At 42.2% G+C, this 121,896-nt stretch overlaps 8 protein-coding genes across 14 annotated transcripts in view; 5 read left to right on the top strand and 3 right to left on the bottom strand.

Moving 5' to 3' along the window:
* The first annotated feature begins 12,665 nt into the window (after positions 1-12,665).
* Positions 12,666-15,357, top strand: ier5l (immediate early response 5-like). The gene has a single exon (XM_044013005.1). The coding sequence runs from the start codon at positions 12,695-12,697 to the stop codon at positions 13,736-13,738; it is 1,044 nt and encodes a 347-aa protein (XP_043868940.1). The 5' UTR covers positions 12,666-12,694; the 3' UTR covers positions 13,739-15,357.
* Positions 15,358-22,483: 7,126 nt separating this feature from the next.
* Positions 22,484-39,483, bottom strand: ptpa (protein phosphatase 2 phosphatase activator). The gene is made up of 10 exons (XM_044012728.1): positions 39,413-39,483; positions 37,578-37,675; positions 37,364-37,450; positions 36,531-36,656; positions 36,285-36,402; positions 35,150-35,249; positions 34,473-34,597; positions 33,436-33,536; positions 27,952-28,059; positions 22,484-22,975 (listed from the first exon to the last, which is right to left on the bottom strand). Exons 1-10 carry the CDS (start codon positions 39,435-39,437, stop codon positions 22,901-22,903), a joined length of 963 nt encoding a protein of 320 aa, XP_043868663.1. The 5' UTR covers positions 39,438-39,483; the 3' UTR covers positions 22,484-22,900.
* A 686-nt stretch (positions 39,484-40,169) lies between these two features.
* On the top strand, positions 40,170-48,626 carry crata (carnitine O-acetyltransferase a). Its single transcript, XM_044012770.1, has 14 exons — positions 40,170-40,503; positions 41,925-42,221; positions 43,362-43,480; positions 43,624-43,677; positions 43,767-43,932; positions 44,528-44,702; positions 44,803-44,981; positions 45,115-45,215; positions 45,345-45,464; positions 46,412-46,534; positions 46,622-46,757; positions 47,226-47,288; positions 47,384-47,521; positions 47,644-48,626. Exons 1-14 carry the CDS (start codon positions 40,477-40,479, stop codon positions 47,857-47,859), a joined length of 1,914 nt encoding a protein of 637 aa, XP_043868705.1. The 5' UTR covers positions 40,170-40,476; the 3' UTR covers positions 47,860-48,626.
* A 1,659-nt stretch (positions 48,627-50,285) lies between these two features.
* LOC122787038 (leukemia inhibitory factor receptor-like) lies at positions 50,286-63,561 on the top strand. 2 transcript variants are annotated; one of them, XM_044053583.1, is made up of 16 exons: positions 50,286-50,655; positions 51,618-51,887; positions 52,631-52,754; positions 52,834-52,991; positions 54,301-54,446; positions 54,528-54,681; positions 55,147-55,208; positions 56,923-57,151; positions 57,904-58,083; positions 58,170-58,271; positions 58,344-58,514; positions 59,090-59,218; positions 59,296-59,389; positions 59,485-59,551; positions 60,672-61,157; positions 63,060-63,561. In XM_044053583.1, exons 1-15 carry the CDS (start codon positions 50,529-50,531, stop codon positions 61,113-61,115), a joined length of 2,457 nt encoding a protein of 818 aa, XP_043909518.1. In that variant the 5' UTR covers positions 50,286-50,528; the 3' UTR covers positions 61,116-61,157; positions 63,060-63,561. The 2 variants fall into 2 exon arrangements, with proteins under 2 accessions (XP_043909518.1, XP_043909517.1); XM_044053582.1 differs by lacking the exon at positions 63,060-63,561 and having other exon boundaries at positions 60,672-61,952.
* Positions 63,562-66,661: 3,100 nt separating this feature from the next.
* Positions 66,662-70,840, top strand: june (JunE proto-oncogene, AP-1 transcription factor subunit). Its single transcript, XM_044011808.1, has 2 exons — positions 66,662-66,725; positions 68,994-70,840. The coding sequence occupies exon 2, from the start codon at positions 69,131-69,133 to the stop codon at positions 70,151-70,153; it is 1,023 nt and encodes a 340-aa protein (XP_043867743.1). The 5' UTR covers positions 66,662-66,725; positions 68,994-69,130; the 3' UTR covers positions 70,154-70,840.
* Positions 70,841-87,291: 16,451 nt separating this feature from the next.
* Positions 87,292-89,239, bottom strand: thap1 (THAP domain containing, apoptosis associated protein 1). The gene is made up of 3 exons (XM_044011773.1): positions 88,935-89,239; positions 87,973-88,165; positions 87,292-87,893 (listed from the first exon to the last, which is right to left on the bottom strand). The coding sequence occupies exons 1-3, from the start codon at positions 89,003-89,005 to the stop codon at positions 87,438-87,440; spliced, it is 720 nt and encodes a 239-aa protein (XP_043867708.1). The 5' UTR covers positions 89,006-89,239; the 3' UTR covers positions 87,292-87,437.
* Positions 89,240-90,679: 1,440 nt separating this feature from the next.
* LOC122758651 (DNA topoisomerase 1-like) lies at positions 90,680-93,672 on the bottom strand. Its single transcript, XM_044012920.1, has 3 exons — positions 92,859-93,672; positions 91,702-91,846; positions 90,680-90,753 (listed from the first exon to the last, which is right to left on the bottom strand). The coding sequence occupies exons 1-3, from the start codon at positions 93,402-93,404 to the stop codon at positions 90,680-90,682; spliced, it is 765 nt and encodes a 254-aa protein (XP_043868855.1). The 5' UTR covers positions 93,405-93,672.
* Positions 93,673-95,092: 1,420 nt separating this feature from the next.
* Positions 95,093-121,896, top strand: part of tln1 (talin 1) — a 48,314-nt gene continuing 21,510 nt past the window's right edge. The window contains exons 1-28 of one of the 6 annotated variants that reach the window (XM_044011877.1): positions 95,093-95,270; positions 105,151-105,227; positions 107,903-108,065; positions 109,224-109,321; positions 110,197-110,326; positions 110,425-110,577; positions 110,908-111,050; positions 111,144-111,271; positions 111,351-111,411; positions 111,618-111,722; positions 111,876-112,031; positions 113,135-113,236; positions 114,008-114,084; positions 114,207-114,387; positions 114,493-114,606; positions 114,697-114,805; positions 114,984-115,192; positions 115,345-115,443; positions 116,268-116,327; positions 117,357-117,524; positions 117,628-117,922; positions 118,250-118,416; positions 118,498-118,626; positions 119,344-119,457; positions 119,542-119,655; positions 119,757-119,891; positions 121,031-121,159; positions 121,252-121,354. In XM_044011877.1, the coding sequence (XP_043867812.1) occupies positions 107,936-108,065; positions 109,224-109,321; positions 110,197-110,326; positions 110,425-110,577; positions 110,908-111,050; positions 111,144-111,271; positions 111,351-111,411; positions 111,618-111,722; positions 111,876-112,031; positions 113,135-113,236; positions 114,008-114,084; positions 114,207-114,387; positions 114,493-114,606; positions 114,697-114,805; positions 114,984-115,192; positions 115,345-115,443; positions 116,268-116,327; positions 117,357-117,524; positions 117,628-117,922; positions 118,250-118,416; positions 118,498-118,626; positions 119,344-119,457; positions 119,542-119,655; positions 119,757-119,891; positions 121,031-121,159; positions 121,252-121,354 (3,409 nt within the window). In that variant the 5' untranslated portion in view covers positions 95,093-95,270; positions 105,151-105,227; positions 107,903-107,935. Of the gene's footprint in view, positions 95,274-97,850; positions 97,968-105,150; positions 105,228-107,902; positions 108,066-109,223; positions 109,322-110,196; positions 110,327-110,424; positions 110,578-110,907; positions 111,051-111,143; positions 111,272-111,350; positions 111,412-111,617; positions 111,723-111,875; positions 112,032-113,134; positions 113,237-114,007; positions 114,085-114,206; positions 114,388-114,492; positions 114,607-114,696; positions 114,806-114,983; positions 115,193-115,344; positions 115,444-116,267; positions 116,328-117,356; positions 117,525-117,627; positions 117,923-118,249; positions 118,417-118,497; positions 118,627-119,343; positions 119,458-119,541; positions 119,656-119,756; positions 119,892-121,030; positions 121,160-121,251; positions 121,355-121,896 lie in introns of those variants that run through there. The other 5 variants (XM_044011878.1, XM_044011879.1, XM_044011881.1 and 2 more) reach the window with 5 other exon arrangements.

The following is a 121,896-nucleotide window of genomic DNA, read 5'->3' as shown; positions in this document are numbered from 1 at the left end:
AGAGAATCTTCTACATCAAAGACTTGTAAAACAACGGTTGTCGTCTTTGTGACCTTAACGACCTTAAACTGAAGCCAGTGTGCAAGTGTCTGAAATGTGTATTCTCTTGAATGTCCATTAGAGGGCGAGTACAGGTATTTTGAATGTAAAGCGTCTATTGTACTTCTAATGGTTGCTAACAGCCGCTAACAGCTACTAACAGCCACTAACAACTGGATTTCCATTGTAAATACTTACGTAAACAAGTTCAGGAGAATAATTTCAGCTTTAAAACAATCCTGAAGTGAAAAAGAAAAATATCTCAAAACACTTCTTCTTCTTCCAGTGTTTGTAGTCTGTACACAGTGTGCTCGCTTTGTGTACGTGCTAAACATCTTGATCACCGTTTTTTGGTGCATTTCTATGGCAGCGTTACAGCGCCACATACAGGCGTGACATGTGATTTTTTTGGGTGTATGAAGAAATTTCTTGGAATGAAATAACTACTAAAAGATAATGTTAACGTTTTCGATAGATATCGTAAGTTTTAATCACTAACGTTAACCTTACAAAGTCCAAGTTTCCCCTTAGTGACAACTGAGTGGAAGTTAAGGAACCGGCCTATATACATCTTTATTTACAGTTTAGTCTGTTTCTGCATTACCACCACCTGCTGGACTGGAGTGGAACACCTTGTTGAATTCATTTAGGGTTTTCCATTTTCTTTTCTTAGTGTGGATGTATTTAAGTTTGTCTTACAGTGTCCACAGTATTTTGACTCAAAAAAAACAAACTCTCCAGGGCATTGGTCAAAGTTTTAACGTGGGTAAATTGTGAAAAATAGCTTGAATCAAAAGTATTTTCAGAAGTTACCAGATGGTCCAACCTCCACACTGACTATTTTGCCCCGCCCTTTCTTCCCTCTCTTCCCACCTAGCTTGCGTGTGGTGTGAGCAACTGTCCTCTATTTGTGGACATCAGGACGCTGGGATGATCTCAGTGTGCCGGGTTGACTTTCTTAAAGGAAAATCTGTGTCTACCCCATGTCTTTGTATTGAGTTTGAAAAGTGATCTCATTGCGCGAAGAGTGAAGAAAAAGGAAAAAAGTGTGCGTTGAGTGTGAACGCACCATCACACATGTTACTGCTCATTACAGCAGCGTGAGAGGATGAGGCTCCAAACCTACTTTTCAGCAACGCCTTTGAAATAACAGCCTCCACAGCTGAACACACACACACACACACACACACACACACACTCCTCTCTGCTGTATTGCTTCTATAATTCAAATTCTGTCATGCTTGTTCCAGACTGCTGGCTCCAGTCTCCCTCTCTCTCTCTCTCTCTCTCTCTCTGTTCTCTCTCTCTTTAGGAAAAAGAAGCAGGGGAGAGGGAGGAGGAGAAGGAGGAGGAGGATGGGGGAGAAGAAAAGCTCTTTGAGGGACAAAGCTAACAGCACCACACACAGACAAATATAGCGAGTGTGAAGAAGCTGCGGGAACACTGAGCATCATTTGCTCGCTCCATCTCCAACTCTGTTCACAGCCTTAAAGGGAAAATCCGCCAATTTACCCGTGCACTTCTGTACAGTTTGGAACAACGGTTTAAGTCACAGGTATATTTTCGTGACCCGTCGTGTCTCCAAAAAGCACCAGTCTCTCTCTCTGTCTCTCTCAAACAAAGCTCCTCCACAGACTCACAGTCGTCTGACTGTGGTTTCAGTTCAAATGTAATCTTAGCTGTGTTTGATCACGTCATTGTCATGGTTACAATTATAGCCCCATGACTAGGTTAGTTTAGTGTTTGACTGAGGTGACACCAACCCTGTGTCAACCTTTACTTACGCTCTACCCACACGGAAACAGGAACCAACCCGAAAACGTTCTTTTGGGGATTTTTTTGTCGTTTTGAAAAAGTTTCAGGAAATGTCTTCATACAAAGGAAAACCCACTAAAATGCTGTAGTACACATGCCAGGCCTGTATGTGGCACTGTTGAGCTGCTACACCAAAACCAGAGAAGCAGATGTTGAGCATGTGCATATATGGCATATGCGCTGTGGAGAAAGATGTTGTTTGTTTTTTTTTTGTTTTTTTTAAATAAAGCTTTATTTGAATAATCACAGAGACGGAATGAAGAAAGTTAGGGCGACTTAGATAGAAGAGAAAAAGACAAAGACAAATCATACTTGAGTATTTATGAAAGGAACACAGCTGGGAACCTCACAAGTACAACCACACTTCTTCTGGTGAGAAAATGGCCGTGTGCAAGTGGAAATGTATGACCCTGGCCCAAGAGTGAAGTCAACCAGCCAGTATTTTAAAAATGTAGAACATCGACACATGTTACCTGGGGGGGGTCTGGAATCCTGCTAAACAGCTCGGCTGCAACAGACAAACAGACACACAGTCATCGGGTTCATAGTAGCAGGGCTAAATAGTATTTTAGTCTAGTTTACCTGAGAACAGGTCAAGCCCCGCCTTGGTTTGGGGACTTGTAGGTACCGTAGCTTTGACATCTGCTGTACCTGCTGCTAAATAATGGCACAGCTTAGTGATTAATATGTACTGTATATCACATAAAAGACAGTCCGCCACTCCAAAAGTAAACAAAAATCTTCGGTAGTTGCTAACGCCAAACTGTTACTAATAGTTGCTAATGCCAAACACAGGTGCTACAGCAATAGCTAGTAGTTTCAGAAGCTGCTAGCTGCTGTTAGCTCTCCTAGCAGGAAACACATGAAAATTAAGGAGTTTAGTGCAGTTAAACTCACAAAAACATCAGGGGACATCACAAATGAAGACAATACATCACTTCACATGTTACTGTGAGTGTATAGTTAGCTCTAGCATTAGCCTCGGGAGTAGCAGTCAGGCGTTTTTGTCTACTAGCACAAGCAATGTGACACATATGATCCCCGTGGTCGTACTTGTGAGAGTCTACGGCTTTGTCCCGCACAGTGAGGGTCGCGGGGAGCCGGAGCCGACCCCGGCTGACACTGACACAGGGCAGGGTGAAAGGCGGGGTCACACCCTGGACAGGTCACCAGTCCATCACAGGGACAAACAACCATTCACGCTCACAATCACACCCATGTACTCCATTGTGGACTGTGGGAGGAAACCGGAAAACCCCGGAGTAAACCCACGAGCACACAGAGAGGCCGTCTGTCCTGAACCTGGACCTTCTTGCTGTGAGGCAACATTGCAAACCACTACTCCACTGTGTGGAAAACGGTCACTTTGTGTTCAGTGTGAATGCACATTTATGTCTGGCCTCAACAGTTGTCCGCACTAACTGCCCCCCAAAATAGACGGCGTCTGTGGACTTCACAAAAAAACAAAAACCAACCCATAAAGTCTTATTTTACCTTCCCTCAGAATAGATTTGATAACGTTTCTTAACGGCTGCTGAAACAGACCAGCAGCAGAAACAAAGCTGCAGGGCCCTCCCCCTCCCTCCCATCTCCTCCCCCTCCCTCCTCCCCCTTTAGCTGGGTACACAAACACAGCGGCTGTGTGGAGGAGGAGAAATGGAGGCACAAACACAGGCACACAAAGGTAGCACAACCTGCTCCCTCCATCGCCAGCTCACTAATCGGCGTCTCTGCTGCGCTCGATCCATGCCTGTCGCCCGTTACACGGCCACATTGCCATGGCGACCAGGGTCTGAGTAATCATTTGTGCAATGACCCCTATTCTCCAGAGGAAAGACGGCGAGCTGGAGGAGCTGGAGGGGGGAGGAGGAGGAGGAGGAGGAGGAGGCTGGAATGAAAGCAGAGCCAGCAGCAGAGGAAAGGAGGGAGGGAGGGAGGGATGGAGGAGGAGGAGGGTGAGCAGCAGAGCAGAGCAGAGGGACCCAGACAGAAAGAAAGAAAACAGATTTTCTTTCTACCAGCAGCAGCAGCAGAGAAAGACGCTTTCATGTTTTTATATCACGAACAGAACTCGTTCTCTAACAGCAGGGAACGCAGCGACGGGTCCAACAACAGTTTGACACATATGTGCTTCACACACACACACACACACACACACACACACAGTCGACAACAGTGCAGCAACTTTTCTCACTTTTATCTGAACCAGTTTGAAATCATTCCTCTTAAAGGAAAAGGTTCAGGGTTTTCAGAAGCGTGGCTGTACGAGGTGAAAACACGGCTGCCAGCAGGGACACCAGGGACAAAACACTTTTTCTACTATTTCACTATTATGCTAAGAGCATGTGAAGTACGTCATCACTCTGTTAAACAGCCTTTTTGATATTATGCTGCAGTTAAAGTTGATATCAGTATCATTTTTTTATCTACAAGCTTGTATGGTTTTTATATTTATATTTTCCTTTCACCACAACCTGTCTCGGCAGATGCTGCACATCTTTGTTCTGTCAGAGATGTTCTTTTCTCGCCACTGACCCCTAGTGTTTGCTCATTGTGTAAATTGTTGGGTTTCTCTTCTCTCTATAATATTGTTTATTGCCTTACTATTTACAGAGCCTTGAGATAATGTATGTTGTGATTTGGCGCCATACAAATAACATGGATTTGAATTGAATTTTCCAGCAGACAACATTAGCAAACCTTGCTTCACCTCCACCACTAGGTGTCAGGCATGTCCACACATGCGCACGTGTGTCGATTTTGTTTCTGTTAGTACTTAAGTAATCCCTGATGCTTTCCACTTTTTAACCCATTTATTTTGGAGGAAGCAGAAGAAACAAAGCTGTGAGCACATGATGTGAGCACAGATAACACACCAGAGTGATCACGTGGAGTCTCTGAACACAACAAAGGCTGGGCTTTTTTTTTTCTTTCTTTTTTTACTCGGCTGGTTGAACTGGTTTGTTCTCTACCGGCTCTTTCTCTGGAATGACACACACTGTTGTGTTCACACGGAAAACACAGAGTCAGAGCAAAGAGATACAAAAGTGCTTCATACAGTTTACAAGCTCTCTATTATTTGACTTAAATTAACATTAACCTGATTCTGGTGACTTGTAAATGGGTTGTAATTCAACTCACGATATAAATAAATACACCAGACTCCTCCGTTAAATATTGACATTTCACAGTCCGCCATTGTTCAGTTTGATTCTTGTGTCAGACGTCGCACTCGCGACTCTTCCAGTAACGACTCTCTCTATTTTAGTATCGGCTCAGCTCACTTGGAACCTCGTCAGTGCAGGAACTAAAAACTCCTTCAGGTACCAGGTACTATCACTGATGGAAAAGCAAAAACAAACAAAACACGTAGTGCTAGAACTGTATAATCGAAAAGTGCCAAAACAGCACAATTTTAACATTTGAACGTCAATCACGTCCAAAAATGTCCCCATGTCATAAACACATGTTTACGAGTCACCAGCACTAATATCCTCTTATTGATCGGCGCAGCTTTAATATCAGTGACAGCTCAATATATGCATTTATTTATGTATAATATTTAAAGAATTATTATTGTTGTGACCTCAAACCTCAGAGGAGCAATAATCTCTATTATTAAAAAGATATTATCAACGACCACCGGCCGACGATTTATTAACCCTGAGGCAGAACCTCAGTCATTATTATTATGATTCTGGACAAAGTCATTAGTGTAACCACAGTGTCAGCAGGGGGCAGTGTTTTGTTTTTTTTTTGCACCAGAAGTGAAATCTCTTGTAGTTTCTTCTGTTTAAAAACTCTTTGTTCACATTTACATTTATTTTATTTACACCAGTAACACAAACTGACCAGTAAGTACTGGGTCCTTGTGAGCTTAAAAACATTGGTTTTCTCTGTGGACTTTGGTGCAGGAGAGTGAGTGAACGACAACGCAACACAAAATGATTTCTATAAATCATCGCAGGCGACAGGCGAAAGTTAATGTTGACTTTTTTGGCCTGTAAATTTAGACAATTCTCTTTTTAACCTTCATCTGATGAAATAGGACTGTTTATATTCATATAACTAGTTATTAAACAACACTAATGGTCGGTCTCTCCAATGAACTGTCGTGTAGACTGGTGAGTATTTATATGAACTGAAGATTAAAGAGATTTATGAGACTGATCATGATCTGTTCTCAAATGTCTCAAATGTTTTGTCCACAAACCAAAATGCTTCCGTTTGAATGATTTCTTTGTTACATGGAGCAAAGAATCCAGAACATATTCACATTCAAGAAGCTGAAAAATGTCCGATCCCAAACCGATTCATCGAGGATCAAAACAGTTCATTTACTAATCGATTAATCAATCAATTAATTGAATAATGGTTGCAGCCCTACATGAAACAGGTCAGAAAATAATTTTTTTATAATATTACTTTAAGTAAAAGTCTTACAGTATGACATTTACTGTACTTAAGTATCAAAAGTCATTTTCTGATATAAAATGTACTTAAGTTTTAGAAGTAAAAGTTTTTTTTTAAAGTGTGGAGTTAGGATTGATGGTGGCTCAGTGGTAGGGTGAGATGTCTTTCGACTGGAAGGTTGTGGGTTTAATTCCTGGCTCAGCCAAGACACTTAACCCCATGTTGCAGCGTGTGAATGGGTGAAAACTGTCATGTAAAGCAACTCATATAAGCTGTATGTAAATACAGACCATAATACCAACTCTGCTTCTTCTTCTGATTTGATTTGGTAGTAACGAGTGACAAAGATAGTTAGAGTAAATGTAGTGGAGGAATATGTGATTGTTGTACTTTGTGTGGGGATTGGGTGCCTTGCTCAGGGGTAGCTACCCCAGCCCTTGACCTGGCAACCCTTCGTTCACGAGCCAGGTTCCCTAGCGCCTCTGCTGGAGGACCTGTGTAACAGCATGTGACTGCAGCTGGGAAGTTCAGCGACGGCGCCACATTCAAAGTGAATGAGCAGCATTTTCTCTTCCTTTCTGAAGCCTCCAGCTCATGTTCGCCTGAGCGCAGCGTTCATCTGCTCCCAGACCTGCAGACCACGAGAGAGAGAGAAATGAACCAACAATTGAAACCACGTTTCCATCGATTTTAATATTGATTTTGCCGTAATTGGCAGCAGCTTATGAGCAATAAAGCCATCATTGACTTATGGCGGAGGAGTGGGCAGAGATTATTACACATGTCGTCCACCCTTTTTCTGATTGTACGTGTCACTCAAACGCCGTCTCCCCCTCAGGCTGACGAGCGACATGGATTCTTCCCTAAAGAATGATGAGAATCTGATCATCAGAGTGTGATGTGTTTGACGCGTACAGGAGGAGGAAAGGAGGAATCAGACTTCATGGTTCCTCCTGAGCGTCAGTGTGGGGAGAAACTGACTCAAGTCTTCATCAATAAATCATCACTTTTTCACGTTTCGCTGCTTTTCCCTCTTTGGGATAATGTGATTGGCTCTGAAAGCTGCTGTGCGAACAATCGCCCCTCTGCATTTAAAAAATTTAAGGGGAAGGAGGCAGAGAGGCGGTAACCGTGGCTACAGATGCAGCAGCAGCACGGACAGATGCATGTGGACAGTGGTGGTGACCACACAGACACACACACACACACACACACAGGAGACAACGGCATCACCTGCGACTGTGCTGCAGTGCTGCAGAGAGAAAGAGAAGGCGAAACAGAAGAAGATGAAGAGGGTTTTTGTCAGTAACAGTGGAGCAGTGAGGCTGAAAAGATGAGGGAGGACGGGCGGTGCTGCACATACACTGAGGAGAGGCTGAAAATAGAAAGAGAGAGAGAGACTGCAATGGAATGGAAGAATGAGAGGAGTGATGAGAGCACAGGGAGAGAGGGAGAGAGGGGAAGGAAGGAAGGAACGCAGACTCTTTCTCTCCCTGAAACTGAACACAGCATTAATCATATTTGCTGACAAAACTACATAAATACTCACATTCTTCACAGAAACAAACACTAAAGAATAAAAATGGGTGATAGTTTTCAGACTGTCATAAAAGAAAGCGATGAAAATCGTGTAATGTTGTTTAATGACATGAAAAACTACATAAAACTGTCTCATTTCTGTGGTAAATACAGTGTAGGCAGGTTAAACGTGTGTTTAGCTTAGCTTAGCATAATGACTAGAGGACTTAAAATGATGACATCACATCAAAGTTAAAGTGTGTTAAAGTTTCCGCAGAACAAAATGGTGCCGACTGTTAGCGTCACAGCTAGGTTGGCTAACTGGCACGCTAATCCACGTAACGTTGTGATGTTTCGTACGTAAAGACACACTCGCATCATTTCTACAGAGACTTTAAAAAGTGTGAAAACAGAGAAACATTTAAAAACCACAGGTTTCACCCTGTCGATGCTAAGAGCAGCCATTTTGAATTGTGAGCTTGGGACATGAAGGAGAACTGAGTCAACAACTTCAAATGATGGTACGTTCCAATCACATCGGAAGTCAGAACTGGGAGTTACTGTACGTCAAATCTGAGTTGATCGTGTTCTAGTTAAGAAGTCGCAATACAGACTGCACACAAACAGCGTTCAAAAGTACTTTGTGTCCGACTGACTTCACGTGAAACAAATAAAACAGAAGTGTAATTAACAGTAAAAGTGGCAGAATGTTTTTACAATTTTTTTAGCCATCTTGGAATCCTGTGTCAGGGTTTGTGAGGTTGCTCTTGAGGACGCGTTCCAGTGAAAATGTCCGACTAGGAACTCGTAAATTCCTACCTTTGACGACAACTGGAACACACCATTATTAGCCTTATCTAAACTGATGTGATACAGAAGCGCTGAAAAAAAAGTGACTTGTGACGTCATTAAAGGTCCAGTTTGTAACATTTGGTGAGGTTTTTTGTCAGAAATGTCACATATTTGACATAAATATTGTATAAATATCACATTGCCACAGCTGCTACATTAGCAAATGCTAACATATGCTGTGATACATGGGCTGTTGTTTTGTTTATTTATACTTTACACAAAATGTACTTGTACTGTGTGTTTGTTGAGACTCACTGTGTTTCATGTACAAATGTACGTGTTGTACGGGGGGGAAATTTCCAGAATCTCAGTTCCATCACAAGCCTTTACTTTACAGTGTGTGATTTTGTTGTTCCTTTAATTTATTTTTAGGATAAATCAGAGGAGACTGGAGGCATCACAGGAACATACTCCTCTTTGCAAACAGCTACCCCCGATGGAAGAAAAGAAGAGTGTGCCGTGTGTCCTGTTCTGCATCGTTCATTCATCATTCACAGAGCCTGTTTCACCTCCCTCCTCCTCCTCCTCCTCCTCCTCCTCCCACAGACGTCCCTCATCATGGTCCCCGCTCTCATCCTGCTGCATGAGATTCCACATCGACGTTTTCCCCTCTGCTCTGTCCGGGGTGAGAACAATCCTCCTGTCAGTCTGAGCAGGAGCAGCAGCTCTGTCCCACCTCACAGCCCCAATTTAGAAACGGCAACAAAACACTAATCACACGCACACACAGAGGACAGAAAACTGATGCTGCACTGGCCTCTACAGGTTCAGCACAGGTTACTGCACTGAGGATCTGACAGGAGGCCACTGCGGCGCTGTGTCACACACACACACACACACACACACGCACGCACACAGGTTTGTGCAGCTATTCTTCTCAGGACTCTGCACTGACTGACATTCAGTTTAAATAAAGCCTTACACCTAACCCAGATCATGTTTAATCCTAACCTTAATCTAACCCCCAATTAAATCGTAATCCTAACTTTGCTCAGTACCTCAGGAATACGGGTTCTGCCTCATTAAGACCAGGTTTTGGTCTCCATGAGGAATACCGGGCCTGACAAGGTCAGTGTTTATGCCAGAAAACATGTCCTAAAGAGGCAACAAAGACAAGAACACACACACACACACGGCGTCAGTAGCGACAGTTATCCGTCAATATCCATCTATCAACGACAAGTTATGTATCATCAATAACTTCATTATTATTCCGTCAGTGTTTCTTTCCACAGTGACTCATCTACTGTGTGTCTCATATCCAGGGGCGTTTCAAAAGATTTCAGGGGCTCCGGGGGAAAGATCACCAAGTGTGTGTATGTGTGTGTGTGTGTGGGCACACATAAAAGTGAAGTCCAGTTGTTTGCTGACGTCGAGGTTATGTAAACATCATCATCCACTCGTGACTGTGACACCCGCCTATAAGGACATGGTTTGGTGACCTTACGTGTAGACCGCTCATGGTCCAGGTGTCAGGACAGAATTATGGAGTGGAGGAGAATTTGGGGTCAGGTTATCGTGTGGAACCCTAGACCAATGCTGGAAGTGCAGGCGTGTACATCAACACAACTCTCTCTGGACACAGAGTGTCCTCTGCAGGTCTGTGATGGTTCACTCATGACGCTTTTCCACTACACGGTCCCCGCACGCCTCGCCTCGGTATGGCTCGACTCTAAGCGGTGTGGTTTGTTTTCCATTACTATAGCACCTCCTCAACGGAGGTGGGCGGAGTCATCATGGCACGACTGCGTGAAACTGAGTTTTAGACATTTCCTTTGTTAAATGTTGGAGATGAATGCATGTTTATTAAGGATTTTTTAAGTCTTTTTAACCTTAACTTTGCTTTGATTCTCGTGTCGGACGTCACGCTCATGACTCTTCCAGTGACGACATTCTCTGACCAATCAGTGGCCGGCAGTCTGTCAACGTCACATTTTAGTATCGGCTCAGCTTCCTTGGAACCTCGTCAGAGCAGGTAAAAAACCCATCAGATACCAGGTACTATTACTGATGGAAAAGCAAAAAAAACAAAACATGTGGAGTCCCGCCCAGTCATTGTCTCTCAACAGGAAACTTGAGTTAGTGCCACTCTGAAAACCACTCACTCTCCTGCACCAAAGCCCATAGAGAAAATCATCATTTTTAGCTCATGGAGACACAGACGCTGTTATCCTTCTGCTGCCGTGTTTGGTTAAGTTTCTGCAACTTAAATAAATCTAAATAAAGAATTTTACACTCAAAAGGTTTTAAAATAAAACATGTAAAATTAGAGATGGAAGCAAAAGTGGATCAACACCTCCTGTGTGCTGTGAGGTAAAATCGCTGATTTTCTCTATGAGGTTTGGTGTGGGATTTAGAAACTGTTGAAGAGTGAGATAAAGCAGCAGATTTTTGTCTTTTGTTTCATGGTTGAACTGCGTTTCCCTGCCTGCTGCTGCTGCTGCTGCTGCTGCTGCTGCTGCTTCTTCACAGTGTTCAGTCACCTGTAGGTAAATCACTAACTATGTATAAGTGCTTCTTTTAAAAGCATGGACTATGCCTTTAAGCTCCACCCTCATGAAGAGGTGACCTCAGAGCCTGGGTTTAAGAGAGTGAGTGTGGTGGGCGGGGCATGCTGTGGTTCCACAGGGGATGATTTTTTTTTTCTTTCTTTCTTTTCTTTTTTGGGAGGAACCACCTAGTGGTCGGTAATCTGAATCGTTCTTCATCTGTGTTTCCTTAATCCAGACTGAACTGTTTTAGAAGAATTTTCCCTTTAATTTCTGGAAAAGCTCTCACAAACACTGGGAAAAATTAAATCTATAAATGTATAAAATATCTGCAGGATTAAACAGAGAATATTATTGATTCCTTTTTGTCTGATGCTTAAAACTTTTTTAATTTTCAAAATAAAGTACAATTTCCTACCAAAAAAAAATAATATTCTGCATCCATGACTGTTTTTTAAAAACTTTAATTTAGAGAATTAATTTGTCATAATAACTGATCATAATTTGTGGAATAATAAAAGGTTTGATGACAAATTTGTTTCAGATTACAAAATAAAATCAAAATTTCTTGTTATTTTGTAAAATTAAAAACACAAGCCTTGAACTCATCATTATAATTTGTTGAATTAATGATCATAAATTGAGGAAACTATTATGAGATTGACAGGATTTATGATATACAACATATTTTATTACTGAAACTGAGATAAAGTTAAAGTTTTAAAAAACTTGCATTTTTAAATTTTTTTAGAGGTTTACAGGTGCAGCGTGCAACATTTATGTGCAGTAATGTAATATATGTATAAGTATGTATAATCACTGGAAAATAATAATATTTTTCAAAATTATTTTTGACTCCATGCTGAGAAAAATCACTTGTCTCAAGCAGCAGGAGACAAAAAACCAGTCAATTAATTATTTACATTATAGTACAGTAACAACATAATAATAATTGTGTAATAATGTATTAATAAAGAGATAATAATACCATTAAATATACAGTTATTAGCTTTGCAATAAGTGTTTTAATTACTGTGTAATACCTGCATATGGAAATATTTCATGTTATAATGTTTTAATTCATCCTGTCTTTTGTTCCATATACATTTTACATATTATCACTGTTGGAATAAGATGGTAAAACTATAATATTACTTCTCTATTATAAAGGTTATTACCTATTGTTGTGTTATTGATAAAAAAAATCAAATAAGAACTAAATATGAATGTTTATATGTGATGTGCAGCTTTGAGCACAGTAGTAAAAGTGTGTATTCATCTATTTTTCTTGTTTTTAAAGTCGTCTCTCTGCGTGATTGTGACATGTTTTTGTTTTTTTCCTCGCTGTGTTCCTGCACGCAGCTGAAATGTGGACTCTCCTGTTTCACAGCTTGTCTGGAATTTGAATAGAACACAGGAACCGCCGGACGCTCATTGGTCCTGGAGGAAATAGTTCCAGAGCGCGCGCCTGTCACTCAGCGCAGCCCGCGCCGCTCATTGGCTCGCGGTCAAGTGGGCGGGCTCTGCCTCTGGACTATATACAGATTGTGGTTTGAGGACATCTGCAAATGATCGCAGACTCTCACAGGGAGGAGGATCTGCGCTTCAATGTTTCTCCACAGAGCTCACTGGAACCTTTCTCCCCGAACATACACACTCTCACAGCGGGCAGGCGAGCGTCCTCTCCCGGTCAGGAGCTGGTGGTGGGCCTGGAGAACGGGTCCATCATCACCACCATGGAATGCGCAGTGGACGCGCAGAGCCTGATCTCCATGTCACTGATGAAGATCCACAACTCCAGGACTCAGCGAGGAGGCATCAAGCTGCACAAGAACCTGCTGGTGTCCTATGTGCTGCGGAACGCGCGCCAGGTCTACATCAAGGAGAAGTACGCGGAGATCTACCGCATGCAGCAGTATGAGGAGGTGATGACCGTCTGCAACGAGATCCAGGAGCTGGACCCGCTAGAGCTAGACGCGGAGGAGGTGTGCGGAGAGGAGCAGGAGCAGGCGCGCGCTGCTGCTGCTGCTGCCGCTGCGTGCTGCGGCGAGGAGGCGAGTCCGTGCGGGGACAGAGGCGCGGTGGCGGCGCACGTCCGGGCAGCGAGCTCTCTGCTCGGCTGCTCTCCTTTCCAGGACAGCGACCCAGAGCCGGAGCCGTGCGACTACCGCAGCTGCTGCATGGAGGCGTCTCCCGGATCGTACTGCAACAAAACCACCGTGCTGGACTTGGACACTCATGTGGTGACCACGGTGGAGAACGGATACCTGCACCAGGACTGCTGCTGCGACGCGCTCCACTGCGGACAGGGCGCGCAGCCGCTGCCTCTGCCGGTAGCCAGAAAGCGGAAGGTGGAGTTCGGCTGCTGCGTAAACGACTCTGAGGACGCGTCCGAGTTCACGGCGGCTCGGAAAAAAGCGAAGCGCGAGGACTGTTGCGCTTTCTTCTCCGGCGACAACTACACGGACACTTCCAACATCTCCAACCTGATCTCCATCTTCGGCTCGGGGTTTTCGGGGCTGCTGAGCAGGCAGGCGGACCTGGAGCAGATCTGTAGCAAACAGGCTCTGGCCAGTCTGGGCGCATGGACCCGGGCCATCGTGGCTTTCTAATCGGACACTTTATGTGACAGAGACCGGGTCCGGTTATTTCTCCACAAAGTCCCAGTGAGCGGAACCACATGGAGAAACCAGCTCCTGCTGCTGTTTGGGAACACGGTCCTGGGTAGAAACGACACAGCGCGGTTCACAATATTATTGTGATAATTGTAAAAAAACAAAATCTACTTTATTTTTAAAAAAAGATTCTTAAATGGGCGGAGCCTTCTGCTTGTATGTGTGCACATTTTACTAAAGCTTACATATTCGAACAAAAAAATACCTTTAGTGACAGATTTTTGTACCATTTTGTACCATTTCTTTTAGTTTCTCTGAATATTTGTATTTATTCACAGATGAATTCAGATTAACTCATGTTACAAATGTTACAAAAACTACCGGAAAATGTTGCAAAACACTGTAAATGCTATGAATATGTTAAAAAAGATAGAATAATTGGGAACATGCTGGCTCCCCCTAGTGGCACTTCAAAATAAATCACTACGACTGTATGTTGGTATAGGCAACATTTTTAAATCACTAGAATGAAACATTGACGATATTCTCTTGCGATAACGGAAATTTACCAAATTGTTATGAGTGCTTTTTATCGCAAAAATGTGCGATAAAAGAAAATCTTGAGGTTCATGTTCCCACAGACACAGGAGCGAAAGGTTTTTTCATGGTTCCACAGTCACGGAGGAACTTTCAGTAAATGCTGTAAGTGTTTTTTTCCCTTCAAAACAAAGAAATGTTCTTTTTAGGCAAAAAAACTAAACTTTACAAAACAAATTAAACTCATTGGAAATGTCGCGGAAACCATAAAAAGGCAAATTTAATGGAATTTTAAACAAAAGAAAAATCTATCCAGCAAACAATCACATTAAATAAGATTATTTGTCTTTGGTGACATCACTCACTCACACGTCTCCTCTGATTGGAGGACACGTCGGCATCACACCTGGACCCGGTCTCCGTTCTGCGGTGGAGAAGAGAAATCAACTTTATTTTTGCAAGAAAAAAAAAAAGAAAAAGAAAAGTTATTTAAAATGGAGGGAGGGATTTAACGTCGATGGAGGAGGAGGGCGGAGCTTGTGCCATAAAAAAAGAACACTCTGTGACTTAAACCCGATGACGTGGATCGACTGTCGTTGCCTTAAATCCATGCACACCGCTGCTCTCTACTGACACCAGTGGACGCACAGTGAAAGTGACTGAATGTCTCTGTTTTTTTTCCCCTTTTCCTTCAAAAACAAACAAACAAAAACAAACCTGGTCTTTGCACATTCTGATCAGTGGGTGGCCATGTGACAAAGGTACCAGCTCACGTCATGTGATCCCTCCCCCTTGCAGCGCGTCATCAGGTCATTCTGTGTGACATCATCATCATGATTATTGATTATTGATCCTTTTGTTTTAAAAAGGTTTAGAAACATCTGCGATATGAACCAAACTACACAGAGTATTCTGACGTATTCTCTCCTTATCCTTGTTTTTCTGTTCTGTTTTTTTAATTTGAGTGTGTTTGATAAAGTGTAGCTCTCTCCGGGTAAAAACTGTTTCAGAGAATATTTGTAAAAAATTTATAATCTTAATAAAAAAAAAATATAATAAACACGAGCTGTTTTGTGTGACTTTGTGTTATTATGCAGCACTTTCTTGTCCATACATGGGTTTTGGTGACTGATCAGCTTTATTACTAGTTAATTAAGCATTCATTAATCTTAATAACATGTTTATAAGACATGAATAGGACAAACTTCATTGTAATACGGTACAGTTTATATAATAAAGGTGGTTGATGTAGTTTTGGAAACAGTATCATTTACTTCCTGGTACAGATAAGAAGAAGAAAGTGACAAAAATACAGCCATTTAGCTTAAGCTTAATGTAGCATTTATTAACCTTTAATTTACTGGTTATAAACACATTAATAATACAAACTTATCTTAAATAATATGGTGCAGTTACATTATATGAAAAAGTTGGTTGAAGAAGTTTTAGAAACTGCTATTTACTTCATGATAGAGACCAATGAACAACATAGCCATTTAGCTTAGCATAGTGTAGCATTCAATAAGACATTAATAATAAGTTGTACGTGCAATTACAGTATATTGAAACTGTTATTTACTTGGTTGTAAAGATTAGAAGAAGAAAGTGACTATGTTTTACGGCCATTTAGCTTAGCTTAATGTAGCATTTACTAACCTTTAATTAACTACTTATAAGACATTAATAAGACAAACCTTTCTTTGGGTATTATGGCGGTTGTAGTAGTTGTAGGAAACTGTTGTTTACTTCCTGGTAGAGATTACAGGAAGAAAGAGACAACAACACAGCCATTTAGCTTAGCTTTTACTAATGCTTAGCTTTAACTAAAGTAAGTGGTTATTAGACAGTGATAAGACAAACCTTTCTTTGGTAATATGGTGCAGCTATGAAGGTAATTGTAGTTTGGGGAACTATTGTTTACTTCCTGGTAGAGATTAAAAGAGTTAAAACATTACAGACAGCAACCATTTAGCTTAGCATAGTGTAGCATTCACTAATGTTTAATTAACTGGTTATAAGACATAATTATTAACAACATAACTATAAGCACAATAATGCATTCATTTCGATATCCAATCCAACTTTATTTATAAAGCACTTATAAAGCAAAACAAGAGCTGAAACAAAGTGTTGTATATCAGAGCTAAATAAAACAAATAAAATATTAAAACATGTGACCTAAACCTCAATATCCACCTAATGTTTCACCCTCACGATATTTGTTTTATTGTCAAGTCGTTAACATTGACATATAGTGACTTTACTTTGGTGTTTTTGGTTCATAACAAACAAGAGTAACAAGAAAATAAGAGTAGAGAAGAATCAGGATTAATAAAAATAAACTGAAGGTGGATTAACTTCAGGAAAGTAATTACAGTTCAAGAGAGAAAAAGGTGACAAAATAACAGAGAATTGAAATTTAAATGGAAATAAATTAGAGTAAAAATATGAACAATGCTAAAATCTGTGTAGGCTCAGGAAGCATTTCATCGTCAAGTTTTTATTGTAGCATTTACGTGGTTTGTCACATATGTATGTTATACACATATATATATGTATAAAATAAATGCTGCTGGTGCAATGTTTGCTTGTCTTTTTCCCATGATGCACCACCTGCTCCTCTCAGTTAAATTCAGAGTCCTGTTATCTCTGCTCTGTGCCACATGGTGGTGTTCTTTAAAATCAATGAATGAAGATATAAGCACAGGGCTGTGAACGCACGCAGCACACAGAGCCACACGGGGCTGACCCTGACGCACACACACACACACACACACACACTCACCCCTCCTCCTCCCTCTTCTCCTTCACCGCTGCTGCTGCTGCTGCTGCTCTTTGCTCCTGCAGCTCTGCAGACCATAATAACTCACAGTGGGTCGGTCGTAATGGAAATGATGAGGCAACATGAACGGCGATGTGTTGTGTAACTGTGGAGAATGGGACACAGTATGATGAGGTGGAGGTGGAGGATGAGGAGGAAGTGACATCTGATTATTCACAGACAACGACATGAAAACACCTAAAAAAAACAGCTGTGATAGTGAGCGACGCGGTGGAGAAACGGTTGTGGTGAAGACACAGCTCCTCCACCTGGACTGACAAAGACTGACACCACGTCTTTTAACCCACACATCCTTCATAATCATTATTATATACACGTATTATTGTAAATGTCCACATTTGCTGCTTATAAATACATTTGTCTTCATGCTTATTTAGTTCAGAAAAACACATTTGAGGTAAAATTGTGAAATAATACATAAAACACAGAGAAACGTATAAAATAATATGTTGAGATGTGACTTTATACGAGTTAAAAAATGAAAATAAATGATGAAAAACTGAAAAAAGGAGTATTTTTATCACCTGGTCCACATTAAAGGACAATACCAGGTGGCGGGGTGACATGGGGGGGGGAGCATTGTTGTGTTGTGTAGGGTTACTGAGAGGAGGAGGTGGGAGGGGAGGGCAGTCTGGAGGGGAGAGTGGGGGGGCAGGCATGCTTTGTCAGGAGAGGGGTTGATGTGTTGGGGGTTTGCAGAGGAGGGGAGGCCACATGTGACAGCAGGGTGTGTGTGTGTGTGTGGGGGTGTACTGTGGGGAATAGGTTTGTTGGGGGGGTGGGGGGTGCAGACAGGTCAGCAAGGTTACAGAGGTCTGGGGAGAATCTGTCAAGAGGATCTGATGCAGACCAGGTCCAGCAAGACCAGGTCCAGGTCCAGGTGCTGGACCACCCTACGTCACAAGAAAACAACAAACAAATTAACAAAAAACAAGTTTAAAAAAAAGAAGGAAAAATAAAATAAAACAAAACAACAACAAAAAACAAATGTATTGTGCTAAAAAAATGACTCACAAATAACTAAGTTATTTAATAAGTAACTTAAAAAAAGGGTATTGTAAAGTGCCACAAGGGGGCGCTGCATCAATCCAGTCATTTCAAAACCTCAAGGTTTACAGATTAATCTAAGTTTGAAACTATTTGAGATTTTTTTGTAAGTTACACTGAATGTTTGTATGACAAAATGTAACGTTACAAAAGCATGTTTCTAGGAAACATGATTTTTAAAGTAAAAATTCAAGAATCTTATATAAAATCCATCTGCGGTGACTGGAAAGATGGAGGCGCCCCCTGGTGGCACCTAAAACGCTGGATGCTACATCACTCCCAATTCCGACTTTTGATGTAAATGGAACACACCATGAAAGCCCATATGGACGAGGAGGTGGCGCTGTAGTGAGTAGTGAGGGGAGGAGCTTAAGACCCCTCCCTACAATATCCCCTGCTTTTCAATTCTACTTGACTGGAGTAAAACTCACAAAATGGCCTGAGACGAGTGATTAAGAAGAAAAACTTGTCAGAAAATGAATCATCTTCTCATGATACTTATATATAAACCAGTGGAGTCGCCCTCTGTTGGACAACCAAGAGAATTCAGGTTTCAGACCCTTGTAGTGTGGCAAGTAACTTCACATTTTCTGGATAAACAGACAAAATGTCCATGTCTGTCCATAGTGGAGAGAGACTGTGTGCACTGGAACGTACCAAAAACAAGATGGGGGGGCAAATAAACTGATTTTTGTCTGTTTTATTTTCCGTGTTTTCCAGAAGGTTCTTTTTTCCTGGAAATAAAGTGGACGAGCATAAGGTCCAGACTTCAGCCTCATTTACATATTCAAGTCAAACGAGGCATCTATTTGCATATTTAATGAGGAGCAGTGGAATAATTCACTCACACCAGGTCACAGTCTTATTTATGCATAGTGTTAGAAAAAAGGAAAAAAAAAAAGACCACACCCTGATTCATATTTGCAAGTTAACCGAATATTTGACTGCATCTAATTTAAATAACAGGCCACCATGAGCTCATTTACATAATTCAAACACAGCATATGCAAGCGAACCCACACAAGCCACACCCACTTTCACACACAGGCAGAGCGACTGGTCACGCCCTCATTTGAATATTAAAGAATATTATAACACATGGAAACCAGGTCACGTCCTATTTATTTATAATTCACACAAACTGCAACAGGTTATTTTATAATAACACCACAGGGGGGCAGTGTAGGTAAAATACATGTGGAACTGTGGAATAAACGAAATTAGATTTTAATTAACATCTAATCTTAACTGTTTCTTAACAAGCCTTTTTATTGTTTTAATGTTAAAATCAAATAACATGTTTTATAAAAGTCACGAAAATCTGGCTGCTAGGCAGCAATGACGCCCCCCAGCGTCACACACGTAGAGAATGGCTATAGCTAGAGGAAACTTCACGTAAAAGTTTTAAGCAGCCAATTCTAGTCCAATCAAAAATGTTGCAACTGGTGAATTTTGAGCGTAAAAAGAAACTTGCGATTTGCGATATTGTGAATAATGCAGGACAAGGACTCATCTCATAAACATCTGTGGCGCCCCCCAGTGATATAGCTGCGGTGTCACATGGTAAATGCACACATACAAAGTACATTTCTAATATGTACATTTATACGTTTAGGGCTACAACGATTATTCGATTATGATTCGATTACTAATTGCCAACTATTTTGCAGTTTTGCTAGTTTACAGATTTTTGCAGAATTCTGAATTCAGATTTTAATCTCAGAATTTCGACTTTCTTTAGATTAAAGTCAGAAAGTCGGAATTCTGAGGGAAAAAAATCTGATTTGAACTTTAATCTCAAAATTCCAACTTTTTTTTAGATTTCTGAGATTAATGTCAGAATTCTTACTTTTTTCTCAGAATTCATGCAGTTTTCTTTTTTCTTTCCTTCAAATTTTTTTTTTACATGTGGGCCTAATACTCAAACATTAGTACATAAATCGCATAAATAATGAAGGACCTGTGATGTTCTGTTCTTTATAAACACTACGAGTTACTTTTCCCTCCATTTTCAACGTGTCGCTGTGTCCTGTTTCACAAAACTGTCTCCAACTGACGTCTGCGCTTCAAGCCCAGACGTGTCGCGGCGGCTCGACTAGACGCAGCTGTCCCATTCCAAACATTCTTCCAAGTGTTTGTCTGAGAAACGGAGCCCTTTTTCTCCTCAAACTCACGTTCATTCATTCACTCACTCACTCACTCACTCACTCTGTCACTCACTGGTGAGGAGTGAACTCAGTAAAAGGGTGAAACTTTTCCACGTTCAGACTCAAAGTAGTGAAGTTTATATACTGTATAACCTGTGGTGTGTGAAGTTACGGCTTTAATGTGCCTTCATGAACATGAAGCTGTTTGATATGTTGTTGAGAATCAAACTGTGGTGTTTTAAACTTTTTTAAACGGTGGAAACCAGGTCATGTGATCTCATTTATTTACCAATGACTGCTCCTTCTTCTTCTTCTTCTTGCTTCTGGAATTGGACCCAGCTGTCGTCCTCCAGTCGTCTTTTGGAGTGCTTGCTGCTGCTGCTGCTGCTGCTGCTGCTGCTGCTGCTGCTGCTGCTGCTGCTGCTGCTGCTGCTGCTGCTGCTGCTGCTGCTGCTGCCCTGTATTCCGTCATTCCCGGCTCTGTAGACCAACTTCCTGGACGTGCCGGGGAATTCCACCGCTGCTGCTGCTGCATGTTGTCAGAAGTGTTAAATTGAAATAATACTCCAGGCTCTTCTCAACATCATGTTTATCAAAAAACAACACCACCATCATCATCATCATCATCATCACCACCACAAGCACAAGTAAAGATGAGAGTGATGTTTTGTGACTCATGAAAGATTCAACTGTTATCAGAGAGTCCTCACTCTGCCTCAGTGCTGGTTCACGTGCAGGTCACAGCAAATAAAACATGAAGTCTGCAGTGAAGTGGTGTCCATGTGAGGAAGCAGATACAGCATGAGGCAGTGTTCTCAGACTAAAAAACAACAACGACGTGCATCTAGACCAGAGCAAACGCACAAAAATACAAAGTTCAGATTCAGATTTGGATCCTGACACGTCAAATGCTAATGCTAATCTCAATTTCTTTTAGTAAAACAGAGTAAAACCGTGTTTTCTTTATTGCTTTATTGAAAATATAGTGTGGACATTCGATAAATTGCTGTATAACGAGAAGAAATAAAGTTAAAAAAACTGCACGTCGAGTTTTGGAGCTAGAGAAAGAAACGCACAATAATTTGTCATCTCAGAATAAAGCAAATTTATACCGGACTCTGAACATCGTGGACCGATTGGTGCAAATGGATGAAAAAGAATAAAAACATACTTTTGGCTTCTGCCATGGTTGCCGTGGTAACCCTCATACAGATGAAAGGAAGGTGAGGGCGGAGCCTGTTGTGTGGCTAGTGGGAACACGAAATGTGAAAACGTGTTTTCACATTTCGTTTTTAAAAATTATTATAATTCCTCACATCTCTCTAAAACTCAACCAGATCACAATGTTCACAGGTCCTGACGTGAACACCGAGTTTGGTGCGAACAAAAGTGCGATCAAAGAGTATGTTAAAGAAAAAGTATAAGAATAAGTAGAAACTTAGTGTTAGTAGTGTTTCTGTTTATTATTTACATTCCTTTCCAAACGTTAACATGGTTAGAGTCAATTAAGAAGAATGAAAGTTTTCGTTAATCGTAAATCTGACATTTTCTCATACACAAAAGTGCTAATGATAACTCACAATGTGTGTGTGTGTGTGTGTGTGTGTGTTCATGGCACTAGTAGTGGTTTAACTGGTAGTGGATAACTTTTGTCAATGGCCATAAATCCAACAATAAAGGCTACAAACACCTGCGAGACAGTCAGAGAACACTTTTGCTTATACTAACTGTTTTGGGGAAAGTGAGCTGAGGTCAGGCGTCATGTAACGCTGGAAATTCTCACGGTTAATTCCATGTTCTTTAAGTTTACTCTTCAACATCGCATCAAATTGAATTAATCACAACAATAATAGTATAATGTGTTTAACTGGATTTAAACTGGATTTCCGGGTATCCCGGTTTGCTCTGCGCTGTGACGTTGGTCGCTAAGCTCTATTCTCTCAGGCTCAGACGGACTCTAAGGTGGTTTTGGTTCAAAGTACTGACACAGAAACCACCGACGACGGCCCCACACTGGGAAATCTTCACATGATCGCAACAAGGAAACTGAGAAACGAAACACAAAATAAAAGAAAAAGACATTTATTAACTTAGGTTTGGTAGGTCAATATAATAACATAACATTTGTTTTTTTGGTTAAAAAATGAAAAGGGATTTTACTGTGTGTGTGTGGAAACGCGCAGAGCACAAATACATTTTTATTCAAGTACGAATTTCAGTTTCAATCATGATTTAAGTGAAGTGTGAAGTTTAAATGCAGGAATATCTGCCGCTGATTGCATTTATTTGGCCTGTGAAAGGAAAACTGGATCATAAACTATGGAGCAAATAAGGAGTTTTTAAAGATTCTTCACGTGACTGTGAAAGAACCGAGTCCTGACGAGGATCCAAACTCTTGAGGTGAAGTCAAAGCTTTAAGCATCAATGAGCAAAGAGGACTACATGTGTTGGACTGTTGCTGCTGTCGTGTTTGCTCGTGAGGATACCGGAGAAATGGGAAACGTTGGCGGGTTTTTTTCCCGACCGACTGCCGGAGTCTGGCATGTCCCCGTCGTTGTGAGCGTAGATTCCCCCCTTCTGCGAGAGTCATGGTTTCACCGGCTCGATGGACAACAGGCTGCCGAATTTAAAGTGCTGGATGACGGGGAACTTCTCCAAACACTGGGGACAGAAAAGACAGAGTTCAGTCTGAAAACACAGGAAGTTGGCATCGCTAAAGCGCTTTCCACACATGAACGTGAATTGGGTCCAGACAGTTTTCCAGATTGCATCCAGCAGCAGACTCCGCCTCTCCGGTGAGCCCCTAACGACCAGTTCACACCTGAGCTTACACCTCAGGTGAAACCAACGACCTGAAAACTGGGAGGGGTGAACGATCTGCATAGTTCAATTTAACGACTCTCTAGATTGCTATCAGCCTCAGAGGTTAAGGCCACGTCCAGACGGAAACCATCTTTTTCTTTGCCATTTTCAAAAGGAAACCCACCGAGACGACTCGGGGGAAAGGATGGGAAATAATGTCTGTTTACTTGCGACCAATTTACCGACTTTCTGTCATAAACCTAAATACTTCAAAAGAAAGAAATGCACCATTAAGACAAGAACGAACTGAAAACGAGATTAAAAAGGTTTGGTTTTCTCCTCTCTTGATTTTACGATTCACCACTTTTTTCACCCCCATGTGTGAAAGACAGGACGTGTTCTAGTGACATGTAGCGTGTTTTCAAACTGACTTTGGTTACTTTTTCATTGACAGTAGTTGATAACACTGTCGAACCATCTCCAAACACAAGATGGTGAACGACAGCGTAAGAGAGAGAGCTGGGAATGTGACGTCATCGTAGCGTGTTCTCTGTCTACACGGAAACACGGAGGCCGGCGCTTTCAAAAAATACCGTTTCAGCTCTGTGTGTGTGGACGGAACGCCTTTGGTTAGAAGTGAAGAAGATTCTTGGATGAGAGGGTGAAACGTCTTCAACTGCAGCCAAACTACCAAAGAACAACTGTTCCTGCAAAGTCGGCCAAGACAGAAACTGCTCTGCTAACTTTCCGTCACCACCTTTAGCCACAGGAATCAGGCATTAAAGCAACATGTAAGCCTGTCCTCGTCTCTGATTGGCTGCAGTTGTTGCAGACGCTCATGAGTAACTCAGATCAGAGTCTACTACTCGTTAGCTACATGTCGTTAAGCCTCTCAGATCGCGTCTTTGAGGAGTTCACACTGACCTACTGTGGACCGAACAGCTTCTTGGAGAAATCGTACGAACTCTCCTGAGTTCAGTTACGTAAGAAAAAAAAGTTATGTTGTATTAAATGTTGACGTATTTGAAAAATCAATGCTTCATTTTCAGATAACAAATCAAAAATTATGTTAAAAAGAACATTGACATTGACCTTGTGGGGAGCGTTGTCGTGAACTCTTTCCACCACGTGTTTAAAAACGTCCACGTTTGAGTCCAGAAAGGACTCAGGGGTGTGAGGGTGTGTGAGGGTGTGTGAGGGTGTGTGAGGGTGTCTGGGGTCTGAGGTGGGGGTTGGGGGTTGGGGATACTGTGCTGGTGGAACAGAGGCAGTGAAGTCTGGACTGTTCTGTGAGTGTGAGACACGGCAGAGTCATCGATTAGATCACACAGAGGAAAACATGCTTCTTTCCATCAATGGTCAAATCAGAAAAGTGATCTGATTAGACTGATCAATATTCCTGAATAGAGTCAATTGTGTGTGTGTGTGTTTTCATAATTCTTTTCACATTTTAATTTAAAGCAGAGGCAGAGAACATGAGGAAGGAGTCAAGGTCGTGAAGTAGTGAAGACGATGAAAGATTATAAGGCTTCTGACAAACGTACCGTCCACATGAAATCGTAATCTTATCTATGTTTTATTCACACGCAAACTGTTTTGGGATCATTAACGCTCTGCCATTAGCATTTTCTGTCTATAACGCACACGTATATTCGGTTTTATCGTAGTACTATTGTTAATATCTTTCTATGCTGTAACTTTCACATTATGTGGAAAGGCATGTTTATTATTTTTTTACTTTACTATCTTTGCTGCTGTGACAATGTAGATATTCCCCACTGTGGGACTAATAAAGGACTCATCTTATTTATGTTTTCATGGCCTTCACCGTCACTTATCTTCATCGTTGTTGTCGCTGTCTTGTTCATAAGCTTTGCTCATAGCACACATGCTCAACGTCTTCTTCTCCAAAACTGTTCCGGTGTATTTCTGTAGCAGCGCCGCGTACAGGCCTGAAGTGGTGCGAACACACGAACACACGATTGCTGACTTTATCCGGCACATTAGCTTCATATATAAAATCCTCTGTAAAACACTGTGTTCCACTGTGCAGCCACCAACAGCACACTTGTCCCTCCGCGTTGACATAATACCGCTCTTCCTCCCTCGCCTGCACTCTCGCAGGGACAAGGTGGAGCTAAGGTGGAGCTCTCGAGGTAAACTTACTGGTGGGGCGGTAACATTTGCGGTGAAATGCGCATGCTGACGTCATAAGCAAAGGGAATTCAACATCGAGTGTTTTATCGCCTATACTTACACTAAGGGGGACCACGAAAACATGACTGAGTGTTCTTTTTCTACACTTTGGCGACTGGTAGGGCCTCCAGAGTCCCAAATATCAGTATTGAAATGGTTAAAAAGTTGATTTTGCATAATATGTCCCCTTTAAAGAACAAATAATAATACGTTTTAGTGTGGATACGGCCTAAAACTAACATTTTCAGAAGCCTCAGTGTGGACGTAAACACAGTGTCGAGTATTAAAACGAAAACATTTTAGCATAGATGTTCCTTCTTCTTCTTCTTCTTTACGTTTCACAGACTTTCCGTCTTTTCGTCTCCGAGCGAAACAGAGAACCAAATGTGGATTAATCCCTCCGCTGAAAATAGTCCAACAAACACACAGTTTGATTCATGTTAACAGCGTGCAGCTGTTTGAAGAAGGGGTTTAGCTTCTTTTTTTCTTTTTATATATAAAGATTTAAGTGTATATATACTGTATGTGTGGCCTGGTTTAGATTTACATCCTCACTGGGAGCTCACTGGTGTTTGGGCCCAGAGTCAGAGAAGAGAGAGCTCAGAGACGGAAAACTATATTTGTTCAAGTAGGCGGGACTTTTTTTGTCATTATTGATCAGTTGTTCCATAATAACCTTTCATCACAGGGTAAATCAACTTTTGAAGAGTCAGAACGGACATGTGATCAGTCAGTCGGTCAGTCCCCTATCATGGGGGCCAGATTTCCACAAGGCTGGAAATAGAGTCTAGAAGAAGAGGAGGAGGAGAAAAGAAATCACTTGATTCACATTATGATGAAAAGGTCACTGTGGAATTATTGATCAATAATTTATACTCCAGCTTTTACTGTTTTCAATGTCTTAAAAACACACACACACGGGTAGTCTTAGATTCTGCACCGACTGCGATGGAAATCTTAACTTGAATTAGTGAGTAAAGTAATAAAAGTGTTCCTGTTGCAGAGTCACTCGCTCCTTTGTCTTTGACGCGAGTGAAAACAGACACTGTGATGAATTCAGTTTCATGTCTGTGCAAGTACACTCTTTTTTTCTTCCTTTTTTCGCAGCTAAAACAAACAAAAGACTTTCAGTCGGAGTTTTTATGCGGAAAGTTTTTGTTTTTAATCTACATTAAGGTTATTTAAGGCGGCCTGGTGTTTATTGCCAAGTACGGACGAAACGTGGGACGGAATAAACCGTCAAAGCCGTCCACCGACTGGGTTTTTTTTTTTGTCCTCTCAGACGCTCACAACTATCGTCTGCTCTGAGACGGACAGAAAGCCAGCGAATGGACGGACGGAAGGCGCTTCGCTCTCGCTCGGTGCCTCAAACCCCTGAGTGGGGCCAGGAAAAGGGAGAGAGGAATGCGAGTCTGCTGATGGTTGCTCCAGGCTGAGAGGAAGGTCGGGACACAGAGAGAGGGAGAGAGGGAGAGGGAGGGAGGATTTAATGTAGGGAACAGCAAAGGGAGGGAGAGAGAGAGGGAGGGAGGGAGGGATGGGGGGGGCAGGCAGACAGCTTGGCCCCTCAGCTCTTTGGGAAGACTCACAGGCTGCTCTGGAAAACACAGGATGTGGGCATGCAGGCGGGGAAAGAACGAGCTTAGACATCCCCCCCCCCACCCCCCTCCCTCCCTCCTGTAACCCCACCCCCCTAACCACCTCACACACACACACAATTCCATTCTCTCTTTTCTAGCTTAACCCTTTCCTGCCTCGCTCCCAGTCCACACGGGCGTTTGGCTGTTTGTCACAGCTGGCGTTCAGCACTAACCCAATTTCTTAAATGTCAACGTAAACAAGTGAAGCAGTTTTGCAATAATTAACGTTAAAGTCAGAGACGGCGGCGGCAAAAGAGTTTCCTATAGTTTATGTGTTTTTAAATATATATACTGTATGTACTGTATATTTTCTTATTGAAGACTTAAAATAAAACATAGTTACGGTTTCAATTCAGAAACATAAAAATACAACAATCGTTGTGATTTATAAGTTAAACAAAACTGGAGCGGGCGGCCATTTTAAGAGCTCCGTGTGGTTGTATGGTTGATGCTCGTGTTCCAGGCGACTCGGAATCTGGAAAGTTCTGACCTTCTTTTTTTGTGTGAATAAAATGAAACGGAACACTGCCGCTCCAAGTCAGAGTTCCTGCTTACAGAATCAGGAGGGGAGGGAGGGGGGGAGAGAGGGAGAGAGAGAGAGAGAGAGAGAGAGAGAGAAAGACAGAGACACAGAGAGAGAGAGACAGAGACACACACACACATACACAGAGAGAGACACACAGGGAGAGAGAGAGAGAGAAAGACAGAGACACACACACACACAGTGAGACACACAGGGAGAGAGGGAGAGAGGAGAGAGAGAGAGAGAGAGAGAGAGAGAAATCCATTTGGTCCTGTCCTACTACAGAGAAGCAGCTGGTGTCACAACAATGACTGCACTCCATGAAAGAGCGCTCAGTTAAACACAGTTAAAAACATAAGAATAAATGTAATATAAAGCACATTTAAACATTAAAACTGTCACATAATAACACTAATTCTGTCGTAAAGCCAAATACCAACATCTCTGGCTACAGGTGGACATAATGAAGGTTGTACCTCAGCTTTGTACATGCGGATCAGGCCCTGGTTCACTTTGGACCACAACGGAACGGCGCTGATGTTCCACAGCTGGTTGGAGTGTTCGGCAAACGGACCCGTCTTCATCTGCAGAGGTGAAACAGGGACAGTGAGTGGAGTGACGTGACATCATGAGATAATGCATGCATTAAAAAGGTGAAATATGAATCTGTGGCTGCTACTGCTTCTACAGCAGAGGCAGCACCGAGGACCCGGACCCAGACACGGAGGCTTGGTCTCGGTGAAAACACGGCTTCCGGGAGGGACAGAAGGAGAACAGATTTTAACCGTTTTCGCCACAACAGAAGCTTAAGTCAAATCTACACCAGCTTGACTTTCTCACTCTCTCTCTCTCTGTGTTCAGCAGCCTTTTATGTCCACAAACTCAAGATCGTGAACTGCACCAAATCCCATAGAGAAAAACAGCAATTTTAGCTCCCAAGGAAACCGGAGCTGCCGGTCTACGGCTGCCTGCTCTGGTAAGTTTGAGTCACTGAGATAACTGTGAAGGAACATTTTCAAACACTGAAATAACACATTTGAGTGTCTTTCTATGAGGCAGCAGTGGATTGTCAACTCCTGTGTGCTGTGGTGTCAAAATCACTGATTTTCTCTGTGGGTTTGGTGTGGGAGAGTGAGCGGCTGACAAACTTCAGTTGCTTGTTGTCAAAATGGCAAAAAATAAAGAATGAAACACAATCTTAGACTTGTTTTCACTTGTGTGAGCTGTGAGTGTGTGTCAGTACCTCACATAATCACACTTAAAAATCCTGACCTATCCCTTTGAAGCAGCAACTACCAACGCTTTTCTTATTATTATTACTATAACCAATGTTTAGTCATGTGACTATAGGCCTGTATTTACACCGCATGGTGCAAGTGACCCACTTCTGATCTGTTCCTCCCATGTGGCACAAATCAGATATGACTCACGACAGTGTGAGCAGGGGGGAGAAAAAAGAAAGCACATGGATTCAGTTTTAGGCCTCGTTCTTATGTGGAAATAAATCCGATACAAATCAGATATTGATTCATTTGCGTCTACAATGTAAAAGCGGACAGATCAGACATCTTGCTTCCTTAAAAACAGGACAGTGACACTATCTATAAATCACATGACTGTCTTTTTAACCAGTGCAACGGAGGACAAGATGTTAATCCAGAGGATTCATGCTGAGGTTTCATGTCTTTAAAGCCTTTTCCAGCAATGGATTTCTATATTTCTCACAGAACCATCACTTTCACTTCACTTCTGTTGCCACGCCCACACTGGTTTGTGTTCACCAGTGTAAATGCAGATCTCAGATAGGAGTCACTTTTGAAAGACGACATAAGCAAAAATCAGGTACGGACAACATATCAGGACCCACTGTGTAAATTCAGCGGAGAAAGTTGTCACTCAATCAGACAAAACCCAAAAATCTGCATGTTTCCACTCACAGGAGAATCCACGCTGAACAAAAACAAAATCGCTATATTTGGAAAATATACACAACCAATACACAGCTTTGGGAGAATGTTGATGATAAAAAAGCAGTCTGAATAAGCTGCTAACTCTTTGACTTTTATGCTGGTGTCCTCTACAACTACTTCTACATCTGCTGTATCTGCTATATATACATATATATACACACATATATATATATATATATATATATATATATATATATATATATATATGTGTATATATATATATATACACACACACACATATATACATATATAAACACATTATATACATATATTCTGTTGCCGTGGGGATAAAGTCTTAGCTTTGTGACGTTTACACGGTCGACTCTTCTTCCTGCAACAATCGACACCACCCATAACAAAAGGCTGGAATCAGCAGTGAGCGTATTCATGCCCAGACTGATGGATAAACACTGTAAGTGACACATGTATGAGTTCATACACGAATGAATGAATGAATGAATGAATGAGTGAATGAATGAAGGCAGGACGTCAGACCGTTTTCCCACCGTTTTCTCCCAAGAGGCAGTCGAACCCAAACCCAGAGCCCGGGGCATCAATCTAACAACCCTCTCCTTTTTCCATCCCCCCATACACCAGCCTCCCCCGCAGCCTCCCCCCTCTCCCTCTGCCTCCCTCTCATCCCCTCAAACCCCCACCCTCCCACACACACACACACACTCACACAGAGCTCGAGACACTTTCCAGGGCCTCACATGAGAACACATGGGGGGAAGGGCATGACGGGAGGGAGGAAAGGGGGGAGGAGACAGACCGTACTCCCTGGAGGAAGGAGTGATTCACAGCAGCATGTGGTGAAGGAAGTGACTCATGTTCGGGACGACGCACACACGCAAGCACGCACACTACAGCCTTGTGTGTGAATTAAAAAAAGAACAGGAGTTTAAGTATCCTTGGGCTTGTGTGCATGTGTGTGCGTGTGTGTGTGTGTGTGCGTGTGTGTGTGTGTGTGTGTGTGTGTGTGTGTGTGTGTGTGTGTGTGTGTGTGAGAGAGAGAATCACAGGAAAATACTTTCAGGCCCGTCTGAGCAACAGTCAACAAGAGACCAAACAAGAGTAGACAATCAGGTGAAAAACAGGCTGCCGGGTTTGGACCTGATAATAAAAATAATAAATGTTTATTTTAATAAACTAGAGGTCGTTTCCTCTGCACACTTTCAGACTCATCTGCTCAAAAAATTTGAATTTCTGTGATTTTAATGTTAAAAAATATGCTATGAGGGGCCACCATGTCGGTGACCTTTGCCCCCCCCTTCACATATAAACACGTAATCCACGTGTCCGGGTGAATGTTTGTACCGCATCTGAAAGGGTTCCTTTCACATGTTCCTATTCACAAGGAGGTCACCGTCACCTTTGACCATTCAAATCTAATCTGAGTCCAAGTGAACATCTGCACCCAATTTGAAGATATTCCTGCCCGGTGTTCCTCAGGTGTCGTGTTCATAGAAGAGTGGGTTTGACCCCAAAAATCTCATTTTCATATTGGCATTTTACAACGCGTTCAAAGGATTTTGTGTCACTTTGAAAACCGCTAACGCTCCCACACTAAAGTCCATAAAGAAAAGCAATGATTTTAGCTCACAGGAAAATATGAGCTGATGTTCAACTGCTGCCTTAAAACAAGACATTTTAACACAGTTACAGAGGCAACAGTGGATCAACGACTCCTGTGTGCTGTGTGATTTTCTCAATGGGCTTTGGTGTGGATGAGTGACTTTGGCCCACAGTGTTCCATTTGTTGTCATAACTTCATCACAAACGTCACCTGAACTCAGATTTCAAACTCTGTAACTTGGAGCGACCTCACCAGCCATGACGTGGGCTTCCAGGATGGCCGCCACCACACAGACGCCGCTACCTTTAACCGCTAACAGCACATCTGTCGTATTTGTTTCACAGTAAATCAGTCATACACACAGTACTGTGTATTTTGTACACATAGACACTGTTTGTGTGCTCAAAATATGACGTGGAGCATTGTTATCGACTGATACTGTGAACAATGGCTAACCCGAGATCTTGTGCCACCAGCAGACGACAAACGGACAAACCAGACACTAGAGAATCTGACAGCAAACAAAAAACATCTTTTCTGGTCTGTGAAGGCCACCGTATTTCCCCAACACACAGAGAGTGGTTTGCAGGGAGTCCCTTTGTTTCTTAAAATCTGCTTTTTCACCACTAGATGTCACCAATTTTCACCCACTGGACTTTCACAATGCCGTAGAGTTTAATACGTTAGCCTTTTGTTGTTAAGTATTTCCTTAATGAAGTACCTTACTGGTAGTCATCCTCAGATTGGTTCTGAATGTAGGGGGCACTATCGCCTCAACTCTTAGACTATTCCATGGCATTAGGGCAAGCAAGCATGGGGCAAATACTGCATCAATTCACAATTGTCCAAGAGGAAATCACGAAGCATTCAAGAGTCGAGTTGATTTTGTACGCCTACTGTGTATGTGTTCACGCCTACAACACTTACACTATTTAGATTACTAAAATAAGATTACTACATCTCTCCATAAAACCTTTAGATTATAAAAAGTAAACAAAATCATGAAATATGGCTTCCCAAGATTGAGATGATGTAATCCCACGTCACAGTCCTCACACACGGAGAGACGCTACAACCGCAGGACATTTAGCTGGAAAATTAATTTTCCCTCACTTCAGCAATAAAACACATCAAAGTCAACAATGTAAGAAGGGGGAAAAAAAAATGTTGCGTAAAGTGACTAAATGTTAAAAATAAAACCCAGGAGGAGTGAGGAGGAGGAGGCGCAGGGACAACCTTCATGAAAACAGCAGCAGCAGCAGCATCCCTCCATCAATGAGAGGAGGAGAGAGAGGTCAAACAGGAGGAGGAGGAGGTGGCGTGTCTAAGAGGGAAGGAGGAAAAGGATGTAGCTGCTCCACCAACGCCCTCCCCGACTTCCCTCCCCTCGATTTCCTCCAAAACCAAAATACAAAAGCAGAGGGTTCCTGCTCCGGCAGAATCCGTTTACCTTTTCCCCTCCGTCTTCCTTTTCCTGAGCGGAACCACGTTCAGCGGTGACGCCGAGCTCACGCTCCACCACTCAGAAATATCTAACATGTATACTGTGCATGCACAAACGCACACATGTACTCACGCCGGCCGGACAAGACAAATGAAGGTAAAAAAACTTCAGGTGAAACAACAGGAAAAGCCTGATTTCACAGCATTTCCCTATGATTTATCACTGTGTATGACTGTATGAAGTAGGAACACTCTGACTTCATATACAGCCCCCACGGATGCTAAAACAGGAAACCGAAATTTGTGTCACTCAAGAAACCCCACGCTCACGCCACACCAAAGTCCACAGAGAAAATCAGCGATTTTACGTCACAGCGCCACGGGAGTTGTTGACCCGCCGCTGCCTCCACGGGTGAACTCACACGTGATAATCTGTGACTTTCTGTGTTTGAAATACTTGAAAAATTGACCTCAGTGACGAAAAAAACGCTGATTTTTTCAATGGACTTTGGTGTGGGTGAGTAAGTGGTTTACAGAGTGACACAGACACAAATTTCCTGTTAAAAAAAGGTTGTCTAACAGTGACATAATGTATCAAACAGAGACCATAGACTTAAGATAGTGTATTTTTTTGTTGAGTCAGCTTCCTATTAAGTGGCTACATTTAATTCCCCCCCCGCTGTCAGCAATGTTATCACTTCCGTGTCTCATTTTTTACTATCGCTTTATAATCGTAACACTGCTGACCATGTAACCACCGATGGTCACTACTAGGACATGTGAAGTAATCTGATCTCATTATGCTGACGTGTATAATCAGATTATACCATCCTTTAGTAGACGTGAGTCAGAAGTGAATGGGAATACGACTGAAAACCCTGCCATCCAAGCATCATAATCTGAATGTTGTTGTTGTTTACACTATCGAGTCAGTTGTCAGAAAACTGGTTGCCATGGAAACTGGTCCCCACCTCATTGATGAACTTGATGCAGTCCAGAAACATGTAGTCCGAGTGATGCTCGTTCACCACCTTCTCGTCCAGGAAGTGCCGCGGCTCCATAGTCGGGTGATCTGGAGAGAAGATGGAGATGCAAGTGCATGTGTTCACCACTAGGTGTCACCATTCACCTCCTCATGAAATGAGCTCAGGCTGTGTGGAGACACTGAAGAGTGTGTATGTGAGTGTGTGTCACAGATGTGAAGCCGTAACCATGACGCACAGGATGAGTCTCACATCAGTCATGATGTATTATGATGCAGTGACAACAATCTGTCAGATTAACAATGGGGCTGCAACAATTCATTGATTAGTAATTGATTACTAGATTAATAAATGAATGGATGAATCAGGTCGAGTGTCTGTGATTTAGTTTCTTTGTTCCTCTGCGACATTAAAGCAGAAAAACCTTATTATTATGGACCAAATTCATTGATTAACAGGAGATTCAGATGTGAAATAATCACCTACATTGATAATTTTGTGGGAATAACAAAATTAAAGACCATTCTTCTGCCATTTTATACATAATTAAACAGATTGAAAATACACGTAGGAGCCATTTGTTTCGGTAAATTATAAATCTTTGTTTTACATATTTGATTATTTGTATTTATTAATATTAGCAATGGTTTTGTTTAATTTAGTTCATACATTTATGAAGAAAATCAGAATTTCTGTTATTTATGATGTTTTGGTTTGGGCATAGAGTGGATATCATGAAAGACACTGATGTAGATGACTGGGGAGCGACCAGAATGCACCTGGGTGGTTGTACGTTTTGTTTATTTAACCGGAGTGAGTGAGTGAGTGAGTGAGTGAGACAGACAGACAGACAGGAATTTCTTTGTTCCTTTTGTTGGTGTGTTTGCTTTTGGACAATAAAGCACACACAAAAGGGGCAATAAAGTGGACTGGACATTTAAGTTTCTGTCATCTGTGAGTTATTTACTACGGTCTTTGGATTGAACGTCCATTTATTACTGTTCATAAGTGGACCTGCTTCTTACCTACTAACTGGGAGCTTCCCCATATGAAGGGCAGGAACTGGAAGTCGTCCAGTCCCCACACACCTTGGCTCCCGGCGGGCTCCATCCTGTAGGTTCTCTGCAGCTTCCTCATCACGGACAGATACCTGCGACAAACAGGTGAGAGCAGATCACATCAGAGGCAGAGACACGTCATCCTGTGATTGTGACTGTGAGGAAACAGTATCTTGTTTAAGGAAACGACAGAAGGTAACGTTGCGTCCCGACTCATGATGATTATGTCTTCCCAACACCAGAGTCTATTGACAAAAGCAATGATTTTAGCTCCCAGGGAGACAGTAGCAGCTGGTCTACTGCTGCCTCATGTGGCAGGTTTGTGTCACTGAGCTGAAGCTGAACATTGACTTCTGTGTTATTTTATGACTTCTGTGTCACAAAATGACACATTTGAACTTAATGATGGAGGCAGCAGTGGACAAGCAACTCCTGTGTGCTGTGATGTCAAAATCGATGGTTTTCTCTATGGGATTTGGTGTGGGAGAGTAAGTGGTTTACAAAACTTCAGTTTCCTGCTACTGAACTGGGTGAAAAAAGAAAATCAAACCGATTAAGTGTTGGACAAAGCGATTTACATTATTTAACATACAATGAGAGCCCTGTGTTGTACTGTGAAGAAGAGCCAAGCAGCAGCAGCTCACCTGGCAAACACCTTAAAAACTATCGCCAGCTGATCCTCAACCTTGAGAGCGCCGACCTTACAGAGACAGCAGAGGAACGCAGCGAACGCCGCTTCATGACCTGAGAACGCACACGAACAGAAGATCTTTAAAAACACACCTTTACAACATGAGGTTAGTCTGAAGGCTTTTCCTTTTCCGATTTTAATTTGCTTTGCTCCACAGCCTTTTCCAACTGGAAACTGAAGTTGGTGTTGCTTTGAAAACACCTCACTCTTCCCCACCAAACTCCATAGAGAAAATCATCGATTTTAACATCACAGCACGCAGGTGTTGTTGATCCACTGCTGCCTCCGTCAGTGAGTTCAAACATGTTATTTTGTGACTTCAGTGTTTGAAATCCTTCATTCAGTTTTACCTGAGTGACAAAAACTTAGCAAACGAGGCAGCAGCAGACCAGTAGATACTGTGTCGCCTTGAGCTAAAAACACAGATTTTCTCTATGGAGTGGTTCACAAACTTTAGTTTACAAACAAAAAATAATGCAGAATATGCAGAAACATGTTTTTAAAAATGGATCTTAAACAACTTATTTAACATTTTACTCATTTGAGGGCTGCAACGATTCATTTTAAAAAAAATTTCAGCTCCTTAAATGTGAATATTTGCAGGATTATTTACTCCATAGAACAGAGAAATCATTATAATTTAATAATAATGGGAAACACTGATCGACAATTTATTTCAGCAATTTCTGACGTTTCATGGACCAAACAACTAATTGATTAATCGATAAAATAATCAACAGATTAATCAGTTATTAAAATATCCTACTGAGGTTACGTTTGGTCATTTAGTGGACATAATCAGAGAATAAGCATTTAAGTCTGAGGTTATGTTTGTTTAAAACCGAGGTATCTACGCTTTAAAAGCTGATATTTATGGAACAAAAAAAAATATGAAAAATAATGTTTTGTGACAGAAACATAAATTGCAAAGTTGATATTTAACGGTTAACACTCAACAAATATTTGACTAAGTTTACTTTTGGCCCACGTTACGTTTTAGTATTTTCACTTTGTGAGGGGACAGAGTTTGGGCTCCGCTGGGTTATATGGTGGTGGACAGAGATGACGACGTGGACACACAGCAGCACCTGTTCCGTAGTCTATCCTGGTGGAGTTCCCCACGGACTCTTTCAGGTAGACGGCTATCTCTGCTGCTGCTGCGTGTTTGTCTGCAGGAATCACTGCGGACACCAAGGCCTCTGCTTCCTGCTCACACAAACACACAAAACAACAATAAGAATAAGAATAATAATAATAATAATGATGATAAACATGTTCTACATAAACAGCATACAGTCACATCAGATCAGAGAGAGTCATGTGTATGTACTGACCTGGTCTAGTTTGCCGTACCAGGTCCTGTAGGCCTTATTACCGAAGCGTGACGGCTGATCAACAGGCGGCGTCTCGTCTATCCACCGGTCCAGCGTCGCCAAAAGATCCACTAATTTCTCTGCCGTCTGTCGCACAAAACAAGACAAAAGCGACTGTAGCAACACTCACATCAGCACTCACATCAGCAATTAATAGTAGGTTTTATAAGTTAATTGAAATAAAGAGGAAAAAGAAAAAGAAGCACTTTAACTCAGAAATGAGTCTAGTCTGATATCTTAGATTATGTTTATCACTTGTTACCCCACCATTACAGACCATTTCTGACTTCAAACTGAAGTTTGTCTCACTTTGCAAACTCATCTCTCTCCTGCACCAAAGTCCATAGAGAAAATCAGTGATTTTTAGCTCCTACTGCCTCCTTTGGTAAGTTTGTGTCACTTAAGGTAAACCAGAATAAAGGATTTTATTTATTTTAAACTGAAGCCACAAAATTATACATTTTAACTTACCGGTGAAGTCCATCAACAACTCGTTAAGCTGTGATGTAAAAATCGATGATTTTCTCTATGGACTTTGGTGCAGGAGAATAAGAGTGACACACACTTCAAGTCTGTTGAACAGTGAGATACAGCAGTGAACATATTCTAATGACATCACAGACCAAAGGTGACGTAGAGTTTATCAGGTAAACCTTTTGTTAAGTAGCTAAAATCTGTATTTCAGTTGCCTCAGCAGAGAGAGCAACAACGAGCCCTCAAAATGTAAACCCTTTCAATGTAAAAATGACCAAAACATGAAAAGATAAAGCCTCTGATGAGAAGAAAATACAAACCTCAGACACTTTATAATCACATGTGAGCTTCTTTCCTTTCACGCTCTCATTCAGTGTCAGAATGAAGCCCATGTAGTCGGCATATGCCTGGAAAAATTACATTTTAAATCAACAAAAAGAGCAGAAAACAGTTTAATCAGAATTCAAAAGAATCTCTTCGATAACTTTAATTCCAAACAAAACAAATCACAGAAAACCCTTGACAGAGACCCACCTGAGACTTTTTCCACTTGCCCATGTGAGGCACCATGCTGATCTCTTTCTTTGGCACCATGTAGGTGAATTCGGGTGCTTCATCCTCAGGAGTGGATCCTAACAAAGGGATTCAAAACACTGTTCAGGTGAAGAAGTCGTTGAAATGAATTCAGTTTTTATTTGGACATAAACGTCAGTGTCTGCAGAAAGTAAAACTGTTTTAACAGGAGAAGAACAAAGACTGCAACGGAGGTGGAATGAAATACACGGAATAGCCCTATAGTGACAATGCACTTATTGCTGACATGGACAGAAATAATGTAATGTTAACCTGATTAAAACTATGTAGTCGGAATAAGAAAATTCAACATTCACATGTTCCACTTACCTTAACCTTAATAAGGTCATACTCTGAATAACCAATAATCTGTTTACCCGGAACCAAAAAACAACCACTGACTTTAATCTAAATAACATTATTCAGATTATGACATCTCCATGAGTTGCTAATAGAATATTCTAATATAGTATTCCCGTTTTGCATATTAAAAATCTGATTGTGACATATGTTGACGTTACATCCACTATATAATCTCATTATACGTCTACATAATCAGACAAACATCAGGAAACTCCTCATGTCTTAATCTGATTACTGATTACTCTGATTATGACTTTAGTCAGAGGAGTGCATGGCACTCCTAATCAGACTGGTTACTATCTGGTTAATATCAGAATGTAGTTTAACATGTGAACAAAGTAAATAAGATGTGGAACATTCTGACCTTAGCCCCCTTATATAGACAAGCATAATCAGATTATAACACCTGTAGTGGACGTAATGTTTTGTTTATTACAAATTATAATCTGATTAAGACTCATGTAACCATTACAGCCACGCCTACATAATCAGACAAAGATCAGAACACTCCTTATGTCTTAATCTGATTACACTCTTTGTGTGACATTCCAAATCAGATTGTTGTAATCTGGTTAATATCTGAATGTAGTTTAACATGTAAACAAAGGATGGAATCTCATTACGCAGACATGTATAATCAGATTAGAACACCTGCAGTAGATGTAATGTGTTACAAACAGGAATATGACAGATTATTGAATCTGGGGACTCAAGTAAACACTGAAATCTGAATGTCTTATTCAGAATATGGTCGGACAACAGATTATTGGTTTCTAGTATGACCTGCATTCAGATTAAAGTAATCAAAACACGCCATTTAGATGACAGTGTTTTACACAGCTTGTTGTCTGAACCCGGTTATTATCAAAAACATTGCCGTGGATATACACAGTGAGTAAACAGGTCTATTAAAGGGCTGTCCCGTTTATTTCACTGCACTAAACTCTGTATTCTTTAGGCGACTTGTGTAATTATCGTAATCTGAATGTTTGATTTAGAATGAGGACAGTAGTCCGATTGTAACACGCGTGATTTAAATACAGTAAAGCCTGACTAGTAACAGGCTGCAACACTTGAACCTGTCAAACACTGTGTGTGTGTGTGTGTGTGTGTGTGTGCGTGTGTGTGACGCTAACACACAAAGTTACACACAAAGCCATAATGTCTTCAAACGAGTGACAGTTAATTATTGTAACAGAGAGAGTGTAACACACTGTTTCTCTTATGTGCATGAATGATACTGGAGCTCTGCTTGTGAACAGCGGACATTTTAAACTCTCAAACACTAAAATTGTTGGTTAAATGTTGTGTGTATGGTAGCAGCTGAACACACACACATTCATACACATTCATACACATTCATACACATTCATGCACATTCATGCACATTCATATAAACACAACACACACGCATAAACTGTAGCTGCGTTTACCTGACTGCTGCTCTGTTTCCGCCATGCCGCTTCTTCTCTGTCCTCTTCGCAGCTTCCTGGCTGATTTAAAACCGTCATGGCGCCGCACTGCCCCCACCCGGTAGGAAACGTGAATGACAACTCTGCCTCTGTGTTTGGCATCTCAATGAATATGAGATAATGCTGTGTTGTTTGAAGTATCTAAAAGGGTTACATGAGTATTTTACTAGGAAAATAACTTTGTAAGAAGGCGAAGTCACCTTTTTACAATATTACTAGAGCAGAAAACTCTTTAAGTATATGACATTTACTGTACTGACTGTAAGTATCAAAAGTAATTTCAAAAGTAAAGTACTCATACGCAACTTTAGTTCTTAAATACAGTCTTTTGTCGTATTCACACACTAGATAGATAGACTTTCATTTCAGTGACTGTCTCAGACAGGGGTTTAATTAACTGATTCTAATGATTCATTGACATCGAAAACAACTGCTTTATAAGTCACTAGTCCCTAGTTTGTGGCGTGCCAAGCTGTGCTGGAAATACAATCAACAAGGGTGCTGTTATGAAATGCCCTACTGTACCTACATGACATTATCTCTTTAGAAGACACAATATTCAGAAATTTTAATTAAACAATAATGTGTGGAGGTCCATATGTCATTCAGTTCCCAAGGCTGGGCTGCCTTTGACCCCAGGTACCCTTTAAGTTTTTGTCCCGGCCCTTTAAAATGGGTGTGCACGCCACTGTTCATCAGTAAAAGCCTGATTTGTTAATGACAGGTCTGTTGACAGGTGTTCTCACTGCTAAACTTAGCCTGAACACACAGGTGTCAAGTGTGTGCCACAGGAAACACACAACGACGGGACCAAAAAATAAAAGCTAATTTGTCACAACACCCACGGTGACAGCAGGGTGACGACTTCACACCGAGCCACTAGGCGCTCACCGCGGTCAGCAGCCCCGTGGAAGCTCCCTGACGATTTAAGAAACGCCGCCGGTGGTGGGCGACGCACCAGAAGCTAACGGCTAACAGCTAACCTCGTCAACCTGTGTGAACCGCGACGTCACTTTTAGTAAACGATGTGGGGCATTTGCAGCAGAACCATGGTAAGTAATGCACCGTGAGTCGATGCTACTCTTAGTTTTTAATACTGGACTAAAGCTAATTTTGCTCTAAAAACACCGACGACAAACCCCAAAAAAAAAACTAATATCACAGGGAGACCTAATGACGAGTCATTTTATACCAAGCTACTAACCAGGTGTTGTTAGCAAGTTGAAGCTGTTAGCAAAGTTAGCGGACTGAGGTAGCGGCGATAGTTAATGATAACTAGCTAAGCTAACTGGGTCAAAGGTGAAAAAGCGGTTAACTAGTATTCCTGACATATAAAGCACACACACACATCAAGGACTAGTTTGACGCTGTTATGGTTGGCTGCTAGTGGTGTTTTGTCGATAGGTGGCATCCCATAATGTTGATTTACAGTCGTCTATATATTCTTCATTAGCCACCTTTATTTGATACAGTCTGAATAACATTTTTATCCTACAGTTTGACTATAGTTCTAAAATCAAAGTTATTAGTTGGGAATGCAGAGTGACACTTGTCAAACATAGTTTTTCTGTTTCATTTATTATTATTATGGTGTCATTTTATGCCTTGTTGTGAGTTTTAATTATCCACCTTTTTAACAAGGGTTTGCCTGGTTGGTGTTTGTCCGCCTCTTGTACATAAAGATCAAAGGGCAAAATTACATAAAAGGTTTGGCTGTCAGTGTTTTAACACCCCACAGAAGAAGAGGAAATGTCTGCAGCAGCTGATGTCACAAGTTGAATTCTCTTTTCTGTCTTTTTCACTCGGTCACCAGATTCTCCTCCAAATTGGTCATTTTCATATAAAATTCTAATTTTAAAATAGGGAAACAAGTTTTTCCCTTGGCCTCAGTCCTTGGCTTGCCCATTTGTGTTGAAGCTGAAGATGAGTACACACTGCCCTCTGCTGGTGGCTTTAAGTTGCTCATCATATGGCAGATCTGAAGTGCTGAAACACAATAAACCAGAAGGGTCAGTTATAGTTTTGGTCTTTTCAGATTGTGGGGCTAAATCCACACTTTCAACATTCACTCACAACAGCTTTTGTGCACTGTAAATATAAAACTATGAATAGAAAACCAACAAATTCACACCAAAATTGAATCCCAAATAACGGTATTTGGAACAAATGTGTTGGAACAAACTTTAAACGACAGCAGTTGTATTTCTGTCATGGAATCAATATATTTTATCTGTGGTAGAGAAGAAAGATTCAGACACCATAAAAAACTGTTGTAAAACACCCTGCGGAGAAGAAAAGTTTTAATATTGAATGAAACGAAACAACATATTACATTTACCTGCCAAATTTACAAGGCTGTTAAGGAAATGTGTTGACAGAAATAAAGTAGGAAGTCGTCCTGTTTGTTTAAAAGACGAAGCCACAATGATTACTGAAGGAACACGATTCTCTTATTTACTCTTCTGTCTCTCAGGTGAAGGTAGGGATGGCGAAACCCTGTGGCCTAGTGAAAACCAATCACTTGGTGAAGCCTGTGTCGGCGACCCGGGTTGCTGGCAGATACCTGACCCACCAGCAGGGTCTGCCCGGCCTGCCCGTGCCCCCACTGCAGCAGACGTGTGAGCGCTACATCGCAGCGCTGGAGCCCATGGTGGAGGCAGAGGAGCTGAGGCGCACCAAAGAGCTGGTGAGGGAGTTTCAGAAGGAGGGAGGCGTCGGGGAGCATCTGCAGAGAGGCCTGGAGGCCCGAGCAGGCAGGACAGAGAACTGGGTGAGTTCAGCTGGACACGCAGCTGTGAACACATCCTTTAACTACATAAATACACATTTGTTACACACTAGTGAAGTAAAAAGTGATTTGTGGTGTAGTTCAAAATGTAAAGTAGGTGGCATCCCATAATGATGATTTACAGTCGTCTATATATTCTTCATTATCCACCTTTATTTGGTACAGTCATTCCCAAAAACTGGGTCGGGACCCACAGATGTGTCGCGGGAGATTGTTTTTGCGTCATCCAAACAAATTATTGTCAACCTGTAAGTTAAGATTTGTGAGTTTACATATGTTTAAATGACATGGGCAATATTACATAAAAGGTTTGGCTGTCAGTGTTTTTAACACCCCACAGAAGAAGAGGAAGAAGGTTTTGTTCAGTGTCTGCAGCAGTTGATGTCACGAGTTGAATTCTCTTTTCTGTCTTTCTCACTCATTCACCAGATTCCCCTCCAAACTGGTCATTTTCATATAAAATCCTAGTTCCTAACAGGGAATCCTAATTCCTAACAGGGAAACATGGAAACACGTTTTTCCCTTGGCCTCAGTCCTTGGCTTGTCCATTTGTGTTGAAGCTGAAGATGAGTACACACTGCCCTCTGCTGGTGGCTTTAAGTTGCTCATTGTATGGCACTTGTTTGTCATTTTATATATACAATACAAAGGTTCTCCTAATCACACATTATGTATGTAAGAAAATTGTGTCTGAGAACATGTGAAAGCCACTATAGTTCAATTGCAGCCTGCTTTGTACATTATGTAGTAACTGATGGTTCCAGTTACATTCCAGTTATAGTCAGAATTTCCCACTTCCTGGTTGGATTTCCAACTCGAAAAACATTCTGAAATGGCTGCCACTCGCGTCATTTGTAAAAACACTCTGCTACTTTTAGTGTTAATTGTGCTTCTGTCTTTTTTGTTTTACATAAAGTTACTATATTTTTTTGACCGACTTCTCAGATGGAACACAGTTAACTCGGAGGCAGTGTTCCTTCCAGTTCTGACTTTCAGCTCCCGGTAAACAGAACATACCATTAAAATATGGTTTGCCAGAATCACTATAAAAATTAAAAGATAGGGTGCGGTCACTGTTAACACTGTGTACCTGGATCTTTGATTGGCTCTGTGTGTCTGCAGTTGTCAGAGTGGTGGGTGCAGCTCGCTTATCTCGAATACCGCCTCCCCGTTGTCGTCCATTCCAGTCCAGGGCTGGTTCTGCCTCGGATGAACTTCAGCGACAAACCGGGACAAATCAGGTGATCACACAGAACACACAAACGGTATTATCCAGTATATGATTTTATTTTTCTGTCCACTGTCCTACGTTTTTAACAGTGAAGTTTTCTTTGAAATGTGTTTTTATATCATTAAATGAATTCTCCTGTTCTGTATTTTTTAGATTTGCTGCCAAGCTGATAGCTGGGGTGCTGGACTTTAAAACCATGATTGACAAGTGAGTACATGCTTCACACATTCTATTAGAAGATGGTTTATATTCAAGACTTTTCAGTTAATTTTTTGGACTTTTTGTGTCCATCAAAGTGAGACTCTTCCTGTGGAGTACCTGGGAGGAAAGCCTCTGTGCATGAATCAGTATTATGAGGTGATGTCGTCGTGTCGCATCCCTGGTCTGAGCAGGGACTCGGTGGTGAATCACGCCAAGAGCTCGCCGCCGCCCAGACACATCACTGTCATACACAACTTCCAGGTGAGGAGCCTTGAGACACGCTGGTGCTTTGTGTGTTTGTGGAGAGCACAAGAGCCGAAAAGATGAGCATTTAGCCTCTGAACTCCACCACCACCACTTTATTTTGTTATTAGACAGCTGTTTCTGTGTGTAGATTTAAGTGTGTAAACTGCTCAATCTCTTAAACCAAACCCCATAGAGAAAATTTGCATTTTTAGCTCATGGGGACAACAGGAGCTGCTGCTCCACTGCTGACTCAATTTCGATGTTTATGTTACAGAGGTAAATATGAACAAAGGACTTCAAACTCTGGAGTCACAAAATAATACAGTTGAACATACTGATGGAGGCAGAAGTCGATTAACACCTCCTGTGTGCTGTGATGTTAAATTAATGATTTTCTCTATGGAGTTTGGTGTGGGAGAGTGAGCAGTTTGCAAAGGGACACAAGCTTAAGTTTTCCTGTTGTAAAAGACTCTCCAACTGCGAGATAAAACATTGAACTTATTCATAAGGTATGATTAATGCATGTACAAAGCTTAGTCACATGTACTTCACTCTCCAAACGTCCTGGACAATCCCTTGCTTCTCTCTCCCTCCCCCTTCCTGAAATCAGTTTTTTGCACTGGACGTGTACAACAGTGACGGGACTCCGCTGACGGTTGATCAGCTCTGCGCGCAGCTGGAGAGAATCTGCAGCTCCTCGCCTCAGAGCAACGCGGAGCCCGTCGGCATCCTGACCACGCAGCACCGCGACGCCTGGGGGAAAGCCTACGTCAGCCTCACAGAGGGTGATCAATCGGCAACACCAAGTCACACAAGACACACATCCCTTTGTAAGTGAAGTATAGATGAATACAGTGTGTGTGTAACGGCAGCGTGTTTTTTCAGATGAAACCAACAGAGCGTCAGTGTCGGCGATCCAGAGAAGCATCTTCGCCTTGTGTTTGGATGGAGCGAGGCCTCAAGTGTCCGACGAGATGTACCGCAGCTCCGCCGCCGTCCAGATGCTGCACGGAGGCGGCAGCAAGTGGAACAGCGCCAACCGCTGGTTCGATAAGACGCTACAGGTGACCCACAGAGGCATTACAAACAAACACACAATGTTATTAGCTAATGCTAGCTCATTGCAGCTTCACGATTTTAACCTTTTCACCACATTCCTTCCGCGATAATTTAAAAAAATTGTTTTATTTTCTTCAGTTCATTATCGGAGAGGACGGTACGTGCGGCGCAAACTACGAGCACGCCCCAGCCGAAGGCCCGCCCATTGTAGCTTTGATCGACCACGTTGTAGAATACACGTAAGTAGGTCAGAGATTATTCAGCCTCCGCAGACTCCTTGCTTGGCTTTTCATCCTCTTATTTTAAGACCAAAAAGAATAAGGTTTTATAAAGTACAGTGAACAGTTTGTTGATTTGTTTGTCCACAGGAGGAAGACGGAGGATGCGCAGGGTCTCACTGACCCGCTGCCCGTCCCCCAGAAACTTCATTTCAACATCACACCTGAGATCAAGAAGGACATCGAAGACGCCAAGCAGAGTATGAACAAGTGAGGGCAGCTGTTGTAATCCCACTCTGTTGTGATCAGTAGGGATACGTACTGAGAACTGGAATTAAAATAGTACCAGTTCCTCATTAGACACAAATCCACTCTTGATATTTATTGCATTTATTTTAAATTCTCTAGCATTTTCTTGTACCCAACTGTCCCTGGTACGGTGGAACAGTGGTTAGCACTCTGAGTTTGTTCTTTGCGTTCTTGTAGGTTTTCTCTGGTTGTGCCAACAAAACATGTCAGGGTAAAGCTTCCACTTCCTCGTTCTAGTAGAGGATGCATAAAATGCAGAGTACGAATTTCATTAATAAAGTTAGTTTATCCTTAAACCTGGTGATGACGCAGCTGCCACTGTCCGGCGGTTATGTTTGACTCACTTAGCTAAGTGAGTCAAACGCAGTGATTTGTATCGTATGTAAAAAGTTAGTCGCAAGTAGGTGAATACAAAGTAAAGTGTTTGATGTTTCAGATCAAATGAGGGGAAACAAGACTGTGAAGGAAAACCTATTGATCGCATAGTTTACTGTCAAGTTTTTACACTTTAACTGTAACTTTAAAAAATCCTTAGGCTTCAGTTGAATTTACTACCCTATTATGTCATTAAGGACAAAAATGTCCACTTCCCAAAAAAAATCCTCAGGCTTCAGGTGAATTTACTATCCTCTTAAGTCATTAAGGACAAAAATGTCCACTTCCAAAAAACTGGTATAAAAACTTAACAGATGAATATTTTTTCTGCATACAGCTCAAAACCCTTGAAATGCCAGTTTGTTTTGGGGATATGCAGGGATATTCACCACATCCCACTACTTTCACAGTTATAGAGTAGGAGCAGTATGAGAACAGATCAGTAGCAATGAAATCCTAGCTTTTCCCCTCTTTAGTGACCAGTTAACGCAGGTATTTACATGTACTGTCTTTATTTGTGTCTGTTCTCACAGGATCGCTCAGGATCTGGACATGAGGGTCATGGTGTTTGGTCACTTTGGGAAAAACGTCCCCAAGACCCACAAGATGAGTCCTGACGCCTTCATACAGATGGCGTTGCAGCTGGCCTACTACAGGTGGGACTTCAGAACAGTCGCGTGGCGATCGAAGGTGAAATTAGACGTGATATTTATACAAAGGCGTTTCTCCCTTTGTCTCGACAGGATGTACCAGCGCTGCTGTGCCACGTATGAAAGCGCATCACTGCGAATGTTCAGACTCGGGCGCACTGACACGATCCGATCGGCGTCAAGCGCCTCGTCTGCCTTCATCAGAGCCTTCGATGACGCCAGCAAACAGGTCAGACTGTGTCGGTTGGATTAGACATTTGAGACGCTTTTATACAGTAATTCAGAGGATTTCATTTGATATTCATCAGTTATTTGTGTGACGATCATGAAACCGGTGACCATTTTGTTTCCTGCCACTACTGCAGTGGATGGTTGACTTACAGTGACTTATACTTGGAGTGGAGAGTCAGGTTTATGATGTGAGGTGGTGGTGGATAATCAGTGACACAGACCAAAATAGATAATATGACTTGTCTTCCTCTTAGTAAGATGGACAAATTGCTACACAGTTTGGTCATTGTCATTTAAAGTAACTATGGGGGTGTAAACATCCCACTTCTGCTAAATAGTGGACTGGTGTTGTATTTGCAAGTCAAAGAAGAAATCTCTCAGTCATGGCAGCTTGCTAACTGTGCCAGAAGTCAATGTTTGAAGTGTGTTTGTTCACTGTATCTGTGTTTGTTCGTGCTCTTCACAGAACACAGAGAAGCTTGACCTGATGGAGAAAGCTGTCCAAGCTCACAGGTCGTACACAAACATGGTGAGTGAACTTTTACAACGGCTTTTTTCTCTTTTTTTTTTTAAAGCACCAAATGTGAAATAATCCGCCTCTGCCCCGTGTCTCCGCCTCCTCAGGCGATCAGTGGTCAGGCCATAGACCGACACCTGCTCGGCCTGAGGATGCAGGCTGTGGAGGAAAACCTCGCCGTGCCCGAAATCTTCCAAGACGCCGCCTACGCCAAAGCGCTACACTACCAGCTGTCTACAAGTCAGGTAGGGGGGCGGAGCCTGGATCCAGCTGTCGAGCTAACAGCTAACAGCTGCGGCTTCGTGAAGGTCACAGAGCGGAGATGAATCTTTTTTAATTAATCTGTACGTTGTTTTCCCTCCACAAGGTTCCGTCCAAGACGGATTGCGTCATGTGCTTCGGTCCGGTCGTACTGAACGGATACGGCGTGTGCTACAACCCCATGAATGACCACATCAATTTTGCCGTGTCTTCGTTCAACACCTGCGAGGAGACGAACGCGTGGCGTCTGGCTCAGGCCGTGGAGGGAGCGCTGCTGGACATGAGGACTCTGCTGGAACAGACGCCACGAGCCAAACTGTAAAGCTCCTCCTCTTCTTCCTCCTCACCTCACTGAAGTCATGTGACCTGACTGCATCCATGGACCAGGTACCTCACACCTGGGTCAGCTACTGCTCCGCTCCAGTCTGTGCTAGTGATGATCGTGCACTTAAAACGATGCCGTGCAATCTCAACTCAAACTCTGAAACACAATTGTGAGAAACAAAGCACAGCGGGGAAAAATCAACCGAATAATAATAATAATTAATGATAAATAAACACAGACGTGCTAAAATGACAGAAAGAGATTCAGCTACTTTAATGTTGGTTTATTTATTAAGTTCATTTAGTTTTTCCGAGACCTTTTTAGACCAAACTACATGTCTGTTTGATCACTGTTTCAAACGACCGCATTGTCACAGTCAAAATAGCCAGTTTGGAAGTTGCGACACATGAAAACGGTACAAACACTGAAGAGCAGAGCTCTCCACAAGCAGAGAGTCATGAATAAATAATGTGTAATAAAATCAGGCAAAGTTACCAGATGTTTTTAACAGCGTTTTTGAAAGATGCTCCTTTTTAAAAAGGCACATTTTTCTACATTAGCCTGTCTTTGTGCCTGTGGTTCACCGTTAACATTTTTGATATCAGGGAAAAGAATGTGTATGAGTGTTCAGCATGTTTGTCTGGACAGTAAAATCTATTTATACCAATGATAACATCTTTGTATTACGCAGTACTTGACTGAAATGTGGCAGTGTCCTTTTTTCCCCTGTATTTTATTTATATACATACATATATATATATATATATATATATATACATATATATACATATATATATATATATATATATGTGTGTGTATATGTATATTTTTTTATCTAGCGTTTCATGCTGCATTCACCGTCAGCAGTGGCAGCCAGTCGTCATGTCACCCTTAAGTGTTTGAGCTCCCCTTTTGAAAACCCCGAGATTTGGTGCTATGTTGATGTTTTGCAATCACGTTCAGAGGCTCGTAAAGTCGAACCTCACAAACCCCGTTCTAGGATTCTAAGATGGCTGCCACTCTGTGACGTCTACTGTGAATTGCAATTCTGTCTATAAGTTTCACATTAATAAAGTCGTACTCATAGTCCCATTCAACTGGAGCGCAGTCGATTCAGGGGCGACGTCGCTCCCCGTTCCCGGCCTGTGAGCTCTGACCACTAATTTAATTACCACACAGCATGCCTTGTATCTTATCTATAAATCACATTCAAATTCAGATTCACCTTTATTGTCATTATACTGGGGGGAGATTAGTGCTCCCACAGAGCCACAGACGAAAAGAAAGCAAAATAAAACAACACAGACAAAAACATGAAAAAGGCACTAAAAAAAGAGACAAATGCTGAACGAGTTAAAATACTATGAAAAAATAAAAAGCTATTTATAAAAGAATACTGAAAGTGCGATGAGTGTAAAGAATTGAAGGTTAATTCAATAAAATATAGAATATAAATACTGAGGGTGCAATGGATATGCATAAAGAGTTTATTATTCAATACACCTGATCAGTGTGTGTGTGTGTGTGTGTGTGTGTGTTAGATATGAGCAGAAACAATGTTTGTTGTTGCTGCTGCTCACTTTGGTCCTACTCAGCATTTCACGTGTCAAAATACAGACAATCTTGTCTCTGAGTGTGTTGTTTACGTCTCTGTCTCTGAATCTTGTACATATTTTTATTTTCCTGCTGGTGCCTTTCTTTTGTCCTTTCAGCAGGGGGCGTCAAAGTCAGAATCAGACTTTCTTTCCCCACTTTATTTTTTCAAAATTGTTTTGAAACAAATGTACACTGCAAAATCTGTGACTTGTCAGACTTGACTTGTGCAGCCAGTGAATGAAGGTGAACATAGAGCAGGTTTAATGTAAGGACGTGTGATGATTACGAAGGTAGAAATAAAGCATTTTATCAAATAAAATCAGGTTCATTGTCATTTTGCAGGACACACACACAACACACAAGTGTAAACAAATTAAGTATTAAAGACTCATTGTCAATACACTCCTTTATCTCACAAGGTTAATACTGTTAATAACAGAAATTTTGTATCACCACGAAATCTTAACACTTTCTTTGCTGCGTCATAAACTACATCCCCAGAAAATCTCATTAAAATCAGTGTTTTAATTTTTGAGATATGCTGCTCAAAAAATTATAAAGGTGGCTAAAAACATAAAATATGTTTAACCTCATTTAAAAATGTAAACAAAAGTAATTCATTATAATTATTTAATTAAACAAAAGCTTAAAAATGGAAATGGATTCATGGAAAAAAATCTTGAGTAAAAGTTAATTTGGTGAACTTTTCCTGGAGAAGAGACTCATTCCTGGTTCTGTTTGAAGCTGCGATTTAAAATAAGGAAAGAGGCGTTTTTTTTCCCGTCAGAAAAGAAGCTTACACTGGAAAAAAGAAAATATGAAAACAAGCGAGGTCTGCCCACTCTGACTCACGGTAACCAGGAAGCCTCATTTCCTGCCTCGACTCCACATGGATTTCACAACTCCCAGATTGACTTCTGTGGAAGGGTGTGATCAGTTTTTGTAACTTGACACTGCTCTGACAGAGTGAGAGCTGCACAAAGTCGAAGTCTCTCCTCCTGGAAACATCTCTATCATCGTCATTTTCACTTACCAATATGAACGCACGCTCTGTGGACAAACAGTGAAAGATGTTTCCACTTAAGAGTCGAGTTTGTGGAGTCGAGTCTGTGACGAGGAGCAGGAGGACGGTCGTGGTCACATGGGTTTTATTGGCATTGTTGTTCTGTGGGAGGAGAACGCAGGGAGGGGAACATGGTGAGTGTTGCCTTCACTGACCTGTGTCAACAGGTTATTTCAGGCTCAGTGTGCTCTGAGCGCCACCTGCAGCCTGACATATGGAGGCTCGCTGTCATTTAGGGTTTCTTTAAACTGTAGTCGGAGGTCGGAAAGTCAGAGGAACGTCACCCAGGGTTCCCACGGGTCTCACAAGTCCTTTGCATGAAAGAAGTTAAGTTGATATTTAAGAAGATGTTACGACGCCACCTACTGTTTCATGCCCTGCATTGCTTGATCTACGTAGACGAGGCCGACGCAGGACAAACGTCACGAGATAATTACTAGCGGTGTCGTGGACTCTACGTGAGATTCCACGCAGAACAACGAGCGAGTAAAGTTAACCAAGCCCTGTCTCGCCAACGAGAATTTCAAAGACTGACTTTGTCCAACATCCCGAGGACAATCACTTGTCCAGAAGCAGACCACAAAAGTGGACGCCTTACACTGTGTCACATTCAGTCCTTGAATTATGAGGAAATTGGTCCTGGAAAGTCCTTCAACAGTCCTTGATTTTGATTGTCAACCAAGGGGATGAGAACCGTGAGCGTAGGGTTCTTCCTTTCGTTGCGCTCTTCAGGCACAAAAATTAGATGTCACATTTTTTTGACACTAGTCCTTTAGTCTATGATATCGCAAGAATGTTTTTGAATATGTTAAGTTGTGAAAGAGAGATTTTTTCAACAGAAAAGTGAAGTTTGTGTTTTGTGTACTCTTGTGTACTCTTTTGTGTAAAATGGAGGATTTAAGCTCTCATGGACTCAGGAGCTGCTGCTCGTACTGTCGCCTTATTTGGTCGGTTTGTGCCAGTTTGTGAATCTGAACAAATGATTTCAAAAGTCAGAGTCACAAAATAACACATGTGAACTGACCGAGTATCCACGATCTCAGATCTCACTTTCTCATCAGTCAGATTCACTGATTGAGATGTTTTTTCTCCAAAGGGCTGATGGTTTTTCCACGTGACCAAACGTTTCAGGTGGGCAGCAGCGCCACCTTCTACTGCGTTCTGCCACCAGGACAGATGTTTGACCAGATGTACGTGAACGGGCAGAATAGCACCACCAACGTGGACGCCGTCAGGATCAATGAGTCGACCTTTGCCCTGACCGTTCACCTGGAGCGGCCGTCAGATATAAGCTCCACGGACATCATTTGTAAAAGCAGAAACCAGGAAGTTCAGATGCAAGGCGGAGCCTCGGCTTTCGTCGGCTGTGAGTCACTGTGACAGCCAGAGGGCACTGTTGTATCACATTTGTATTTTTTTGTAACAAAACAATCATGAGATAAAATAAAAAAAAAAAAAGATATAAAAAAGTTTTTCTCTCCCATACCAAAGTCCATGGAGAAAATCATCAATTTAAGATTGTGTGGACACAGGAGCTGCTGGTCTACTGTTGCCTTGTTTGGTCTGTTTGTGTCGCGGAGGTTCATCTCAAGGATGGATTTTAAACACCGAAGCTACTAAACGACTGCCATGACCTTACCTGAGAGAGGCAGCGGTGGTTCAGCGACTCATGTGCGTTGGGGATTTGAAATTGTTGATTTACTCTATGGACTTTGGTGTGGGAGAGTGAGCGGCTTACAAGGCGGCACACATTTCAGTTTACTGATGGAAAAGTCTTAAGTCTTAACAGTGAGATAAAGCGTTGTTTACGTGAGCTGATGTAGATTTTTATTACATTAGTCTTTTGTTAAGTTTGTGATAAGTCAGTTACCTCATTATGCCACGAAAACCTCCAAAGGAAATAAGACTTTGGTGTTTGTGGGTATAAACGTCTTGCAAGTTTTGTCCAAACGTTCACCTGGACTCGCACATTTACTGTGTAGATTTGGGAGGTCAAAGGTCAGAGCTCAAGGTCAAAGTGCCCTAGTATTAGCCTCTTGATCATTTTAAGTCAATGAGCTCACGTTTTATAGTCTGGAAATGAAAAAGTGTGTTTGTCTTGATGCTCAGATCCGCCTGATGACAAGACTCTTCAGTGCGAAACCAGAGATCTGGAATCAGTGGAGTGTCACTGGAAAGTCGGACGAAGCACACACTTGTCCAGAGAACCCACGACTTATCGTCTGCTTGGAGGGTAAACTTTCCGTGTGTTTTCTGAGTGATGTAAATTAGTCAAACTGTAAAGTTTATTTCCTGTGTGTTGTGTCCTCTAGTTCATGTACAGCAGCAGTGTCAGTGTCTGCGTCTCGAGGCCAATGTTCTCAGAAGGTTCACGTCAAGGTCGTCGCTGGTGTGAGAAACTGGACGTTAACGGCAGAGAATGTTCTGGGGAAGGTGGAGCTGACGGAGACAGCAGACCTGACGCACAGAGGTCAGCCTTCATCTCTGCTACACTGATGTTTGATAGAGGAGACGTTTTAAGTTCAGTTCACTGAACACAATTCTGTTCAAACAACAACAACTTTAAAACAAATTCACTTTAACTTCATTTAGATGATCTTAACCTTTCTTGTAAACACGTGTAACACTGTCTTAACTTATATAAACTTAGTTCTACTATCTATTCTTAACATATCTCATCCTGTCTTATGTTAACTTTATTTTATGTAACTTTTCTTTAACTTATATTAACTGAATTTTTCTTTTGTCTTAACTTGTAATGACTTAATTGTATTCACTATTTCTTAACTTATCTAGTACTATCTTTTGTTAACTTTATTTTGTTTTCCTTTTTCCTAACTGATATAAATTGAATGTAACTTTACTTTATTTAACTTATATTGACTTTATTGTACCTGCCGTTTCTGAACTTATCTATTTGTCAGTCAGTCAGTCATCATCTAACCGCTTTATCCTCCACCAGAGGGTCGCGGGGGGTGCTGTGCCAATCTCAGCTACATCGGGCGATAGGCGGGGTACACCCTGGACAGTTCGCCAGTCCATCGCAGGGCCACACACAACTAGAGACAAACAACCATTCACTCTCACACTCACTCCTACGGTCAATTTAGAGTGTCCAATTCACCTAATCCCCAAATTGCATGTTTTTGGACTGTGGGAGGAAGCCGGAGAACCCGGAGAGAACCCACGCACACACGGGGAGAACATGCAAACTCCATGCAGAAACCCGGGTCTTCTCGCTGCAAGGCGAGAGTGCTAACCACTACACCACCGTGTGGCCCCTTATCTATTTGACGTAACTTAATTTAATCTTGCTTATTTAAACTCATCCTAACAGAATTTTCCTGAACTTATCCAGTGGTATCTTATTTCAACTTAATTTTACTCTACTTGTCTCAACTCATATTAGCAGAATTTCACTTTAATTTAACTCCAGTGACATTGACTTAATTGTGCGGAATTTATTTAGCTGTGTTATTTTAACTTAATTTTACTGGGCTTAATTAAACCCATATCAAATTAATTTTACTCCTTTACTTATAAAATGTATTTTCACTTATCTTGAATTCATTAAACTTGTCTTAGCTTATTTCGTCATCTTATTCTTTTTTTTTCCTTCTTCATTTGAATGAACTTATCCCACCTTATCTTCAGTGGACTGCAGTTTACTGCTTCACCACTGGGTGTCACTAAATTTTACATGTTAAACCCTTGACACTGAGTCTGCGGCGCCCCCTGCTGTTCACACTCACATGACTCTGTTTTTGTCTCGGTTTCAGTTCGCATGTTCGCACCGGAGGACGTGACCGCTTCAGCCGTGACGCGCAGAAAGGTGACCCTGAAGTGGAGGTGGACGGTTCAGCGGTACAGGAAACTGAACGTGACGTGTCGAGTCAAAGTTAGTCACGACGGAACCAGTGTCGTGGTGAGTGCGTGTGATGTTCGCGGCTGGTTTTTGTTAAACTCCTCCTCCTCTGACGTCCTCTCATCCCTGTGGCGTCTCCAGAGTGAAGCCTCTGGTGTTGGTCTGAACTCTGCAGTTGTGACTGAGCTGATACCAAACTGGAAATATAACGTCACGGTACAATGTAGGACGACGCAGCATTCCTGGAAATGGGGCGACTGGAGCTCAGCGTCCGCGTTCCACACAGAGGCTGATGGTCGGTGTTTTTAGCCTTGTTTTAACTGCATTTACATACAAAAGATCTAACGGTGTTATCAGTACATCCACTAGAGGGCAGCGCACAGTTCAGAGTTTCCGACGTCAACGGAATGAGGTTGTTGTTGTCAACCCTCGAATGAGACTTTGCCAACTCTTTTTGTTTTATGACATAGGAAGTTTTCACACGTGACATCCCTCGGCGTGGAAACGGTAAAGCCGTGAGAACATTGCTGCTAGGCAACGGCAGCACCAGCTAGTGTGCTAGCACTGCAAACGCCAGTGTAACCAAGAAAGACAGACGACGTAAGACGTCCGTTTAGAAACTACCTGAGGATTTACCTCCGTGGACGTCGCAAACTCTGAACTTCAGAAACTTCCCAATTCATTGAACGCACGCATGTTTGAAATGATTTAAATATTGATTCATCTGAACTCTAGTGTTTATGTCGTGTTTCTGTTTCAGTTCCAGATGCTCTTGATGTTTGGATGCAGATGAAGCAAAACCACATTGTCGTTATCTGGAAAGTAAGTTTTTAAACAAAGCGTCATTTAGTAAATGACAAATAAATACTGTGATTAGGGGATTTATCAGCAATTAGAAACCGATTTTTTCCATGTACAAATGTGCCATTGAGCTTTAAATGAGTGCGCTATTGTAACCGAGCAACAACACAAAAAAAAAACAGAAAGAGAGAAAATAAACAAACAAAACAAAAAAAAACATCGTACCTTCATGTGCTTGTACAGTGACACAGGAAAACAACAAAAAAACAACAACACCTGAACCATATGCATATTCAATGAACATCGCCTGCCTGCCCAGCTACACAGCAAAACAATACAAAGAACTCAAAACAGGACATAGTCCTGAAAACGTGGAGGAGGCCGCACCACACGACCTCTATGTGATGGTCCGGTCTCAAAGTCCAAACCCCCACACAATGCAGACTCCCCCTCCCCAACCAGAGGCTGATCTGCCACCAGTGGGGTCAGGGGAGCACCCAGAACAGGGGCGGATCCAAAGGCAGCAGGGGTAGAAGGAACAGCCTGAGTAGGCATCGGCAGCGTGTACGGCTTCAGCCTGTTGTGGTGAACCACCTGAGCCTGTTCCGCTGGGTCCATGTGATTGTCGATACGATATGTCAAAGTCGCATCGCCATTAGAAGCTAGTGCCTGCACGACCCGATAAGGGCCTCTCCAGTGCGGCGCCAACTTGGTACGACTCTCGGTGGGGTTGTTCAGCCACACCAGTGCACCCACTCCATAGGCACGGTGACAGCTACCCTCGTCATGATACCGTCTCTGTCTCTCATGGGCCTCTGCAGAGTTAAGTCGGGCCACACAGAAGGCGGGCTCCAACTTCTCTACGATGGTCAACGCATACTCAGCCAGAGACCCAGGGCCCTGAGTGTCCAGGACACTAGAGGGCACCAGAGCCTCAGCTGGAACCCGGGCCTCACGTCCATGCAGCAGATAACCGTGTACTGGCGTGTTTAGAGGTGTTATATGCGAAAGCCACCTGTCCCACTCACCCCCCTGAGAGAGTAGCATTTTAGCCAGCTGATCAATCAACGTCCTGTTATAACGTTCCACCATGCCATCAGATTTAGGATTATAGGCAGTGGTGCGTGTCTTCTTTATACCGAGAAACTGACAGAGACCTTGGATCACCTCAGCCTCAAACTGCCGGCCTTGGTCCGCATGCAGCATCTCTGGGACCCCGTGTACCAGAACATAATCTTCAAACAAACAGCGGGCTACTGTCTGAGCAGTCTGATTTGGCAGAGCATATAGAGAGACAAACTTGGTGAAATAATCCTCCACCACTAAGATGTATCGGTTCCCCCTGGTCGTCAGGGGCAACTCCAAAATGGCCGCCCTTTTTATTATATACGTAGAACAAGAAGGGAGCGGAAGTCTCTGCTTTAGCGCTGCTGTAAATTCAACAAATAACATTTAAAGCATGTCAAATTTAGGTCAATTGAAGATAAATACTTATATTTCCTTTTTTGTACAATCACATGATTGTATGAGTTGTTGTTTTTCATCACTCCAGAGCAAGCCTTTTATATTTATATCAGGGGCCGGGTCATGTTTTTATGCTACAGACCGGAGCTTTACTCTGCGACACTATTCACGATTCATTTAATACAAGAATAAAATTCATTCCCAAAGACCTTGAAAGCACAAACCATAACCACTGCCAGGTTCATCATGTTGTGATGTTCCCCTCCCACAGGAGCTGCTGGACCACCAGAGTCATGGACGCATCATAGATTACACAGTGACCTGGACTGAGACGACAGCGACGGAGCAACAGCGCAACACGACCACGGTGATTCACAGCAAACGCAGCGTGGTTCTCAGTGTGGACACCAGCAGCATCCGCTATCGCATCACAGTTACAGCAAGAAATGACATGGGCAACTCGCCGCCGTCGACCATCACCACCCCCAACGTCAACACGGGTATGAACCTGGAGGAAGTCAACTTTCCAAGTGTGACTTGAAATAGTGTCCTACTAACTCCTTTTAAAAATATGTTTTTAAACAAGTTTCTTTGTTTTTCATGACTGGCCGAGCACAAAAGTACAATTTAGAATTAGACAATAATCTGCTAATGTTTTTAGCCACACAAAATAGCAATTTAGTGTCCTAAAAAGCTATTTTTGAATAGCAATTTTTGGATTTACAACAAATACTGAACTCATTTTCCATTTCTTTGTTGTCATCTCCTTGTGTTTTTGTACACCGCCTGCCACGTATTATTCTCGTTTTTCAATTACAATTTTACAGCGCCTCTCTTGAAATAATGTTGTTTTTGGCAAACGTTTTAAAGAACAAAAAAAGAATAAGATTTCTCTTTTGGTTTATTGTAATTTAAATTTTACAATGAAATTTCAAAACTGAAATGAAAAACATAATCTTTTAAGTTCTATCACCGCCTGTGATACACCCGCAGGCCACCAGGGGTGTTGGAGCTGCTGCTCAAACCTTGGGAATTATTGAATTAGACTATTCTTGAATATAGTATTATAACCTTATAAAGTTGTAAAGTCAGCTACATTTGAAACACCAGTGTAATGAACATATTAAACAGATTTTAGCTCGGTTTTGGTCTCCACCAGAAATATCTGCATCGAAAAGTTTGATGGAAGTTTTTCTTTTTTTCTGCCAAAAAAAACCCAACGATCCCTGACACTGTGAATATTAATTTTCAGATCTGGCCAGCGTCCACACTTCTCGGATCACTGGCGTTAACGGCAGCTTCCCTCTGTCCTGGTCGTCCAGTCCGGCTGCGAGCTGCGGCTACATCGTGGACTGGCGTCCGACCTCGCGTAACGACACCGTGGAGTGGCTCAAAGTGTCTCGTCATGAAACTAGTGCCAATATCCTTTCAAGTATGTTCTATTTCTCTGACTGTAAATCATGTGCATCGATGAAAAGCTTTGTTGTTACAGGTTTTTTGTTGGTTTGTCTTCGTCAGAAAGCTTCAAAGACGGACTGAGATACTCTTTGTCCATATTTGCCTGCACACACGGCGCTCCAGAGCTGCTGGAGAGACGCGAGGGATACGTTCGCGAACAGGGTAAGAAAAAGGGAACTTTGCATCTTTGTTTCTTTTCTTCACTTAAATCTAAAAGTGCTTTTACTTTGGCAGTAATTCCAAGCGGCCTTTTTACGGCACTTGGGTGGAGACAGCAGGGGTCAAAGGTCGACGTGACCTGGGCTCCAGTGGCTGTGAGTGAGCAGACTGCGTTCATCGAGGGCTACGTTCTCTACTGGTCCAACAGCAACAGAAGCAGCAATGTAGTCTTTAATGTGAGCACAGGTATCGTACCCTCCACTTGTTTTAAGCTATGAGGCTACAAATGATGCGACGGGTGTCGTGCGGCATAAAAAAACAGAGCAGAAACACGGGGAACTCAAACAGGACATGCACGCAAACACGAAATGTAAGAATCTGAACAAAGTGAACTGAAATAAACAAATGGCAAATGGCAGGTACTGATATTTAAATTTCAAAATGTCACTCAAAAACACATTTTCTGCCAATTTGACTCACCACCGGCATCAATACTTGTGAGGAAAGGAACAAAAGGGAAGAGAAGTTGAAGTTATAGTGTGTTCTGTTGCTATGTTTAAATTATTGTAAAATTTGGGAATCAAATTTACTTGATTTTGAATTTGCTAAAATTAACTTTGACTTTACGACATGTGAACGCACTTAACTTAGGTGTGACGTCATTCCTAGTGTCTGAATCAGGCAAAGATTTCCAACAGAATTGGAACGCCTTCTTAAACTGGATAAAGCAGCACTTTTTTTATTTACTTTTTTATGTAGACAGAGATTGTAACATGATTGTCTTGTAAAACTGTTATTTTAACGACCTTCAACGACCTCAGATAACCCTGACGCCACAAGCCTCACAGCCACAGACCTGGAAATCACTACGTACACGTTCACAGTGAAGGCGCTGACTGCAGTGGGAGAGTGCGGCACCACATCCTTCACTGTCACCTTGAATTCACCGAGTATGTTTGTTTTCCCACTTTCACGCCTTGTAAAAGTTTAAGTTTCTGCTCTGTAACCGATCTATTCGTCCTAACAGCCGATAACTTGATCAGAACAGTCGTCATTTCCCTGGTCTCTGTGTTTTTGCTCCTGCTCCTCATCACTCTGCTTTGCTGCAGACAATGGGAGTGGTACGTGTAATATTCATAATATGTTGTTGTGTTTTATGGTCATGTTCAAATTTGCTTTGTTGAGATTCATTGTCATATATTTTTACCACCAACAGCATCAAAAGCAAGATCTATCCTCCCATCCCTGAGCCGATGTTGACGGACAAGTGGATGCTGTCACAGGTAAATCCTCAGGTTTAAAGAGGCACATCAAAGCATTTTTTTCAGTTTTACATTATTGACAGAAGGTCAGAACAATGGTATTGAACTTTGTTATGACAGATACCACTGAGTTGTACTGAAGGAAACGTAGGATTTAAATGTTTCTGGGTTGATTTGCAGTGCTTCTGCTTTTAATTCTAAATTGTTAGCATAACAACTTAATGTACTATACTATCATACAACTATAATATTGATTGGCCATCAGAATGTTAGTATCATAAGAACTAAACTGGTTTATTAATTGACTTGACATCCTGGTCCCTTATGATGATCATTCTAATCACTTTTTGTGACCAGTTAGCAGCAGAGCTAATGACATTTCCCATCAGCCTTTGCTGTACTTTGTGTTAGCTAGTTTAAACATTTCATTTTAGCATTGTAACTGTGATTGATGTTAGCATGCTAACACAACTAGTATTGTTAACCACACATTGTTGAAATATAAAAACGTTAGCATGCTATTATTTTGAACTAATATTGGAAACATAATATTTAATAGCCATCAAAATGTTAGCATCATATCATACGATGCAATCGCTTACCACTAAACTGACTAAACAGTTTTATTGCAGAGCTTTTATTGGCTAGTTTAGCATTTGAACACCAAGTAATATGTTAAACATTATATATAGATATCTATATCTATATCTATATAGATAGATAGATATATATATTAATCATAATCATCATGTAAACTTTGTAACTATGAGAATGTTAGCATGCTAACACTGAACTGATATTGTAAGACAACACATTCTCGAGATATAAAAGTGCTAGCATTGAAACTAAGTTGTTAGCATGCTAATATTTGAAAAATACTAATGCTCATCAGAGTACCTGAGGATGTTAGCATGCTAAGACTTCAGACCATTGTATTTTCCTGTACATTTGCGTTGTAACCGTGAAGATATTAGCATGCTTACATTAGCACAGCCTCACTGTGCTGCTAACATGGATGTAGTCTTGTTGTACCTTATCTGTGGTGAGTCAGTTTTCAGGGAGTGCAAATGATAACACATTTTATGGTGGATTATTGGTTATTGATCACCATCTTTGAGCTAATTCTGAGTCTGTCTCTCAGGTTGAAAACCTTTGTCATCCTCGTTACGTGGATCGGTCTCTCCAAGGCGAGGTCATGGATGTTCCGGAGCTGCTTTGTGAAACACGTCCACCTGTGACTGATCACGTCACTGATGATGAGAAACTGTTTGTTTTTACTCAAACTCCAAAGGGCTACTACAACCAGCCCCTGAAAATCCACTCCACCTCGCCGTCCGCCGTCCCAACCGAGTCCGATTTGCCGTCCTCGCTGTTCAGAGGCGTGTTCGCTAACCCGTCGTATAACCCCACGTTGGCTCCCGACAATGAGTTCAACCCCGAGCTTCACAACTTGACGAGTTTACAGAACAACTGTGACGGGTACACGCCTCAGAGTCGGAGCGTCACTGTGACCCCGACAGACGAGGACACAGACAGTCACTGTGTCGTCACGTACCTCCTGTTACCACAGACTCCGCCCATATAGCTGCTACATCCATCTATCGCTAGATGAGAACAGCCAGTTCCGGTACGTTGTCCTGTGTCATGTTTTGAAAACATACCTTTTTATTCTGTGTTTGCGTTATGGTATGGATCAGTTTGGTAAAGTACGGTACAGTTTGGAATGGTAAAGCCCTGGGTCAGGCTTGCGTTTGGACTGAGAACCGTATCTTTACTTGGTAGGCGGGATGTGGGCGGTGCCCGAAGGCTGTGTAGCGTGACATCGTACCTGGTTATTTTTGGTACTATTCCTAATGGAAAAGCAAAAAAAAGACCTACCGTACTGTACCAAAACAAATCATCTGTTCAGTTTGCATGAATGTGGACAAACAACCCCACCTAGTGGCACAGCGGTGGTCATGTTGTTGTTTTTTTTTTTAATTTGTGGTTTTTAAGGTTGGGCTGATATTGTCAGGTTATTTATTATAAAATATGACACACTTAAACGTTATTACACGCAAAAATTCAAAATTTGAATAACCTGTTTCATGGATATAAAATGGCGTCGTGCTGGTGGAGTTTTCAGTTAGTCGTCGGTACTTTCACCACGTCTGTGGTCGCTGTGGTGACGGGGAGAAAAAGGGGGCGTATGCCTGCTCACATGCATCGTACATATAATCATAATAATAATAATAATAATAATAATGCTTACTGGAAGATTGTGAACATGCTTTTGTGTGTACATTTCAGTGTGATTGTACATGTATTTTTGTTTTGTAAGTGTTAATAGTAACATACACTGTGACTCAGCGCTAGCCCAAGGCATAATGGAACAGCTGCAGGGGGGCCCCAAAAAAATAATAAAGAAATGTACATATCTTTAGATATATTTAGATATTTAAATTGTGGTTTGGTGTGAATAACACAATTGTGTCAATAATAATCAAGTGCATGCTATTCTGAGCTCAGCTTAGGGCCTGTAGCAACCGTTAATGTTATAACAGCCAATAATGTAATAATTGAAATGTAACAAAACCAATAACGTAATAAAGTTGTTGTGCCAATAACGTAATAACGTATTATGTTATTGGCTGGTTATTACGTTATTGGCCTTGCATTAAAAAATCCTTTGATAATGTAATAACTGAGCCAATAACGTAATAACTGAGGTATCACTTTATTTTATTTTCAATTTCTGAAGAGAAAGTGTCACACTTGCCTTAATATTGCATCTTGCAACAGATCCTTAAATATCCGACCTTATAGATACTCCTCCACCCTCAAACCCCCCCCTCCACAGGAGGCCTAAAGGAGCAATTAAGAGTCCATTTGGATTTATGTGTCACTCTTAGGGTTCCTTGATAGTACTCCGTGTATCCAACTCTGTGACCATACAGAAGCTTTGACGGGGCAGTGTGTTGTTCAGTTCCTTATTGTGTCAGCTCTTGGTTTGGATGCCACCTCTGTCACATCACCATGTGGTTACTACTGTCAAGGCTTGCCTCTTTCGGTTCTTGGACATGTTGCTGAAGGACAGGGGGAACATTATGTGAGTTTAGATGGACCTACTCTTCCTTACATTCAAGCCATTCAGGAGGCAGAGATGCATAGTGTCTCAATCTGTCCCTCTGTCTGATGCCGAACCTGCCTCTATGTCTCCAGATGAACGTGACTCTATATTTCATGAATCTGACTCTCTGTCTGAACCTGAATCGGTCTCTGTACCTAATACTGATGGTCAGCCTGTGGATAAACGTGGTAAACGTTGTTGGGGATGCCGTTAATGAGCCGGGAGCTCAATACCTACCCACAGAGATCCTATCGAGAATTATCGGTTGCTACTGGGCCCCATAAAGTCTTGGGCCGGCCCTGCTGTGACGTATAACTTGCTGCTACAGTTGGGGGGAAATAATGTAATGTAATGTCGTCTTCTGCTTATTTGAGGTTTGGTATTTGCGGCGGTAACAGGTTGAGCTTGGTGTTTTCATAGATCCCTCTCCCCCAGCAACCCTTTCCAGCTCCTCCTGAAGGATTCTGAGCTGATCCCAGGTCAAGATGGGAGGATACAATCCCTCGAGCAGGTTCTGGGTCTTCTCTGGTTTCCTTCCAGCTGGACAGAAAGCTCCCTGAATCCGGTCAGATAAGTGAACCCACACGTCGTCCATGTCACTGACCGAGGGCTGAGCCGCTGGAACTCCGTGGTTGTGAAATCCGCGCACGGTCACAGACGGGAAGCTGAGCGGCTTCTGTCTGGTCAGTGAGTCACAGGCGTGGGATCAGAGGGTCAGGCGGGAAGAAGAGAGAGTGAAGTCAGAGCCTGGGAGGAAAGTTATTTCACAACCCATTAGATAGATGTGTGTGGGTGTGTTTTTTTGTTGTTGAAATAGTTTAACTAGCTTTGCTGTTGTGTTTGGAAGAGTTTGGTGATGAGAACTGATGTTCGTCTGGAAAATGAGCCTGATATTAAATAAAGTATGTGAGGGGGAAACTTTTTTTCTGTGTGTGTTTGTTTAATGACTGTTTCTTCAGTGAACACTAGAGGGAGCCAGAACATTATTTCTGGTGTGTGTGTAAATTGAAACTGAACAGTGAATGATTTTATTTAATTAATATTCCACTGTTTGACTGACGATAGATTTTAAATGTGTGAAAAAAACCAGACTTAAATAAAACACATTATTACAAAAATAGCTTTTATTATTCAAACAATTCTTCAAATAAAAAAGTCCAAAGAAACATTAAATAAAATATAAAATGAGATATTATATGCAGTGTGACAATAGACTTCTGTATTCAGGCTAGCAGCTTAGCATTTGTTAGCTGTGGTGGAATAGTGCTCTTTCATCACCTCTCTGCAGAATAATCTGAGTTTAGGGTTTAAAAAAAAAATACTAATTCAGTTTTTGGCCGGTGTTTAAAAGACAACAAAATCTATATTTTTTTGTGATTCATGTGATTTCATTTTGGTAAATCCTGTGCTCAGCTGGTGTTGTCTTTTACAAAGGTTTAAGTTGTATTTAAAAACGGCAGATTAATTCAGTTGTGGTGTTCCGCAAGGCTCCATTTTTGGCCCCATACTTCTTTAAACCGACTTTCATGCTTTACAGATTCTTTACCCGCGCTGCCTTTTTACGCTTCTTTGCAGTGTAGACAATTGTCACCCCAAGAACAGCCAATAGGAGGCACTGTCTGTCCCTGAAGGAAGGGCAGGGACGTTTAGTTCTCTCTCAGATCATTTGACAGATTGTTATGATTAATAACCACACATAGAAGTTGCCGTGTAGAGCTTTAAATGGGAATCACACAATGTAGTTCAAACGTGGCTAAAACTTTTTTAACATGAATTAAAGTCAAAAGAGGACACTCTTCTATTTCATTTCCTTCTTTTCTTTTTCATTTAGTGAAACAAAAACACTGAACTGAAACACCTGGAAACCAGTTGTTGTTTTGTATTTGCAGTAGGGTTAGTGTGTTTGTGTGTCTGCTGTTGTGATGATGTCATAACAGCTGATAACTCTCAAACATGTGAGAGTCTGGTGAACTCTCTCTGACCTCCGGTGAAGTCGGTGTCACACTGGATATTACATTACATTACATGTCATTTAGCAGACACTTTTATCCAAAGCGACTTACAAGGGAATTGAGTACAACCTGCCAGGGGTGGAGTTGAGCTTGTGACCATGAAGTCTTTTGCACACTTAACCACTGAGCCACTGCACTGAGGCACAACCTAATTTCTTAAGTTAAGTAGTTAAGTAAAAATAGTCAGAAACAAAGTGGCACAAAAGACATTTAGAAAGATTATGAAGAGGTAGAAAGATTAAAGTCTTAAAGTAAACATTTAAATATAGGATTAGGTCTCTTTTCCTCTGAAAGCAGTTTTCATGCAAAACAAATACAGGGAAGAAAGAAAATGCAGTTAGCGCGATACGTATAAATAATTACAAAACGTCACAAACCTCTCCCAAAGAAAGAAAGAAAGAAAGAAGGAGAGAGAGAAGGGAAGGTGGACTGAAGAAATGTGGGCACTGAAAGAAAGACAGAAAAGGGATGGAAGAAAGAAAGAAGGGTTAGAAAGAATGAAAGCGAATGGAAGAAAGAGAGTGAGACACGTAATGTGTAATGTGGTCTTCCTGACAGGTGGGGGCATCATATCACTCCTACTGAATGAGATGTGTGTGTGTGTGTGTGTGTTTGTGTGTTTGTGTGTGTTTGTGTGTTCTACACCTACAGTCAGAACTATAATTACATTGCTTCTGCTCTCTCTCTCTCTGTATCTCTGTCTCTCCCTCTCTCTCTCCCTCCCTCTCTCTCTCTCTCCCTCTGTCTCTCTCCTCTCTCTCTCGCCTCTCTCTCTCTCTCAGCCTCCTCTTCCTCCTCTCTCTCTCCTCCCTCTCTCTCCCTCTGTCTCTCTCTCTCTCTCTCCCTCTGTCTCTCTCTCCCTCTGTCTCTGTCTCTCTCTCTCTCCCTCTCTCTCCTCTCACTGCCTCTCTCCTCTCTCCCTCTGTCTCTCCCTCTCTGTCTCTCTCTCCTCTCTCTCTCCTCTCCTCTCTCCCTCTCCTCTCTCTCCTCTCTCCTCTCTCTCTCTCTCTCCTCTCCTCTCTCTCTCTCCCTCTGTCTCTCTCTCCCTCTCTGTCTCCTCTCTCTCTCGGGCCTCTGCTCTCTCTCTCTCGCCCTCTCTCTCTCTCCCTCTGTCTCTCTCTCTCCCTCTCCCTCTGTGTCTCCTCTCTCCTCTCTCTGTCTCTCTCTCCTCCTCCTCCTCCTCTCTCTCTCTCTCTCTCTCTCTCTCTCCCTCTGTCTCTCTCCTCCCTCTGTCTGTCTGTCTCTCTCTCTCCTCTCTCTCTGCAGCTGCTCTCGCTCTCTCTCTCAGCCTCTCTCTCTCTCCCTCTGTCTCTCTCCCTCCCTCTCTCCCTCTGTCTCTCTCTCTCTCTCTCCCTCTCCACTTTGTTTGAATGATCACAAATGAAAACAAACACAAACAGATTGTGTCGAGCGTGATCTGATCAGGTCACAGCTGATTGGCTGTGGTATCTGTGGCCACTGATGTCACAGAGGTCATGACCTCTCAGTGACCAGAGCAGGTTTTCATGATTTACACATTCTCTTGCTGTTAAACAGAAGTTTGTTTGTGTGTCACTCCTTGGTTACATCTGAACTAACAGATTTCAAACATTTAAGTCACAAAATAAAAATAAAACAACAACTCCTGAATGTGCTCTCATGCTAACTCGTCTATTTTCTGTATGGGCTTTGGTGTGAGAGAGTGAGAGGTTTTACTAAATGACACAAACCTCAGTTTTTCTCGCAGTGAGATAAAGCTGTGCACGTATTGTTTAAGCTATCATAAACCACAGGTGACGCTCAAAAATGAATGTTTACAGAGAAACGCGTCCGTTTTCTTTTTACTGAATCTATAAATGTAATAATAATTAAATAATATAATAATAATTATAATAATAATAATAATAATAAAAAAATAACTATCATAATTATGATGGAGGGAAAACGTAAACGAGAGAGTGAGAGAGAGGGAGTGAGAGAGAGCGAGTGTGTGTGTGTGTGTGTGTATGTGTGTGTTCAGTGTGACTCTGACTCTGTACGACTCACTCAGTCTGCTCTCGGAGCCTCGGCAGCTTCTCTGCTTCTTCTTCTCTCTGTGAGTATGAACCTTTATCATCATCATCATCATCATCATGTTATCATTAATCACATCCTCTGTGTGTGTGTGTGTGAAACAAAGTTCTGTTTAAAGCTCCAGTTCATCACAGTGACAGTTCTTTAAAAAGAAGAAAAAACATTTCTTTCCTCTTACACGATGATGTTATGACACGTGTTTTTAATGTTGTAGCTGTCGGAGGTGGAGCTTCTCTGAAGTATTTCAATTTAATAACTGGTAAATCTGAATGTTTTTAAACGACAGCACGTTTTATGACACTCTGTGGTGACTGCTGTGGGTTTAGTATGTGTAGTGTGTAGTGTAACTGCTCTAAGTAAATCTGCTTCTGAGTTGGTGTTTAACACGTGGTTATTGGAGTTACTGTTGTCTTTCTGTTATGGTCATCCCCCCTCTTTGACATCAACAAGACATTTTCTCCAGCTCAGTGGACAATTTCCTTATTTTTGGACCAGTCTGTGATGAAAAATCCCAGTGAAATCAGTAGTTAAATCAGCTTTTCTTCCACATTCTGACGCTCCAGACAAACTTCAGCAGCTGGCGTAACTGCTGTCATCACAACTGGCCGAGTAGTCGAAGAGGTGTACCTAATAAAGTGGCCGTGAGGAGGTGATGTGTCGTAGAGGAACAAGTGAAGCCACTGCGGAAGAGTCTGAAGTGTGTGTTCTCTTAAATGTCCATCGGGGGGCGACGCCACTGATGTGAGACGATAAGAAAACAGAGTTTCTACACAGCAGGACTTCCATTTTGTGATTTATGATCCTTGTTAATGTCACACAGAGCATGAAACGGGGGCGGGGTTTAGGGCGGGGACAAAATACAAAAGCTGGAGGAGGAGCTAACGAGCCAATGTGTGATGTCACAGTGGGGCTGGTGCTGGACTGGCTCATAGAGTTAAAGTGTTGGATGTGTGTTCTTGTATTTGTTGCCTCGGACATTTTTTTTCTCTGATAAACACTGACCTTGTCAGGACCAGCAGTCCTCATGGTGACCAAAACCTGGTCCTAATGAGGCAGAACCTCATTTCCAAAGGAGCTGGTTAAGTTCAGGACAAAGCTTTGAGTTGTGGTTATGGTTAAGGTGAAGTGCAGTGTCCTCAGAGGAACAGCTGTTTGAACGTGTGTGTGATGACTCGGACTCGCACCACGTGGTCACATGACTCACGATGACTGACACAGCTGGTGATTATCAGACTAACTTCACTGGTGTTGACTGAAGGACTCCTCCTCCTCCACCTCCTCCTCCTCGTCTCCACGATGATGGAGCTGGACGAGCTGAGTCACATCATCACACGTCCTGTCCCTGAGTGTGTGTGACCTTTGATGTGTAGTACAGCTTTTACAGTCACGTGACCACACACACTGTTGCATACAGTAGATGCAGCAATTTATAGTGTAATAACACTGGAGATAGTTTTCAAGACCGTCCGCTCTCCCACACCAAAGTCCATTGAGAAAATCTGTGATTTTAGCTCGGAGGAACACGGGAGCCGCTGGTCCGCTGCTGCCTCGTGTGGGCAGTTTGTGTCACTGGCGTCAATCTGAAGGAAGGATTTCAAACACAGAATTCACAAAAATAACACGCTTGAACTCACTGATGGAGGCAGCGGTGGATCGACAGCTCCTGTGTTCTGTGATGTAAAATCGTTGATTTTCTCTATGGGGTTTGGTGTGGGAGCGAACGCTTTGCTTTTTTTATTACAGTAATAATGAAAACATGCAAAAATTAGTTCACTAATTCACTAACTTGCCTTAGAGGGACTTGAAAAAATAATAATTTGTAGCTTTTGTGAGGTCACAGTGACCTTGACCTTTGTCCTCTGGCAAAAAAAATTTAATTAGTTCAGTTCTGTGACCAAAGTTGAAGAAAAATATTTTTTCATGCAGTTTTGAAATGGAAAAAAACTTTAATTTAAGGGATTATCTCAATAGTTTAATGTTAATTGATGTGATGTTATGTATCTTTACAAGAAATATGGACATAATGTAACAGAACATGTATATGTTGTGTTATATATATATTATGTCACAGCAGAGCTCGACTGATGTGGATTTTTTGGGGCCGATAACAACGTTGATATTTTTGATACCGATATTTTTTTGAAATATTGACAGTTATTTAACTTTTGTGACGCTGAAATCACTGTTTTTATATCAGAAAACATCTGACACTGTCAACACTGACGCAACGTGTCTCATGTCAGATCATGGTTACATGGTGGCACCTCAGTAATCTCTCTGTCCTCTGCAGGGACTGTCTCCTCGTCTCCCCCCGTCTCTTCATCCCGCAGACGCTGACGTCAGTGGAATATTTCAATCTCCGATAATCACTTTAATCTAATTATGAAGATTTCCCCTGAGACGTGTCCTCGTCACTGACGGCCAAAGATGGAGACTCCCTTCTACCACGACGACTGTCCCACTGTCTCCGGCTACAGCCACATCGCTGAGTACGAGCGTTACCCGGGCAACAAGATGCTGATGAGTAAGAAGGCCATGGCGATGGCGGCCGGTCATCATTTCTCCAGTGGTGGTGGTGGCAGCGCAGGAGGGAGGGGCGGTAACCCCGGCAACCACGCTCTCACCACGAACACCTCGCTGATGTCGTCTGTGGCGTCCTCTGCCGTGGACATGAACCTGCTGAAGCTGGCGTCCCCTGACCTGGAGCACCTGATCATCCAGTCCAACCAGGGACTGGTGACCACCAGCCCGGCGTCCAACGTCACCAACACCTTCCTCTACCGTAATCAGGCCACCAACGAGCAGGAAGGGTTTGCTGACGGCTTCGTCAAAGCTCTCGCCGACCTCCACAAGCAGAACCAGCTGGTGGGAGGTCCCATGTCTCCGTCCCCATCCTGCACCGTCTCCCTGCAGGCGTCCTACCAGAGGAACCTGATGTCTGCCAGTGACGTGCCGGTGTACACCAACCTCAGCAGCTACAACCACACACAGATGCCGTATCCTGGCGGGCAGCTAACATACGGCAGTGGCTCGGGAAGCGGCGGCGTCGGACCCCCTCAGCCGCACACGCGAGGCATGGACGCGCCGCAGACTGTCCCTGAGGTGCCCCACCCACCGGGCGACCCCATGTCCCCGCTCTCCCCGATTGACCTGGAGACACAGGAGCGGATCAAAGCGGAGCGCAAGAAGCTGCGCAACCGCATCGCGGCGTCCAAGTGTCGCAAGCGGAAGCTGGAGCGGATCTCGCGGCTGGAGGAGAAGGTGAAGGTTCTGAAGAGCCAGAACTCGGACCTGGCCTCCACCGCCGCCATGCTGCGCGAGCAGGTCGCCCAGCTCAAACAGAAGGTCATGAGCCACGTCACCAACGGCTGCCACATCGCCGTCGCCTCGGCCGCCGCCAAGTCCGGCGGAGTGGGAGGAGCCTCGGGCAGCGAGGACTCGCGCTGCTGAGGAGGCGGGACTTGACGGCGGCGAGGTCTGAGGTGATTTAATAACGCGGCGTTTCACTCGCGCTCGTGGTCAGAGCGAGCGGCTCGTGACAAAGACGCCCCCCTGTGGACAGATGGATGTATGACGGGATTTACTCTGTCCTGCTGTCAATCATTCAGCCTGAGGAGGCGGGGCTTAGAGGAGAGATGGGAAGCGACGTGACAAGACGGATGTTCAGAGTCTGAACGTGTAATTTAAAAAGAAGAGTGTGTGTGTGTGTGTGTGTGTGAGAGAGAGAGATTACATTTACTCTTTTTACCTTTAAATAGTTGTCATTAAACATTTGTAAAACACCACAAACATAATCAAACTTCACTGAATCACAGTCATCATGTGAAGTAATCAGATTACTTCTTTAATGTTACCTTTTAAACTGTAACTGCACATAAATAAACACAACTGTTACATTTAATCAGTAAAAAAAAGAAACAGAAGCCCATCCAACAAATATTTATTTATTTTTTACTTTTTGACGTCTGATTCTATTTTTGTACAAATGTATAAAGTGGTGTGTGTATAATCTGTTATTATTGTTATTATTGTTACGATCAAACACTTATTTATTATGAATATGTTTCATTTCTGTCACATTGTGTCACTGTGTTGAGATGTTTGTGGTAAAATATCAGTGATAAAATGTTCACCCTCTGCTTTTCTTTATTATTATCATTATTATTATTATTAGTGGTAGTAGTAGTAGTGGTATCATTGTTATTATTATAATTACTATAACTAAAATCAATATCGTCCCTCACTGAACAGGCTTATTGAAGTCTGATTCTATCAGTTACTGACAGATAAACAGCCTTGACTGTGACTGTGAGCGCCCCCTGTGCCGAGAACCAGTCGACAAACACACTTAACAAAAGACTCACCTATTAAAATCTACACCTAGTTAATTTCCAGATATCTAAAGAATATGTTCCAGGCTTCATCTCACTGTTAGACACACATTTTCCAACAGGAAACTAAAGTTTATGTCGCTCAGTGAAGCGCTCACTCTCCCACACCAAACTCCATAGAGAAAATCAGTGATTTTACATCACAGCACACGGGACTTGTTGATCCACTGCTGCCTCTATTTGCAGGTAATCATGAATTATTTTGTGACTTTAAAGTTTAAAATCTGTCATTTTGATTATTCTCAGTGACATAAATGTACAAAATAAGGCAGCAGAAGATGAGCAGCTCCTGTGTGCTCCTGTTGGATAAAAGTGTCTGCTAAATGACGCGTAATGTAATGTAATGTGTTCCCATGAGCTAAAACTGCTGATTTTCTCTATGGACTTTGGTGTGGGAGAGTGAGCGGTTTACAAAGTAACACAAACTTCCGTTTCCTGTTGAAAAATATGTCTCTAACAGTGAGATTAGGAAGTGAACATGTTCTTAAGAGATCTTTGAGTTAAGCTGGAGTTTATTTGATTAAATTTGTTTATATTAAGTGGTTAAAAACCAGCTCCTGCTGGCAGCCACGTAGTCAGAGGACACTCACATCGCAGTCAACTCGGACTACGTGACCGTACACTTAAAAAAACAACCCGAATTATCCCTTTAATGTAGTAGCTGCCAACCCCAACCTTTAAAACCCACACCACAGACAAATTAAATAATAAATAAAGATAAAATTGCAAAAATTGCTAAAAATGACTGATTTTCTCTATGGAATTTGGTGTGGGAGAGTGAGCGGTTTACAAAGAGACAAAAACCTCAGTTTCCTGTTGAGAAATGTGTGTCTAACAGTGATAATAATCCATTGTAGTCAGCTCTGACTATGTGACACTACCCCAAAAAACCAATTACTCTAACCTTTAAAACCTTTAAAACCTGCACCGCAGACAGATTAAAGGACTCACCGGAGAACAAAGAAGACAACAATACACACGACGGAGTCTTGACTGTGTTTTTACTTTGTTGTGACAGAATCAAGTTCTCTTGTTCAAATGTTTGGTCCAAAAATTTCCCTCCATATTCTACTCCAGATGGAGTGACCCACTTACTGAGAGAGGGAGAGGGAGAGAGAGAGAGAGAGAGAGGCTGTGTGCCATTTCTGGTGACTAATACCCCCTCCACCCACACCTCAGCACACACACACACACACACACACACACGGAGAACCTTCTCCTCCCCTGTGTTTCTGCTCTCGGATGATTGTGTTTGTTAAAAATAAAGATGTTTGTGGATAAATGAGCGTTGACAGTGAACGCAGCAGCGCCTTTTGTTTTCTATGCTCTGAAAAAGTCACCGCGGCTGATCTCGAAGCGACAAAAACGGGGACATTTAAATACGCCACTCAACTCAGAAACAGAACAGTGACCTTCATCTCTTTGTGCTACTTTTTCCTGCTTTTCTTTGAAATATTTACAATAAAATATACAAAAGCAGCAGGATAAATATCACCAATGAGTCCTGATATCATCAAAAATAAAAAAAAAAAACAAGGTGATGAAAGGAAAAGATTTAAATGTATTTTTACTTTGTGAAATTATTATTTTTTTCCACCTCTGGCAGAAAATACCACCATCATTAGTACATTTATAATAATACAGCGTGTTGCATTCAGGGACATGTATGTAAATCTGATTTATTTCAGCCCGCTGCTCTGACCTAAGGTCAGAAAAACCAGCTCTAAGCCCCGCCCCCTCACCTGCGGCAGCACCAGCAGCGTCCTTCCTTCCTTGCTTCCTTGCTTCCTTCTGCCGCATTAAATATTCATGACACTGACCTGTCGCCCTGAGCGGTGATGTCACGCTGTTTTATCACCTGATCCAACAAACCACGAGAACATGGCTGTTTTATTTGACACAAGATAAACATCATGTGACGTCATTTTCAATTCAATGAGGCAAAATGGTCTTTTTGAGGTGGAGGAGTTGGTGGGAGAGAGAGTAAAGATCTGACTCATTCTTTCCATGTATGTGTCCAGTTGTCCGGACCAGTTAGTGAAGTTGAAAAAAACGACGGTAACCATGGACGCTCGCCAATAACGCAGACATGGAAACTGAAGCACATTCTCTTGTCTTTGGACATTCTTTACCCACGTTTTTGGTTCTTCTTTGTGTCTGGTTTCCTGTTGTGTTTTGAACTTCTTCCTCGTGACTCACCTGTGTCCTGTTAGTCTCACCTGTGTGTGATTGTCCCTGCCACCCGAGTGTTATTCATGCTGCCTTCACGTGTTATCAGAACTAAAATGCACATGAGCGTCCCCCTAATTTTATGTGGAGATAACCTTTGACATTTCAAGAAGGTGGAGAGTAAGACAAGGTTTGTCATGAATGGTAGTAATATTATTACTGTACTGTAACCATCATAGTAATTAGGGGTGTCAAACTATCGCGTTAATTGCGATTAATTAACTACAGTCATATTTAGCACGTTATGTTTTCTAATCGTGTTAATCTATTTTTTAATCTCTAACTTTAAAAACAGAAGATAGAGCACACACCGACACTGGTTAACAAGGTTTCCTTTGCTGTGAGTGTGTGTGTCAGTGATTACACATTCATACAAACATAATAACGTAATAATAAAAGTCGCGCACTGCACCTTTAACACGTTGACCGTCGAGTTCCGCCTCCTGATTGGTTACCTTTCGTCTGTCATGACCTCACTCTTTTCCTCTCGCTTTGTTTATGTTGTTGGCCTAAAGTTACTGCCTGTTACATACACACACACACACACACACACACACACACACACACACACACACACACACACACAGCGTTTTCATCTGTCTTTGTTTAGTGTTTCGATTTGACGTTGCCATGGCGACACAGATTGGAAACAAAAACAGAGGAGGAAAAAAAGAAATAAAAGAGAGGGGGGGAGAATGAAGAACACATCTGTAAACATTCACAAACTTTCATCAGTCTGTGGCGTTTTTGGTCGTTTTTCATCTGTTTTTTCAAATCAAAACAAACAAAAACAATCGACGCAGCGAGTGATTGTGACCGTGTGATGAAGAGGAGTCAGAGATGAAGAGAGGATGCCACAGGTGTCCAACATCTACGTCACTGAAACGTTTGTTTGTTTGTTCACGACAAAACACAACAACAACACAAACAAAACACAACAACAACACAAACAAAACACAACAACAACACAAACAAAACAAGCCTGAAGGTTTAATGAGTGTTGTCCTGAACGTGATGGAGGGATGATGGAGGAGTGTATTATTGGCTCTGGAGATGTTTGAGGGTGACTCAGATGCTCCGCCCACAGACACGCTGAGTCACCACATACTGCCAAGCACTGTGTGTGTGTGTGTGTGTGTGTGTGTGTGATGTACCTGATTTAAATGTCAGTAAAGTGAGAATCTGACTCCTTCTCACAGTTTGTTTTTCTCCTCTTGATCTGATTGGACGACGCGACTCCGAGAAGCACTTAATGATCTGACACGTTTGCCAAGCGTGAACTTGTTTACCTCCAAGCAGGGGCGCTTCTACAGGGAGCAATTCTGGACCCCCACCCCACCCCCCGTAATCTTCCTGTTAAATACTATTTTCAGACGATTAGTTTAACATCGTCTGTACCATTGCAGAGCCGCGACTATGAGCATTGTGGGCTCCCTAGACGAGCCCCAGACAAGACAAGTCCTGAACCGGGGCCACCACCACGGAAAACTGCTTGTAGATGATGGACCACATAGTGTCCAATTTGCCTAATCCCCAAATGACTCCGGAATCTCCGGTTTCCTCCCACAGACCAAACACATGCAGATTTGGGGATTAGGTGAATTGGACGCTGTAAATTGACCGTAGGTGTGAGTGTGAGTGTGAGTGTGGATGGTTATTGTGTCTCCATGTGTCCCTGTGATGGACTGGTGACCTGACCAGCGTGTGACCCCACCTCTCGCACTGTGTCAGCTGGGATTAGCACCAGCAACCTCCTGTGACCCTCATGTGGAGGATTAAGTGGTAGAGGACGAGTGAAGTGAGTGAGTGAGTGAGTGAAAGTCGTCATAATCCTGACATCATCTGGTAATGTTTACTGACATGACATAAACAGGACTAAAATCACAGAGAAGCTCTGGTAATAATTACTTTCTAACTATCTAACAATTACCTTCACCTCCTCATGTAAAATCAATCCTTAGTTTTTAGACAGAAGTAAAACGTACTATTGTTTCAATCAGAAGAAACAATGAGTTTTCACAAAATAAAAATGAATCCTGTCCAAAAAGTACTTTAGTCCGGGTTTTCTCAGTCCTGGTCCTCAGGGACTCTCTGTCCTGCCATGTTTTGGATGTTTCTCTGCTCCAGCACACCTGATTCAAATGATCACCTCATCAATAAACACTGCAGACGCCTGATAACCAGCTATTCATTAGAATCAGGTGTGTAGGAGCGGGAAACAATTGTCATTTATTCTATGTTTTCCCTCTGTCCTGATTTATTGTGTAGTTTCTTCTTTGTCTTGTTTTACTTCTTTTTTATTATCCACAGATTCCCCTCCGCGTTGAGTGTCTGCTCCTCCCTGATGTGTTTCACCTGTGTTCCGTCACCTGTGTTCCGTCACCTGTGTTCCGTCACCTGTGTTCCGTCACCTGTGCAGAGTATTCAGTGTCCTGAGTCGATGTGTGGTCACCGCTCTGTTCCTGCTCCTCGTGCATTTGTGAGTTTTCTGTCTCTGTGTTACTTTACACTCGTCTTTCCTCTGCTGTTTGTAGATGAAAGTCTTGTTTTGTTACTTCACTCCTACATTTTAACTGTGACAAATGACAGTGTGAGCAGTGTAAGTTTATGTCTATCTAATGATTATATTCTATTTTCTTTGATTAATAATAACCGCCAAAGTGTTATTAAGAAGTGTGTTTGGAAACGGCTAAATTATTCAGATTATTTGAGGGAAGTGTTTTTCTTTTTCTGTGAATCCATCGTGGTCGTGAAGTCCGTATGTTGTCGTGCGCAAATGGTCATAGAAAACATTTGATAAGGTTTGTTACATTTTGTGTTAAATTTAAAGTTTTGTGAGGCTGGATATTTTTTACAGTGTAATATCGAGGGTGTTTCCTCCACTGAAGAACATCTGAAGGACCCAGAGTGTCCCGGTCTCATTCTGAGACAAGAGGTCGTGGGGTCACAGACCTCCACCCTCTCCTCCTCCTCCTCATTCTGTCCGCACGCATCACTTCCTGCAGGCGTTGGGTGTTTTTCTCCCCGCGTCACAGTTTGTTCCTCAGAGTGAGGAGCGGATCTGGTGCCGGGACGTCGTTCTGGATTAAACTGTCCCGAGTCTCGTTTTAGCTCCGGCCTCCAGGCAGGTGGAGGATGAGCAGCAGCAGCAGCAGCAGCAGCAGCAGCAGCAGCAGCAGCAGCAGCTTACTCTGGTCTCGGCCATGTTGGAGGTAAAAGTCCAGTCCACAGAGACAGACTTCATCCTCAGGCACATGTAACTCCCTGAGGATCCACTTTAAAAATCCCTAATGAGATGTAAACTGACTTTAAAGCTGTGGCCTTAAGTGGACTCACCTGTCACGTGTAGGCAACAACAAGTCTGGTTTTTGGTTAAAGAAGTGACAATAAAACAATAAAAATGCTCCTTTTTATTTAAGTTAAAGTTAAGTTTGGACCAAACCAAACAAGTGATTAAAAACAAAAGAAAAAAAGGACATTAATGTTATTTTCCATCACCAGAGACAGTGTTTGCTTTGTATGTAATGTACCACAAACAAGTGGAAGCACCTGATGATGACCGTCCTCCTACAACTTAAATTTGTTCTAAAATGTATCGTAACATCACAGAATCTTATAACAAAAACATGCAAAAATCAAATAAATCAGCTGAGCAATAAAATTGAGATTTATTTAAAACAGGTGAGTTAGAGATAAACAGATGTATTATTTATTTTGAAAAAGCTCCGTTGAATTTGCAAGATTGTGTGTGTGTGTGTGTGTGTGTGTGTGTGTGTTCTCTTAGTCTTAACAGCTGTGTTTGTGGATTTGTTCAGACAGCTGCCGCTTCCCCACGGCTACACTTGTAGATGCCTGTGCTCACACACACACACACAGGTTTCCATGACTTCAGAGGACATTGCATTTACTCACATTAATTGAATTACTCTAACCTTAACCATAATTACTACTGGCCTAATCCTAACCCTGACCTCAGCCTAACTTTATAGCACCTAAAAATGTAGTCATTATGGGGACTTGATTTTTGTCCCCATCATGTGACTATGTAAACAGATTTAGGTCCCCACAACATAATGAATACCAGGTACACCCACATGTTTGTGCAGCATTCATAGTGAGGACCCTCACTATGATACAATACCTCCTAACCCCTTAACCTTAACCATAACAACCAAGTGCCTAATCCTTAACTCTGAAAAATCCCTGTAAATTTGTGAGGAGCAGACAAAATGTCCTCACTCTGTATGATGTTTGGTCCTCACAAGGCGACACATACAAGAACACACACACACACACATCAGGCATGACCCCACACGACACACACACACACACACGGCTACTGTATGTGGTCTGACAGTATGTTTCAGGATAATTAGACACGTGTGTGTTTAAAAACAAACACAGTGACACAGAGTGTGTGTGTGTGTGTGTGTGTGTGTGTCTAGTCTAAATGTAAATGTTAGTGTTTAGTGATGATGTCATTAATCTGTTCCTGCTCTGACAAATGACTCCAATCCACTGTAGGAAAAGAGCTAAGGAGAAGCTAATACTAACAATGCTAACAATGCTAATGCCGACACTTTTGGAATTCTACTTTATTTAGTATTTTTTGTGTATATATATACACACACACACACACACAACATTACACTGTGTGTAATCTCACTGTTATTTTTTCATCAGTAAACTGAAGTTTGTGTCGTGTTGCTAACTGTCGACTCCCCACACCAAACTCCATGAAGGTTTTAACATCACGGCTCACAGGAGCTGTTGATAATACACTGCTGCCTTCTATCAGTCACTTGTTATGAGCTATTGTGTGATTTCAGCGTTTGAAAACCTTTGTTCAAATTCACATCAGTGACACATCCTGTGTCCACATGAGCAAAAATCCAGGGTTTTCTGTATGGAATTTGGTGAAGGGGGGAACATGGTTTACAAAGCAACACGAAGTTCAGTTTTCTGTGAGAAAACGTTGTTTAATGGTAAAAGAGAGTAGTGAATATATTAATAAGCTATTATAGACTTAAAGTGACGTAGATTTGTAGCTAACAGCTATAAATCATAGTGTGTGATATTATTTTTTAATTAATAAAAGTAAAACCTAATATATATAATATATTAACTTTAATACATTTAATATTAACTACAAATCTGATTCTTGTCAAATGAATGTCAAATGAAAATGATTCCAGGAAAAATGTCACATATTCACAATTTAGTTTTCATGCATTAGCAATATATTTATTATAAAAAATAGAATTTACAAGTTAAAATTTGTGTATAAGAGCAGTTGCTTTAGTTGGGCAGCAGCAGCAGCAGCACATATTTGTAAGAAAGAATGAGTTCATTACTCACCATCAAGAGTCTGGACTGTCCATTATATCTGTGCCTGTGCTATTGTTCTCAGGACAAATACATTTCTAATCAAAGTATTGGATTTGATGCTGTTATTGGTTAAGATCAATAAACATCTTCAGACACTTAGTTTTCACATGGAAGAAAATAAGTGGTTTAAGTGGCTGTGCAAAGTTTTTCTTTTATCTGTCTGCATCCAATGAAAACAAAAGAGAAATAATATTTTAGTGGACTTTAATGTTGCTGATGAGTAAATGAAGGTCACTCTGAGAAAGATGAAAAATGTGTGTGTGTGTGTGTGTGTCTGTCATTAGCATTAGTGTCGCTCTAAACGCAGCACATTAGCTACAGGTTTTACTGCGCTATAATTAATCCTCTTCACACTCATCTATAATTCATGGAGGTGTTTTTTTTTCTTTCTTGGATTTGGAAGAGAGACTTAAATTTAACAGTTTGAGGAAAACAAGTTGGCGATAGTGAGGGGACACTGTGTCTGTAATTTACTACTTTTTAATGTTTATTTTTATTCTTTTAATCTCACAACTTGTCTTTAGCCTCTGGGGGGGAAAACTAATTTCAACCTTTTAATCCTCAACTTAAAGTGAGAAAAGTAAAACCCAGGAAAAGTGACAGCGATGATTCTGTTAAGTCGTTTTCATTTTTGTTCTCATACATTTGACATTACAAAGTTGTTGTTTTTTTTTAGAAATTTAAATGAAAACAACATAAATCATTTGCTTTACATTTTTAGATGATTTTCAGTCATTTATTTTATATTTGAAGATAATTAGGACAAAAAAAGCCATTCTAATAGTCATTCTAATAGTCATTCTAATAGTCATTCTCGTTGCCATTCTAGTCGCCATTCTAGTCGCCATTCTAGTCACCATTCTAGTCACCATTCTAATAGTCATTCTAGTCGCCATTCTAATAGTCATTCTAGTCACCATTCAGCCATTCTAGTCACCATTCTAGTCACCATTCTAATAGTCATTCTAGTCATTCCATTCTAGTAGTCATTCTAGTAGCCATTCTAGTCACCATTCTAATAGTCATTCTAGTCACCATTCTAATAGTCATTCTAGTCACCATTCTAATAGTCATTCTAATAGTCACCATTCTAGTAGCCATTCTCATTCTAGTCATTCTAGTCAGTCTGTCATTCTAGTAGCCATTCTAGTCACCATTCTAATAGTCATTCTAGTCCATTCTCTAGTAGCCATTCTAGTCACCATTCTAATAGTCATTCTAGTCACCATTCTCATTCTAGCATTCTAGTCACCATTCTAATAGTCATTCTAGTAGCCATTCTAGTCACCATTCTAGTCGCCATTCTAGTATCCATTCTAGTCGCCATTCTAGTCACCATTGTATTAGTCATGCTAGTAGCCGTTCTAGTGACCTAGGTATGAGGATACATGAAGCTAACATGAGTATGTTAACATACAGACCATGCAAATGTTTTTCTCATGTTCACAAGTTAGTTTAGCTAATTAGCATGAACCACAAAGGGCAGCTCGTGCTGTTAGCTATCATCCTTATTTTATTCACTCAATTAAAAAAAAAAAAACCTACATAAAAGATGTAAAATATTACAAAAGTTCACATGTTGGATCTGATGATTTGTGCTAAATTAACTAATAACTGCAGTACACACTGAGATGTGGCTTTAACAGATAGTGAATAGGTTAAAAATGGAATCCTGTATTCACAGATATATTTTCTCGTAAGCTTGAAGAACTTAATAATCGTCTTTTACTAAATTATTGTTTTAATTTTGTGGGTTTTTTTCTTGTGAAGCCTCTGGGTGCAGATCAGAGTCTAATCAACATGTTTAAAAGAATCTCTGTGAGAAACACTCCGTTACAGAGCCGTGAGTCACTGTGCTGAAGGAGCCCAGCGAGGGATGAAAGTGGTATTAGTGCCGGTTAATTCATTCTGACAGTTGGAAATGTTAAATCCTGCAGGGGGCTCAGCTTAGCGCGCTCACTCCCTGCCTAAGTAGGTTAAATACAAACCAGTGCGATCAATCTGCAGACACTGAATAAACATGTGCGGCTGAGCCAAACACCGGCTGGAAACTCCTAAGAGGAGGAAACAGAAGAAAGTGAAAGCAACAGAAGAGCCAACAATATCACAGAGGAGCCGGGATTAGAGCAGCGGCTGCCCACAGGCAGAGACTGAGACGGATTATTAACCAGTACAACAGGGCCAGAAGCCAGGGGCCTCTGACAACCAGCAGCCTCTGACAACCAGTGGCCTCCAACAACCAGGGGGCCTGACAGCAACTGAGGCCTTGGACAACCACAGGCTGCTGACAACCTGGGGCTTTAAGCAAACAGAGGCCTTTTAGAACCATGGCCCTCACATAACCACAAGCGTCTAACAACCAGGACGCTTCGAAAGCCAGAGGCCTTACACATCCTGGGGCTTCACACTAACAGGGGCCTTGGACAACCAAAAAAGTCGTAAAAACAGGGGCTTCGCACCATCAGAGACCTCCAAGAACCACAGACTTCTGATATCCATGAGGCATTTTAGAACAAAACCATGAACCTCCGATAACCAGGAACTTCTGAAAACCATGGTCCTTGAACAACCAGGGGCCTCCAGCAATTATGAACCTTCAACAACCATGGGCGTTATACAACCAACAGCCTTTTAGAACCAGGGAACTCATTGAACCATGAGCCTCTGATAACCAGGACCTTCTGAAAACCCTGGTCCTGCAACAAACACAGGCTTCTGACAACAAGACCCTGACAAAACCATTAGCCTACAATAACCAGGCCCTTCTGATAACAACCAGGATCCTAAAAGAATCAGGGATCTTTAACACCCAGGACCTTCTGAAAACCATGGGCCTCCAACGATCATGTGCCTTTTACAACCAGGGACCACAAATAATTAGGGGTCTTTAAAAACCATGGACATTATAGCCTACAACAACCAGCAGACTCTGAAAACTAGGGGCCTTTCACAACCAAGCGTCTTCAGCAACCACCTTGGGCCCCAAACTGGCTGTGAGTTTACGACTTTAAAAGGTTCCCTACCTTTAAAAAAAAAGAAAAAAAAAAAAGTTTTTCTTAGAAACAGATCAGCTAATTAAAGAGTAACTTCAAGCTGAGCTGAAGACAAACAACATCAATAGTGAAAGGTGACATCATTGACGGTGGACACTAATAAGTCGGCCATGTTTGAACAGAAGAAGAAGGAGTAAAAACAGGAACGTGAAGACGTTGACAAGGACTTTTCTCTGACCTCAGGTCAGTTTGAGGTTCATTTTGTAAAAACCTCACGATGCTCCTCCTGTGACCTGCTCCACTGCTTGAAGTGTGACGAGTCAGAGGGACGGACGGACGGACGGACGGACGGAAAAGACCCTGCAGCTGCTGCATGAAATTACTGAGAGAACACACACACACACACAGCATGAGGAAATTTATGCTGCTGTGTCTTTGTGTTCACGTGGCGAGAAAACAAGCTGAGCGTAAACTGATCACATCTGATCAGAGCGGCGTCCAGGACGAGGACAACGTGTGTGTGTGTGTGTGTGTGTGTGTGCATTCACGGAGCTATAAGCTAATCTGATCCAGAGTCGTGGTCACAGCTCGTCTAAAAATAAGAACGCTTCATATGTTTGATGTTTAAAGTGGATTTCAGCGTCAGAATCAAAGAAAAAACAAACAATATTTCTAATTTAGGTGAACTTTCACCTTTTATACGGTACATTTATGACCACATTCTAACTTTAATTTATAATTTTATAAAATGATTTTATGTCTATATCTTCAGAGCCACTCGTTGCGCTGAGCTGTGATGAATCAGTAGTGGTTAAAAAATTAAATTTAGCCAAAAACCTTCAGGTGATCGAGCTGCTCATCATCACCGGCTGACTCGTTAACGAGGTCAAATCAACAAAAACGAAGTGTCAGTGAAACGACACAGAACTGACAGCAGAGCTCAAGAAAATAAAAGCAGCAGACCACAGGTTGTTTTTTTTTCCTTTTTTAATTCTTTAAAGTTAATAAGAAGCACTGTTAAGCACTGTGAAGCACCAATTTCAAAATTAAAGCACAGCCAGGCTGTTTTTCCAATGTGATTTCAAAATAAAAGCACATAAATACTGTTTCTCTCACAGTCACAGTTTACTGTAAGATTCATTTCACAATAAAAGCACAGTCGTACCCTTTCCCAGTGTTTTTCTCAGTCCCATTTCAAACCAAATCCACAGTCACACTGTTTGATGTCCTGTCTGATTTCAAAATAAAAGTACAGCCATGTTTATTGTACATCTGACTTTTTAAAATAGAAGCAAAGTTAGGGTGCTTCTCTCTCACTCTGACTCCAAAATAAAAGCACAATCAGACGAGGTTTTTTTTTTGTCTTATTTCAAAGTAAAATCACTGTCATGATCTGTAAAGGTCGTCACATTGTTTGTTATGAAGAATTGAAGATGATGATTTGTTGCTGTCTGATGAGTCTGGACTCAGATTAGGATTATCATCTTCACTTTCTCATGTTTGCACGTTGCTAATTTTTGTCTGAGGCAGATTAATGTTCCTGAGTCAAAGCTGACAAATCCCAAACTCACTGTGTGTGTGTGTGTGTGTGTGTGTGTGTTTTCTTACACACTTTCTCATGACATCAGGCAAGAATTACGCTGTCAGACGTGACTCAAACCAGCGACACACACACCTCTGCTGAGTTTAAGCTCCACCACAAACTAGCTCACACACACATGGAGGAGGTGAAACCACGTTGTTATGGTTGCAGAGTGTCTCAGCGACGCCCTTTTAGCCCCAGAGGAGTGATGTCACATGGTCTCCACCCAGGTGTGTGCGTCACGGTGACGCCAGCAGACACACACACATACATTCGGACGCAGGTCTGTGTTTACTGAGCTGATGAATAAACACGTCGTCGCTCCGACCGCGAACACAAACAAACCAAAGACAAAAATGATATTTAAAAAATGTTATTCTCGCGTTTCCGTCGTAGTGGAACATGGAGGATGAAAAAACGTGTTTAGCTATATGTTATAACAGTAGGGGGCGCTGTCTAATTTAGGTGCAGAAGTCTCTCATGTCACTTGAATGACACTATGATCAAAGTTTATGATTTAAACATATAAATGTCGCCTACCCCAGCTTTAACACACATGAGGACGGGTTAATAAGAATTAGATCATTTCAGGGACTGATGATGAAAATCTGAAGCACTGATGTACAATCAGTGAACCTGAGACACTCATGATTTCATATTTTATGTAAAATAATCAGATCATTTTATTATTTTCCTTTTTTATTGCACAGAAACTCTTTATCGTGTTTCTCCATTTGGTTTGAGACGTCTTTCTTATCTTCTTGTTGGTTTTTGTTCTTTTCTTTTCTTCACCTTCTTCCTTTCGTTCTTCTTCTCATTCTTCCAGTTCTTGTCACTCTTGTTCTTATCTTCTTGTTGTTCCGTGCCTTCTTCTTGATGTTGTTTTAATCTTCTTGCTCTTGTCCTTTTTTTGTTCTTCATCTTCTTATCCTCGTTCTTGTCCTTCTTCTTTTCATCCTTCTTGTTCGTCTCGTTCCTGTTCTTTTTTTCTTGTTGGTTTGCTCCTCTTGTTCTTTTTTTTGTTCTTCATCATTTCTCCCTTGTTCTTCTTGTTCCTGTTCTTGACTTCTTATGTTTTTGTTCTTCTTTCTCTTCTTCTTGTTCCTTCGTAGGTTTTCTTGTTCTTTGTTTTTTGTTCTTGTTCTTCTTGTTCACCTCACTCTTGTTCTCGTTCTGTGTCTTCTTCTCATTCTTGATTTAGTTGTTCTTGTTTTTTTCCTCTTCTTGCTCTTGTTCTTTATCATCTCCTTCTTGTTCTCGTCCTCCTTCTCATTCTTCTTGTTCTTCTCGCTCTCGCTCTTATCTTCTTCTTCTTGTTTTGTGTCATCTTCTCATCTCTGTTCTTGTTCTTGTTGGTCTGTTCTTACCCTATATATTTTTAGTTCTTTATATTCTCCTCGTTCTCGTCTAATTCTACTTGTTCGTCTTGTTCGTCTCGCTCTTGTTCTTATCTTGTTCTGCATCTTCATCTTGTTGGTGTGTTCTTCTCGTTCATGTTCTTCTTCTTCTTCTTCTTCTTCTCATCGTTTCTTGTACTCGTTCTTCTCCTTCAGGGTTTGAACTCCCATCAGCCTTTCTCCCTCCTCTCTCTCCCCTCGTCCTCCTCCTCCCCCGCTCCGTTTCCCCCCCCCCGGGCATTTCCCTGCCTTTTTCAGAGGAAGCGCTGGATTATTGGCAGAGAGATCAGACAGTGTTATAGATCTGATGGAGGCCGCGGGGCAGATTTGAGACGTATGACAGTGTTTATATTTAAACATACATTATTATCATCATCATCAGCATCATCAGCGCTCCATTAACCTCCCTCTTCTGCTGCTGCTGCTGCTGCTGCTGCTGCTGCTGCTGCTGCTGCTGCTGCTGCTGCTGCTGCTGCAGGTTGAATCAGGATGAAGAGTGGAGCTGAGGGTCTGTATGTGGGTCAGAGGACAAAGTGAATGGGATCTGATTCTAATGTTTCCTGAAGTGAATAATTTGTCCATGTCATAAACATATGGAATAATGTACACACCCACACACATCATATATATATATGTGTGCACACAGGAGTTATTTTACATCATGTTTCCTCAAAAACATTTAAAATATCATTCATATTCTTTATTCTTTTACTTCAAGTTAACAAACTTCCTTTTATTTAATGAGTGTTTGGACAGTTACAGCAGAGCATGCTGGGAGGTGAGCGGGGGGAACGTGATCCAGGTGTTGTTTTAATCACAGCGGTCAGACTGCAGCCCGGGGACGTCACAGTGCAGACAGGATGACCTTGATGCTCTGCCCTGGAGGCGGTCAGGGGGGGCGTTGTCGACCTGGATCAGGTTTTTGCTGCCGGCTCCACAGAGGTCAGTTCATCTGAGGACAGACAGGGGGCACCACTGTCTGTCCTGCTGTTGTCTTCACTGCACAGCCACATTATGTCAAAAGATGATGGAGTCACCATGCAGTGCCGGCCCAAGCCTTAATGGGGCCCTAAGATGAATTTGATTTGGAGGGGCCTCCCCATCCCACCACTTAACATAACACTATAAATTGTATTAATTATCGTTGGTTTTTCAGGGCCCCCCTCGCTTACGCCTTAGGTCGACATTCATTTGATGGAAAAGAACAATATTTTATTTATTTAATCTTTTATTTGAGCGGATAAAAGACCTTGTTCACACGGGTGACCCTAGGAAGGCAGCAGCACACTTCATAGTTAGTATAAAAAAACAAAAACAGGGAGATAACAGTTACAGAACAAACAAGTAAAGTAAATAGACAAATAAAGTGCAGGAGTTGTGATTGCAGTGACAATTTAAGAACAAAGGCACTGTTTCCATGGATTCCCGCTGTCACGCTTTTAAGTTGTCGATGCTGAAAAGATCGGACAATTGAAAAACAAAAAACCTGACAACCTATTTATATGTATAGGGTTTGTTTTTGTTGTTTTTAATGTACGGCAGTATTTTTGCAGACGTGTGTTTCTACAGCCTTGTTGCGTTTTTACTCATTTCCATTTAAATGTTAACTTTAGAGTAAAGTCTTAGCCTTGAAATCAAATTACAGGTTGGAGGCGACTGAAATTCCAATGGTGAGACAAATGATCGCGGCTTCATTTATTTCAGCTTAAAATTCAAACACAAGAGTTTATTTTTCTTTGAAAAGCTGAAGGGAGAAAAATCCTGTTGATTCTTTGTTGAGTGAAACAGGACAATGCTGATGTCAAGGATCCGTCTTCTCTGCAGAACTGGTCCCAGTGCAGCGACATCATTTCCACTTTCAGGGTTGAAAGGAACTGTCGTGGGTTTTATTTATGGGTTTTAAAGAGAATCTGATGAAACTTCAAATTGTCAGGAGGTTATTAATAATAACATCACGAGTTCACATTTTTAAATGAACGAGTGATAAGAGCAAACCCACTGTTTCCTGACATGCAGATGTGTAGCTCCATCTGCTGGACAAAAGTAACACTGCAGTTTGATAAACTAAAAAGGGGGGAAAATGCTTTAAACTCATTGTCGGAACATGGAAATTAATCTGTTTTGAAAAAAAAAAGAATTGGTATTTTTCAGGCTGGTTCATGATCACAGCCCATTACCTGTTCAACCTGCTGCCACCAGGAGGTGCTACAGGTCAATAAATGCCCAAACCACTGGCTTTTTGTTTTTGAGCACCACTGGAGTTTTGCACTGCAATCTCATTTTATTCCGTTTTTAATTCAGTCAGCACCACATGGTAAACAGTTCAGTCTTTATTTATTTCATACATCACAGAACATCATGAGGTCACGTCTGAATCAGAGGAGTCACAGAATTCCCCAGGATCAGCGTCAGTGTCAGTGAGCAGCAGCTTCCTCGGGGAGATGTTCAGTGTTTTCCAACTTCACCACAGAAGTTCACATAGAAGGACGTACAGTGGTTCATTCCATGAACACATTGTGTGAATAAAAACACGGCAGCAACACGTCTGCCGACGGCAGCAGGACATAAAAAATATAAAATGTCCACAAACAAGAGGCTCCTGAAGTGTTTCCTGTTTCATTTCTTGTTTTCTTCTTGTCACAGAGTGCTGCCACCTGCTGACCGGGACAGTCCAGACGTTTCTGTTTATCCTTTAGCAGCAGAGTCGTGCGGTGCTGCCACCAACAGTCCAAACACACCTCCTCCTCTTCATCATCATCCCTCCATACCTCTGAGTGTGTGGTACATTTCTTTGGGTAAAATCACAAATTCCTCGCCGGTCGCTGCAGGCGGCGGCTCGTGGCCACCGCGGGGCATCGTCTTGCACGACGCGGCGGCCCTCAGCCTCTTGAGCTGCCTCTCCTGCCGCCGACACTTCTGTTGCGTCGTCTTCAGCTTCTTCCTCAGACGCTCCAGCTGCTCCTCCAGCTGCTCGATGCGCTTCTTCTGACGCGCCGAGTCCTCCGCCGTGTAGTTGTGGTCGCAGGAGACCGCCGTCGTGTCCCTGCGCCCGTCAGGGAGGCTCCTCCCAGGCTCTGGCTGCTGCTGTTGCTGTTGCTGCTGCTCCTCCTCCACCACCTCCTCCTCCTCCACTTGCTCCTCCACCACTGGGTCAGAGGTCAGAGGCAGAGAGAGAGGGAAGTGGATCTCTGAGGGAAAGGGATTCTCGGACTGTTGACACACGACACACAAGAGTTATTCTCTCGCGCGCTTAATGTTGCAATTCAAACCGGGACTCGTGCTACTTCACCTTGATGCTGAGGCTGAAGGTGAAGAGCGACGGCACAGCGTTTTCCTTCAGCACGCGGTTGTTGCACTCCCTCTTAAAGCAGTCTTTGGTGAAGTGCTGTGAGCAGATGTTGCTGTACTTGGTTGGCTTGAAGTTGTTCCTCCTCATCGCCGCCACCCATTTACCACAAACGTCTGGACGTGCCAGAGGAAACCTGCGAACAGCGGCACATCATCAGCAAACAAAAAGAGGATAATGGAGATTTGTGCTTGGGTGTATCATACAACACTTTCCTGTCCAGCTGGTGGCCACTCTAATTATGGTCAAACAACAACAAGATGACACAAACATGGAGGGAACGCAAACGAAACGCGAGAGAACACAAAAGCTCAGTCTCAAACGTCTCCCACCCTGAGCCTAGCAGGGCTCCTAATAACTAACAACTTTTTTTTTTTTTTACAATTTTAAGTGCACCATCCGGGTACTTTGTGGTCACCTTGAGCGCACCTGTGAACTCAGAAGAGCGCGTGTCAGTGCGGAAGTACGTCATTGATACAGGAAGTCTCCACATGTTTTAAACAGCTGATTGTACTTTTTGACAGCGCGAACTACAAAGCCAAACACCAGTTCGATTTAACTACAATTTACTGAAAATTTCTTAAGAAGTGTTTTATTGACGTGTTTATAAACCCGTTTAGAGTTCTGGTAAATCCGGCTTCTAAAATCAGATGTTCGTTTCATGTATTCGTTTTATTATTTAATAACACTGTACTTGGTGAGATTGGTGCAAGCTGAATTTACTCACTAACCTGCATCGGATATGAGAAGTGTTTTATTGTAGCACTCTAAACAGCTGGTAATGGGCGCTTAATTGTCTTAAAATGACATTTCAGTAAACGAGAGCTGGTGAACTAACTAGTTTAGCAGTTCCCATTATGTCTGGGCAGCTAATGCTAACTTGTTCACCGTCACACTGAACTCACTTGTGGAAGGAGACGTCTTTATCTTTGTGGTAGCGGTTCTTACATCCGTACGCAGAACACGTCTGAACCATGGCTCCTGCCCGGAACAGCGCTCACTACAACCCAGATTCCCTCTCAACGAGAGTCCGCTGGTGAGTGATGCTGGTTCTCCCTTCACGGAGGCTTCACTGCCACTAACAATGATGGCGGCGGACAGTTCGTCACGTGACCTACGTGCTCGTTGTCTGATTGGTAGAGCTCTCGCTCCATGACTTTACCAGAAACCTCTCGTTGTGACCAGCAGGGGAAGTCGTGAGTTGTTTTTGTTGCTTGTTATTCTAAAACAACAATGTCAGAAGCGTTTTTATATTTTTTAGAAACGGTTTTTATCTTCAAATGGTGAAGTTATAAAATCACCCCCTTTTATTATGAAGCATATTTTTCCAAATACCAAGTTGCATTATTATTTTAACACATTTCAATATGTGTGTGTATATGTATGTATGTATGTATGTTTGTTTATATATGTATATAAAAATAATACAATAGTTTTCTTTCAGTTTTCCCTTTTTACACAAAATCTTATTATAACCTGTGAAATATTTGTTTATACATGTTTGTTTTATGTTTATAAACTGTGCTGCTTTTTGAGCTAGGTACCATTTGTGCAGACAACAATTTTATTTATTTTGCTTAATTGCGAATCAAAAATGTACACGATATGTTTAAATTCAACTGTTTTCTAGGGATGAAATGATTCATTATTTAAAAAATGCTAAATAAATTGGACTGCAGTTGCTAAATGCCAATATAAATAAATCTAATTGTACATGCTAACGTCTTGAGGCCTTAACCTAAACTCTTTTAAAGCTAGCACAGACTGATTCATGAGAAATAGAAGTAGAAGTAGTGATGTGCTTACAAAGCAAATAAGACGTGACCATTTCCACCATGTAACCTGTCAAAACAAGGACGTTTATTAATAAAACAGGTGTTTAACAGAGCAGATCTGAAGAGCGTTACACAGCAACAGAGTCATCGCAGAGTTAAATGAGAAGCAGAAAGACCACAGGCTCCTGAAAATTGTGTCTCACAGTCTCGCTGCAGCTGGCAGCTTATCTGTGGTCTTATTTTTTTTTTTTACACGTTTGGTATGAAGGCCCTTTAACGCACCATCACCTGGGGGGGGAGAAGCGAGGCATAAAAATTAAATTAAATTAAAAAGAAGAAGTAAAGGGAAGTCGAATTTAAGATTAGGGACATTATTGGTCCTATTTGTGCTCGGGCATGTGAATGCATCACGGTGACAAACTTTAGAAATAAATAGAACCAGTACAAACACACTGATGTTTGACCAAATTAAATCAAATTTCATTACGTACATAAAAAGGAAAAACCCAGAATGTCTGATTTTCCATGTTGCCAATAAAACGTCTGTGTCTGAAAATTCAGTTCAGTCTGAATCCTCAGTCTTTTTAAAAATACATCTGCTTAGCAGGAACCACTTGTGATTAAATCTTTGACGATAGAAAGAAAAGTGCAACAAAGACTCGGAACACTTTCAGCTGGGTATATTCAACATCTCTAAATACTGCGGTTACCCACAAGCCTCGGAGGCTGTTGTCCATCATCCGCCCCTGTGAAATCTGAGTTTTTTTTCATGTTCTCCAAGTTTTCAGGAACAAACAGGAGCCTGAAGGAGAATGGTCTGTATTTCTTTACAGTCATACTCTAAGGTTTTCCATCACTGACGCTTAAAAACGTCTTCAACTTGGAGAGGAGTTGGTCAAACGTCTTCCTCCTGACACCACGTACTGACTTTTGGTTTGCTGCTGCTGATCTAAATGGATGTAGAGTTATGTTATCACTGCATAATATGTTTAAACACTTCTCTATAAACATCTTGGTCCTGTTTAGGTCTGGTATTTAAGGGATAGTCCTGTGCCGAGAACCAACTTGAGACACTGAAACTCCCCAAAAATCGTCAGTGAATGTCAGTCTAGTCATTCACTCTCTCCCACACCAAACTCCATAGAGAAAAGCAGCACTTTTTACATCACAGCACACAGGAGTTGTTGATCCACTGCTGCCTCCATCACTTTAAATGTGTTATTCTTTGACTTCTGTGTCTGAAATACTTCCTTCAGATTTACCTCAGTGACACGAGCGTACTATACGAGGCAGCAGTAGATCTGCAGCTCCAGTGTCACTGTGAGCTTAAAATGATGATTTTCTAAATGGATTTTGGTGCAGGAGAGTGAGTGGTTTACAAAGTGACAGACTGTTGGAAAAAAGCAGTGAACATATTCTGTAGTTGTCAGAGACTAAGTTGGATGTAGTCTCAAGAGCAAGCATCTGTATCTCCAGCTGTATTTAAGTGCAGGGGGCACTCGCAGCACAACACTACTATCCTTTTAATACCTGGGCTGAATAATGTCTGCAGATTTTGGATCGGTAGCAGCAGTGATGTTTGTTTTCATCGTCTTTCTAAAGCTCTGTCACTTCGCTCACGACACTGATCGCTGAGGACATTCAAATCTTCTGTCAACACTCTGTCTTTTGTCTGTTGCCATAGAAACAAGATATGACTGTGAAATCCTTGTATCAGAGAGTGATTTGTTTCCACTTTGAGTTTTTTTAAGGAGGAAAAACAGGAACGATTGCAAGTCGTTTTTTCCAGATTAGTCAAGTTTAGGGATTCCTCCTCTGTTCTCCATGACTGTGTGGAGCTACTTCTCTTTGTCTTCCTCCTCCTCTTTGTCTTCCTCCTCTTCTCTGTCCTCCTCGTCCTCCTCCTCTTTCTCCTCCTTTCTTTTTCCATCCACACTTCCTTTCACCTCTTTCTTGCTGCTGCCGTTTTTTCCTCGGTCCGCGTGCTCGTCACCATGAGCCTCGTCCTCTCCGTCTTTAGAATCTTCATCGCCACCGTCGGCCTGAGGAGACAAACACATATGAGTCAAACAAAAACAATGTTTACATGTGGGACAAAGATGCATCAGTTTTGGGCTTTCTTTTAATGTGTGGAGAAGTGTATATATTGTATATGTGTATATATATATATATATATATATACACATATATACACATATACACATATATATATATATATAAACTGTACATTTAGACAAATAATAGAATAATGTTGTGCATAATTCCTCATTAGAAGCTCAGCTGTATTTTACCACTTTTGGTTGAAACGGGAAGGAGAAATGTCAGATTTGTTCAGTGTGTTTAAGATAAAATGTTTTTGATAATGCAAGTAACTTTTTCTGCAATATTAGCAGAACTTAAGTAATGTTTTCATTTTTTTAGAATTTTAGTAACTTAATGTTGGTAAACACTACAATATTTTGTAACAAATGAATAGTAATAGATTATTTTTATATATATTTTGCATTATTTCTCACTTATAACATTTAAGTTGAAAAATAAAGTAACTTTCTATGTAGTGTTGGTCAATGTTTTTTCTAATTTTCATAACAAAGTTCGACCATTTTTTGATAATGTAACAATAAGTAACTTTTTCTGTTATGTTGGACGTTTGTAACACGTAAACAGTACTTAAGTGATGGAAAAAGTTACAAAAGTACTGTTTACGTGTTTGTAACATTACAGTTTGAAACATGTATGCTAAGTCACTTTTTCTGTAATGTTAGTAAACACTACAACATTATGTACCATTACAACATTTTGACACATATATATGTATCACAAACAAATGTGTATTCCGTATACAAGTTTAAAGAATATTGGCACAAATGTGAACCTAATAAAGTAAGATTAAAGACAGAAGGCTCTCTAGTTAAGAAACTAAAAAAACGAATTCTTGCAATCGCAATTATATCGTGAATCGATATTATTTTGATGACGATAATCGTTAGGATATTTGCATATAATCCAGATGAAGTGCGTGTGACGTGTGTGCAGAGCGTATAGGTCTATTACCTGCTTGACGCGGCTCCTCCTCCGGTTCGGAACCCGGGCCTTCATCCTCCGGGACAGCGCCAGCAGCTTGTTGTGCCTCTGCCTCTTCTTCGCCTTCTCCGCCTCCTCTTTCCGCTTCTCCTCCGCGTGGTCCGAGTCCGACTCGTCCTGCCGCTGCAACCGGCTCCGCTTCCTGGGCTGCACCATCCTCTTGATCTGCTTCTTGTCCCCCTCATCTTCATCATCATCATCATCGTCGTCCTCGGCGCTGGAGGACGAGGAGCTGTCGTTGCCTCCCAGGAACGAGCGCTTCCTGCGGGTCACGGAACGGCTGTCGTCGCTGGACGTTGCCCCGGACTCCCGGGACTCCTGCTCGCTGTCCTCCTCCTGGGAGGTGTGGAACTCGGACTCGGACGCGGCGGAGGAGGAGGAGGATGAGGAGGAGAAGGAGCCTTCGTCACTGTCGTCCAGGATGGACGCAGGCAGACCGATCTGCCGCTTCTTCGACGCGTCCACTTTGGTTTTTCGCATGGACGCGAACATTTTCCGCTTGTACAAACTCTCCATGTCTGCACGCGGCGCCGCAGACCAGTGACATGAAACACGGTAAACACGCTAACGACTGTGCGTCACAGCCACACGGCGACAGTCTGCGTCTAAAACAACAAGCAGCGGCACACTTCTCCTCCGTGCGTCTTTACCATCGAGTATTTCCACCAAAAAAGTCACGTACGTTGATATTAACGCGAGATTATGCAGCTATAAATCAGACATTTCGCAGGTTTTCTCTCCCTCCTGTTAGCTAGTCTGGTTTATTATGGCTCCCGCTTCTTCTTCTTCGACGGATGGAATTACAGCACACATTGTCACAGCGCCTCTTCTGGTGGAGCTCAGACACTGCACTTCAGACAACCTGGTTCAAAACAAGTGTTATCAAACTCATTTTAGTTCTTGTATACTATATTAAAAGTACAAATATGTTACCAGAAAATGACTTTGGTAGAAGTTGAAGTCACTGTTTTATAATATTATTTAAATAAAAGTCTTAAAATTTATGACATTTACTGTCTATTAAAAGTATTTTTCAATTCAATTCCTGGCTCTGCTGTAAATGTGTAGACACAGTAAAAGTAAAAGTTGCTAGAAATATAAACAAAGGAAAGTACAGAATGTTGTACTTAAGTACAGTAACAAAGTATTTGTACTTCATTATATTATGTCCTGACACAGTAATCTGAGACACCTGTAGCGTTACTGTTTCTGTTAGAAGGAAGAAAGGGCAGATGTTGAGGGAGGAAGAGGAGGCAGGTTAATGTTGCACTATCTTCACCAGTAGGTGGCGTCAAAGTAAAGAGATGAACTCCAGCTGCAACATGGCAGACAATGAGGGAGCTGCAGAAGGTCAGGACACTCAGCTTCATGACACTGTCCAGGAACTTCTGGTCCTTTTTGTATAATTTAACATACCTCTTAAATATAATAATAATATTATACCCTATGTTTTTGTTACATGTCACACACATAACGGAATGGCAGTTTGGTTGGTTTGAAACAAAAAAGTGATATGTAAATAAAGCTTAATTGTTGGATGTTTTTGATAACTTGAATTATTCATAATATATTTGGTTTTTTTTTTGCTGTTTTTCACTATTTCTCCGTCAATAAACATCATTGTGCACACAAGATAATAAATATAAATATAATAAACAGAACATCAAAAAAGGAAACAAGAGCAATAATAAATTATAATATGGATTCCTATTTAATGGACATGAATATCTACATGTATAATGTTAATGTTAATATTAAATATGTATAAATATCTAATATAATATCTACAGTATGTTGTATCATATAATATAACATCTGTAATAATTATATTAAAAATAATACATTTATTATATTAAAGAATGTAAAGAAAATAATGAATTCATATTTATTCAGAATTGATATGTAATTTGTGTGCATAAAATAAAAATATGGCCTCTTTTGGTCTCTTTATTATTACACTTTCATGATTCATTTATTTTAGTAATGTTAGACTGAAATGGATTTAAATAAGTTATTCAAACAATGTGAATGTATAGTGAAGATGAAACTACAAAAACTTGCTGCAGAAGTCTCTCTCTCTCTCTCTCCCACACATACACACACACTTTAGCAGCGCGCTGCCGCGTCGCGTCGCCTCGCGCCGCTTCGCGCGGGACACCGCCCCGCGGCGCGTGCAACAGGGTGGAGTCTGAGCAGCCGCACTGCTGCCGCCGCCGCTTGCTGCAGCTCCGAGCGGACACAGTCACAGGGAGGAACCGAGGGAGCCCGAAGAAGAACCCGAGCACCAGGCGCTTCTCACCGGGACACAGACAGAGAGGAGAGCGCCGCCATCTGTCCACATCTGCGGGCGGGAAGAACCGAGCAGCGAGCGCGACAGACGAGGTGGTGAGAAAGCTCCAGAGTTTGTTTGAGAAGTTTGAAAAGTTTCCACCATTGTAGAGAGAACAGTCTGTGACGTCAGCAGCGAGTCGAGGCAGGAAAAGTTGGTGAAAAGTCGAGTGTGTGTGTCTGTGAGTGTATGTGTGTGTGTTACACAGTGAGGGTGTGTGTGGACTTGTTGTGTATCTCTGCTTCATCAACAGACATGTTCATCTTCGGGCGTTTGTATGTGTGTCTGTGTGAGCGTGTTGTGTAATCAGTTCCGTATTTAAAGCAGTGACACCTCGGCTCTAACTGCGGAGGGTTATCGTACTCTGGGTGTGTTGTGCAGCGGCACAGAAAAACGTCGCCCCGGGCCGTGAATTCTTCCACCGCTGTGACGTGTTGTGACGTGACGCTCCGAGCGACACGTTTGTAGGCTAACAGGAAGTTAGCTTCTGTGTGCATGTGAGGGAGTTAAAACAAGTAACATCAGGTGTGCGTGTCTGTGATTTATTTAAAGGGGTAGTTCACATTATTTGAAGTTTTGGAGTGTGGTTGTATGAGGTTCTTGAACATAGTCAGTCCTGACTGTGCTGTGAGTGAGCGCCCCCTGTGTCGAGAACCAGACTGACACACAGAGGCTAGCTCTCAGTGAACACAGTCGTTCTCCCACACTGGGTTTGAACCGAATGAAGGATTTCATACACCGGATTCACAAAATAACAGATAAAGCTGTGAGAATGTTCTTAAAGTGTCATAGATTAAGCTGATATTGCTTTTATTAGAATAGTGTTTTGTTAATTGGTCACTACTTCATGCCTCCTGGTGGTGGCGCTTATCTCAGTTGAATAGTAAAGTGAATGGAAGGGGAGCTGTTGTGGACAGTGATATGTATTCATGTACAGCAACCAATAACAGCAGGGTTGACAGTCACTCAGGTCAACGTGACAACAGGCTGCACTTCTCACCGTCACGTTCACCTGTAGATTTAACTGAAGCGGACAGATTTCAGAAAAGTTCACAGTTGGACGCATTTAACCTGCAAAACTCGGACATTTGCACCTGGGAATTATCTGTTTTTTACTTCAATATTAATCCGCAAACTTTATATTCAGGAACATGGACTTTTAGCTTCAGGGTTTAACTTTGGTGTTAAACCCCAGAACATAGATTTTTAACTTCAAGGTTAAACCTGCTCACATAGACATTTTAACCCAGAGCATCTATTCTCAACTTCAGGATTATTCTGAGAACATGGATTTAAAATTTTAACTTCAGGATTGAGTCTTGAACATCAGGATTAAACCCTGGATTTTTACTTACTCAGCCTGTGAGGCAACACCGTCTTAAGCAGCTCTATAAAAAGCTCAAATAAACTTTACTATCAACTCTTCAGGAGCTGAAGTTACATGAGTGAACATGCTGAAAACAGACCTGTGTTGCTTCCATTTCCACTCACATTTTCTTCTTCTTCACTCTTGCTCTTTGGAAATCACCGTCACTCTGAATGTACGACTAGACGATCAAGCCTGCTAACTTGAATGTAAGTAGGTCTGGAATTGGATCAAATTGGCCTTGAAAAGGTCATTGTAGTGGGTCAAAATACTGATTTGGTGATATATCTTCATCCTTCCCTGTGAGTTACGATAATTGATACACCAGGGAAAATTTCGTAGTGGACAGAAACTTCGGTGGAAGTTACCTGGCTGAAGAATTATGGAGTTTACAGCGGGATAATGGTGGAGAAAGCTACGCTAAGAGATGCTACGTCCATGTTCAACACATAGACTTTATGCACTTTGTTCTCTATGCTGTGAAAAAATCCTGCACTTTTAACTTTTGTTTTCTTCAGTTAGACAGATATCGCGATATCGCTGTATGATTGTCTCGCAATACATTGAATATCACAGAATCATTGTATCGTGATATTGTTGGTATTGTGTATTGTATGGTATCGTCAGGTACCCTGTGATTCTCACCCCCTAATTGTTATTGAATTATCACTCATGGCAGATCTGATGACTCGGTCTCTCTGGGAGTCTCCTGCTATTTGTAAAAAATATAATTTTAGATTAAATATTGTCTGGATCTATACAGTCTTATTCTACAGACTGAACATCTTTGTTTTTCACAGATCTGCACTAATATCACACAGTAATCCTGTGTAATCCAGAATAAAAATTACCATTCCCTCTGATATCGCAAATCACAATTGGAATTCCTGTCAAAAATGATTGCAATTTGATATTAATTCAAAATCGTTCAGCCCTAGTGTGAACGTAGTTTGGCGTGAATGTTGTTTGGACCGCCTATAGAGGACAGTTTATGTCCTCATTTGACATCACACGGTATAAATCATGTCTCTGATGACATTGTTTATGGCCGTACATAAAATATTGCATGGTTCTTCATGTGTCAGCGTCTCAGTCCCTCTCACACCCCTTAAGGAAACCAGCCTCTCTCTGTCTGTGCTGCAACTCTCTCTCTCTCTCTGACTGTAGTGTTTTCACTCGACCATATTTGGTCAAGGCAACATGTGCTCCCACCAGAAACAGTTTGTTTTAGCCCAGAGCCAATTCTCAGGCTCGTGTCAGACTCAGAGCCTGGAGCTCAGTCAGATCAGTGAGGAGGATGTGCAGCTGTGTTTGAACATCACACTCCGCTGGATGAGAGCAGATGCTCGTCCGCGTTTGACCTGTCGCCACCACCGACACCGAGGTGATGTTGACAAACATTTAATTTCCCCTCTGCAGACAGATTCATGGGTCGTGTAAAAGCTGTGATGATGCAGAACCTCACAGACCAGTCCACACACTGACCTCAGAGGGTTTATTTTAACTCCGCACCTCAGAGTTATTTTCATCACTGAGTAATAATGTTGATTATTCTCTGGTATTAGAGAAGCTGGGGCTTCTTTTATTTTTGAAAACTAACAGTGGAGTTTGTGTTTCGTTGTGGACGAAAAAGGGAAGTTATTTGTCACTTTGTGAACGCCACACTCTCCTACACCACAGCCCATAGAGAAAACCAGCGATTTTACACCACAGCCAACAGGAGTTGTTGATCCACTGCTGTCTCCTTCACTCACTTCAAAAGTGTTAATTTGTGACTTCTGTGTTTGAAATATTTCAGTCAGATTCACCTCAGTGACATGAACCTACCAAATGAGGCAGCAGTATACCAGCAGCTCCTGAGTCACTGTGAGCTAAAATCAATGATTTTCCTCATTTGGTGCAGGAGAGTGAGCAGTTGACCAACTTCAGTTTAATATGTTAGAAAACGCTGTCTAACAGCGATATAAAGCAGTTAACATATTCTGAAGATGTCATAGTGCTTTGTGTCAAAACCTCATACAACCACATTTTAAAGTGTTTAAAGTGTCCAGTGAGTGCAATTTGAATAAAACTGGCAGAAACTGAAGATTAAGTAATCATATTTAATTTCCTACAAGTGTGCAATTATTTGATTGTATGGATTGCTGTTTTTCATAACCCCAAAATTAGCCTTTCATATTTATATTGGGAGCCTGGTCAGCGTTATGGAGGCCGTCATCTTGCGCCGCAGTGTTTTTACAGTAGCCCACAAAGGACAAGCTCAGCATCTTTTGAGTTTTGATGCTAACTGAAGGCTACGTATGTTCTCCAGAGTGAGGTGAAGGAGATCCAGCTGAAGCATGCAACTCAATTTCCACACACTGTACTTTTAAGTGAATGGAAATTAAAGCAGGAAATGGTATGCATAAATGTATGTTTATATTGTACATTTCGAAGCAGCCAGTCTTGTTTTCCATTGGTCAACTTCCTGTGGGTTGAAAACAGTTTAAAATTGGAGATGAGATTTTATCTTCCCTCTGCCAAGAATCTCTCCGTCCTCACATTCCTCTACTCCACTGGGATTGGCTGCTGCATTTAGTTCATGCGTTCGCTGCCACACTGACATGAGGCCGAAATAAAGCCTCTCTCTCTCTTTCCCTCTCACTCTCTCTCTCTCGGTCTCCTTTCTCCTCTGCCTGTCTCTGCGTCTCTGTCTCCGTCCCTTTTGCTGCCGCTGGTATTCCAGAGGAATGCACAGTTGAATTCCTCTGCGGGGCTGGAGGCTGCAGCGCCGCGGCCCGAGGCTCATGTTGCTCTGCTAAATACGTACCGCCGCAGCCGCTGCTGCTCGTTTTAAAGGATGGAGCCAGAGGCCAGACGCATTAAACACTGCAGTCGAATCCCAACGCACAAAAGTGAATCATCACGCTGATGAATGTGGACGTACACAAACCTACAGGGTTTCCCCTCATGGAGGAAAAATGTCAACACTCAGACACAATGAAAACTTGGACCTTGATTTAAAGCTCCAGTGTGTAACTTCTGTTGCCAAAACACGGCTAGTGTCACTGCCACCGCAGACTTACCACAAACCTCAGATGAGTCACAGTTCAAATACGAAGACATGTACCTAATCCCCAGTGCCGCCCACTGCTCCTGGATGGGTTAAATGCTGGTAATTGATTACTGATCAGTGTATTGTTGCAACTCTAGTGACACTGAGAATGTAGAAAGAAGATGGTGGACACTGTGAAATGACGCTCTTCCACTATACATTTCCAGCTCGACTCTACTCGGTTTAGTTGGTTTTTCATCACTATAGTAAATCCTCAATGTGGGCGGAGTCATCATAGCACGGCTGCATAAAAATGCCGTGATGTTGTTTTATACGCGACACAAACTCACAAACTAGTAACTTGTAAAGTTGTTTTTGCAGTTGTTTTCGGTGTGACTGAGTCATTAGAATCAGTCACTGAACTGACATACCACTGAACGGGTCATGATTCGGCTCATGATCTGCCGTCGCTAAATAAACCAGACTCCTCTCTTACATATTGAGATTTTAAAACATTAGATTATGGAGATGTTTTCAGGTTTATTAAGTCTTTTTAACTGATTGCACATTGTTCATTTGGATTCATGTGTTCAGACGTCGTGCTCATGACTCTTCCAGCAGTGACGACACTCTCTGACCAATCAGAGGCCGGCAGTCTGATGACGTCACATTTTAGTATCGGTTGAGCTAATCTAACCTAATTTCTGAGGAACTGGTTAAGTTAAGTGCTTGAATTGTGGTAATGGTCAAGGTCAGGCTTAAGCATTAACTAGCTGTAGCTGTGGTTGAAGATCAGTCAGGGATAATGCTTTGGTTCGTCTGTCCACATGAGTGGAAGTGAATGCAGTGACCTGAGAAGACGAGCTTGGTGCAGACTCGTGAAGACCACATGTGGTGGTGTTTTGGTTTAGAATGAACCCTGTCTTAGCGGAGATCACACATTTTCACACTGACTGTGATGACTCAGCAGTTTAACAGAGATGCTTTAAAGGTGCAGAACACATTTTCCATCCCCCTCAAGCACAGAAACTGTAATGCTACATTTCTTTAAGAAGACTCTTTTTTTTCAAAAATGTCAGGTGTTTTTATGTGTAAATTAAGAAACATACACATTTAAACATTGATCGAACTTCAGTGTCTGATCATATGTGAAGTTTCAGCGTTCCATCCGGTAACAGGCAGTTGACATGTTGTTGTGGTCGTGTTTGTGTTGCTCATGTCACAGCTGGGTAAACATGTATCTATTTCTGGTGTCAGACATGTTACATCTGCACTCGTTTAATCTTCAGTCCACGTGGTGACGTGTCCTTGTGGAGGGGGAACACTGACCCCTGAATTCCCCCCGCTGTTGCAACAGTGTGTGGAAGTGATGTGAAACACAGTAGAAATGATTATGAGTGTGTGACTGTGGTCAGCGACATCACAAAAGTCCTTTTAATGAATTTAAACGGTCTGTGAGGGGTCAGTCGGGCGGAAATGCCTCCAGCATCAGCAGGTCAGCGGTTTCACTCCCAGGAGGCGGGGTCATTAGCCCCTAACTGCTTCCTGTCTCTCCTTCACTGCATCTGTACTATAAAGCAGCTTCTTAGAGACGTCCGACCAATGATTAGTTTATTTGTCAGCAACACTCTCTGTCCCTGGTGGTTAGGCTTTACTACTGTACAATTATCAAAAACTACATCAGTAAAACGTTTGCATATATACAGGATAGAAATATCAAAGAACATGTGCATATGTGACAGCCAGTTTTTCACCTTTCCATTAAACATTTTCACGTCAGTTAGTGTTTTCATTTTGTCGGTAAGGCACAACAAAAATCAATCCCTTTTATGTACCTTGACTAAGACGACGGCAACAAAAAAAACAACAACTTAAACATCGCACTTATGACTAGCACTTCATAGTTTGGCTTACTTGAAGCTCTTACTTACTTCTAGCTCTTATTTGTACCCAAATGTTTAAATGCACTTATTGTAAGTCGCTTTGGATAAAAGCATCTGCTAAATGACATGTAACATGTAACAAAGAAGTGAAAAAGACGACTGACTAAAGGTAGTTTTCAGCTGCCAACCTTTTTTCAGAATTAGAGAGAACATTCTCTTGTGGTGTGTGTGGTAGTGGACGCCGTGGTCAAGAAAATAACGGTAAATTAAGTCAATACGAGGCCAGGGGCTGCAGGGGGCGGGGCTACAGTAGGCTGGTTAAGGCCATGAACACACAGGAAGTTTCAGTGCTGCTGGTGATGAAGACAGTGGGGCCGACTGGTTTCACAGAACTGCTCTTCAGGCGTGTGGTCTGTGACCACAGCTTCTGTTTGTGTTTTAATCAGAATGTCAGCAGTTCGATTCCCAGCGTGTGTTTGGAACCTCCTCCCACCTCTTAACAGCAGGATGTGCCCTCCGTTCATCCAAGGTGATAAACCTCAGGTTGATACGAGGGAGCGTCAGTTTTTTTTGACCGTGTATGATGATGTTTTTATGTAATATTGAGAAGCTCCGTCATCCGGGAGGGGCTCAGAGTTAGCCACTACTTCCTGAATTGAGAAGAACCAGATGAGTTGGCTCCTGGACACCACCCTGGTGAGGTGTTCCGGGCACGTCCCACTGGGAGGAGGCCCTGAGGAAGACCCGGGACTTGCTGGAGAGACCGTGTCTCTCGGCTGGCCTGGGAACGTGAGAGACATATGTTTTTGGTTGGATTGAACTGAATTATTCAAATTTACAGAATCGTGAGAGAAAGACAGCTGCTCCTCAGTGACAGCCATATGCTCACTACTCTATCGCCATCGTATTAACCTGTTTGTGATTGGTTCCATTTTGTAGGAGATTCTGAACTTGGCTTTAACAGCGTCCTTGCCAGACGTCTTTTTTTGGGTGTTTTTTTTTTATCAGATTTGACTGATGATTCCATATATGGTGCATTAAAAGTCAGGTTATGGTCACGTTATATTCTGGTTTGTTGGTCAAAATATCAATGTGGTGACATATCCTTCCTAATTAACAAATTAAGGCGCTCCAAAGTAAACAGTCCCTGCTAGTTTCACTCACCGGGCGTCACTACTTCATGTCTCAATGTCTTCAATGCTCAAATGAATGAGGGAAACTTGGACGGAAGTTTACAGCAGAATAATGATGGAGAAAGCTACGTTAAGAGATGCTCCATCCACGTTCAACACACAAACTTTATGACTTTATGTTGTGAATAAATCGAGAAATTGGGTAGCAAAATATGTATCACGTGGCCCATGTATCACGTATGGTATCGCGAGACTCCCTGTGATTCCCTCCCCTATTTGTTGGTGTCATTCAAATGGCTGTCGAGTGGAGACTGTTTCCTAGAAAGACCTTGGTGGGATCTCACGGTTGTGACAGTATGAAACCGTTGTTAATCCCATGATTGTGTGATGATGATGATGATGATCCCTCAGCAACAGTAGTGTGTTGTTCTGCTACAGCGAGATAATCCCAGTGACCCTGTGGTCAGATATGGACACTGTGATGGACAGTATCTGACAGCTGCATGTTCTGCACTCAGTGTTGACTGACGGTTGACTCCTGAGTCCGGACAGGAAGTGATGTCACATGTCAGCTGACAGAGGACGGATACTGCTCTTTAGCAAGTGTTGATAAAGAAAAATACAGGAATTAGTGTTTTTTCCTGATGACTCTGCACACATGGACTGAGCAGGAAGCAGGGAGTTGGTGTGTGTGTGTGTGTAATCTTGTATTAGTTACCATTTTCTGGCAAAAAAAAAACCCAAAAACACTGTCCTGGTCAGGACCAGTCCTGTTCCTAATGAGGCAGGACTACATTTCTGAGGAACTAGTTAAGTTTAGTGTTAAGATTTGAATTGTGGTTGGGTTGTTAATTGGTTATGGTTAAGTTTAGAGATGACTGTTTACACTGTCCAAAGTAATGAAAAATCAGTGCAGTAAGAAGACCAGCTGTCCAAATCTATGCGTCTCTATGTTGGTCAACATCAACCAAAATAGGGTTCCAGAACACATTGTCCAAATGTATCTGTGATGTGATGTCATTATAAGGACATTTTCCAGGTTGCTCAGCATCGTGCAGTATTATACACATTAGACTAAAATATACATCATTATTTGGTGGATATTATGTCGTTATGACATCACCATGACATCCCAAAAGGAAGTCATGCGATACCCAATGAATCCAATAAGATCAGAGACATTGATCGGTTTGAAAAAAGCTTTGAAACTGTGATTGAAAGAAGTGACAAATTACTGACATAATGAAATTTATAATAATTCTTAATTTCAGTTGTGGTCATAGTAGAAATTTTGTGTGGTCTTTACGATTTTAAAGGGCTTTTTGAGGAATAACACTTGATTTTATGGACAGTATTAGGATTATAATTTAGTTTAGGTGAGGATTTGGTCAAGATTTAGGTTTAGGCATTTAATTATGATGGTTAAGGTTAGGGTAAGGTGTTAATTTTTCTCGATGAGTGAGTCCTCACTAAGAATGCTGTACAAGTGTGTGTGTGTGTATGACCTCTGATGCCTCTCTTCCTGTCAGGCTGCCTGTGATTGGCTACTGTGAACTCTTCCTCATTTCTCACTAACTACAGTTGTTTCTGTTGTGACTCTGTGAAACTTCCTCTGCCTCTTCACACACACACTTATCTGTCGCTCATCAAACTGGAGACGGATGAGTACTCAAACGCACACACACGCACACACACACACACACACACACTCACAAACAAACACACACACACATCCCTGGATTGGCAGCAGAGTGCTGAGGCCGGACGCAGCCCTCCACTGTTGGGAGGATACAAATGGCTCAAATGTCCTTTTATGGCATGTGAGTGCTTTTTAAAACAGGAAGTGACATCAGAGCATCTGAGCGGGATCTTACAAGAACACAGTCATTCCAGAGTAGAGGAAGACCCCCCTCCCCAAACACACACACACTTACACCTCCACCTCCCCCAAACTGCAGCAGCTCAGCAGAGTAAGAGTGAGTCAGTGCAAACATGTTGCTGCAGAGTGGAGTCGACGGGAGTCTAAAAAAACCAGACTCAGCCTGTAAAATATGTGACTGAGCTGCACAGAGAGAGCACAAAAGTGAGTGTGTTCCTCTGCGAAAACACTGTTTATGTTCAATTATATCCGCTGCCAGTGAAACATTTGCATTTATTCTGTGCCAAGTATTTGTTCCAGCTCTGTGGTGGGAGGAGCCAAAGCTCTATGTTCTTCTGACAGCTAGATCGAGAGTGTTTAATTCGATCAAAAACACATTATTGTGGTAGTCCAAAATGCATAAAGACCTGTTAGTCGGACTTAACTAAATTTAAAATTTCTGAAAGTTGGACAAACACACGCAGATAATGAGAAGGAATCTGCAAAAGTTTTGTATCGTGTCAGCATTTTTGGGAGCAGCACCACATACAGGCCTGGCGTACATACGTATATACAGTACATGCAGTGTTTAAAGTTATTTTGGGGTATATGAAGACATTTCTTGCCTGGTTATAACTTGGCGTTTTGTTTGTCTCCAGCCAGGGAAGAGGAAAAAACCCGGAGCTGATCATCTGACTGGGCCGGAGTGCTGTCACTCAAACATCGTTTACATCAGGTATTAAAAATACCGCTCTCATCAGAATTACTATTTTTACGTAGTTCTATAAAAGGGGGTTTGGTAAATATTGTTTTTGTGTCTGCGCTGACAAAAGTTCCATATGTACCATTTTAGCTCTGGTTTAACTTCAGGTTAGGGACTTTTACACGATGAACTTAGACATTGCTGCCCTGTGTGGTAACCACAATTCTTCTGTTCTATTTATGAATTCTGTTGACGAAATGTCACTTATGCAGTCCTGATGGCCGGCTTATGTCACTTGATCTGATTGAGTTTTAATGATGGTTGTAACAGGTAGTTGAATGTGGTCATTTTCTTAGCCTAAACATAGTTTTCAAGTGAGAACGAACCTTTTGTCTTTACTACGTTACCCAGGATGCAACAGGTGTATCCTGATGTCGGACACCTCCACACCAGCATTCTTAGTGAGGACACTCACAACTAAATGCCTAACCGTTAACCCAGAGGTTTCAAACTATCAATTTCATGAGGCCCGACACTTAATAGTCACCAAAGTGTCCTCACAAAGATTAAAGATTAAATTCAAATCTCAGCCCTAAACTTAACCAGTTCCTCAGAAGTGAGGTTCTGCCTCATTAGGACCAGGTTTTGGTCTCCATGAGGACTACTGGTCCTGACAAAAGGTGACACACACACACACATATAAAAAGCTTTACAGCACAGCAACATCCTCCTGGGATTGACGACGGAGCCAGAAACAGAAAGAGGAACTGATAGTGACACAGTGTCAGCAGGATGTGTGTCTGTGTGTGGTATGTGCGAGAGTGTGTGTGTGGGTCAGTGTGGGTGTCAGGGTGTCTGTGTTGTGACATCCAATCCCAGTGAGGTGTGATGCCAGCGCATGCCGTGCTGCTTTTCCCTCACTGCGCTGCCGCCAACAACAACGTCCTCTCTGAACGGCTCCTGGTCACAGGTCAATCACCAGCTGTGACTCACTTTTACTTTTCTTACCTTATTTGCTTCAACTTCAAGGTTGTGGGTTCAGTTCCTGGCTCTGCTATATGTCTGCATGTCAACGTGTCCTTGGGCATGACATTTATAACCCCATGTTGCTCCTGGCCCCATGTTCACTTCTGAGCTGTCGCTCCAAAGCTCAGTAGCCAATCAGCAGGCATCGTCCTAAGGCCCCGCCCATTGTCAGAATCACAAACAAATACCCAAGGAGCGCAAAGAACAAGTTTGGAAAGAAAGCAAAAGAGAAGTTATATAGAAAAAGCGCTGCACATGGATGCTCTGTATGAAAGTGTGAGTGAATGGGTGTGAATGTGAGAATGTGTGAATAGCAAAAATGTAGTGTAAAGCAGCTCTGCGTGGTCATCAAGACTAGAAAAGGGCTCTATAAATACAGACCATTTACCATTTTATGTGTTTTTTTAGACCACTAGATACTGCCATCTTAAATTGTAATTTACTGCAACTGCATTTCACACTGGTTTGGTTTCTTTGTGGCCGTGTAAATATAAGTAGCCTTCCTCATTTTGAGAACACACACACACACAGTTTGGCAGAACCTGGAACTTCTCTGAACATCTCTCTTCCTCATAAACGTTGCCAAGCTTTTAACCCAAGCTGAGTTGGAATTAGTTGGAGATGGATCAGCTGACCTGTAAGCACAGTTTAAAGCTAAAAGGAGAAGAGGGAGGATGTTTTTAGATTCACCAAAAATTGTTCTCTGTAAAAGGAAGTTACTGGAATCAGCTCTTATCTTGTCTTAGCTTAGCTTATGTTGCATTCCAGTTAACGTCCCAGTTAGCTCCGTGAAAGGAGTTATTCCAAGTTGTCTTGCTAGCTAGTGTGAAAGCAGATTTTTGTTTTTTAATGTCGTACTGTCCAGTTATAGTGTCACTTTAGACCACATGTGTCAAACTGGTGGCCCGGGGGCCACATGTGGCCCTCCAATCGATTACAAGCGGCATGCCCACCACTGTGCGAGGTGATGGAATAGAGACAGAATATAAGACTCGTCATTATTTGCTAAATTTTCAATTTAACTATTTTGCATCATAAATATGTTTTTATTGTGAATCATTTTATATCAAAACAAGCACTTTTACTTTGCAATTCTGTCTAATATCATAATGAATATCTTATAAGGCCCACCGGCTACTATATAGTTTCAAAAGTTTCAACTTTTTTCCTCTATGTCGGCCCCGCTTGACCAGAATAGATGCTCATTGGCCCCCAGGTCATTTGAGTTTGACACCCCTGCTTTAGACCATTTATGAACTATGAAGTAATTTCAAAGACATCATTCTCCAACTGTGTGACGCATAGTGAAGCATGCCATGTATAGGATTTTATTGGATTCTACATTTTTATCTGTCCGATATCCGATCCAGTGATTTTTGCCAAATGGACAAGATTAGCTCCTTAGTTAGCAAACCTAGCTATAATGCCCTCCAATGTTGTATACCATGTACCACCTGTGAAAATATTACGCTCTTGAAGTAACACCATGATTATCAACATTAAATTACAGTGGTGTAAATAGGTCAAGCTAAGTCAGTTTACGGACACTGGTATAGCAAAATTAGCTTAAGATGGTGCAAAAGCTTGCATACCACTGGTGGTGCAGGTACCACACTTTGAGAAGCATGTGTTTTATGAAGTACAGTTGACTTGACTCCGTGTGCTCGCTGTGCCCCCTGCAGGTGTGAGCTGAGTGGAGGTGAAGAGCAGCAATCATGGTGGCCCTGTCACTGAAGATCGGTGTGGGGAATGTGGTGAAGACCATGCAGTTCGAACCCTCCACCATGGTGTACGACGCCTGCCGCATCATCAGGGAGAGAGTTCCTGAGGCTCAGCTCGGCCAGCGTGAGTTCTCCCACCTGTCTGTCTGTCTGTCTGTACACACACTAACCTGATCTGTTAAAGTCATAGTTCAGGATTTTTTCAGTCTGGTTATATGAGATAACCTTTGGAAGGCTTATTTCATATAATGGTTTTCTTTGCATAGCAGCCATTTTGACAACTCTCAACCCAATGGTAAACTATTGTGACCCAAACTTACAGCCTTATCTGTAACAGCTAATATTTGTTTTATTTGGTTAACAGACATATACACATAAATCTGAGCTAAAAAGTTGGAAAAAATCAGCAACATTTGTTTTCAGGTTGTTGATCAATTGCTGCTGTCATAAGAAATTTCAAATGTGTCATTTTGTGATTTTTAGTGTTACATTTTCTTTGTTTAGATTGACCTCAATAACACAAACTTGACCAAAGGGGGCAATAGCAGACCAACAACTCCTGTGACCCTTCAAGCTTAAATTGTTGATTTTCTCAATGGACTTTGGTGTGGGAGAGTGAGCAGCTTAAAACGTGATAAAAACTTACATTTCCCTGTTGTAAAAGACTGTCTTACAGTAAAATAAAGCAAGGAAATTACTCTTAAGACATCATATATTTAATTTTTGTGAGCCGTTTATTCATTGTTTAAAACCCTACTTCAAAAGTCCTTCACTGTCCCTTCTGTTATGACCAGATATGTAAAATGGACGTTGTGCATTCCTGTCACTGACCTCTTCCAAGAAAATTAAAATCAAGCCATTCAAGCTAATTAAAAGTGAGAAATGTCTCTCGTGATCCTGGTGATTTTGGATCTTAGCGGAGGATTTGTGACCTTGCCATTTCGGCGGAGCTGATTACAGACTCTGCAGCTAAAAACAGCTGGAAACTGAAAGTAAGAGCAGCTCCACAGAAGCATCAGCTGGCCAGTTGTGTCGCGTTACGTAATTTGTGGTGGTTGCTTGTTTCAACCTGTTTGTCAATTCACATTCAGGAAGACAAAGATTTGGGAGCTTGTGTCTCCTCCAGCAGAGACTAGTGGTCCCAGTCTGAAATAAGTTCACAGCAGATGTTTCTGCTGAAATGATCCACTGACCCACATTAACATCAGATAATATGTCCTCAGTGAGCAGTTATCCACACACACACATGCCGTGACGCTCTGCTTCTGTTTCCTTTCTACAGCCAACGACTATGGGCTGTTTCTGTCCGATGAAGACCCAAAGAAAGGGATCTGGCTGGAGGCCGGAAAAGCTCTGGATTACTACATGTTGAGGAATGGGGTGAGTCATTCCAGCAGTGTGTCACTGTGGGCTCAGAATAGAGGGATGGTGGAACGCGTCCTCCTCCAGGCTCTGGAGAGTGATGCCACGAAGGGTCACAGGCTACAAACATCACCGGCTCAAATATCCATGCATCCATCCTCTGCCGCTTCATCCTTCACATGAGGGTCACGGTGGTGCCAATCTCAGCCGACATAGGGTGAAAGGTGGGGCGCAACCTGGACAGGTCGCCAGTCCATCACAGAGACACATAGAGACAAACAACCGTTCTCTCTCACACTCAAACCAATTTAGAGTGTCCAATTTACCTCATTTTGTGACTGGGGAGGGAAACCAGAGAACCTGGAGAAAACCCACGCACACATGGGAAGAATACCAATCCAAATATCCTATATATAGCATGCTTCCCCATATACAGACTGTAAAAATGTAGATGCAAATCAGCAAAAGCATTTTAGCTGAGTCATGTTGTGGGCCGTTTATTTCCTCTTTTTGGGAGAAGAATTTTATTTACACTGTCGGGATAATTGTGTCTTTGAAGTGCAAGCGGTACAAACCTTCTAGCAGCTGAACGGGTCGTCTTCCAACTGGAACGGTGGGGGTGTGATTCCTGGCTTTTTGAGTTTACCTGCCAATGAGTCCATAGGCAATACGTTTAACCCCAAATCACTCCCAGCAGCCTGTAAATAGGTTTGACAGATGGGTGATGGGGGGGGAAAGCTCTGTATCTAAATACAGACCGTTACTTACGCTGCAAAACCATGGTTTTCCTGTGGTACAGTGAGTCTGCTGGTCCCGTGTTTCTTTTTTAAACTGCATAAAGGTTAAAAAATATTGAATCTGACGAGTCATGGCTGGTCTCCTCCGTGTGTCAGGACACTCTGGAGTACAAAAAGAAGCAGAGGCCGCTGAAGATCCGCATGCTGGACGGCACAGTGAAGACCGTCATGGTGGACGACTCCAAGATCGTCAGCGACATGCTCATGACCATCTGCGCCAGGATAGGTCAGTGTGACGTCACCATCACCTCCACAGCCTTTGTGTGTCTGTGCCGTACGTGTACAGAGTTTATGTGTGTGTCATGTTTTTTTTTTATGTTCTAGGCATCACAAACTACGACGAGTACTCGCTGGTGCGAGACATTGGCGAGGAGAAGAAGGAGGAGACCATGGGGACGCTGAAGAGAGACAAGACTCTGCTGAGGGACGACAAGAAGATGGAGAAGCTGAAGCAGAAGCTGCACACAGACGATGAGTGTATGAGTGATTTTTTTTACCCTAATTGAACAGCTTCAGAGTCACTGTGATGTTTAAATGACATGCTGTCTCCACTGCCCCCTACTGTCTATTAACGGAAAACCAAGTCCGCGACCCGGTGTCCTCAGAATCGGGAGGTTTCACGAGAGTTGCAAGGTTCCGCTTCAACCATAACCAATTAATGCCTAACTCCTCACTTTAACCAAACCACAATTCAAGGTTTAGTCCTAAACACAACCAGTTCCTCAGGAATGGTGCTCAGCATCATTAGGACCAGGTTTTGGTGTCCATGAGGACTTGATTGACCTGCTGGTTGGTGTTTGTCTTCAGTGAACTGGTTGGACCACGGCCGGACGCTGCGAGAACAAGGCGTGGAGGAGACGGAGATGTTGCTGCTGAGGAGGAAGTTCTTCTACTCGGACCAGAATGTGGACTCCAGAGACCCCGTCCAGCTCAATCTGCTTTACGTGCAGGTACACAAACACTTTGCGCTGATTCTTCAGCTCTCGCCGTGACTTTTCTCACTGGTGTTCTTCGCTGTCCACACGTCCTGTTTTATTTTCCAGGCCCGCGATGACATCCTGAACGGGTCTCACCCCGTCTCCTTCGACAAGGCCTGCGAGTTTGCAGGTTACCAGTGTCAGATCCAGTTCGGCGACCACAACGAGGCCAAACACAAGCCTGGATTCTTAGAGTGAGCGCCGTCCTCGTACTTATAGTCTTATGTCTCCTGAAAAAAACTTTTGATTTTTATTTGGACTCTTTCTCCTCAGTTTGAAGGAGTTCCTCCCCAAAGAGTACATCAAGCACAAAGGAGAGAAGAAGATCTTCCAGGTAAGAACCAGGCTTTGTGGCCTTCAATGTCTTTAAAAAAGAGAAATTCATTACAAAAAGAATGAATTTTAAGGTTTAAATCTCATATATTGGCGAATACAAACCCTTGAGCTGATGTAACACCTAAAAAAACAGGATGTCTTGTGAGTGCTGGAAGGCAGCTGATGTGAGAGAGTTCACTTGTTTCCTGTCTCTCGTCCCAACAGGCTCATAAAAACTGCCAGAACATGACGGAGATCGAGGCCAAGGTCAGCTATGTGAAGCTAGCGCGCTCCCTGAAGACCTACGGCGTGTCCTTCTTTCTGGTCAAGGTGAGGAGAACGTTGGCTCCCAGCATGCATCTGTGTTTTGATGGGGGGGAGCCTCGTTTCATGAAGTCACCAAGTTACCAGGATATAAAAGTAACAGTAATCTGTTGATGTTATCGGATCATAGAAATGTTGCACGTTTACTTCCTGTTTCAGGAGAAGATGAAGGGCAAGAACAAGCTGGTGCCTCGTCTGCTCGGCATCACCAAGGAGAGCGTGATGCGAGTGGACGAGAAGACCAAGGAGGTGATCCAGGAGTGGAACCTGACCAACATCAAACGTTGGGCTGCTTCACCCAAGAGCTTCACTCTGGTGAGTGACACAGTTATCTGGAGTTTTTCCAGCCGTGTTCTCACATCAGGCTCAAGCTCAGACGTTGTCTGGAGATTTGATTGAGGAGAAGTTCTGATAAAATGTCTGGAGAAACTGTTGAGTCCCGTCTGGACAGTTTCAGAAACACGTCTGGACTTCATCGTGGCTCTGAAAGCAGCTTACAGTCTGATTTATGTGTCCTCACACAACACTTGGTAATTGTTTCTTGACAAAACTTAATTAGTTAGCACGCCGTTTTCAATTTTTGCTTCCGTTGAAGGTTTCAGTCATCTCCATGGTAACCCACCACACAATAATCCTCCAGCTGGCTCTCTTCTCCTTCTGTCTGCTTCTTTATTTGTGTCCTTAAAGGTTTTCAGAAGTCCAGATATGATGATTGAGTTAAGAGGAAGACGTTTCACATTTCATCCAAGAATCCTCTTGAGAGGTTCTGGAGTTCGTCAGAATCAAAGAAGCCTCCTGGATTGGAAGGGAAATGTCTTCAACTTAACTCTGGACTTCTGGAGTTCTTCAGAACTGATCTAAAGTTCTGGAGTTCTTTGGAAATTATCTTACGTTCTGGTGTTTTCAGTACTGAGCTGAACTTCTAGAGTCCATCAGAATGTAGCTCAAGTTCTGAGGTTCTTCAGAACTGGTTCTGTTTGTTTTCTGGTCACATGGTTGATATATCTGTGAAGGAAGAATTTACTGAATTCAAGAAGAATCCAAGAAACTGAAGGAGTCAGTGTGGTGGATGGAAGAGCCAAGAGAACATCAGGGAGATGTTTTGGGCCAAAGGTCCATGTCCAGACATGAACATGAAGACAATGTCAACCAGTCACACTGTGCGACAAAGTATAAATACATGTCAAGGGACGCTTATTTTTGTCCATTTCTGTCACTCGACACCCTTTTAAATTGTCCTGAGTATAAATCAGGCTTAAGTGTAACGGTGGCCACTCACCAAAGACAATGTGCTTCTGTGGAGCTCTATCAATCAACAGCATACCGAACATAACCTGGATTATTCCATTCCTGTGACAGAATATCTAGAAATACTGACACAAAACTGATGGATTTGAACAACATGTGTCTGCTCTCAGGACTTTGGAGATTACCAGGACGGTTACTACTCTGTGCAGACAACTGAGGGAGAGCAGATCGCTCAGCTCATCGCCGGATACATCGACATCATCCTCAAGAAGGTAACAGTCGACAGCAGGTGTTCTCAAACTCTTCAGCCCTGACCCCGACAATATAACGCGAGACTTGATATTCCTATTATTTCAGAGAACATTAACCACAGCAGAGTTTTTCCTCTTTAGCTGCAGGGTCAGTCAATCTGACATCATCACCTCAAGGGTCATATAATAAGAGAAACTCAGGCTTTTAGTTATTGTAACAAGAACTTATGTCAGTAAAGGATAAAAAAAGATGAAAAAACTCTTGACTTATGAGATAAAAAGTCAAAAATGATCAGATAAAAAGTCACATTTATGAGATAAATTGTTGATTATGAAATTAAAAAGCTAAAAGTTGAGTTAAATAGCAATTTTGTGGGATAAAAAAGTCACAATTGTGAGATAAACTCATAATTACAAATCAAAAATTTATTTTTTGAGATAAAAATTTATATTCATGTGTCAAAAAGTTGAAATTGGAAGGAAAAGTTTTCATATTTTAGACAGAAAAAGGTATTATTATGACATAATTAGTGAATTATGAGATAAAGTCAGTATAATAATAATGAAAATTGTGAGTTAAAAGGTGGTAAATATTAATTTAATAATCATAATTTTTGGATAAAAACTTGTTTTATGACAAAAGGTCATAGTTATGATTTAGAAGGTCATTATTGGCAGAGGAAAAAGTCTTAATTATGTGATAAAATGTCCAAATTAGACGGACAGTGTGAACCTCTGCTTTAGTTTGTGTTTGTTTGTTTCTCTGATGATTTTTCTTCTGTGTTCTCACAGAAAAAGAGCAAAGATCACTTTGGCCTGGAAGGAGATGAGGAGTCGACGATGCTGGAAGACTCCGTGTCGCCTAAAAAGTAAGGTTTTTTTCATCACAGACTCCGCCCACTAGTCACTTTTAATCTCAAGAGACTCGTACTCTGTGACGTCCACCCTCCCTCTCACCTGACGTCCCTCTGATCTCACCACCGTCCTGCAGGTCCACGGTTCTGCAGCAGCAGTTCAACAGGGTGGGAAAGGTGGAGACAGGCTCCGTAGCCCTGCCGGCCATCATGCGCTCAGGAGCCGGAGGACCGGAGAGCTTCCAGATGGGCTCCATGCCTCAGGCCAAGCAGCACATCACCAGTGGACAGATGCACCGGGGACACATGCCGCCACTGGTAAAACATACAGCCGGAACGCTCCGTGATGCTACACTACATCTCCAAATGTGGTAACTCTGTGGTCGTCACGGTGACGGTATTGTGGTGTGTGTGTGTTCACAGACGTCGGCTCAACAAGCTCTGACCGGAACCATCAACTCCAGCATGCACGCGGTCCAGGCAGCGCAGGCGTCTCTGGATGACTTTGACACTCTGCCGCCTCTAGGAACAGACGCGGTGAGAGCTTGCTCTGAAAGATGTCACCACTGATGTCACATCCTGTTTGTTAATCATACGTCTTTGTGTCTTTGTGTTGCTTCGTTTCAGGCGTCTCAAGCCTGGCGCAAGAACAAGATGGATGAGTCCAAACATGAGATCCACTCCCAGGTGGACGCCATCACAGCAGGCACCGCCTCCATGGTCAACCTCACTGCAGGTAGGACACGTTCCATCAACACGCTGATGGGTGGTGGGTTGCCGGGGTAACGGTGTTAGGTGTAGGAAGAGGCAAATAATGCAGTGGCAGTTAAGGAACTGCTAACTGGCTGTGATGTCTTCATCACTGCCTTCACAATATCACAAAATCTGATCAGATTTGGTCTTCCCGTCCTCAGGTGACCCAGCAGAGACGGACTACACGGCCGTGGGCTGTGCCGTGACCACGATCTCGTCCAACCTGACGGAAATGTCCAAGGGCGTGAAGCTGCTCGCCGCACTCATGGAGGACGAAGGCGCAAACGGGCAGCAGCTGCTTGGTGCCGCTAAGAATCTGGCTTGCGCCGTGTCGGACATGCTCAAGACGGCGCAGCCGGCAAACACCGAGGTCTGTACACGAAGGGACGACGACGATGTGGAGCTGTTTAGTGAGATATCTGTCACATCATGTGATCTCTTAGAGAGTTATAAGATTAAGAGACAGAGAGATGCGCACTCCTTGGATTAAACGATGTGTGATGTGTGTTTTTTTGTTTGCAGCCTCGTCAGAACCTGCTCCAGGCTGCAGGAAACGTGGGTCAGGCCAGCGGAGAGCTGCTGTCACACATCGGAGAGACGGACACCGACCCGCAGTTCCAGGTACGTCTGTTCAACTATGTGGTTCCTCATTGTCGCTCTGTATTTATCAAAGCTACGTGCAGCCACTCCATGCAGTCGCCCCTTTTTCTTACAAAAATCTGAGGTAGATCTGGTTGTTTGCAGTTACAAAACATGTAACTTCTGGTTGCCAGCAGGTGGTGCTATGAGTGTGCATCAGTAGTGACATGTGCGTGTCTTAGGAACAGGACTCGTAAATCGAAGTTTGGAGCAGATTAGAAAACAATTTCACAACCTGATCCTTACCGGAAACCCAATTTGTGCTGGTTTATGACAGTGGTGGTTGCCAGTCGCCATAAAACGAGGCGAAATAAGAAACCCTTACCTTAAGTTGTCAAGGAAATGCTTGTGGGAGTTTTACATTGTTGTTACCACTAGGTGGCAGTGTCACTTAACTCTCTCTCACCTTGGACACGACGTTCACTGACGTCCTCTACGAAGAGATGACACATTAAAACATCGTTACGCCTAAAAAGCTAAAAGGCTATCTAAAAAGCTTCATCATTTTTAGCCCCACAAAAGATCTTAAATATGAAGTTAATCCAGTTAATTCTGTAGGACTTGTACAACACCTGTATATGGTGAGGAAAAATCATGTCATCATGCAATAAATTCAAAATGGCAGACTTCCTGTTTAGGGAAATGGCTTTTTTTTGGGTGTGTGTGTGTTGCATCATTGTTGGTTGAGTTTGATGACATCAGCGCCACCCAGTGACCACATGACGACGTGTTTGTGTTCATGTTTGTGTTGTACTCATGTCTCCGTGTCTCATCTGTGTGTGTGTGTGTGTGTGTGTGTGTGACAGTTTCCAGGTAACGGATCTTTCAGGGGCGCACAGTGGAGACTCAGTTATTATCAGATCCTGGTAACACATGTGTTCCTCAAGGCCGACGCCTCCTTCTGAATAACCAATCAGATCAATCGCTTCTCCCTTGCCGCTGCTGTGAATAATAATAATCTGTCAATCAAAAGTTTAATTCAACCGTATATTTATGCCCAATAAAATAACACCTGAACAGCCGCACTCCTCACTTAAGTAAAGGGAAAAGTCTTAAGATTTCAGACTTAAGTGAGTTATTTATAAGCTAGAAGATGGGATAACAGATAAGACGGGATATTGAGGTGTAAGTTAAATTAAAAGATTTATCAGTTAAGGTATCAGATAAGGTAAGGTGTTAAGTTAAGAGATAAGTTAACAGATACAAAATAAGACATATCTTGAGGATTAAGTGATGTTTAAATAAGTAAGTTTATTTTTAGTTTAAAGATCTATGGCAAGTTATATAAATTATAAGATAATTAGGGTTAAAAGATAAGCTATAAGTTAGTAGATCAAGAGTTTTCGCAGCAATTGAAGCAAAATTGAATCAAACAACTGTTGTGCTTTGATATTCTTTTATTTTACATTATTTGGAAAAAATCTTTGCACTTTCATCACACAAAATTGTCTTGCATTGCAACTTTTTGAAGAAGTTGCAGTGAATTCCGGCGTATGTGTTCGTAGCAAATCAAAATAACGGCAAAAAATGTAAAATCCTGGAAGGACTGATGAACAAATTAGCAACAAAACATAGATTGTAACAGGATAAATTCAGTGTAGTTATATAAACACAATATATTAAAAAGATGTATCTAAGCAAAGTGAGGAGGAAGCTCTGAAACATCATCACCATCATGAAATTAAATTTAACCTCCAGCCTTTTTTCTTTTCTTTCATCCTCTGATGTCTTTCCCTCCTCTCAGATTTTAATTCTGAATTCATAATAATTTGACAAATAATCCACAGATTTCTTATAAATTTTCTTCCAGTTTCCACCACGCGTCGTCATATACGATAATTCGTCCATGTTGCGTTTTGCGTTCACTGACACGTCGTGTGTTTTCTCGTTGTCAGGACATGCTGATGCAGCTCGCCAAAGCCGTGGCTAACGCCGCCGCCGCTCTGGTGCTCAAGGCCAAGAACGTGGCCCAGAAGACGGAGGACTCGGCCCAGCAGAACCGCGTCATCGCCGCCGCCACGCAGTGTGCGCTGTCCACGTCTCAGCTGGTGGCGTGCACCAGGGTGAGTCCGACTGTCTCACACGTCCCCGCTCAATCCCGTGGAGAGCAGGGCGCTGTCGGTTGTTCTTCGCTCCGTCTTCATCCACGATTCCTCCCCCGTACAGGTGGTGGCGCCGACCATCAGCTCCCCCGTGTGCCAGGAGCAGCTGATTGAGGCGGGCAAGCTGGTCGCCAAGTCCGTGGAGGGCTGTGTAGAGGCGTCGCAGGGCGCCACCAACGACGAAGGCCTTCTGAAACAGGTGGGCGTGGCCGCCACTGGCGTCACCCAAGCCCTCAACGAGCTGCTGCAGCACATCAAACAGTATGCCAGTGGAGGGCATCCCATCGGACGCCACGGAGAGGCCACCGACCGCATCCTTGACGTCACAGAGAACATCTTCAGCTCGATGGGAGACGCTGGTAGGTGCTTAACGGCCTCATGGCCTCAGGACAAGGGGATGCAAAGGGTCAGTTTGGTACAGTACGGTACATATTTTTTTGCATTTCCATTAGGAAAAGTACCAAAATAACCAGCCAGAGTAAAACGGTACAGTCAGGGTGGAGCTAGACCACCTAGGCTACCTAGACCGCCTACCAAGTAAAAGTACTGTTCTCATTCGAAACACAAGCCTAAATTAGGGCTTTACCATTCTAAACTGAACTGTACCATGACAGAAACGCTACATTTGTGACAAGCCGAGCGTCAAAGATCGTGTCCAGAGAATAAACCTTGGATGTTTTTTACAGGTGAGATGGTTCGCCAGGCTCGTATCCTCGCTCAGGCCACGTCCGATCTCGTCAACGCCATCAAGATGGACGCCGAGGGCGAGTCAGACCTGGAGAACTCTCGCAAGCTACTCTCTGCTGCCAAACTGCTGGCTGACGCCACAGCCAAGATGGTGGAAGCAGCAAAGGTCTGGACTTCCTCTTAAACCATCCATTCTATTTTTTTTTTTTCACTGAATTTGATGTGTAATGATCTGCTGTCACCACAGGGTGCAGCGGCAAACCCCGACAGTGAGGAGCAGCAGCAGAAACTGCGGGAGGCAGCCGAGGGCCTGCGCATGGCCACCAACGCTGCTGCTCAGAACGCCATCAAGAAACGCCTGGTCAACAAGCTGGAGGTAACAAAGGAGGGCTCTGTCTGGTAGTGCCATCACAAAATAATGTGATGGAAAACTTCCTGACTCGACTTAGTTCATTACTGTAAAGCTGTTTTCAGCACACGGGACATGATGTAGTTTATCACTTCTGGGTTGAAGTCAACTCAGACCATGTTTTCCAAGGAAACTGAAGTTTTTATCACTTTAAAAACCTCTCGCTCTCTCTCACCAAAGTCCATACAAAATATCAGTGTTTTTAGCTTGCTATGACACAGGAGCTGCTGGTCTGTTCCTTTTTTATTTAGTTGGTTTGTTTCACTAAGGTAAAACTAATGTCTTTCAAATCTTTTAAATGCCAAAGTCACAAAATAACACATTTGTATTTAATGACAGAGGCAGCTGTGGATCAGTAATTCCTGTATGCTGTCATTTAAAATCACTGATTTTCTCTATGGTGTGGGAGAGGGAGCAGTTTACAAGTGACACAATCTTCAGTTACCTGCAGTAAAATGTTGTCTAACAGTGAGATAAAGCCGTTTTATGAACTTGTGTCCACCTGCCCGTTGTTGCACTGAATTCTGACTATCTTACGACATCACTCCAAAACTGAAGTATCTATTTAACACCGCATTCCAGACAATTCAGAACTTGATTTATCGAAACTGATGAGTGTAGAGTGATGTTTACTCGGTTGTCTGTGAGGTCAGTGTTTAACGTTGTTTCCCGTTTCCGGGTCAGAACGCAGCCAGGCAGGCCGCGGCCGCAGCCACTCAGACCATCGCCGCCGCCCAGCACGCCGCCTCCACCAACAAGAACCAGGCGGCACAGCAGCAGCTCGTCCAGAGCTGCAAGGTAAACACACACACACACACACACACACTGCTGGTGAGTGTGTTTGTCCTCACACACTCACCTGTGATGTGTGTGTGACGTCAGGTGGTGGCAGAGCAGATCCCACACCTGGTCCAGGGAGTGCGAGGCAGCCAGGCTCAGCCCGACAGCCCCAGTGCCCAGCTCGCTCTCATCGGCGCCAGCCAGAACTTCCTGCAGGTGAGCGTCCGTGTTCAGCGTGCATTTTAATACACTCTAATGACCTTTGACCTCACCTTTACTCCCACTGTTTTCTTCTTCTTCTTCTTCTTTATCTACAGCCTGGTGCAAAGATGGTCACGGCCGCTAAAGCCACTGCTCCCACCATCACTGACCAGGCTTCAGCCATGCAGCTCAGCCAGTGCGCCAAGAACCTGGCCAGTGCACTGACCGAGCTCCGCGCCGCCTCACAGAAGGTACGACGTATACAACATGTACACTATATATTTAATATAGGTCAAATGTATTTTATCAAACATGTAACAACATCACATATATATATATATCCACACACTTCACAGTATAGACACAACGTATGAGCAGCACGTGTGTATTTACAATCAAATTATTCATTATTATAAGAAAAAAAAACATCCACAATATGTGTTCAGTATACGTTAACATGTACACTGCATATATAATTAAACATATACAGTGTTCAGTATATGTAAACATGTACACTGCATATATAATTATACATATACAGTGTTCAGTATACGTAAACATGTACACTGCATATATAATTAAACATATACAGTGTTCAGTATACGTAAACATGTACACTGCATATATAATTAAACATATACAGTGTTCAGTATATGTAAACATGTACACTGCATATATAATTAAACATATACAGTGTTCAGTATACGTAAACATGTACACTGCATATATAATTAAAAATATACAGTGTTCAGTATATGTAAACATGTACACTGCATATATAATTAAACATATACAGTGTTCAGTATACGTAAACATGTACACAGCATATATAATTAAACATATAAAAACACACAGTATGTAGTATATAAATATATACTACATATACTACATACTATATATATAAATACAAATATATACACACATACATACGTACATTGTATACATGCAAACGCACACACACACACGTTGTACAACATTTACACAACATTATATATATGTACAACAAATACATTGTGTGTTTGTATTATTGATGTATATATGTGTGTGTGTGTACATTGTGTGTACCCAACATACATATTTAAACATGTATATAGCACAATATATTCTAAAAGTACATAGCAACATGAACAGTATATATGTATGTATATAAATATATATGTATATATATATATATATATATATACATATGTATGTGTATATATGTAAATATGTGTATATATATACATACATACATAAAACATATACAGAATCATGCATATAGAAATTATTAAGATAAGACTAGAATAAGTAAAATAAATGTATATAAATGCTTCTAACTTGTTGTGTAGGAATAACTCTTCATTCAGACCATTTTTGATGATGGTGTGTGTGTGTGTGTGTGTGTGTGTAGGCTCAGGAAGCGTGTGGACCGTTGGAGATCGACAACGCTCTGTCGATGGTGAGAGACCTGGAGAAGGACATGCACGAGGCCAAAGCTTCAGCAGAGGAGGGCAAATTGAAACCACTGCCAGGAGAGACAGTGAGAGAACCGCACACACACACACACACACACACACACACACACACACACAGTGTGTGTTCCTCACACAAAGCCTTTGCTTGTCTTGTCAGCTGGAGAAATGCTGTCAGGATCTTGGCACCAGCACCAAAGCTGTGGGCTCTTCCATCGCAAAACTGCTGAGTGAGGCTGCGCAGGGCAACGAGAACTACACAGGCGAGTCGTCAACAACAACAACAACAACAACCACACATTTATAATGAAACGTTTCACTGTGAAAAATTCAGAGCAACACAATTTCACACTGTGAAACTCACATCTAATCTGGACTTTGCACTTGTTTCATATTCAGTGTGAACAGACTACCATTCATTTGCACAGACTAAATCAAGCATAATCCTAACCTTAACCATCACCAAATAATAGTCTAACCCTAACCTCAGCCTAACCACAATTCAAATCTTAGTCCTAAACTTAACCAGTTCCTCAGAAATTAGGTTTGGCCTCATTAGGACCAGGTTTTGGCCTCCATGAGGACAACTGGTCCTGACAAGTTTGGTGATTATGACAGAAAAATGTCCTAAAGAGGACACAAATACAAGTGTATGCCTAACTGAAACCCTTAACCTTACCCCAAACCTAATTCTAGCCCTTAAAGCAGGTTCTTAAATTTTGAGGACCACACAAAATGTCCTCACTTCTTATGGTTTATACATGTTCTGGTCCTCACAAAGATAAATGTACAAGAACAAACACCG

The sequence above is a fragment of the Solea senegalensis genome, linkage group LG21 (genome assembly GCF_019176455.1).
Source record: "Solea senegalensis isolate Sse05_10M linkage group LG21, IFAPA_SoseM_1, whole genome shotgun sequence".
Taxonomy (NCBI): Eukaryota; Metazoa; Chordata; class Actinopteri; order Pleuronectiformes; family Soleidae; genus Solea; species Solea senegalensis.
This window is presented reverse-complemented; position numbering and strand designations above follow the sequence as displayed.

Excerpts from the sequence above, each read along its gene's own strand:
- ier5l (XM_044013005.1), top strand. The coding sequence starts at position 12,695 with ATGATCGCAGACTCTCACAGGGAGGAGGATCTGCGCTTCAATGTTTCT.
- ptpa (XM_044012728.1), bottom strand. The coding sequence starts at position 39,437 with ATGGCGGAAACAGAGCAGCAGTCAG. Across the intron at positions 37,451-37,577 it reads GCAAGTGGAAAAAGTCTCAG|GCATATGCCGACTACATGGG; the intron begins GTGGGTCTCTGT and ends TAATTTTTCCAG. Across the intron at positions 36,657-37,363 it reads GTGATTATAAAGTGTCTGAG|ACGGCAGAGAAATTAGTGGA; the intron begins GTTTGTATTTTC and ends TTTGTGCGACAG.
- crata (XM_044012770.1), top strand. The coding sequence starts at position 40,477 with ATGTGGGGCATTTGCAGCAGAACCATG. Across the intron at positions 42,222-43,361 it reads CAGGCAGGACAGAGAACTGG|TTGTCAGAGTGGTGGGTGCA; the intron begins GTGAGTTCAGCT and ends GTGTGTCTGCAG. Across the intron at positions 47,289-47,383 it reads ACAGGTCGTACACAAACATG|GCGATCAGTGGTCAGGCCAT; the intron begins GTGAGTGAACTT and ends CCGCCTCCTCAG.
- LOC122787038 (XM_044053583.1), top strand. The coding sequence starts at position 50,529 with ATGTTTCCACTTAAGAGTCGAGTTTGTGGAGTCGAGTCTGTGACGAGG. Across the intron at positions 58,515-59,089 it reads AGTCTTTAATGTGAGCACAG|ATAACCCTGACGCCACAAGC; the intron begins GTATCGTACCCT and ends CAACGACCTCAG. Across the intron at positions 59,552-60,671 it reads ACAAGTGGATGCTGTCACAG|GTTGAAAACCTTTGTCATCC; the intron begins GTAAATCCTCAG and ends TCTGTCTCTCAG.
- june (XM_044011808.1), top strand. The coding sequence starts at position 69,131 with ATGGAGACTCCCTTCTACCACGACGACTGTCCCACTGTCTCCGGCTAC.
- thap1 (XM_044011773.1), bottom strand. The coding sequence starts at position 89,005 with ATGGTTCAGACGTGTTCTGCGTACGGATGTAAGAACCGCTACCACAAA. Across the intron at positions 88,166-88,934 it reads AAAGACGTCTCCTTCCACAA|GTTTCCTCTGGCACGTCCAG; the intron begins GTGAGTTCAGTG and ends CGCTGTTCGCAG. Across the intron at positions 87,894-87,972 it reads CCTTCAGCCTCAGCATCAAG|TCCGAGAATCCCTTTCCCTC; the intron begins GTGAAGTAGCAC and ends GTGTGTCAACAG.
- LOC122758651 (XM_044012920.1), bottom strand. The coding sequence starts at position 93,404 with ATGGAGAGTTTGTACAAGCGGAAAATGTTCGCGTCCATGCGAAAAACC. Across the intron at positions 91,847-92,858 it reads GGAGGAGCCGCGTCAAGCAG|GCCGACGGTGGCGATGAAGA; the intron begins GTAATAGACCTA and ends TTGTCTCCTCAG. Across the intron at positions 90,754-91,701 it reads GGAGGAGAAAGAGGAGGAGG|ATCAGCAGCAGCAAACCAAA; the intron begins ACGAGGAGGACA and ends ACATCCATTTAG.